The sequence below is a fragment of the Chlorocebus sabaeus genome, chromosome 14 (genome assembly GCF_047675955.1).
Source record: "Chlorocebus sabaeus isolate Y175 chromosome 14, mChlSab1.0.hap1, whole genome shotgun sequence".
Lineage (NCBI taxonomy): Eukaryota > Metazoa > Chordata > Mammalia > Primates > Cercopithecidae > Chlorocebus > Chlorocebus sabaeus.
Window position 1 is genome coordinate 92,564,940 of NC_132917.1, and position 144,179 is coordinate 92,709,118.

Below are 144,179 nucleotides of genomic sequence, written 5' to 3' on the forward strand. Positions count from 1 at the left end.
GCACTTTGGGAGGCCAAGGCAGACAGAGCACTTGAGGTCAGGAGTTCGAGACCAGCTTGACCAACATGGTGAAACCCTGTCTCTACTAAAAATACAAAAATACTAGTTGGGTGTGGTGGCACGCACCTGTAATCCCGGCTACTCAGGAGGCTGAGGCAGAATTGCTTGAGCCCGGGAGGCAGAGGTTGCAGTGAGCCCAGATTGTGCCACTGCATTCCAGCTTGAGCGACAGAGTGAGACTCTGTCTCAAAAAAAAAAAAAAAAAAAAAAGCCTCCAAAAAACCCAACCCAAGACTCTCACCCCCAAAAATTAAAACCCTTTAAGGTTTTAAAGACATTATGTGGGGACTTCTCAATAGATTTTGAAAGATATTTCATAATATGGTTATCTATAAATCAAATTGTAATTGACTAGCCAGAAGTAGCAGCCTGTGTATTTATTATCCTGTATTATAGCCCAATTAAGTATTCCCCGAGGTAAACAAATCTGAGGTACTCTCTATGCAAAGTTGTTGGGGATGGGGTAGGGTATGAATTACACTACTATACCAATAGTTTATTACGAAATACAGGTTCACGGTTTAAAAAAAATAACAAAAGTTCTGGAGAGTCTAGGAAGAAGGTAAAACAAGGAAAGTCTCTCATCATTGTACAGATCCACCTAACACACAAGTAAAACTTCACCTGGAAATAATGTGAATGCCTCCTCGTCTAGTCATGTGGGATGGGAAAGAAGGTCTTCACAAAACCCCCCATCTTCACCAGAATAGTTTACTTTTACGTATTGGATATTCTGGTTTTGTCTAAAGAAAAGGGAAGATATCCTAGATATATTTCTAACAAATGAGAATGCCAAAAGCCCTGTTTCTGTTTTCTTTGACTAGAATTTAAAAATACTCAACAGGAGCACTGAACAATATTCCTTCTGTGCAATGCCAGTCCTAAACAGAACTAACTCACCTCCATTCTGTCTGTTCCCACCAGATTCTCAACATGCTTGGAACAAACATTCAGAGAATAGAAAATGTTTAAAAGCAATTTTTTGAAATTTAAAAAAAAAAATGTTATTTTAATCTTAATTTTCAAGATAGACATTTAAGAGTTGGACTGTATCTTAATGGTCAAATATTCAGATTTTAGCAGTTAGGATACCCAAAGCTTACCAGTCTAAGGATATTTTCTTGAAATTTAACTCCTAAAAGGAAGCAAAAATATTCATACTCATCTGAAAAACTCCTGTTACTGAGGGATTGGCCTGCAAGAGTGTGTGTGTGCGCGTGCACAGAGTGGGGGAAGATCCTCAAAGTCAATACTGTTTTAAACACTATGCCAATCATTCTTCATCATTTGATCATGCCCATTCCCATACCCATATAAGACATATACAATTAAGAAATCAGTTACCATATCTAACTTCAGCTCTCACTAACACCGCAGGGGTATGCATTCCTCAAATGAGAGGTTCTGGGCACCTGAGAATCCTTCTTTGCACCTCAGAGGACCACCATTCCCCCTCCGGGGAATAAGTGTTTTGTGGAGGCGAAACACACAAACCCTCTCCAAAAACAAAATGATCTACTACTCAGTAATCAACACAGGGCCAGAATAAATCTGTACCAAGCAGGAATTCACAACAGGAGATCCTACTAATGCTTCTGACTCTCTGTTAAGTAGCAAGATATAGGGTTCTAATAAAAACACTAAAAAAAAAAATCTGGTCCATCACTACTGGTGAGCCTCTAATTTAAGCATCCTAGTATCATACACTACAGTTGTAGGGAGTGGGAACACAGATGCTTATCGCATCTGTCTGCTGAATAAAACAGTACCAAACTTAAGAGTTCAAACATATCAATGAACTGTTTACTCTCAAATTATACCAAGCTAAAGATATTTCAAGTTTTCAAAGTGTTAAACTGCTCTATTCTGCCAGATTCCAGCTGTGGAAAAGTGATCAGTGAATCACTTCACTAGTCATAGAATTTCTACAGAGAAGAGACAAATCTTTCCCTAGAGAAGCTTAGAACTAGACCAGACAAGTGGGTCTGCACATTTTTACCTGCTGGGATTTATGCTATCTCACTCAGATTTCTAGAGTTTAGGAACATTTTTAAGAACTTACAATGGATTGTTAAGAGCCATTCACCTTAGAAAAAGGACAACTTTGTTTCCTGAGAAAAATGCATTTATCCTCACTGTAACTCAGTCCTATGCCAACATAATCCCCTGTCAACATTTATTCTGGAGCCAGCATGACTTCTTGATAAAAGAAATGCTACTGGGTCACTTAAAAGGGATTTTCAAATGGACAGGAAATTAAATGGCTGCCTGAATTTTTTTTTTCTTTAGCCAAAAACTACCTTTAACTCGTTCTTTTCACCTATTCTGAGAAATTGGAGTCAAGTCACTATGGGAGGCAGAGTCCTCATCTAGAAGCTTATAAACTGGTTATGATAATCAGCACTGCAGAGACCCATTTAACTGGCAGCTTACTAAAAAAGCCACAGGGAACACTGTCTTGAACTCCAAGCTTACGCATTATATTAGCCTGAATATAATGGTGGTTTAAACAAATAATCTGTATACAGCTACACAAAGCCACCCAAAATAAATTTCCGTATTTTTTTGCTCCCAGCTTCTCCTATTTCTTGGCACATCATAGTATTCAATTCTTCCTTCCTGACTGCCCTCTTGAGTATTAAAAACTTGCTTTCAGAGAACTCCACAACACACAAGACATGAACAGAACAAATAACTTTTTTTAACTTTCTAAGGCCACATATCTATACACCAATCACATCTGCAAAAATACCACTGGGTTTGAAATCGATTGGGTGTGCTCCATGAAAGGTCTTCATACAAGGGAGAAGGGTTACCTTATGGAGGATGAATGCACGAACTAGGAAGAATAAAATTCCAGACATAATTCCAGAAAGCAGTGGGGACACGAACCAAGACATCACTGGAATAGAACACATTAAGAAAAAATATCAAATAATGAAAATCAGAAACCAGAAACCACTTTTAAATGTTTGAGTTCAAAATTCTTTGGTCTGTCCCTCCACGTTAGAACACATACTCCCATATCTAATGCCATGGTAACAAACGACAAACACGAAAATGAGAAGCCATTTGGAATTAAACGTACCAATTTTTATCAGTTCAGACCACTTGACACCCTCCTGCCCCTTTGCCACGAGGGAGAAACCAATGGTTGCACCAACAATACAATGAGTTCCAGAAATGGGGAGCTTCAAAAACGAAGCAACGAGTTGCCACACAGCAGAACCTGAAACAGTCAAGTTTTATTAAGTAAATGGCAAAATTCCATTATGAAAGTGGCGCATTCAGAAAGGTTAATCTGAAAGGTTAAGCACAAAAATGGAACCACCCATGATACAAATTTGCTCACCCACCACGAAGAGGACAAAACCTAAAAAGAACTTACCAAACATAGCACTGACTGAGCCGGCCATCAGCAGCCCTTGAGTCGAGTTGTACATCTTCACGTCAATCAAGCCCTTCCGGATGGTTTCGCTCACTTTGGCCCCCAGTAAGACAGAGCCCACTGTTTCAAAGATGCTAGCTAGGATGCAGGCTTGCTTCAGGGTCACTACACCTGAGCCCACAGCTGTACCAAAAGAATTTGCTACATCATTGGCTCCCACGGAGAATGCCAAGACAAATGCAATAACGAAGCCCAGGATGAGCATCCATAGGTAGTCCACCAAAGGACCAGAAGCGGCGGTAGCAGCTGTAGTACTGGTAATCAGCGTTGCCATTCTCTAGAGTAGTGGTTGTTTAGTAAGAGAACTACTGAGCGGCTTTCAAGATGTGTAAACAGAATATGAGGTATCAAAAATGCTATAATAAATAATATATATTATATAAAATTAAATACTGTAAACTACGGCACAGAAACCGAGCTGGGGAGTTACTGCTATACGCTGCGTATGGGCATCTGTTGTCTGGGGTTTCTTTGGCTCAAGAGGGCTAAAAGCACGGAGCAGAATTCCATGGCGGAGAAGAGAAAGGACGCAAGTTCATCCTGCGGGGGAGGGGGAAAGTAACAATAGCTGCGTGCCCCTGAGGGGCCAGTGGGGCACCCCGCTCTGCCCACGCGCCCGGGGCCCCGCAGTGGCCCCTGCGGGCTACTCCAGACCCCCATCCCCAGTAGCACGCGCGAGACGGCCGGGCACGTGGCTCAGGGTCCTCCGCGGCCCGCGCGCGCCCAGCCCAGCCCCTGCGCTGCCAGCCCGCGCGCGCCCTCCGCGCGAAAACCGGAAAAGGGCCGTTCCCGCGCGCGCCGCCCAGGGACCGCCAAAAAGGCCCGCGGGCGGGCGGACGGGCGGAGTGGAGGCGGCCAGCTGCAACGAGAGAAGCCAGTCGCGCCGCCCACGCCGGCTGCCTCCAGCGCCACGGCGTCCGCGCCCGGCCCCCGGGAGAAGAAAGAGCCTTTACGAGGCGGCGCCACTACTCACCAGGGAAAAGGGAGGGCGGAGCGGGAGACGAGGAGATCGAGGCGGCAGCGGGAGCCACGGGTCGCGCCTGCGGTCGGCGAGCACACGGCCCGGGTCGGCGGCACCGGGGACAGCTCCGCGGGACTCACGACTTATTCAGGAAGCAGCCGCGGGGGGGCCTCAGCAGCCGAGAAGAAGCACGCAGCGAACGCCGGCAGCCATCACTCTAGCTGAGCACGCCGCCGGCCCCTACTTATAGCCGGCGCCGCGACCCGCGTGACCTGCCGCGCCTCGCGCCGGCCCCGGAGCCCCGCCCCCGGCATGACGCAGCCCTCCTCGGCCCGGCGTGCCCAGCCGGGTGAGCCTGACGGTGGCGCTCATTGGCCCGGCCCGCGCCGGCGGCCACGCCCCCAGCAGGGAGCTGGTCCACGTGGGGCGGGACAGCCCCCTCCCTGCGGCCTCGCCCTGGAGTCTCCGCACCGTCTGGCCCCGCCGGCTGATTACCGCCAGAGAGCGAGGGGGACCTCGCCGTCACCCTAGAGGCCGTCATGCGGGGTTACAGAGGCTGCGACCAAAGTCATTCCTAGCTCCTCTCTCGGGGCTCTGGAAAGCCGTCCGCGCCTCCAGCCGCACTTTCAGCGCACGCATGGCCTGCCGCGCCCGGTGGCCACACCCGTCCAGTCTGCCGGGTGACGCTGCGGGAGATCTTGCGCCCTGGGGCTCCGGATCCAGTTCTGGCACGTTGTTGCACCAGTGACTTGTCCTTGGCCTGGCACTGTCCCTCGCCTGGGGAAAGAGGGGGGGGATGCTCACGTGGTCGCTTTGCTCCCGCAGTCATGCACTTGGATGAAAACAGAAAGACTGAAGAGTCACGGGAACCAGCTTGTCTCCCCAGTTATGGCGCAGAGCTGCAAGGATGGCTGTGGGTCATTAATTTCTCCGTGACTGACCTGTGTTTGTAACGCCGCAGCTGTGGCGAGGGGGAGGGACACTGCTTCGGATTCAAATTCTGCCTCCTTGCTGCAGTGTGTCACCTTGAGCAAGTCCCAGATCTCTGACTGCGTTCTCACAATTGTAAAATGTTAACAGTGGCTGCCTACCCTGTGGCTGGAATTAAATGAATTAACGTGTGTGAATGTGACTAGAATTCAGTATATGTTCAGGAAAAGCTGATTTCCGCTTTGCTGTTACCGTGAATATTCCTGTTTTAGGATGTCGAAAAGGGTGGAAGGGAATGTTATTGCATCCTGAAAGCTTATCCTTTTGAGGGAAAGATTGATTTCTGGCCCCCTGCGTGGTATATAGAGTAGTTTTGACATTATTTAGATGTGTTAATGCACATTTGGGGGTTGATTATATGGCTTAAGATCAAGACTAACCAGTCGTGCCATGGAAGATTAAGGTCGTGGTCTCTTGTCAGGATTGTAGTGAGATTTCAGAATTCCAGCCAGAAATATCCGTCTTAGAATGCTGTGAAGCCCTCCCCACATTTTTGCCATCTCTAGCAGGAGGGCACTGTATAGCAGAAACAGAGACATTGTAAATTGTTGCTGCCTGAGTCATTTATAGAGGATTAAACAACCTGAATGTCCTCTGACCTACCTATAACATTTGATGGAGTTGTATGAGCAACTTACAAAGTTGTAGGTCCCAAGGTCGGTCTGAAAAAGAAAGTTCATATCCGGGAGCACTGACCCCTTAGTGTAATCCTGGCACCTTAAAACATACTGTTCCCTCCACCTTCACTTCAAGGTTATGAAAACATTGAGTAAAAAGGATGATCTGTTCAAAGTCCTTCGTGTTCTGCCCATTTAAAACAGTAATTTTCAAAGCAGTTATTTGCGAGGAAATTGCCTAGAACTTCTCCCAGTGTGCGGTTGTGTGTGTGTGTGTGTGTGTGTGTGTGTTTTCAGTCTGTCCACGGGCATACTTTTATAGGTCTGTGATAGTAGGTAGCTCTTCAAGATGGCAAACACTTGCTGGACAAGCCCTGAGAGATTCATCTGAGTGAGAGAGCACTCTCCAGCCCCATCGGAGTGGGTTTGCAGAGAAATCATACGGTAGAGATTCTAAGGAATTCCCTTGCATTGCAAATGAAAACTATCTTCAGACTCTGATATAGTATAATCCTTCCTTTTTAGGAAGAAATCCTTATCTTTCCAACACTGAGATGCCTCTGCCTCAGTGGGCAGAAAGGGTAGAAAGGGAGGTGAGGAACTGGGGTGGGCCCTCACTGCTTTGCCTCAGGACCAGTAGGATACAGCCCTTGGAGACCAGGACCTTCCTTGGCTGGGACACCTTCATCCTCCCCTAAAGGAGGAGAGGTAGGGGTCTGCCTGTGGAAAGAAGTAACAGTGCCTTTTAAATAGAAGTAGGAAGTAGGAGGACCGTCAGTTGTCAGTTCATGCACAAATGGCATTGTTTCTGAACTTATCTCTGAATGCTGGGGAAACAGGTCAGAGATCCTAAAGAGAGTCTAACCACTTAGAATCCAGGCATTGGCACAAACACCCTCTAGTATCTTAGGGAGGTGGTTTGGTCTAGCGTTTAAACACGTAGACTGTAAGACCAAACCACCTGCTCTATTACTATTCCTGTGACCATAGGCAAATAAATTCTCTGCCTCAGTTTCCTGATCTGTAAAGGGGAGAGATTGAGAGATCTAACTCACAGTGCTGTTGTGAGGACCAAATGAATGAATATATGTAAAGCCCTTCTAAAAGGGCTCTTATTCCCTTTGTTCAATAACTAGCTGAAGGACTGTCATACATAGCCCGTGTTTAAAATGAAGTATGTGTCAGATGTCAGGACCACCTTCTTCTCCCTGCCCTCCGATCCAAGCTCTTTCAGATTTCTCCCACGGCTCATAGTGAGGGGACACGCAAAGCGGGCTGCTGCCGGAGGAGGAGGAAAAAAGGGTTGCGGCTCTTGCCATGTGAATGAGCTCACCGGTCTGGCCCAGACCCTGACTGCCCACAGGATCTTTGGTGAGTCACTGTCACTGAGCCTGTGAGCTGAGGGTCCCTCCCCAACCTCACCCTCAGAGAGGACAGAACAAGATGACCTGTGGCATGCTGCAGAACACCATGCCGGGCACTGTGGGTTTGCAGTCTTCTTGGGGACATGTCCATCATTCACTAATTAGGTGAAGTTGAGCTGCTGAGAGCTAGGAAAGGTACTCTCCCCCGATCTCAACCTAGCCCTGCGGAAGATCAGATGAAAGAAGGAAACAATGCCATTTCTGCACTTTTTAGTTCAGAGAGGCACAGTCAAGGAAATACATTTGAGGTCACTGTTCAATGTACATGAAGTACGCATCCTGGAAATAGTCTACTTGAAGCAGAGGGAGCTCAAGTGGGCATGGGAACGTTCTGGAGCCAGACCAGGAACAAAGGTGGCTTCAGAGGCCGTCTATGAGGACTTGAATGGGAGCAGGGGCAAGAACATCCAGGGAAGAGAAGGTAGGAGCCTTCCAGTAAAGGAGAACCAGCTCCTTTCCACCCACCAATGCCCTCCCCATCCCCAGATGAATGAGATAATAATAATACCACCGTGGCTGGGCACGGTGGCTCAAGCTTGTAATCCCAGCACTTTGGGAGGCCAAGGCAGGTGGATCACTTGAGGACGGGAGTTCAAGACCAGCCTGATGGACATGGAGAAATCCCATCTCTACTAAAAATATAAAAATTAGCTGGGTATTCTGGCACATGCCTATAATCCCAGCTACTTGGGAGGCTGAGGCAGAAGAATCCCTTGAACCCGGGAGGCGGAGGTTGTGGTGAGCCAAGATCATGCCATTGCACTCCAGCCTGGGCAACATGAGCGAAACTCCATCTCAAAATAATAATAATAATAATATCTGTGATGCAGTTGAATGCTTACTGTGTGCCAGGCACTGTTTCAGGTGCTCTGCGTGCATTGTCTCAGGTGATGCTCTCAAATTTCGGATGAAGTATTTTCCCCTTACTTTATAGACAGAGAAATGGAGGTACAGAGAAGGAAGCGATAGTTAAGGCTGCGAAGAACCTGACAAATTTCAAGATTGTAAGTGCCTTTTCCCAGGATGCCAGCAAGTGCTGAGGCAAGTATGATTGCCCCAGGTGCCAACTCTTATTTGCACTTAAGTTAACACATTTACTTCCTCCTTCTTTCCCCCTCATTTTTATTAACTCTGTTGCTTTTACAGCCTGTATTTTGAGCTGCGTCAAACCCTGTCGGAATAAAAAAAGGACATTTCTAGGAGATCAGTCTTCAAGATTGGCCCCAGTTTTCCCAGAGTAGGAAGAGGCAGGAAGCCAGAGCACATGTTCTCTCCAGAAATAAAGTTGTTGCAGTGGTCTAACCATGTCTTAGAGTTACTGAAAACTGTTCTCTTGAGACTTCTCAAGAAAGGAAACCTACCTTGCAAGACAAAACCCACCTGTTGTCAATTCCTACAGGAAATAAGTTCAAAATAATGTTTCAAGCAAGGGCCACATGTCACCACCACCACCACTTTCCTACCGGCTTTGGATGTGGCTGTCCTCTCTGTCTCCAGACATTTCCCATTTCCCCGGCGTCTGTGGCTCTGTCCTGGCAGGGTCCAAGGGACGCTTGGGATCCGGGTGGGGGAAGGGTACTTTCAAGCACCCAGACAGCCAAGCCCTGATATGGAGACTGGTTGAGACTGGTCTCAGGCCAGCATCCCACAGCAAAAAAGCTGAGTTTTGGTTGTGCCAGGCAAACTGGTGGGTCCATTTCTCTGCCAACACAGGAGTATGGAAGGTTGGTCCACCCTCTCCAGATTTTACATGCCTCCGTCCTGGCTACACATGGCCTAGTCTCTTCCCTTTGGCTTTGAGTTCACACATGTGGGCGTGATATGGCATAGGAGCCAGACAGAGGGAACAGAAACACGGTTCTTAGAGCTTGAAATGGTCCAGGTGTCTCTGGAGCCAGCTTCTGGATAGCACAGCATCCTGAATATTTCTTTAGAAAGACATCTCTGGTGACTTAAACTGGGACTTCTTGTTTTCCCCAAGGCCCAGTTTTCTCAACTCTTAAACAGGGAAGAAAGGCAACTTGCTGGAAACTTGGGAACTGTGTGTAATGAAGGTCCTGCAGCGGAAAAGGAAGGGTCAGCTTGCTGCCTGCACAGTCCAGGATGTGTGGTTTTAGGCTGAGAAAGTGAGGGGGCAGCAGGACGTGAGTCATCCCCACAGTCATCCCAGGAGGAGGTGGAGGGTAATAGCATCTGGCTTTGTATGGCTTCCCTAGCCTTTCATTCATTTGTCTGTTCAGTCAACAAATAGCCTGCTATGGATCTAGTGGATCAACAAGATTGACCAGCGCATGCCTTTATGGGGCACAAACTCCTTCTTGCATTGAGTTTCACACTGAGGACTGGCCATAAATACAACAGCGAAGGAGGCAAAGTCAATCTCTCCTTTCCCCCAACAGACCTGCCACTTCTGTACATGAACCGCACACCTCATCTTCCAGTTCATCCTTATTTATCGTTGGCTCTCTCTGCCAGGTCAGTGCCCCTCACTCGTCTGATCCCTTCAGCAAGAGAAAGCTCCTCAACAACACCCCCACAGAGCTTGCTGGGCACAAAAAGCTGAGTTTTCAGGGAGGGAGGAGGGCCTGGGGCTGCACCTCAGCTTTCCTGGTCCAGAAATTCAGGTGTTTGGGGCACTCAAAGAGAGGCTTCCACTGTTAGGAACTGCCTCATGGGAGACTGAGGTTCTGAGCAGAAGCCAGTTTCTTCATTTTCAGTGGGGAAGTCCATCTCCAAGGATGGGGACCCTCTTGCCTTCTGCCTAGAGCCTTCCCACCCCAGACCTGCTGAGTGAGAATCTGCATTCTAACAAGATCCCCACGTGATTCATAAGCATGCTGCAGTTTGGGAAGCAATCACAAGAAGAATGACTCTTGTTACCTGGTAAGTTTAGAAACAACATGTTAACACATTCCTTTTCAGTCAGATGTTCAAAAAACACCTCTTTTTTCTATTTTAAGTCCTGTTTCTCTGAGCAAGCATTCGTACTGTTCTAGGTAAGGGATAGCTTAGCACATGGGCCCTGGGGCCAGACTATTAGAAATTAGAATCTCGTCTACCATTTACATGCTATGAGGTTGGGCAAATTGCCTAACTTCTGTGTGCCTCCCATTCTTCTGTAAAGTGGCGATAATAGGGTTGTTGTGAGACTTAAATAAGTAAAATGCATAGCACTATCCCTGGCATTTAGCAAACACTTATTTGAATATTGATTGGATTTGGGTATCCCCCAGTTTTGTCATTTTGTTTTTATTTATTTAGTTAGTTAGTTTTTGCGATGGAGTCTTGCTCCATCATCCAGGCTGCAGTGCAGTGGCGCAATCTCGGCTCAATGCAACCTCTGCCTCCTGGGTTCAAGCAATTCTCCCACCTCAGCCTCCTGAGTAGCTGAGACTATAGGCTCCCACCACCATACCCGGCTAATTTGTGTAATTTTAGTAGAGACAGGGTTTAACCATGTTGTCCAGGCTGGTCTAAAACTCCTGACCTCAAGTGATCCACCCACCTCGGCCTCCCAAGGTGTTCAGATTACAGGTGTGAGCCACCCTGCCCAGCCCAATCCAAATTGTTGTTTTTTGGTTTTTGGTTTTTGGTTTTTTTTTTTTGTCACAAGGCCTCACTCTGTTGCCCAGGCTGGAGTACAGTGGTACAATCTGAGCTCGCTGCAGCCTTGACCTCCCAGGTTCAGGTGATCCTCCTTTCTCAGTCTCCCCATACCTGGTACTACAGTTGCATGCCACCACGAATGGCTAATTTTTGTATTTTTTGTAGAGACTGGGTTTTACCATGTTGCCCAGGTTGGTCTCAAATGCCAGGGCTCGAGCAATCCACCCACCTAGGCCTCCCAAAGTTCTGGGATTACAGCTATAACCCACTGCACCCGGCCTAATTTTATATATACCACCTTTACCATAGTTTAGGATGAAGTGCTTCTGTGGCTGGTCTCATCCATTTTGCACAGATTCTTCCCAGTTTTATTTTCCAAAAGTGATTTTCTACCTGGGGGCAACTTACTATTGCCCCAAAATATATCCATTTGAGGACTGTTCATTTATTCAACCATTCAGCACCCACCACCTGCAGGGAATATGAAATTTTTAACTGTGACCTTGAATACTGCCTCTACATTTCGTTTTGTTTTTTTACTCCTCCCTCTCCACCCATTTACTTTTCCCTTTTTAATGATGGTTATAAAATCAAATGTTAATGCTGATTTGTAAAAACCTTAAATATATGTATAGGACTCTCTTCTGTTTCCAGATACCTTCAAAGGCATTGTTTCATTTTATCTTCACATCTGTGTGATGTAGGCAGAGCAAGTTTTTTTTTTTTTTTTTAATGCTATCACAGGGAAATGAGGGTCTGAGAGCCTACAGCTGGGCAAATAGCAAGTGTTAGAGTAGGGCCTGGAGTCCTGCACAGGGGGCCCTGGCAGGCAATGCATGAGAGACTCCAAGTCTGCTGTTCTTCCTACCACCCTGTGTTAACTCCCCATTTAAGCCAGAGGAGTGACTTACAGGGATGGGGGTAGGGATGGGACATTCAGGCCAGAGAAGGGAAAGAAAGGGACAAGGGAGAGAGTACTTCATGCAGTGATTTCAATTGCAAATACCCTATTCCATTGTCCCCACTAGAATTCATATTTATCAGACTTGTATTCTGATTATTTCACAATGTATGTGCATTAAAACAACCAGACTAATAGGGGAAATAGTTTAGGGCAAGAGGAGCTCAAGATTTTTTAAAATTATTATAAAAATAATACATGCTCGCCGGGTGCAGTGGCTCATGCTTGTTATCCTAGCACTTTGGGAGGCCAAGGCAGCTGGATCACCTGAGGTCAGGAGTTTAAGACCAGTCTGGCCAACATGGAGAAACCCCGTCTCTACTAAAAATACAAAAAATTAGCCAGACATGGTGAAGCATGCCTGTAATCTCAGCTGCTCAAGGAGTCTGAGGCAGGAGAATTGCTTGAACTCGGGAGGCGGACGTTGCAGTGAGCCGAGACCACACCATTGCACTCCAGCCTGGGTAACAAGAGCGAAACTCGGTATCAAAAAAAAAAAAAAAAAATTAGCCGGGCATGCCTATAATCCCAACTACTCAGGAAGCTGAGGCATGAAAATCGCTTAACCCAGGAGGTGGAAGTTGCAGTGAGCTGAGATCACACCATTGCACTCCATCATGGGAGACAAAGTGAGACTCCGTCAAAAAAAAAAAAAACAAAAAAAAAACACTCATGTAAAAACTATACCATAGAGAAGAATATCAAATGAAAAGTGCTCCTCCTTAGAATCTCAACTTTCTAACGTTCTAGTCTAACCCCCCCACACACACTTATAATCTAACCCCCCCACACACACTTATAATCATTACTTGTAATATACACACACATATAAGGTATTTTTACTATAATATGTAGTAAATACCTTTTTTCTTTTTTTTTTTAATCAAATGAAATCATACCATGGGATTCCACAACTTGTTGTTGATACCTTTGCACGTCACTGCATATAGATCTTCCTGCATGCCTCCTTTTATTATCTGCCGTGGAATAGACCATTATAAAGCATGTCCTCATGCAAGTGGACTCTCTGGGTCATGGGCTATGCAAATGTTTTCTTTTTATATGATATTGCCAAATGTCCACCCAGCACATAAGAGAAAATGTCAGTTTCAAGGCTGGGGATGTTTTTTGATCCCCTTCTGATTACACATGGCTGGTGGCGTCATGGCCCATCCATATCTCCGTTACCAACATTAACCCCAGCTTTGGCGTCTCTAACTCTCAATAGAATGAAACCTCTGGACGCCGATCCTCAGCAGTGTGGCATTTTCTTTGCCTTCTCTTTCCAACTCTGTAGTGGTCATTGATGAACAAGCCTGTCTCTCCCTTTCAATGGCCCTTTCCATTTAGACCCTGGCCTCTTTCCTTACTGCATCCTCCTCCCAGCCTGCGCTTTCTGGAACAGCCCTACAAGACCCAGCTGGTGGGTGCCTCCTTCCTCAGGGGTGTGGGATGTGTGGTTGTTTTTACGGCGAGGTCATCCTCATGGTCACCTCCTTGCTTGTTGATGTTCCCTGCCATTGGCGTGGTGGTTGTTATGGGGTCAGCGTGGGTAACCAAACCCTGAAGAGACACAGCTTTGCTGCTAGGAATTTTAAATCTGTAGTTACTCACCATCTTGGCAAAGGCCGGCTCATAGCTGTCGCTGCCAACAGCGCTGGAGATGACACCAGCCCTCGCCCTCACCTTCCAGTGGTTACCCACTTTCACTTCCCGTTTGTCTGCTGCTGCCTGGGCCAAAACAGGGACCACTCAGTGCCTCGCTAATGTTTACAGCCCTCTGAATGATTTCTAGCCACCAGCGTTGATGGGCCCTATGATAGAGGAAGAAGAGAAGAATCAGTAGCAAACGGGAAAAAGAATAATTGCTGGCGCTCTGGGTCCCAGCCCTGAGCTATGAACATCCCGGCCATTCCCAGAGAGTGCCTGGTCCATCCAGTTGCCTGACTTCCATGCTGCCTAACCACAAGAATAAAGACCAAGGCTGGGGGGTAGTGGGGCCAGGCACAAGCTGGCAGGCCTGGCACACAATGGAGGGATAGGGGATGCAGCCTGTTGTGAAATCCAAGATTAGCTTCTCCATCTACCCCGTCCACCTCATCTGCCTCTTTCTGTCTCATTTTCTCCTTTGTCCTCAGCAAATTCAGTACTTCCTGCTCACTGTCTCCTTCCCTTTTGCCTCCAAACTCTGTGCTTCCCTCTTGATCGTACCCATCACTTCCACTGCCTGCTCCCTGAGACAGCAGTCTCTACCATTCCACCTTCCTTCCCCTCTGCCTGCTCTCTTCTACCCTGAAAGGTGGTGCCCCCTTCCGCACCCCTGCTGAAACTCCTATTGCCTCTTAGCTTCAGACGCCCCAGCCTCTTCTCAGCACTCTTTCTGAAACCTCTGCAATTGATCATGCTAATAGAGCACTTCCCTAGGACTGTCTTCTCCCCTGACATCTGTGTACACCCCACCTCTCCAGTTCTGCAGCGGTTTCCTTCTTCCTCATCCCCAGTATCTGTCCCTCCACATTCTTTTCACCAAATCAGGGCTTCACCGAATCCATCCCTGCCCTAAATCACCACCTCCACATGCACGTTTCCACCAAGCCTCCATCTCCTGGCCCATAGCTCTCAATGTGAGCATCTCTTCTGTTAAATATAACATTTAAACCAAAATGTCTCAGCTTCTCACCTCCCACCCTGAGCAGCCGCCCTCTCATGATTCCCCTGCTTCAATAACCAGAGATGCACCTCTCTTACATACTCTGAAGCTTCAAGCCTGGTGTCCTTTGCATCCAACTTCCACACGGTATCAGTCTTTACATCCTCTGAGATTTCTCCCAAATCAGTGCCTCTCCCAAATCAGAGCTCCCCACTCTGCCACCTTTTCCAGATTACTGAGTCTTGGGTGGCCCAGTCCTGTATACTTTCCCCATGTGCCTTCATCATCACTCCCTTATCTAGCAGACACCTCTCAGGGCCCTCTGTGGAATGGGGCCCAGCCATGCAGATTTTCTCCAGTCCACGCCCTCATGTCCTTCCCCACTGGGGAACTTCCTCTCCCATGCTCATTCCAGGGTTTACTTCCCCCAGGCCCAGTGTGCACCTCACCTCTAGAGAAGAGAAGATCTCTTCTCTAAATTCAACTAAGAAGTGTGGATGCCTGCCCCATGCATGGGGTCTGCCATTGTCTGCCCTCTTTGCCTGTATACTTGTTTTGTTTACCCAGCAAAATCAGCAGCTCCTGGAGTGCCTTGCATTTCTTCATGCCCTGCTAAGATGGGGTTGGTAAATTCATAAGCTCAGGGGCAAGGCCAGAATGCATATACAAGAGGTAGACAAGAAGGATGGTGTTGGCTGCACAAAACCCATCTATAGATTGAATGGGCCCGTGGGCCGCACCAGTTTGAGATCCTCAGCCAGGTGCCTGGCCCTGTCACTGAGTCCATGAATCCTTTGTGGTGGATGTCCCAGAGGCAGCAGTCAGTCCCCAGCGTCTGGCAGACTGTTGGGGCGGGTGACCTGATTTCCCTGACCTGGTATAGAAGGAGCAGCCTGCCTCAGCAGGCCCAGAGGTGTCAGCTTCTCACCCCGCGGGCTGTGCTGCACTTGAAGTCAGGTGCTACCACGTGGCTCTGGCTTCCTGTGAGATCTAACCAGCAGTCACGTTTCTCACTCATATACTAAGGAAAGAGTGGGCCTGCCCTTCCTCCACTCATGACCCACTCAAAGCTGCCCAGACCAAGTTCACCTGGAGTTTGTGGGGGTGATTTTGACTGGGCAGCACCTTTATGCTCTGAAGCATTTGGGAGGTGGGGATAGGGGTGGAGACAGAAGGACAAGAGGAGAAAGGCAGAGAGCAAGATGCAGGGGTAACAACGCCCTGGAACTGGGGCCCTATTTTCACTCCTGTGGCCTGTCTTCCACCCCTGCCCCTCCCACTGCCCCAGGCTAAGTCCACGGGCAGCCCTTGACACCTCTCAGGTGCTTCCCTGCCTCCAGTCTCACCCCACGGCACCCAACCTACATGGACGGCGAGACTCAGCTGCTGAACCATGAGTTTCACAAAGGCTTCCCCGACTGCCACTGCCTGCAAGATGAACTCCAGACCGTTCTGTCTGGCTGCAGCTTTCCATGACAGCACCCTCCACTGTCTGTCCAGCTTTATTTTCCACTGTTTCACCAGGGGAAAAATGTTCTCTGCCCCGTCCAGCTTGTCACCACTACCTCCTGAGCACTGAGGCAAGTGGCCTCATGTGGCTACCTTAGAAAGTTAACTTCCTCAGGAATGTGAGCTGCTTCCAAGTCTATCCCCTGGTTCTCCTCCTGGCAGCAAGCCTGGGGAATGGCATAGTTACCCGAATTCCACAGATGAGGAGAAAGGGGCTCAGAAGAGTCCAGGTGCTTCTCAAGACCACAGCATGACAAGCAGGAGAGCTAGTCTCAACTCAGGCCCTTTTTGCTCCACAGTGCAGGGTCTTCCAATGTAACTTTACTTAAAGGAAGACTGTAAGCTCCTGAGAATGTGGGCTAGGCTGTAATTTTTTTGGCAATGTGTGCATGGGTGTCTTGGTTCATTCAGGCTGCTATGACAGAGGACTATAGACCGGGTGGCCTGTAAGCAACATAAATTCATTTCTCACAGGGAGGCTGAAAAGTCCAAGATCAAAACGCCAGCAGAATCGATGTGTGCTGAGGGCCTGCTTTCTGGTTCATAGACAGCTGGCTTCTCACTGTGTCCTGGAAGGAAGGGGAGAGGAAGCTCTCTGGTGGTCTCTTGTATAAGGGCACTAATCCCATTCATGAGGTCTCCACCCTCATGACTGCCTCACCTCCCAAAGGCCACACCTCCAAAAGTTATCACATTGGGAATTAGGTATCAGCATGAATTTGAGGGAGACTTTTGTTTGTTTTTTCGTTTTTGTTTTTGTTTTTGTTTTGTTTTGAGATGGAGTCTTGCTCTGTCGCCCAGGCTGGAATGCAGTGGTGCGATCTTGGCTCACTGCAAGCTCCGCCTCCCGGGTTCACACCATTCTCCTGCCTCAGCCTCCCGAATAGCTGGAACTACAGGCACCTGCCACCACGCCTGGCTAATTTTTTTTGGTGTTTTAGTAGAGACAGGGTTTCACCGTGTTAGCCAGGATGGTCTCAATCTCCTGACCTCATGATCTGCCTGCCTTGGCCTCTCAAAGTGCTGGGATTACAGGCATGAGCCACCGCGCCCAGCCTCGAGACAACATTTTACTCTTGTTGCCCAATGCAATGAGCTCACTGCAGCCTCCCAGGTTCAAGTGATTCTCCTGCCTCAGCCCCCCAAGTAGCTGGGATTATAGGTGCATGCCACCAGGCTTGGCTAATTTTTTGTATTTTTAATAGAGACTGGGTTTCTCAATGTTGGCCAGGCTGGTCCAGCCCCGACCTCAGATGATCTGCCTGCCTCGGTCTCCCAAAGTGCTGGGATTGCAGGAGTGAGCTACTGTGCCCGGCCACAAACATTATATCTAGTGACATTTTATCTATTGCTTGTGGGTTACAACTATAATATGTAACAAAACAGAGCTAGGTAAATAATTAAGAGGAGCAGTCATGCATTTTCTTTGGTTTGGTTTTGTCTCTTCTTCTTCTTCGTCGTCTTCTTCGTCTTTGTCTTCTTTGTCTTCTTTCTTCTTCTTTGTCTGCTTCTTCGTCTTCGTCTTCTTCATCTTCTTTCTTCTTCTTCTTCCTCTTCTTTCTTCTTCCTTCTTCTTCCTTCCTCCTCCTTCTCCTCCTCCTCCTTCTTCTTCTTCTTCTTTTAACTTTTAATTTTGAGACATTCTCACTCTGTCGCCCAGGCTGGAGTGTAATGGTGCTATCTCTGCTCACTACAACCTCCTCCTCTCAGGTTCAAGTCATTCTCTTGCCTCAGCCTCCCAAGTAGCTGGGATTGCAGGCATGTGCAACCATGCCTGGCTTATTTTTGTATTTTTTAGTAGAGACGGGGTTTCGCCATGTTGGCCAGGCTAATCTCGAAGTCCTGACTTCAAGTGATCCGCCCGCCTCAGCCTCCCAAAATGCTGGGATTACAGGCATGAGCCACCATGCCCAGCCTGGGGTTTTTGTTTTGTTTTGTTTTTGAGATGGAGTCTTGCTCTGTTGCCCAGGCTGGAGTGGAGTGGTGGATCTCAGCTCACTGCAACCTCTACCTCCCAGGTTCAAGTGATTCTCCCGGCTCAGCCTCTCGAGTAGTTGGGATTGCAGGCGTCCACCACCAAGCCTGGTTAATTTTTGCATTTTTAGTAGAGTCAGGTTTTTACCATGTAGGTCAGGCTGGTCTTGAATTGCTGCCCTCAAGTAATCCACCCTCCTTGGCCTCCCAAAGTGCTGGGACTCCAGGTGTGACCCACCGTGCCAGGCCTGGTCTTTAAATCTTTATGAATGATAAAGGAATTATTCATTCCCTTATGTATAACCTCAGGATGTTAAATGTTTGTCACTGAGATGTTAAATGTTGAACCTGGGAGGCAGAGGCTGCAGCAAGCTGAGATCATACCACTGCACTCCATCCTGGGTGACAGAGTGAGACACTGTCTCGAACAAACAAACAAAAAATTTATTAAGTGGTGAAGTATCTATACAAAGTTAAGGGATAACCGAGTTCTGTAATTGAATTACGTCACTGCTCCCTGCCCTTCTACTCCACCATGGTGTGCCCGGGCCTGCCTCTCCCTGCTATGGCTCCAGAGCCAGTGGTGAGCCCCTGCCCAGGCAACAACAGGGAAGAGATGGGCACTTCTAGACCCCAAGATGCAACAGTTCCTCTCCTCCCATTCACACACTCTTTTTGGCCAGCACTTCCCTGACCAGGCTTCCTCCAGCAGCTCAGTTGAAGAGCTAGCCATCTAAAAAAGATGAGCATTACAGTACAGTGTGACAAGAGCCATCAGAGAGCTGTGCGCAAAATATCACTGGGGCACCAGGCAGAGTTTGGGGCATCTTCGTGGGGTAGGGACGGGTGTGTTACAGGAGTGAAGGAAAGATAGAAGGCACTGGGCCAGGCACGGTGGCTCAAGCCTATAATCCCAGCACTTTGGGAGGCCGAGACGGGCGGATCACGAGGTCAGGAGATCGAGACCATCCTGGCTAACACAGTGAAACCCCGTCTCTACTAAAAAATACAAAAAAAATAGCCGGGCGAGGTGGCGGGCACCTGTAGTCCCAGCTACTCCGGAGGCTGAGGCAGGAGAATGGCAAAAACCCGGGAGGCGGAGCTTGCAGTGAGCTGAGATCCGGCCACTGCACTCCAGCCTGGGCGACAGAGCGAGACTCCGTCTCAAAAAAAAAAAAAAAAAAAAAAAAAAAAAAGATAGAAGGCACTGAACAGGAAAGCTGCAAAGAGCAGGCCCCAGGAGCTTGAAGTCCATCACCGTTGTCAGTAAGTCCCGCCGTGGCTTTTACTTCTTAATGAGGCCAGACTCTCTCAGTCTGCAGATCAGAGCAAGCGGAAGCCCTCATTTGTTTATAGTTTAATCCTAACCTGATCCTAGCTTGGAAGCAAAGCTTCTCTCACTTTAGCAATGACAGCTTCTCTGTACACTTTATGACCATGGCTTTCCACCTACAAGTCCCAACAAGCACTTTTTAAAAAATGGAATGAAGCTCTTTCCCTAAGCGGCCTGAGGTAATCTATGAAAATGGTTCGCTATTCACTTGACCTGGAGAACCCCACGAAATCATGCAGATCAAGAGGTTCCAAGCTTCATGTTCACTTTAAGAACACTCATGAAACTGCCCAGGCCATCAAGGGTACGCATATTCGAAAAGCCACGAAGTATCTGAAAGATGTCACTTTACAGAAACAGTGCGTACCATTCCGACGTTACAATGGTGGAGTTGGCAGGTGTGCCCAGGCCAAGCAGTGGGGCTGGACACAAGGTCGGGGGCCCAAAAAGAGTGCTGAATTTTTGCTGCGAGTGCTTAAAAACGCAGAGCGTAATGCTGAACTTAAGGGTTTAGATGTAGATTCTCTGGTCATCGAGCATATCCAAGGGAACAAAGCACCTAAGATGCGCCGATGGACCTACAGAGCTCATGGTCGGATTAACCCATACATGCGCTCTCCCTGCCACATTGAGATGATCCTTACTGAAAAGCAACAGATTGTTCCTAAACCAGAAGAGGTGGTTGCCCAGAAGAAAAAGATATCCCAGAAGAAACTGAAGAAACAAAAACTTATGGCACGGGAGTAAATTCAGCATTAAAATAAATGTAATTAAAAGGAGAAAAAATGGAATTAAAGAAAATATCAGAGTGCTTCCAACAGAGTAAGTATTATTTCATGAAACTTTTGATTCAGTGGCATGTGTGTATGAGTCTGGGTGGTAATGTCAGATGTATTTCTTACTGTGGTCTGAGGTTTTAAAAGTTTAAGTGAAACTTTAAAGGAAAACATCTGTTCATCAAATATTAAGTATGATCAGAAACTGTATCTTGTTCTAGGGTAAAGAAAAGAGCAAGACTTAGCTCCTTCATTTAGGAAGCTGTGAATCTGGGGGCGAAAAGACAAACATACCACTAGGACAGGATGTGAAAACCACACACTGACAAAGTGGTGTCAGAGTGCCTGGAGTTGGAAGGAGGAGCCACCACCTTCCGGGGACCCAGTGCCCCTGGAGGAGGTGGTGTGTGGGCTGGTTCTGAAGCGGGCTGCAGGAGGAAGCATGTTCCCGGTGGGGATGGGGGGCGTGGACGGAGAGCTGTAGCCTGGTGTGGGAATCCAGGGCAAGGGGCTGCTGGACAAGGCTTGGGCAGAGGTGCCAGGAGGACACAGGGGCAATGATGACAGGGAGGAAACGATCAAAGCAGACCAGATACGGACTTTATCCTGTGGGAGATGTGGGATGTATGTGTGTGTGTATACACACACACAAACACACACACACACACACACAGAGTGGCACAATCTCAGCTCACTGCAACCTCTGCCTCCCGGATTCAAGCGATTCTCATCCCTCAGCCTTGCCCACAGGCACCTGCCACCACACCTGGCTAATTTTTGTACTTTTAGTAGAGACAGGGTTTCACCATGTTGGCCAGTCTGGTCAGACATGTGGGATACTTTTTGTTGTTTCCAAAGGGGATGACAATGGCTTTCCAAAGGGGATGACAATGGCAGCAACTTGAGGCTCAAATGTTGCATTTGTCCTCGTTTCAAGGATTTTTCTGGTTTATCTGAACATTCGTCCTGATTAAAACTTGGGATACAGTGAAGCAGTGGTCTGATAGGAATTCTCCACGTTTTCATTTTGTTCGTGTTTCCTCCTTGCCCTCCAGCTAGACCCAGCGCTGGTACGTGGCCACTCTCCTTTCCCACAAAGCCTTTTTGCTTTCCCATTTTTTTCTCATTGTCCCCACTGAGCACCAACTCCAGCTCCGGCAAGGACCCAGAAGGGGAGAAGTGTTTTCTTCTAGCACCTCTCCTCGCCCCTGGGGGCTACAGGCAAGCTGGCTTTCGAAAGAGATGGCAGGGCTGAGAACTTGCTTTTCAGCTCAGCAAACAGGGAGTGGCTTAGGAAGTAGAGATGAAAGAGAAAAGCGAAAACAACCAAAGGAGAAAACGTTTTTTGCAAAAACATTTTTTAGTCGTAGATCCAGAAGGTAACCTCTGCCTTCTCCTAGGTAATTGGAGAAGTAATTACTTGCAGCCCAGTAATTGAAAGGGGCAGCAAATATCCAATATCTAAATGTAGCTGTCTAAGGGCTAAAGTTAGGAACTGGAATTTACCAACCTCACCCCAGCCTCATTGTGGACATCTTCCTTCCATGACGTTCGCCTTGACTTGGAACTCTTATGTTGAGAGTCATCCAGCAGCATGATGGACGACGTCCTACTGTGTTGTTCATTCCTATGCAGAAGCCTTTGCTCTTAACACACCAAGCCCCTTTCAGCCCTTCGCTCCAAGTGTCTTCTGCTCTCTGGAATTCTCCAGCTCCTTTTCTATACCTACCTAAAATCCCATATCGTCCAGGAAAGCAGACCACACAGAGTGCCCAGAATTTCTAAAATCTTTTTGGTCTTTAAATCTTTTTGTTTTGTTTTGTTTTTGAATCAGAGTCTCGCACTGTCACCCTGGCTGAAGTGCAGTGGCGCGATCTCGGCTTGCTGCAACTTCCGCCACCTGGGTTCAAGAGATTCTCCTGCCTCAGCCTCCCGAGTACCTGGGATTACAGGCTCCTGCCATCATGCCCAACTCATTTTTTGTATTTTTAGTAGAAACAGGGTTTCACCATGTTGGCCAGGCTGGTCTCGAACTCCTGACCTCGTGATCCACCCACCTCAGCCTCCCAAAGTGCTGGAATTACAGGTGTGAGCCACTATGCTGGCCTGGCCTTTAAATCTTTATGAATGATAAAGGAATTATTCATTCCCTTATGTATAACCTCAGACTGTTAAAAGTTTGTCACTGAGATGTTAAGTGTTGTAGATTCTTGGAACTCAGAGACACTAAATCATCCTTCTATGCCTGGCTCAGAGCTGAAGATGGAATTGAGATCAAGCTCAATTTCGGAATGGAGATCTAATAAAAAATCTGGTGCAAAACATGAGTTCACCCTGGGAGCTTGGGAGCTTGGGAGCTTCCTTTGCCTCCTTCCTGAAGGGCAATTCCCGTTTTGTAAAACTAGAATAGTCATCGTACCTACCATTTAGGGATGTTGCAAGGGTTAAATGAAACTAGAAAATGTTTAGCATGTTACTGGGATTAACTATTTTTACTACAGAGTGGTAAGATAGAAGTCAAAGGGTACATTTTATTTGCTTGTTTCTGTTTGTATTCAACTTTAGGGTTTTCCCTGTCCTTGTGAGTTTTATTTGTATTTGAGTTGTGAAATATTAAAATGATTTTAAGTCAGGTCAGAACAAAAAGAGGACTGGGTGTGGTAACTCACACCTGTAATCCCAGCACTCTGGGAGGTGGAGGCAGGAGGATAGCTTGAGCCCAGGAGTTCAAGACCAGCTGGGCAACATAAGGAATCCCCATCTCTGCTAAAAATAAAAGAAAATAAACAAAAAGAGATATTCCTAGAAGTCTCATTCCCCCTCATTCCCTTTATTTCCATCCTGTTCCTACCATGCCTTGCAGGTAGCTAATCTCATTCGTCTCTGTTTTTTTCTTTTTCTGTTTCTTTTTCCTTGAACAAGTAGGTAAATGTTCTGTTTCCTCCTCTCAAAGGTATACTTGAGACAATGTCCTTTCGAGACCAGTTTTTCAGGACTCTGGCCATCTTTTGCACATGTTGGTTGGGAGGTTGGGAGGTGCTAGGCAGGCAGGAGCTCTGTGACAGTGGCCTTAGTTGTGTCCTCATCCTCCCCTCTTTCTTCATGTGACTAGCTGTATCATAAATACTTACCCCAGGTCCCAAAGGTGTCTCTATGATTGGTAATGGGGCCACAACCCAGTTCCTGCTACCCAGGAGACTGAGGTTCAGGTTTCCTGCCCTAATGAAGCATCTCCACCAAGCTCAGTACAACCTGCTGATTCTCCTGGAGACGGAGGCAATGCAGGCACAAGCTTGGATTTCTGAAGAACCACTCTTGGTACCTGCAGAGCCACGACAAGTACCGGCCACACTCCTGCGGCCTTCACACCTTATGAGAAAACAGCACTTTATGCTTCTAATCTGTATCTTTTTTTTTTTTTTTTAAATGAGATCTGAAGAGTCAAGGCCAGAAGACCCCTGAGTGTTTCTCTGTAGGAATTCATTTTAAGGAGAGAAAAACCTGAGTAAATTAAAGTTTACAGCCCTAGGGCGGTGGCCCAAGGCAGTGGAGCCCCACCACTGGAGGTATTCATTGGAAAAAGCAGTAGGAGTGGAGAATTCTGTCTCCGAGTAAGCTGTCCACAAGTCTGCCTGGAGGCTGTGACTCATTCTGAGGAAAAGGAGTGCCCTGTATTCTGGAGGAGGCTGCTTTCTCCAAACAGGAGATCTGTGGCCAAGGAAGGAAATGAAGCAATCCAAGACTGATCAGCAACCGTGGGGCAGGCGAAGCTAGACGTCCCCGCCACCCCCATCTCTTTCTGTGATAATATTTGCCCTGTGCCCCCAAGGAAAAAACAGCACTGAAGAACTGGATTGTAGTGAGAAGGGAATCAGGCCCTATCTTGGGCCCTCTCTGGACCTTCGTTTGCCCATCTCGAAGGTGTAGGGGTGGACTGGACAGGGAGGAAACTGGCAGCCAACTCATGTCCCAACTCAGCCTATAGCTGCATTTTATCTTACTCACAGTTAGCAAAACAATTAAATTTAGATGCCTTTGCACAAGGCTCTTTTCCCCAGTTCGGCCTAGCCACTACCATTTCCTGCCATCTTATCCTAAGTCAGCTTCACAAATTCAGGCTCCCTGCCTGCCCTTTGAAGATATTTGAAATGGCAACTCCAGCACTAGCAGGAACCAAGTCCCTTCCAGCTCTGGGGTCCAGGATTCTATGCCTCAGAGAAACAGTGAGTAGAAGCAGGGTCAGCAGGCTGCAATGGGATGAGAAGGAGATGATCCTTAGTCTCGGGATGCTACAGAGGGTGAGTGTGGCAGCATGCCAGGGCTGAACATCTGCCAGGCAGCACCATCACGGCTTAGGGATAACTCAGAACAGCCTTTTTTTTTTTTACAGCCTCCTGGTGCATCCTGTTTCTCTGGTGCTGCTGCCACCAGCAAGTGGGCACCATGCCTACCCTGCAGTGGGCAGTGAGGGGGCTAGGTACCGATCGGTCCCGTCTCCTAAGCAGGTGCTGGGAAGATGGCGCCTGAGCTCAGGCTGCCCCCTGCTGGGTGAGCACAGAAGCTGCTGTGGGGTCTGAGACCACAGAAAATCCCGCGGGGGAGGGAGGCACCGTCTCTCAGGTTCTCCACATTGGTGAGATGGGAATGGCTTGGTTGTGTGGGCTGCTACATCCCTGCCACCTTCCAAAGAAGACTCAGTCTCTAGGAAGGTAGCCTCAGGTCATGTAAGTCTGCGTTTTATCAAAATCTCTTTTTTTTTTTTTGAGGCAGAATTTCGCTCTGTCACCCAGGCTGCAGTGCAGTGGTGCAATCTCAGCTCACTGCAACTTCCGCCTCCTGGGTTCAAGTGATTCTCCTGCCTCAGCCTCCCAAGTATCTGGGACTACAGGCACCAGCCACCATGCCCAGCTAATTTTTGTATTTTTCGTAGAGACAGGGTTTTACCATGTTGGCCAAGCTGGTCTTGAATTCCTGACCTCTGGTGATCTGCCAACATCAGCCTCCCAAAGTGCTGGGATTATAGGCATGAGCCACCGCGCCTGGCCCCAAAATCCCTTTTCTGACATAGGACCCGGCACAATGATGTGCTCAGTACATATATATTGAATAAATAACTAGGCCAGCGGTTATCTATGGTAGAAACTGCTCCTGTCTTGTTTGGAAGGGCAACTTTATTGTTTTTCTTCCTCAACTTCCTCTAACAGGCGCTAATCCCTGGTGTCTACTCGGGGTCCTGCCTGGCTCCCCCAATTCCAAGGTGGTGCTCTGGCCTGGGCATCTTCCTCCAGGCTCCCCAGGGTATGGCTCCTCCTAGTTTCTCAGCCCCAACCCAAGTTCCTGCTGAGATGAGCACAAATCCCCCTTTTCTGTCATCATTTCCTTCTGCCTCCCCTTTGAACACCTGGATTCTCGTTCCGCCTTAAGCTCTCTGGACTTAGAGATACTCTCTCCTTCCTGAGGCAGCCTCAGGGCTGTTTCTAACCGACTCCAGTATTAGCTGGTGTTACTTGACACGTGGACAAGTGTCCATGGGGTGGGGTGGGCAGCAGGAAGGGCTGGGAACTTCTGGTTTCTAGAAGGGAACTCTGGGGCCCCCTAGGGTTGTCCTGGGACAGGGCCAGGCCCAGTTTGGGGCTGGGGTAGGGCCGCGTGGGACTGAGCTGAATGTCCTGTTAAAGATGAACTTTTCTTCAAGCATATTTCGGGTGTTCTCACTTAGCTGTACACAATGATCTCACCAGATTTAGGGGGAAATGGGGCTCCTTCAGGTTTTTCCTATTATACGTATTTCTCTTCCAATTTATATTTCCTAATCAACAATAGAGATCTGTTTTTGATTAGCTAGATAGAGATACATAGGAAAAATTCAGCCGGGCACTGTGGCTCACACCTGTAATCCCAGCACTTTGGGAGGTTGAGGCGGGTGGATCACAATGTCAAGAGTTCAAGACCAGCCTGGCCAACATGGTGTAACCCCCATCCCTACTAAAAATACAAAAAGGAGCCGGGCATGGTGACGCACGCCTGTAATCCCAGCTATTTGGGAGGCTGAGACAGGAGAATTGCTTGAACCCAGGAGGCAGAGGTTGCAGTGAGATGAGATTGCGCCACTGCACTGTCCAGCATGGGCAACAGAGCAAGACTCCATCTCAAAAAAAAAAAAAAAAGAAAAGGAAAAATTCAAAAGGCTATAGAGTCAGTAAAAAGTTATAGTTCCCTCCACCCACTCCCCCATTTCCCTTGCTCAGAGACAGCCTGCCACCATTTTCTCGTGGATCCTTCTAGAAACAATATTATGAACATGGTTATATGTATCTAGGCATGAACACCTGCTATGATTCAGGCACTGTTCTTCTATAAAACATATATAAATCTTTGTTCTAGAGAACTTACATTCTAATAGGAGGCAGGGAGTCAGAGAATAAATGAGGTAAATCAAATGTATGACATGTTAGATGTTGATATGTGCAATAGAAAAAACTTACACAGGGTAGGTGAGTTGGGGTGTGGTCCCGAGTGCCTTTCCCCTGCGCCGCCTGAGAAACCTGGGGCCGCACAGCTGGTGCAGCTCTCAATTCTGGTTTCTCACACACAGGAACCCCACCCTGCCCTGATGAGTCACCCCTTTACTTGGCTTCCTGATGTTGAAGGGCAGGCCTCCCTTGCTGCCTCAAGGCTGTTCTTCATCTTCAGCTTATATCCTGGGTCAACGTTGATGAGTACTTTGCTGGCTTTAATTAAGTGGTCTATGGGCCAGGAGAATAAGGATCAGCATCATCTGGGGACTTGTCAGAAATGCAAATTCTCAGGCCCCACCCCAATACTACTGGATCAGAAACTCTAGGTTGGGGTTCAGCAATCTGCGTGGTTTTTGTTTTAGTTGTTGTTATTGTTTTAGAGACAGGGTCTTGCTCTGCCACCCAGGCTGGAGTGTAGGGCTATTCACAGGCATAATCACAGTGTGCTGTAGCCTCAAACTCCGGGGCTCAAAAGATCCTTCTGCCTCAGCCTTCCAAGTAGCTAGGACTACAGGCGCACCCTATTGCTCCCAGCCAAGCAATCTGTGTTTAAAAAAGCCTTCCGGCTAGCTCTAATGCATGATAAAGCTTTTATGAACCTCTGCTCTGCGGAAATGCCTCACCATCTCACATGCCTACCAGCTGTGGTCATAAGCACACATTTTATATAATCGTACCAAGTTCTGAGAAATCTTTTCCAAGTTAAATCCTAGACAGGTGGACAAATTATATGTTAAGAAGTAACAGATAAATCTTACAGCCCAATTATTTGAAAATAAGAATCAAGTATTTGAGTCTGGGCCTTTGAAATTTGACATGTAAGAATATTCATAGAAAATTGACTTAGTCCTAAATTCCTATCCCTAAAACCTGTTTGGTTTTTTTTTTTTTTAATTGTTTTTAAATTTTTGGATTTTTTTTTTTTGAGTCAGAGTCTTGCTCTGTCGCCCAGGCTGGAGTACAATGGCACGATCTCAGCTTACTGCAACCTCTGCCTCCCGGGTTCAAGCAATTCTCCTGCCTCAGCCTTTTGAGTAGCTGGGATTACAGGCACCTACCACCATGCCCGGCTGATTTTTGTATTTTTAGTAGAGACGGGGTTTCACCATATTGGCCAGGCTGGTCTCGAACTCCTGACCTCATGATCTGCCCGCCTAGGCCTCCCAAAGTGCTGGGATTACAGGTATGAACCACTACACCCAGCCCCAAATCCTGTTATTTAAAAGATGACAACATTTGAGCCTAGGCAACATATCAAGACCCCATCTCTACAAAATTTTTTAAAGAAATAGCCGGGCGGCTGGGTGCGGTGGCTCACCCTGTAATCCCAGTACTTTGGGAGGCCGAGGTGGGTGGATTACGAGGTCAGGAGTTCAAGACCAGTCTGACCAATACGGTGAAACCCTGTCTCTCCTAAAAATACAAAAATTAACTGGGCGTGGTGACACACGCCTGTAGTCCCAGCTGCTTGGGAGGTTGAGGCAGGAGAATCACTTGAACCTGGGAAGCGGAGGTTGCAGTGAGCCGAGATCATGCCACTGCACTCCAGCCTGGGCAACAGAATGAGACTCCGACTCAAAAAAAAAAAAGAAAAAGAAAAAGAAAAAAGAAATAGCAAGGCATGGTGGTGCATTGCCTATAGTCCCAGCTAGTCAGAAAGCTGAGGCAGGAAAATCACTTGAGTCCAGAGTTTCAAGCCTTCGGTGAGCTATGATTGCCACCGCACTCCATTCTGGGCAACAAAGAGAGTTTCTGTCTCTACTGGAAAAGAAAGAAAAGAAAAGAAAAGAAAAGAAAAGAAAAGAGAAAAGAGAAGAAAAGAAAATAAAAGATTTGGAAGTAAATGAAATTAAAAGTGCATAAAATATGAGTTATTAAAATACTGCTAAATAGTAATAGATAATTTCTCTTCTTTACACTTTGCAGCAGAAATGGTGAATGGTACTTATGATCATTAGGCAATGTGTAAAGCCCTTGATGTGTGTAATCTTATCACATCAGCACAAATGACACACGATCCAAAGAACATTTTTGGCTCCAACTTACAGATGAGTAAGCAGGCTCAGGGAGGATCTTTCCTGATAGACACTTAGCAACAGAGAGGGCCAGGAATTGGGTTCTATAATCTCAGTCTGTGCTCATTTTACTGGAAGTCACATGTGTAGTGACCGGTATTATCTGAGCCTAATCCCTGGAATCTCTATGGTCAATTGGAGAGAGGCTTAGGCAGGTCAGGGGATAGATAGGTCTTGGCTAGAGTCCACCTTCCAGTGGGTCAGGTAGGATCCGAGGCACACCGTGTGGCTATTTTGCCAGCCTTGCTCTCCTTATCCGAGGAATGTGGTCTGTCACGGTGGGAATGACTAATTAGAATCCTTGAAAGGGCCACCTACAACCAAGATAATAACCTAAAAACAATTCTGTGCCTGAAGTCATTGCAGAAATTAGTTCCATAAAGATTTGAAAGAGGCAGGGCTAGTGATTTCCATAACACCACTATTACCTCGCCTATTTGGTCCGTGCAAGAGGTAAATGGTGGTGGGGAATGAAGGTGGATTCACACAAACATATTCACGGGTTTGCTTATCCCACCCACAGCACTTCCACCAGCACCACTCTTCATAGATTTACAAATGCTTATTCCATTGCAGTGATGTCTTCCGTACAAATTATTTGGCCATGGGACATGTTTTCATGATAAAAGGTGTTAGGCTATGGGCTGTGGCTATGGAGTTCCTGTTTACTACATGCCACATCTCCTAGCAGCAGGCAGCTTCACAGAATGGTAGAAAGACCTGCTGCAGCCTTAATTATGGTGGCAGTGTGGGCTCCACACCTGCGACTTTACAACATGTAGTGAACCTTTGGATACCTCTTAGAATTTCCTATCAGGACCTAGGCAGTCATTCCATGAGCTGCCAAAGTATGAACTGCTAATGATTCACAGGTGAAACCTCTTCCAAGAATATCCTTGACCCGCAGGAACTGTCTTACCCAAGGTCGTGTACCCTTCCCAGTGTGGGGATACACAGCCTGTTCTAAGGATATATAATACTCCTGTCCACAATGGCAAGCGATGTTGCCATTGGAAAAATGCTACAATGAGAACAGCATTAGTGGGATGAGAGCACATCCAGGACCCACTGGACTCCCTGAGCCAAGCCATGTAATGTGGGTGAAGCAGTACAGGCGGGGAAGAGACCACTGCACTGAGGAAAAGAGCTGGCAGAGGCCAGCGTGCTTAAGAACAGTGTCCAGGCCGGGCGCGGTAGCTCATGCCTGTAATCACAGCACTTTGGGAGGCCGAGGCGGGCGGATCATGAGGTCAAGAGATCAAGATCATCCTGGTCAACGTGGTGAAACCCCATCTCTACTAAAAATACAAAAATTAGCTGGGCATTGTGGCTAGTGCCTGTAGTCCCAGCTACTCGGGAGGCTGAGGCAGGAGAATCGCTTGAACTCGGGAGGCGGAGGTTGCAGTGAGCCAAGATCGAGCCATTGCACTCCAGCCTGGCATCAGAGTGAGACTCCATCTCAAAACAACAACAACAACAACAACGACAACAACAACAACAACAACAGTGTCCGGCAGGCTGTACAGACTGCACTCTGCTCAGGCCAGTTAACTCTAATGATCCTTTTCAGCTACAAGTGCCAGTGACTGGCTACTATGTAGAACGGGGTCATCAGGCATCAGAGGAGTTACATATGGCATTACAAGATGGCCAGACATCCCTTGATCCTGTGGCAGGACGAGCGGCAGACAGAACTCCTCAGACACCGAGTTACAGAAGGAAGGGTTTATTCGACCGGGGACATCAGCAAGACTTCAGTCTCAAGAGCCGAGCTCTCCGAGGGAGCAATTTCTGTCCCTTTTAAGGGCTCACAACTCTGAGGGGGTGCACATGACAGGGTCATGATTGATTGAGTAAGCAGGGGGTACGTGACTGGGGGCTGCATGCACTGTCAATAAGATCGGAACAAAACAAGATAGGGATTTTCACAGTGCATTCCTATACAATGTCTGTAATCTATAAGATAATGGAACCAATTAGGTCAGGGGTCGATCTTTAACTACCAGGCCCAGGGTGCGGCGCCGGGCTGTCTGCCTGTGGATTTCATTTCTGCCTTTTAGGTTTGACTTCTTCTTTCTTTGGAGGCAGAAATTGGGCATCAGACAATACGAGGGGTGGTCTCCTCCCTTAATCCCAGAGGAACATTTTGTGCCAGCACCTCCAGCTTCATGGAGGCATTGATACACCAAGTCCCTGAGGACGCCTGAAGCTGGTTCACAGATGGAGCCCCCTAAGTTACAGGCTGGTGGATTGTTCTTGGCCCCTGCAGCTGTGCAGCCACAGGGGAAAACAAAAGCTGTTTAAAATTTTGCACACACAAAAAGGTACTACCCAATGGACAGAGCTGGGGACAGTGGTGATTTTCCTGAAAAACCCCTCCAGAATGCTCCTTGCTGCTTTTTCATTGATTTAGAGATGGTAGCCAATGGGCTGGCAGTGTGGGCCTGTGCCCGGAAGCAAGACTAAATGATCAAGTCTCAACCCGTATGGCAGTGAACATTATGATATCAGATTTTTTTTTTTTTTTTTTTTTTTCTGAGATGGAGTCTCCCTCTGTTGCCCAGGCTGTAGTGCAGTGGCATGATCTCAGCTCACTGCAGCCTTTATTTCCCAGGTTCAAGTGATTCTCCTGCCTCAGCCTCCCAAGTAACTGGGATTACAGGCATGCGCCACCACGTCCAGCCTCAGATTTTATTAATGCTACACCACTGCCCTCTGTTTTATGGACGTGGATGTCCATAAAAATAGCATGAGTGGAATTCAAAACCCGATCAGACTTGTGCCTTCCAGGTAAGAACAGCTGAATACACCGTCACAGAGGCCACGGCATTCCGTCTACAATGCAGGACAGGAAGCCACCAAAGTCTGGTAAATGAGCCTGTCAGTCAAGGGGCAAAGAAAACTCCAGGGCACATATAAACCCAGGACACCAGATTCTGGCCAGTCCTGGCAAATAGGCTACATAACCTTCTAAATGTTCCGCTTGGGGATACAATTAGGCATTGCCTACAGTAGGCACCTTTCTGGGTATGGCATGGCAATGTAGGTGCTCACCACAGATAGGAGATATATGTAACATACATTTAGGGACTCACAGATGACCTGTGTTACATACTGAGATTCTCTGAATGTATCTCATCAAATGATGCTGCATTTATAGTCAAGAGTACCCAACACTAGCCAGCCACCTTGGACATTCCCAGGACATCTCAGGACCCTCATCACCCACAGGCAATAGATGTCATAAAAGGATGGAATGAGGCTGGGCACAGTGGCTCATACCTGTATCCCCAATACTTTGGGAGGCTGAGGCAGGTGGATCGCTGAAGACCAGCCTGGGCAACATGGTGAAACTCTGTCTCTACATATAATACAAAAAATTATCCGGGCATGGTAGTATACCCCCTTGGTCTCAGCTGCTTGGGAGGCTGAGGTGGGAGGATCACCTGGGCCCAGGAGGTTGAGGCTGCAGTAAGCAGTGATTGAACTACTGCACTCCAGCCTGGGCAACAGAACGGGACTTGGTGTCAAAAAAAAAAAAAGAGAGAGAGAGAGAGAGAGATGCGATGCTTAATGGAGAAACTAAAAAGGGTACATAGACAATCAAAGCTCAATTCTCAATAGAGTACACACTTAAAACAGACAATATGGATTCTAAATGTGCCATTTCCCCAAAAGGGAACTTCCTTTTTAAATAGAATCTGTGTGAGTTTGAGGAGTTGGGGAGGAGGCTGTAAGAGACCCAAACCACACAATGTACTCTCCTCATTCCTCCTTCACCTCCCATGCTCACCCCTGGGGAAACCAAACTACTGGAATTAGCAAGTAGTCAAAAAGTCAGGGGGTGGGAAACTCTAACCTAATGCTTCTTTTTTTTTTTTTTTATTTTTGAGACAGAGTCTTGCTCTGTCGCGAGGCTGGAGTGCAGTGGCGTGATCTCGGCTCACTGCAACCTCCGCCTCCCGTGTTCAAGTGATTCTCCTGCCTCAGCCTCCCGAGTAGCTGGGACTACAGGCGCCCACCATGCCCGGCTAATTTTTGTATTTTTACTAGAGACAGGGTTTCACCATATTGGCCAGGCTAGTCATGAACTCCTGACCTCAGGTGATCCACCCACCTCAGCCTCCCAAAGTGCTGGTATTACAGGCGTGAACCACAGCGCCCACCCTTTTTTTTTTTTTTTTTTTCTGAGACAGAGTCTCACTGTGTTGCCCAGGCTGGAGTGCAATGGCACAATCTTGGCTCACTGCAACCTCCACCTTCTGGGTTCAAGAGATTCTTCTGCCTCAGCCTCCCAAGTAGCTGGGACTGTAACTGGGACTATAGGCGTGTGCCACCACGCCCGGCTAATTTTTTGGTATTTTTAGTAGAGACAGGGTTTCACCGTGTTAGCCAGGATGGTCTTGATCTCCTGACCTTGTGATCCACCTGCCTCGGCCTCCCAAAATGCTGGCAATGCAGGTATAAGCCACCATGCCTGGCTTAACCTGATGCTTCTTTTACTGTCTAGCTGTGCTTCCTGGATCTGGGCAATTATAGATACTGATGATATTGATCATGAGTATGAAGTAACGACTCCCAAAGTGGTCCTGGCATGGCCCACTATGTGAGGGAGTGGAAGATGTTCTAGGTGGCACATGTTGCACACACACACACACACACACACACACAAAGCTGCACTGCTTAGGAATAAACTCAGCCATATGGTGTGTATTAGACTGAGTGAGGACTGCAGGGACTAGCTATACCTATCTCATGGCCATGAAAAAACATCAAAAGTCCAGGATGGTGGTAAAGGGACACCCTAGATCTCTCTTGGCTCTTGTCTGCAGAATACCTGGCTTGGCCTGTCATCTCAGAATCTTTTGGTCACATTGTCCGGGTTATCACCACTGTCCTCAGTCTAACTACTACTCCCATTCTATTGACAGACCTTAAATCGAGGACCTCTGACTTTAGAAGTGGAGAATCTCTGCCCAAGACATCAGAAAAAAATTCATTTTCTGGACACTTAGGTTTCTTTTCTACTTACCCCTATCCTATTATTGCTGGTATCTCTGGTCGCCTTCCACTACCTAAAAACAACAAAACTGCCTTGTGTTGCTCAATCTGTCTTACTCCTCCTGACCCTGCTGACAAACCTTTAATAGCTCCTCCTGCTCGGGCTCGATGGCTCACGCCTGTAATTCTAGCACTTTGGGAGGCTGAGGCAGGTTGATCACTTGAGGTCAGGGGTTCGAGACCCGCCTGGCCAACATGGTGAAACCCCGCCTCTACCAAAAATATGAAAAACTAATCAGATGTGGTGACAAGTGCCTGTAATCCTAGCTACTTGGGAGGCTGAGGCAGGATATTTGCTTGAACCCAGGAGGCGGAGGTTGCAGTGAGCCTAGATCGCGCCACCGCACTCCAGCCTGAGGGATAGAGCGAGACTCCATCTCAAAAAAAGAAAAAAAAAAGAAAGAAAAGTTCCTCCTTTGAGTACTTTGGAAGTATTCTTCCAGGAACTATTCCTTCTTGTAGTCTCTTTCTGATACTTAAATTTCCTTTATATTGTTAATCCCAGCCTCCAGTCTTGTGAGAATTGGACCTTGACCTCATGTGAGCACTGTGCTGCTGCTGTGGTCACCCAAACCTATTAGCAGAATCTAATTCACCCTGAGCAGGACACAGCATTGAGACTAGGTTGGGCTATGATAGCCGGAGACTTAACACTCTTACAGTTTTGCCTCAAATGAATAGCATTTCTTACGGTGGATATCAGGCGTATAATTGCCTACCACACACCCAGCTTGGGCTATCAAGTGTGAGTGGTAATGGATGATCACATTGCCCTGGATTTTCCACCAGCCAGCCAAGTAGGACACCTGAATGAATGACATACTTAACTGGCTTGGCTCTGGATGGGAAGTCTGATGGCAGCCTATCTTTTTCCAAGCAGGCCTAATTGTCCTCCTGGGAGTCATCATCATGGTTGCTCTCATTTCATGTCGCCTAAGAAAAAGCATTTGGTCCAACCCTCTACCAGTACATCTAAGGTAAGTGATGGAGAATTTCCAATCCAGACATGGTGGCTCACACATGTAATACCAGCACTTTGGGAGGCCCAAGTGGGCAAATCGCTTGAGCTCAGGAGTTTGAAACCAGCATGAGCAACAAGGTGAAACTCCACCTCTACCAAAAATTCAAAAATTATTGGGCGTGGTGGTGCACACCTGTGGTCCCAGCTACTTGGGAGGCTGAGGAGGGAGGATCGCTTAAACCCAAGAGGCAGAGGTTGCAGTGAGCCAAGATTGTGCCACTACACTCCAGCCTGGGCAACACAGTGAGACCTCATCTCGAAAAAAAAAAAAAAAAAGACTCCCAGGCTTGGAGCGGTGGCTCACGCCTGTAATTGCAGCACTTTCGGAGGCCGAGGCAGGTGGATCACTTGAGGTCAGGAATTCAAGGCCAGCCTGGCCAACATGGTGAAACCCTGTCTCTACTAAAAATACAAAAAATAGCCAGGTGTGGTACCACATGCCTGTGGTCACAGCTACTCAGGAGGCTGAGGCAGGAGAACTGCTGGAACTCGGAGGCAGAGGTTGCAGTGGGCCGAGATTGCGCCACTGCACTCCAGCCTTGGGCAACAGAGTGAGACACCATCTCAAAAATAATAATAATAATAATAATATCCAGAATTATCAGCAGGGTATGTGGAAGGTCCAGGACGGTGGTGTGGAGTGCCAACTCCACAGTACCCTGGAGACCCTGCATATCTCCACTTAGGCCATGTAGACAACGCTCAACCACAGTCTGACTCCCCTTGTGCAAGAGCACCCGAGGCTCCTGAGACATAGTGAGATTGTAACCGCCCAGTGGGTTCACTTTGCCTGCTGCCTAGACAGAGCCCATTTTTCAAGATGGGGGAATTACATGGAGAAAGAGTAATTCATGCAGAGCCGGCTGAGCAGGAGACCAGAGTTTTATTATTACTCAAATCAGTCTCCCTGAAAACTCAGGGATCAGGAGAGAGATTCAAGATGACCAAATAGGAACAGCACCGGTCTGCAGCTCCCAGCGAGATCAGTGCAGAAGGTGGGTGATTTCTGCATTTCCAACTGAAGTACCCGGTTCATCTCACTGGGACTGCTTGCACAGTGGGTGCAGCCCACAGAGGGCGAGCTGGAGCAGGGTGGGGCGTCACCTCACCTGGGAAGCGCAAGGGGTCGGGGAATTTTCCGCAGACCCAAGGGAAGCCATGAGGGTCTGAGCCTGACGAACTTCAGCACCGATACCGCGCTTGTCCCACGGTCTTCGCAACCTGCAAACCAGGAGATTCCCTCTGGTGCCTACCCCATCAGGGCTCTGGGTTTCAAGCAAAAAACTGGGTGGCCAATTGGGCAGACACTGAACTAGCTGCAGGAGGTTTTGTTTGTTTGTTTTTCCATACCCCAGTGATGCCTGGAACGCCAGCAAGACAGAACTGTTCACTCCCCTGGAAAGACGGGCTGAAGCCAGGGAACCAAGTGGTCTGTCTCAGCGGGTCCCACCCCACGGAGCCCAGGAAACTAACATCTACTGGCTTGAAATTCTCGCTGCCAGCACAGCAGCAATCTGAGATCCACCTGGGACGGTGGAGCTTGGTGGGGGAGCTCGGCGAGGGGAGGGGCGCCCGCCATTGCTGAGGCTTGAGCAGGCGGTTTTAAGGCCACAGTGTAAACAAAGCTGCTGAGAAGTTCAAACTGGGTGGAGCCCATTGCAGCTCAGCAAGGCTGCTGTGTTCAGACTGCCAGATTGCTGCTCTCTGGACAGGGCATCTCTAACAAAGGCAGCGGCCCACCCAGTCAGGGGCTTATAGCAGACTTAAACCTCCCTGCCTGACGGCTCTGAAGAGAGCAGCAGACCTCCCAACACAGCGCTCGAGCTCTGCTAAGGGTCAGACTGCCTCCTCAAGTGGACCCCTGACCCCTGTGTATACTGACTGGGAGACACTTCCCAGTTGGGGCTGGCAGACACCTCATACAGGAGAGCTCTGACTGGCATCTGGCAGGTGCCCTGCTGGGTCGAAGCTTCCAGAGGAAAGAACAAGCAGCAATCTTTGCTGCTCTGCAGCCTCTGCTGGTGATACCCAGGCAAACAGGGTCAGGAGGGGACCTCCAGCAAACTCCAGCCAACTGGCAGCAGAGGGGCCTGTTAGGAGAAAAAGAAACAAACAGAAAGGATTAGCATGTCACTCAAAGACCCCATCAGAAGGTTACTAACATCAAAGACCAAAGGTAGATAAATCCACAAAGATGTGGAAAAACCAGCGGAAAAAGGCTGAAAATTCCAAAAACCAAAACACCTCTCCTCCTTCAAAAGCTCACAACTCCTCACCAGCAAGGGAACAAAACTGGACAAAGAATGAGTGTGACAAACTGACAGAAGTAGGCTTCAGAATGTCAGTAATAACAAACACCTCTGAGCTAAAGGAGCATGTTCTAACCCAATGCAAGGAAGCTAAGAACCTTGAAAAAATGTTAGTTGAATTGCTAACTAGAATAACCAACGTAGAGAAGAACATAAATGACCTGATGGAGCTGAAAAACACGGCACGAGAACTTCGTGAAGAATACTCAAGTATCAGTAGCCAAATCAATCAAGCAGAAGAAAGGACATCAGTGACTGAAGATCAACTTAATGAAATAAAGAGAGAAGACCAGATTAGAGAAAAAAGAATAAAAAAGAATGAACAAAGCCTCCAAGAAATATGGGACTATGTGAAAAGACCAAATCTACGTTTGATTGATGTACCTGAAAGTGACGGGGAGAATGGAACCAAGTTAGAAAACATTCTTGAGGATATTATCCAGGAGAATTTCCCCAACCTAGCAAGACAGGCCAACATTCAAATTCAGGAAATACAAAGACCACCACAAAGATACTCCTCGAGAAGAGCAACCCCAAGACATGTGATCCTCAGATTCACCAAGGTTGAAATGAAGGAAAAAATGTTAAGGGCAGCCAGAGAGAAAGGTCAGGTTACCCACAAAGGGAGCCCATCAGACTAACAGCAGATCTCTCAGCAGAAACCCTACAAACCAGAAGAGAGTGGCGGCCAACATTCAACGTTCTTAAAGAAAAGAACTTTTAACCCAGAATTTCATATCTAGCCAAACTAAGCTTCATAAGTGAAGGAAAAATAAAATCCTTTACAGACAAGCAAATGCTGAGGAATTTTGTCACCACCAGACCTGCCTTACAAGAGCTCCTGAAGGAAGCACTAAACATGGAAAGGAACAATTGGTACCAGCCACTGCAAAAACATACCAAATTGTAAAAAACATCGACACTATGAAGAAACTGCATTAACTAATGGGCAAAACAACCAGCTAGCATCATTATGACAGGATCAAATTCACATATAACAATATTAACCTTGGATCGGGCACGGTGGCTCACGCCTGTAATCCCAGCACTTTGGGAGGCCAAGGTGGGTGGATCACGAGGTCAGGAGTTCGAGACCAGCCTGACCAACATGGTGAAACCTGGTCTCTACTAAAAATAAAAAAATTAGCCAGGCCTGGTGGTGTGCACCTGTAATACTCAGGAGGCTGAGGCAGGAGAATAGTTTGAACCTGGGAGGTGGAGGTTGCAGTGAGCTGAGATCATGCCATTGCACTCCAGTCTGGGCAACAGAGTGAGACTCTGTCTCAAAAAAAAAAAAAAAAAAAAAAAAATTAACTTTAAATGTAAATAGGCTAAATGCCCCAATTAAAAGACACAGACTGGCAAATTGGGTAAAGAGTCAAGAACCATCAGTGTGCTGTATTCAGGAGACCCATCTCACGTGCAAAGACACACATAGGCTCAAAATAAAAGGATGGAGGAATATTTACTGAGCAAATGGAAAGCAAAAAAAAAAAAAAAAAAAAAAAAGCAGGAGTTGCAGTCCTAATCTCTGATAAAATGGACTTTAGACCAACAAAGATCAAAGAGACAAAGAAGGGCATTATATAATGGTAAAGGGAACAATGCAGCAAGAAGAGCTAACTATCCTAAATATATATGCACCCAATACAGGAGCACTCAGATTCATAAAGCAAGTTCTTAGAGACCTATAAAGAGACTTAGACTCCCACACAATAATAGTGGGAGACTTTAACACCCCACTGTTAATATTAGACAGATCAATGAGACAGAAAGTTAACAAGGATATCCAGGAATTGAACTCAGCTCTGGACCAAGCAGACGTAATAGACCTCTAGAGAACTCTCCACCACAAATCAACAGAATATATATTCTTCTCAGCACCTCATCACACTTATTCTAAAATTGACCACATAATTGGAAGTAAAATACTCCTCAGCAAATGCAAAAGACCAAAAATCATAACAAACAGTCTCTCAGACCACAGTGCAATCAAATTAGAACTCAGGATTAAGAAACTCACTCAAAACCGCACAACTACATGGAAACTGAACAACCTGCTCCTGAATGACTACTGGGTAAATAACAAAATGAAGGCAGAAATAAAGATGTTCTTTGAAACCAATGAGAATGAAGACACGATATACCAGAATCTCTGGGACACATTTAAAGCAGTGTTTTGGTTTTTGTTTGTTTGTTTGTTTGTTTGTTTGTTTTGAGACAGAGTCTCGCTCTGTGGCCCAGGCTGGAGTGCAGTGGCCGGATCTCAGCTCACTACAAGCTCCGCCTCCCGGGTTCACGCCGTTCTCCTGCCTCAGCCTCCCGAGTAGCTGGGACTACAGGCGCCCACCACCTCGCCCGGCTAGTTTTTTGTATTTTTTAGTAGAGACGGAGTTTCACCGTGTCAGCCAGGATGGTCTCGATCTCCTGACCTCGTGATCCACCCGTTTCGGCCTCCCAAAGTGCTGGGATTACAGGCTTGAGCCACCGCGCCCGGCCCCTAAAGCAGTGTTTAGAGGGAAATTTTAGCACTAAATGCCCACAAGAGAAAGCAGGAAAGATCTGAAATTGACACCCTAACATCAAAATTAAAATAACTGGAGAAGCAACAGCAAACAAATTCAAAAGCTAGCAGAAGACATGAAATAACTAAGATCAGAGCAGAACTGAAGGAGATAGAGACACGAAAAACCCTTCAAAAAATCAATGAATCCAGGAGCTGGTTTTTTGAAAAAATCAACAAAATTAATAGACTGCTAGCCAGACTAATAAAGAAGAAAAGAGAGAAGAATCAAGTAGATGCAATAAAAAATGATATAGGGGATATCACCACTGATCCCACAGAAGTACAAACTACCATTAGAGAATACTGTAAACACCTCTATGCAAATAAACTAGAAAATCTAGAAGAAATGGATAAATTCCTGGACTATACACCCTCCCAAGTCTAAGCCAGGAAGAAGTCAAATCCCTGAATTGACCAGTAACAAGTTCTAAAATTGAGGCAGTAATTAACAGCCTACCAAACGAAAAAAGTCCAGGACCGGATGGATTCAAAGCCAAATTGTACCAGAGGTACAAAGAGGATCTGGTACCATGCCTTCTGAAACTATTCCAACAATAGAAAAAGAGGGAATCCTCCCTAACTCATTTTATGAGGCCAACATCATCCTGATACCAAAACCTGGCAGAGACACAACAAAAAAAATTTCAGGCCAATATCCCTAATGAACATCGATGCAAAAATCCTCAGTAAAATACTGGCAAACCGAATCCAGCAGCACATCAAAAAGTTTATCCATCAAGATCAAGTTGGCTTCATCTCTTGGATGCAACCCTGGTTCAACGTACGCAAATCAATAAACGTAATCCATCACATAAACAGAACCAATGACAAAAACCACATGATTATCTCAATAGATGCAGAAAAGGCCTTCGATAAAATTCAACACCCCTTCATACTAAAAACTCTAATAAACTAGGTATCGATGAAACATATCTCAAAATAATAAGAGCTATTTATGACATACCCACAGCCAGTATCATACTGAATGGGCAAAAACTAGCAGCATTCTTTTCAAAACCGGCACAAGACAGGGATGCCCTCTCTCACCATTCCTATTGAACATAGTATTGGAAGTTCTGGCAATCAGGCAAGAGAAAGTAATAAAGGGTATTCAAAATTAGAAGAGAGGAAGTCAAATTGTCTCTGTTTGCAGATGCCATGATTGTATATTTAGAAAGCCCCATTGTCTCAGCCCAAAACCTCCGTAAGCTGATAAGCAACTTCAGCAAAGTCTCAGGATACAAAATCAATGTGCAAAAATCACAAGCATTCCTATAAACCAATAGCAGACAAACAGAGAGCCAAATCATGAGTGAACTCCCATTCACAATTGCTACTAAGAGAATAAAATACCTAGGAATACAACTTACAAGGGATGAGATGGACCTCTTCAAGGAGAACTACAAACCACTGCTCAAGGAAATAAGAGAGGACAAAAACAAATGGAAAACATTCCATGCTCATGGATAGGAAGAATCAATATCGTGAAAATGGCCACACTGCCCAAAGTAATTTATAGACTCAATGCTATCCTCATCAAGCTACCACTGACTTTCTTCACAGAATTGGAAAGAACTACTTTAAACTTCATATGGAACCAAAAAAGAGCTCACATAGACCAGACTATCCTGGCCAAGAAGAACAAAGCTGGAAGCATCATGCTACCTGACTTTAAACTATACTACAAGGCTACAGTAACCAAAATAGCATGGTACTGGTACCAAAGCAGATATGTAGACCAATGGAACAGAACGGAGGCCTCAGAAATAACACCACACAGCTACAACCATCTGATCTTTGACAAACCTGACATACACAAGCAATAGGAAAAAGATTCCTTATTTAATAAATGGTGTTGGGAGAACTGGCTAGCCACATGCAGAAAACTGAAACTGGACCCTTTCATTACACCTTTTACAAAAATCAACTCAAGATGGATCAAAGACTTAAACATAAGACCTAGGACCATAAAAATCCCAGAAGAAAACCTGGGCAATACCTTTCAGGACATAGGCATGGGCAAAGACTTCATGTCTAAAACACCAAAAGCAATGGCAACAAAAGGCAAAATTGACAAATGTGATCTAATTAAACCAAAGAGCTTCTGCACAGCAAAAGAAACTATCATCAGAGTGAGCACGCAACCTAGAGAATGGGAGAAAATTTTTGCAATCTATCCATCTGACAAAGGGCTAATATCCAGAATCTACAAAAAACTTAAACAAATTTACAAGAAAAAAGTAACCAACCCCATCAAAAAATGGGCAAAGGATATGAATAGATACTTCTCAGAAGACGACATTTATGCAGCCAAAGGACATATGAAAAAATGTTCATCATCACTGGTCATTGGAGAAATGTAAATCAAAACCACAATGAGATACCATCTCATGCCAGTTAGAATGGTGATCACTAAAAAGTCAGGAAACAACAGATGCTGGAAAGGTTGTGGAAAAATAGGAACGCTTTTACACTGTTGGTGGGAGTGTAAATTAGTTCAACTATTGTGGAAGACAGTGTGGTGATTCCTCAAGGATCTAAAACTGGAAATACCATTTGACCCAGCCATCCCATTACTGGCATATACCCAAAGGATTATAAATCATTCTACGATAAAGACACATGCACACGTATGTTTATTGCAGCACTATTCACAATAGCAAAGACTTGGAACCAACCCAAATGTCCATCAATGATAGACTGGATTAAGAAAATGTGGCACATATACACCATGGAATACTATGCAGCCATAAAAAAGGATGGGTTCATGTCCTTTGCAGGGAAATGGATGAAGCTGGAAACCATCATTCTCAGCAAACTATCACAAGGTCAGAAAACCAAATACTGCATGTTCTCACCCATAAGTGGAAGTTGAACAACGAGAACACATGGACATAGGGAGGGGAATATCACACACCAGAGCCTGTCAGGGGGTGAGGGGCTAGAGGAGGGATAACAGGAGAAATACCTAAAGTAGGTGACGGGTTGATGGGTGCAGCAAACCACCAGGGTACGTGTATACCTATGTAACAAACCTGCAGGATCTGCACATGTCACCCAGAACTTGAAGTATAATTTAAAAAGAAAGAAAGAAAGAAAGAAAGAAAAGAAAAAAGAAAAGAAAACTCAGGGATCAGAGTTTTTAAGAATAATTTGGTGGTTAGGGGTCCAGTGAGTCGGGAGCACGGATTGGTTGGCTTGGGGATGAACTCATAGGGAGTCCAAGCTATCCTGTTACACTGAGTCAGTTCCTGGGTGAGGGCCACGGAACTGGTTGGCAGGTCCAGGTAGGGCCAACCACTTGTCAGAAATGGAAAAACCTGAGGAGACATCTCAAAAGACCAAACTCAGGTTCACAATAGTGATGTTACCTTCGAGAGTCATCGGGGAAGTTGCAAATCTCACGACCTGCCATATAATGGCTGGTAATATTTACAGTTCCAGCCCCTCTCAACCTAACGTGGTGGCTGGTGGCCTTTCATTTCGTTTCACAAGAACAGATTCACTCTTGGGAAGGGCTGTTATTTAAACTATGAGCTAAATTCCTTCCCAAGGCTAGTTCGGCCTATGCCCAGGAATGGATGAGGACAGTTTAGAGATTAGAAGCAAGATGGAGTCCATCAGATCTGATATATTTTACTGTCATAATTTCCTCAGTTATAATTTTGGCAAAGGTGGTTTCAAGATGGGGCGATCTTCTTCAGAACTCTCCCAAGCCAGTTTATCACCTGCCTCCCTGGTTCTGGTAAGCATGGGACTCCATGCCTTGCCCTCCTCTGAGTACAGCTGCAGATTGGAAAACACTTGGCTGGGTCAGGTACAGTGGCTCATGCCTATAATCCCAGCCCTTTGGGAGGCTGAGGTGGGCAGATCACTAGAGGTCAGGAGTTTGAGACCAGCCTGGCCAACATGGGGAACCCCTGTCTCTACTAAAAATACAAAAAAAAAAAAAAAGAAAAACAACTTTGGGAGGCCGAGGCGGGTGGATCACGAGGTCAGGAGATCGAGACCATCCTGGTTAATGTGGTGAAACCCCGCCTCTACTAAAAATACAAAAAAAAAAAAAAAAAGAAAGAAAGAAAAAAAGAAAAGAAAAGGAAAAAGAAAAAGAAAAACCACTTTGGGAGGCTGAGGCGGGTAGATCACAAGGTCAGGAGATTGAGACCATCCTGGCTAATATGGTGAAACCCCGCTTCTACTAAAAATACAAAAAAAAAAATAGCCAGGCATGGTGGCGGGCTCCTGTGGTCCCAGCTACTTGGGCGGCTGAGGCAGAAGAATGGCATGAACCCAGGAGGCGGAGCTTGCCGTGAGCTGAGATTGCGCCACTGCACTCCATCCTGGGCGACAGAGTGAGACTCTATCTCCAAAAAAAATAAAATAAATAATCTGGGTGTGGTGGCGCATGCCTGTAATCACAGCTACTCAGGAGGCTGAGGCAGTGAGATGAGATCACACCACTGCACTCCAGCCTGGGCAACAGAGCAAGATTCTGTCAAAAGAAAGAGGAAGGGAAGGGAAGGCAAGAGAAGGCAAGGGGAGGGGAGGCGAGGGGAGGGGAAGTGAGGGAGAAGGAGGAAAGTGAAGGGAAGGGAAAGGAAGGGAAGGAAGGGGAGGGGAGAGGAGGCGAGGGGAGGGAAAAGAAGGAGGGAGGGAGGGGAGGAAGGAAGGCAGGCTTGACTGTAGCGAAGGAAGGAAAGAAGGAAGGAAGGAAGGAAGGAAGGAAGGAAGGAAGGAAGGAAGGAAGGAAGGAAGGAAAGAAAGGGAAGGAAGGCAGGCTTGGCTGTAGCTTAGGAAGGAAGGGGGAAACACTTGGCCTTAGCTTAGAATTAGCACCCACACTCGAGGGGAGGCGATTATAGAAGCCATGTATACAAGGCAGTGGGAATTGGGGACCACCTAAAATTATACCTTCCCATCCCTGACAGCATGCACATAGCTACCAGTTCTAAAGCTGCTTGGCTGCAGTGTGGTATGGGCTTCACGTGGCACTCATGTTGCTGCCATTTGGCCTCTTTTGTTTTGGTGTTGCCCTGTGCAAGGGCCACGGGGACCTGGCACCTCTGTCTACTTGCGCTTTCACCATCTGTATAAGTAATATAAACTGCCTGATCTAAAAAACGGCTCCTTGTTGCTTTCTTGACCATGCATGTCAGCCAGGCCTTGCCTTGTGCTTGATGCATAGCAGCTGTGGCTCCCCCAGGCTGCTGCTTAGGGGCTGCTGCTTGGCCACCTGACAAGAAGATACTCGGTCTGCTTAGGGAGGAAAGAATGATACAAACCGAAGGAACCGCAGGATGTGGCCAAATGTCCGGCAGGTGCTGGGGAGACACATACGGGGCTAGCTCTCCTCATGCTGCATTAAGTGGGACAAAGTTGGATAAAGGGAAGTTTGTTGATGCAAGAATGCTGCTGTGGGGTATGGGATTCTCACCCTAGCAAGGAGGTGAAGATAGTACTAACACTCCACTCAACAGTCTCATGGAAGTTAGGAAAAAGCAGTATCCGCCATGACAGTAGAACTGCCAGAAATACGGTGCAATAGTGGATACAGGGATGAGATGACTCAGAGAAGCGGGCATGCTGGAGTGGATACACTACTGAGGACAGAAAACTCACGAGGTCACCGCAGTCCACAGGAGAGCCGTGGGCACCTTCTGTTTATCCAAGTGAGGAGGAATGTGCTGATGAATGGGGCCACCAACATCAGCAAGAAGCTTGGTGGTGACTGTGGGCTGAGAGTGGGAGATGCTGTTACAGAGCTGTGTTCCCAATACTAATGAGGATGAGTCCTGAAATAATAGAGGCCAGGTGACAACACTTCACTGCCAGAAGGAAGCTGGATGAGATGCTGTCATACATGGCAAGAACAGATGTAGTGTATGACAGGCAGGGGACTCTGTTCCCACAGAGAATTATAGAGATGGGCCAGGCACCATGGCTCACGCCTGTAATGCCAGCACTTTGGGAGGCCTAGGCGGGTGGATCACCTGAGGTCAGGAGTTCAAGACCAGCCTGGCCAACATGGTGAAACACCCCCATCTCTACTAAAAAATACAAAAAAGTAGCCAGGCATGGTGGTGGGCACCTATAATTCCTACTACTTAGGAGGCTGAGGCAGGAGAATCACTTGAACCCAGGAGGCAGAGGTCACAGTGAGCCAAGATAGTGCCATTGCACTCCAGCCTAGGTAACAGAATGAGATTCTGTCTCAAAAAATAAATAAATAAATAAAAAAGAGAGAGAGAATTATAGAGATGATAATAGGACATACTTTTCCTAAGGGCAAGATACAGCTTAATTTATGCAATCAGAGGGAATCAGGAAAGATGATAAAGGCTCAAGACACATCTCAATAAAAAATTATGATCCTTTGATCAGTTTCTAGACCTGAGTCAGTACCCCTTGACTGAATGGGATGCCAGGCCACATAAGAGAGGATCCTACAACATCATGGCAAATGTATGTGGTAATGATTCCTCCATTCCTTCTCCAGAAAGACCTGAGGGCAGGTACTCAGGTAAATGTACACTGGGGAAAAGGGAATAGTCGGACATTTCAGGAACTATTGGACACAGGATCCAAGTTAACAATGAAAATCAGAGACTCAAACATCATCATTAAAGGGGCCATCCATCATTACACGGGGTACCAGGCCAGGTCAAGCTCCTACTGGGTGCAACACAAGCTTCCAAGAGTCCTTTCCCAATGGAATCCACAGGATGCATGTAATTCCTCCAGCAACTGGTTATGACAACACACGTGAAACATTGTCTACCAGGGAGGTTCATTAGAGACTCAGTGTGTAAGGTTTTAATGCGGGGAAGGTACTTACACTGGCGTCCACTGTCTGGCATGCACCGAAATTCTAGACTCCCAGCAGGAAAAGAGGTGTTCAGCATAAGCCACACTGTACAGATAGTTTAGATACAGTGAGACACTCTGATGAGAGAATGATGGAAATCCAACTGACTAGATGCCAGCCAAGGGCCAACCTTGCAAGCCGACTTTTCTGAGAATAGCAGGCTCAGGCCTGCTGTGTTAACTTTTTTCTACATAGACTGTTCACTTGGAATTATATATTCAACAAAAATATATTTTAAGAATGACAGTAAAATACATTTTCAGGCTAACAATCTAGAGGGTTTGCTCCAAAAAGAACTGCCATAAATTCTGAAGGATGTGCTTATGCAGAAGAGCAATCCAGGAAGATCAGAGATGCAGGAAAGAACAAAGAACACTGACGGCACAGTACACTGTAAGAATGTCTTCTGGTCCCCAAAGAACAAGAGAAACACAGCATGTAAGGAGGCGAGAATGTGAGGTTAATGTAATCAAATATCCTTGTCTAGTTGAAGGACAGTAGAGCTATTAATTAATTTTATACATGGTGATTATGAATGTCAGAATATCTAGAGTTAATAATTATTAGGCCAGGCTTGGTGGCTCACGCCTGAAATCCCAGCACTTTGGGCGGCCAAGATGGGCGGATCACCTGAGGTTAGGAGTTCAAAACCAGCCTGGCCAACATGGTGAAACTGCATCTCTACTAAAAATACAAAATCTCCTTGTCTCCCTTTTTCCTAATTTGGTCCTTCCAGGTCGCTGACCAACTAGCCAAGCCATTTGCCACAGCTCAGGAGTCCATACTCATACCTACTTCAGGCCTCTTCTCCCTCTGTACAAAGTGGATGGCCAAATACACTACTCAGCTCTGATGGCTGGGAAGATAACCCCTCATGACTATTTTGAGGGCCACCTTGAGTAGGGCTGTAGTATGATAGCAGTCTATTTCAGTGGATAGCAGTCTACTTCAGCTCACACCAACAAGGCCAAAGATGGTTCTTCCATCAGTTGATCATATACACCTACCTGAGGCTATAGACATCAGCTGAGTGAATGGCTTCAATGCAACTGAGATGGATGACCTGGGGATCTGGGCCACATGTCCATTTAACTTACTTATGTTCTCGACCTGCTCCTGAATGACCATCTCTATCATACTTGAAAGGCAGCTCCAGGTGCAAAGTCACTGGATGCCCCGTGGTCAATTTCAAAATCTCTTTTAGGGCCCAGTGGTATGACAAGAATTGCTTTTCCAATGAATGGCAAATAACTGTCTGTTAGAGAAGGCATAGTTTTGCTCCAGATCTCTAGGGGTCTGTGCTGCAGTCCTCCCAGGGGACTTTCCAGAAACTCCACATGGCATCTTGATCTACTATGCATACACTAGCACCGCTGGGCCCACTGGCATAGAAGCCAAAGAGCAGGGCAGTTTGCCCCACACCCTGGATCTGCTGCAGGGTCTCATTGTTTGGGTATTACTTGAACTAGGAAATAAGTGAGTAATGCTATATCGCCAGTGTGGTATATGATGCCTCAAAATGCCTCTTTGTTGGCAATAGGGGGTGCTTGAGGCACATCAACTTGTTTCAGACCAGTGGACCCCTACAAATGTCACCAATATGGCAATGCCTCTGAATTTTAGGGGAGGGGAGTCTTGTCTCCCACCAACTGGCAGCTGGTCACTCAGAGTACTTGCTGTATTTTGTTCAACCAAGTCCAGCTAGCATTATGTTCTGTTGAATGTCAAGATGATCGGGTCCCTGTGGCTCATACTGTGATAGAGAGGAGAAGAGTTACCATAGCACTGGGCCAAGATGGTAAATCTATTCTGCTGCCTTTCCTACATATGAACAAAATAACTTTGAGTCTCTTTACTGATGAGGATTGAAAGGAATGCGTTTATCAGATCAATAGCGGCAGACCAAGTGCCATAGGCTGTATCTATCTGTTCAGGTAAAGATCCAGCCTAGCAGCTACAATTTCAGCCATCACTTGGTTAAGTCCATGGAAGTCCACAGTCATCCACCACAATCCATATGGTTTTTTGAACATATGAGCCAAATGGGGATATGATAGGAACCATCATCCTGCATCTTTAGTCTTTGATGGAGGTGCTGATCTCTGCAATTCTCCAGAATTGCATTCTCCAGAATGTGGTATTATTTTTTATTTCTCATCTTGACACTTGATGCTTGGACCTTCCTAACATAATTGGTGAGAGAACTAATATTCAAGTTCTGCTACCCACTAAGTATATCCACCCCAATTAAGAGACCTGGAAATAACATCAAGAGGGAAGTGTGGGTCCACTGGACAAGCATGAGACAAACATGAGGCAGGACTCCGCTTATTACCTTGCCTCCGGTGCCCACTCTAGGCAGTGATCTATAGTGGCATTTCAGATCCTCTGGTACCGATTTCATGAACCTGGTACTCCATGGCCCTTGAGAAATCTAGGTACTTCCCTTTCTATAGTGGACAGTTACTCTAGAACATGGCTCGGTCCCTTTAACAAAGAACTAGAGGAATACTTGCTGCATATATTTGCAGTAGCATTGTCGGGTCCCTCCTCAGGGGGAACTGGGCTGCCCTTCTGTCAACGGGGACTGAGCTTGAGAACTGACGTGTGATTTTCTTTTTTTTCTTTTCCTTTCTTTTTTTTTTTTTTTTTTTTTTTGAGATGGAGTCTTGCTCTATTGCCCAGGCTGGAGTGCAATGGCATGATCTGGGGTCACTGCAACCTCTGCCTCCTAGGTTCAAGCGAGTCTCCTGCCTCAGCCTCCTGAGTAGCTGAGGTTACAGGTGCCCACCACCATGCCTGGCTAATTTTTGTATTTTAATAGAGATGGGGTTTCACCATATTGGCCAGGCTAGAACTCCTGACCTCAAGTGATCCACCCGCCTTGGCCTCCCAAAGTGCTGGGATTACAGGTGTGACCATGGTGCCTGGCCAGACTTGTGATTTTCATTGTGGAGGATGACATAGGGCTCTACTCCCCAGATCTTCATTTTTCCTGGTTATACAGTCAAATAATACTCTAGGCAATATCCCTCATGGGATGCTGTTCTCCCCAAGGGACCGTGTGGACCATTGGCCATTGCCACAGGTATCTGCATATCACAGCGCCCTGACTGCCAGTCCAGGCTTGCTGCTCATTCCAATAATTATACTCACTTTGCCTCTGATGGTTAAGTGCCTCCACCTGCCTCTGCTATTTCAGAATCCTGTCACTCCCATTAACCCTAGGGAGCCCAGCTTAATGGCATCGTATCTCACTGTCACTCCTAGCCTATGGAGACTCCACCAGTGAGTTTCCCATTGATACCAGAAGCTCCCTCACTAGTGTACTCTACACTACATCCGGGGTAAAGGACCATGATGTCTGCAACACAGTCTCAAATTGTTGAAGGAAAAAAAAAAATGTTAAGAACAGAGAGAGGCCGGGCACAGTGACTTACATGGGTAATCCCAGCACTTTGGGAGGCTGAGGTGGGAGGATTCCTTGAGCCCAGGAATTTGAGAACAGCCTAGGAAACATAGCAAGACCCCTACCAAAAAAAAATTAGCTGGGTATAGTGGTGTATACCTGTGGTCCCAGCTACTTGGGAGGCTGAGGCAGGAAGATCACTTGAGCCCAGGAGGTCAAGGCTGCATGATCACACCACTGCTCTTGCCACCCTGAAAAATAGCAAGATGCTGTCTCCAAAAATAAAAGAACAGAGAGAAAGAACAGCAATACAGCAAATAAGGCAAAATGTCCACAAGAGGAAAATCTGAATAAAGGAGATTTTATATATATATATATCTGATTTTTTTTTGGCTGGGCACAGTAGCTCATGCCTGTAATCCCAGCACTTTGGGAGGCAGAGGTGGGCAGATCACGACGTCAGGAGTTTGAGACCAGCATGGCCAACATGGTGAGACCCTGTCTCTAATAAATATACAAAAATTAGCAGGGCATAGTGGTGCACGCCTGTAATCTCAGCTACTTGGGAGGCTGAGGCAGGAGAATCGCTTGAACCTGAGAGGCAGAGATTGCAGTAAGCCGAGATCGCACCATTGCACTCCAGCCTGGGCAACACAGTGAGACTCCATCTCAAAAACAAAAACAATGTTTTTTGGTCACCTTTCCAAACTTTCCCACAGTAACTAGGACACTGGTGTTTTCTACATGTTGTGTCAAATATGATCCTTAGAAGTTCAGCAGGAAATATTTTTACTAGAGTGGCATGCAGTAGCCTCCAGACAACTTCTGATTACATTCCTTTCTGATTTCTAAATGCATCTCTTTTTAACCTTTTACTTTCTTTATGTTTATTCAGTCTCCTGAAGGGTGCATATAGTTTATCCTGAAAGAAGCAATTTGGGATTAATCTTTTCAATCATTTTTGCCTTGTTTTTATTTCCTGTTTTATTCATATCAGGTTTTAATTTTACTAATTCCTTCTTTCTAGTTTTCGTACCTCAAGAGAGCTCAGAATTAGACGGATCAAAATCTTTTTTCATAATACACTCTCATCACCATTCTCTGCATACCCTGCTTTCATTTATTTTGTGTTTTTAAAAATAATATAATAAACACTTGTGTAGTCAATGTCCAACCTAAGAAGTAGAAAGAATAAATTATGTACCTTTAAAATACAGGGCTATGGACTTATCTTCACATAACACCATTCAGTTAATAACTAAAGTTATACCACTTTTTGTAATGACTCCCTTTTTACAGTATAATGACTGCCCAAAACACACTAAATAAGTGCACTGTAAGAAGTAATACTTGACCTTAGGGTTTCTAGCAGACACACCCCAAAATCTCCATGTGCAGTTCCCAGCCGGAGGCCTCACGTGGAAGCAGCTGCCTCTGGTCTGTGTGGGACAGCACCACCTGCTGGTCGGCAGCGGAGTCAGCATCTTAATTCCATGCACGCTTCCATGCTAGGAAACGCCCTTGCTTAGCCTTAATTTTGTTTCAAACGTATTTTGGGTGCTATAAGTTTATTTTCTGTAAAGTTTGAGGGCAGTGTAAGATTTAAAAACTGAGGCCGGGCGCGGTGGCTCAAGCCTGTAATCCCAGCACTTTGGGAGGCCGAGACGGGCGGATCACGAGGTCAGCAGATCGAGACCATCCTGGCTAACACGGTGAAACCCCGTCTCTACTAAAAAATACAAAAAACTAGCCGGGCGAGGTGGCGGGCGCCTGTAGTCCCAGCTACTCGGGAGGCTGAGGCAGGAGAATGGCGTAAACCCGGGAGGAGGAGCTTGCAGTGAGCCGAGATCCGGCCACTGCACTCCAGCCTGAGCCACAGAGCGAGACTCCGTCTCAAAAAAAAAAAGATTAAAAAATTGGTGAGGACAATGGTGCAAGATGAAAAATGCACCTTCCCCCATGGTCAAGTCCTGAGTTCCTCTTCTGGGGAGGGCAACATATCTACATTGCACGAAGTTCTATGCACAGAATATTTATTTACGTTAAAATTGTTGGGCCGGGCGCTGTGGCTCACGCCTGTAATCCCATCACTTTGGGAGGCTGAAACAGGTGGATCACGAGGTCAGGAGTTTGAGACCAGTCTGACCAACATGGTGAAACCCTGTCTCTACTAAAAATACAAAAATTAGCCGGGCGTGGTGGTGTGCGCCTATAGCCCCAGCTACTCAGGAGACTGAGGCAGGAGAGTTGCTTGAACCCGGGAGGCGGAAGTTGCAGTGGGCCGAGATAGCGCCACTACACTCCAGTCTGGGAGACAGAGGGAGACTGCGTCAAAAAAAGAAAAAAAAAATTGTTGTTACTACTCACATAACATGTTTTATTTGGTTGTTTTTTTTCTATTAAAATTATTCACGTGTCTTGGATTGAGATAAATGATGTATTTTCACATTAAAATTAATAGAAATATTTTTTTCATATGCAGGTTTGTCACTTAGCAGCGAGGTTTTTAGAAATGAATTAGTCATTAAGGATAGGTATAACTTCAAAAGAAAGGTACAAATATCTAAATGATGGCAACAAAAGAATTAACATTAAAATGTCAATCAACCCAAGACTAAAACATAAAAATTAATCACAAAGAGTAGAAAATTTTAAAGACCACATGAACTAGCATGATTCAAAGTAATTAGGAATAAATAATAAAGCAAAAAAAACAACAACAACTTGGCCAGGCGTGGTAGCACACGCCTGCAATTCCAGCACACTGGGAGACCGAGGCAGGCAGATCACCTGAGATCAGGATTTCAAGACCAGCCTGGCCAACATGGTGAAACTCCATCTCTACTAAAAATACAAAAATCAGCTGGACGTGGTGGCAGGCACCTGTAATCCCAGCTACTCAGGAGGCTGAGGCAGGAGAATCGCCTGAACCCAGGAGGCAGAGGTTGCAGTGAGCCAAGATTGTATCTTTGCACTCTAGCCTGCACAACAAGAGCAAAACTCCATCAAAAAAAAAAAAAAAAAAAATGAAGCTTACTACTAATTGTTGAAGCAATACATAAATTAATTATCACAAGATTTCAAATAACACAAAGAGAGTGCAAGAACCCCTTGAATATTTCTCTTGTGATTTCATTTCCTCTCCCAATCCCAGATGGACTTGGGCACAAACATGCACGCACAGTTTGGAATGTATCACCAATTTTCCTCCAAAATGTGTGTACCAGGAACAATAGTTTATGAGGTACCTATTTCTACACTTTCTACTTAATTTAATTTTTATTTTTTTAGAGATGGGGTCTCACTATGTTGCCCAGGCTGGTTCCAAACTTCTGGCCTCAAGCTATCCTCCCACTTTGGCTCCCTAAAGTGCTGGGATTATAGGTGTGAGCCACCACGCTTGGCCCTATTTCTACATTTTCTTTTCTTTTTAATTTTTCTTTATTTCTTTTCTTTTCTTTTTTTTTTTTTTTTTTTTTTTTTCTTTTGAGACAGGGTTTCACTCTTGTTGCCCAGGCTGGAGTGCAATAGCACGATCTTGGCTCACTGCAACCTCTGTCTCCCGGGTTCACGCGATTCTCCTGCTTCAGCCTCCCGAGTAACTGGGACTACAGGCACGTGCCATCACCCCTGGCTAATTTTTGTATTTTTAGTAGAGATGGGGTTTCTCCATGTTGGTCAGGCTGGTCCCGAACTCCTGACTTCAGGTGATCCACCCGCCTCGGCCTCCCAAAGTTCTGGGATTATAGGTGTGAGCCACTGTGCCTGGCCTGCATTTTGTTTTTCTTTTCTCTTCTTTTTTTTTTTTTTTTTTTTCTTGAGAGAGAGTCTTGCTGCGTCACCCAGGCTGGAGTGCAAGTGGTATGATCTCAACTCCACCTCCTGAGTTCCAGCAGTTCTTGCTCCTCAGCCTCTGGAGTAGCTGGGATTACAGGCATGCACCGCCATGTCCAGGTAATTTTTGTATTGTTAGTAGAGACAGGATTTCTCCATGTTGGTCAGGCTGGTCTCAAAGTCCTGGCGTCAAGCGATCCACCCACCTCAGCCTCCCAACATGATTGGATTACAGGCATGAGCCACTGCACCTGGCCTAGTTCTACATTTTCTTGCCAATATTAGATATCATCCGACTTTTTAGTTTTTGCCAATCTGAAGGACCATCAATCTCACTGGAATCTACACTTCTCAAATGGTTAGAGAGATTGCATATTTTTCCTTTCCTCTTTTGTTAAGTTGCCTGTTCCTATTGTATGAGTGAGGTGTTGCTGCCGTAACAAATAACCACAGTATCTCAGTGGCTTACAACAACAAGCATGTAGTTCTTGATCATTTAAGTGAGTACTGAGGTTGACCTGTATCTCTGCTCAGTTTCTAGTCTCATTCCTGATCCCAGGCTGAACGAGCATCGTCCTCTAAGGCTACTCCCACAACATAGAGAGGAAACACAAAACGCAAAACTACAAGACACACGCTATTTAAAACTTCTGCCCAGATGTAGCATATGTCACATCTTTTCACCTTCCATTGGCTAACACAAGTCTCACCAGCCAGCCCTTGGCTGTGGGTCAGGGAAGCACCCTCCTCCAACAGGGTATGTGATGAAGGTGGAGGTGGGAATGTTTAATGCTGACACAGGGAAAGAGTTGATAACTGGGAATGTGATTATAATCTACTAAACGGTTCCACTTTTCTTTCTTTTTTTTTTTTTTTAAATTATTTCTGAGATAGAATTTCACTCTTGTCGCCCAGGCTGGAGTACAATGGCATGATCTCAGCTCACTGCAACCTCTGCCTCCCGGGTTCAAGTGATTCTCCTGCTTCAGTCTCCCAAGTAGCTGGGATCACAGGCATGCGCCACCACGCCCGGCTAAGTTTGTATTTTTAGTAGAGATGCTCATCATATTGGTCAGCCTGGTCTCGAACTGCCATTTATTTATTTATTTATTTATTATTTATTTATTTATTTATTTTTGAGATGGAGTCTTGTTCTGTAGCTCAGACTGAAGTGTAGTGGCATGATCTTGGCTCAACGCAACCTCCGCCTCCTGGGTTCAAGTGATTCTCCTGCCTCAGCCTCCCGAGCAGCTGGGATTACAGGCATGTACCACCATGCCTAGCTAACTTTTGTATATTTTAGTAGAGACAGGGTTTCATTCACCATGTTGGCCAGGCTGGTCTCGAACTCCTGACCTCAAGTGATCCATCTGCTTCAGTCTCCCAAAGTGCTGGGATTACAGGCATGAGCCACCACCCCCGGCACACAAGCCTTGCTTCAAGGTGATTCCACTTGGCATGTGATTCTCCTCCAGAAACACAGGTTATAAAGTGTTCCCTCTATGAACTGAGAGTCTCTCTCTGACTTTGATGTAATATAGACAAGTAGAATGAAAACATGGTCTGCCTGACATTTCCACTTCTGGCATCCCTCCAAACTGAGGTGACCTTGATACCTAAGAAAGCCCCATGCAGATGGCAGCCCAAGGGGAGCAAGGCCAGGGAAGGCCTCTCCCTGTTAGGAAGGACATTCACATAATTTTCTTCCTGTGCACAATGTGAATTCATACTTTTTTTTTTTTTTTTGAGACAGAGTCTCATTCTGTCGCCCACGCTGGAGTGCACTGGCGTCATGATCCCGGCTCACTGCAACTTCCGCCTCCTGGGCTCAAGCGATCCTGCTACCTCAGCCCCCCTCATAGCTGGGATTACAGGCACCTGCCACCACGCCCAGCTAATCTTTGGTTTTTTAGTACAGATGGGGTCTCACCATGTTGGCAAAGCTGGTCTTGAACTCCTAACCTCAAATGATCAGCCCACCTTGCCTCCCAAAGTGCTGGGATTGCAGGCGTGAGCCACCGTGCCCAGCCTGAATTCATAAATTCTTGAGAGATGGGAGACGGCATTCTTTAACGAGAATTTTGGATATAGAGGACACTAATAGAAACTAACAAAGTGCTTTCATAAAATTCCCAAATTCTCAAAGAAAATTTAAAAGTCAAGTTAAGATCCATAAAATGTGTATGCCCACGCCGGGCGTGGTGACTCACGCCTGTAATCCCAGCACTTTGGGAGGCCGAGGCAGGGGGATCACGAGGTCAGAAGATTGAGACCATCCTGGCCAACATGGTGAAACCCTGTCTCTACTAAAAACACAAAAATTATCTGGGCGTGGTGGTGCGTGCCTGTAGTCCCAGCTACTCCGGAGGCTGAGGCAGGAGAATTGCTTGAACCTGGGAGGTGGAGGTTGCAGTGAGCCAAGATTGCGCCATCGCACTTCAGCCTGGCGACAGAGCGAGACTCCATCTCAAGAAAATAAAATAAAATAAATGAAAAAGAAAAAGTGCATGCCCACAACTGAGTAAAAGACAGGACTGTGGTCAGGAAATGCAGAAAATGTTAAATTTTAATTTAATGGGTTAATTTAGAAAACATTGGCAAGTATTTTCTCCTTTCATGATACCTTCCACCTTTCTCATTTTTGCTGCAGATAAGGTCAAGTTCAGGGACTCCAGGACTTAAGGGGTAGGAGGCAATTCCTTCAAAACAAAAATGAAGGCCGGGTGCGGTGACTCATGCCTGGAATCCCAGCACTTTGGGAGGCCGAGGAGAGCAGATCATTCGAGGTCAGGAGTTGGAGACCAGCCTGGCCAACATGGTGAAACCCCGTCTATACTAAAAATACAAAATAATTAGCTGGCTGTGGTGGTGCACATCTGTAATCCCAGCTACTCAGGAGGTTGAGGCAGGAGTACTGCTTGAACCCAGGAAACGGTCCTTGCAGTGAGCCGAGACCACACCACTGCACTCCATCCTGGGCCATAGAGTGAGATTCTGTTTCAGAAAAAAAAAAAAGAGAGAGAAAGAAAAGAAATACTTCTTTTCTTCTTTTCTCCTGCTTCACATCTGCAATGGTGCAGGAATCCACAGTTTTAACTAGACGCAACTGGTGAATTGCAAGAAGTTAAAAGCCTGAAGAATGCAGCCGACATGAAAGGCTTTTATTCATATAGGTGATGTGATCTAAATGACTGACTGCTTATTTAAAAAATAGGAAGAGTGTGAGGGACGGCAGCAAGGGTGAAGAATCACCCCTCACCAGACAAGACGACAACAAAATTAATTGAGTCCTCATTTCAGCTTTAAAATTAACAAAAGGGGCTGGTCCTGGTGGTTCATTCCTGTAATCTCAGCACTTTGGGAGGCTGAAGCAGGCAGATTTCTTGAGCTCAGGAGTTAGAGAACGGCCTGGACAACATGGTGAAACCCCATCTCTACTAAAAAGACAAAAATTACCTGGGCATGGTGGCTCGTGCCTGTAGTCTCATCTACTCAGGAGGCTGAGGTGGGAGGATCATCTGAGCCCAGGAGGTGGAGGCTGCAGTGAGCTGAGATCACACCACTGCACTACAGCCTGGTCAACAGAGTGAGACCCCATCTCATAAATAAACAAATAAATAAATAAAATGAACAAAAGGGGGACTGTATACCCAGGCTATTAAATAAATAAATAAATAAATAAATAAATAAATAAATAAATAATAAAATGAACAAAAGGGGAATTGTATATCCAGGCTTAAGACGGAATGAGGCCTTCTAGGAAAAAGAACAGCAACACAGTAACAATACCAAACCTTCTGCATGGGCAGGGTGCAAAGAAATGGTGGTGAGAATGACAAGCTGGGGAAAATAATGCCTGCAATTCCGGACACCTTGGGACTGAGTGCTCCCTTTGAGAAATCTACATGAAGGTCTATGGCAGCAGGTTTAAGCCCAAGGCAGAAGCCATGACTGGAGATAACCATCTGTGAACCAATGACTTATCTGATATTCTCTAGGAAGGAGATCACTGCACAGAGTAGAGAATAAGAAGAGGCCTGGTGTAAGCCTTGAAGAAAATCATTATGTCACAGTTGGGTGGGAGAAGGTGGAGGCATAGCCAGAGAGCTAGGAGGAAACCTGCAGAGTCCATGTAAAGAAGAAAGAAGAGTGGAAATGTGGAGGGCCACTAAAAATTTATTCTGACACCTGTTAAGACAGTAAGGAAAATTTTACTCAAGACAACTGCCCTGTCTCACTTCCCACTGCCCTAGTTAATGCTTACTGGGATTAACTTCTAATTCTCTGTCCCAGGGTCTGTTTCTGGGGGAACCCGAGCTAAGACAGTGCATCATGAACCAAGGATTATGATTCAAGCACATATGGCACATAAACAAAAGCTGAGCATATGCCAAACCATAAAGGCTCGACACATTTCAAAAGATTAAAATCATATAAAATGTTCCCAACTCAATTGCAATTAGGCAAGATAACTAAAAACAAAAAACCCTCCTTATGTTTAGAAATTAAGAAATATGACTCTAAACTTCTAAATAATCTGAGGTCAATGGAGAAATCAAAAGAGAGTAGAGAAGAGAAAATAAGGAGCAAAAGGAGGAGTGAAAGAAAAAGACATTCAAGGAGCAGGGCTCCTGTTGGCAGAGATGGCAAGAAGGAAACGGGACTGTTGGCTAAGTTGCAGCAATGCACTCATGGGTTTTTGTTGTTACTGTAGCTATTTTATCTTCTATTTTGAAGAACGATTTGTTATTTCTTCACAGTTATGGGACAAGTAAAATTACATATCTTGCCAAAAAAAAGACAGAAAGTCACGCTTTGTGGCAAATTTAAGTATATTAGAAAAGAAAGCTGGATGCGGTGGCTCAGGCTTGCAATCCCAGCATTTTGGGAGGCCGAGGCGGGCAGATCATGAGGTCAGGAGATCGAGACCATCCTGGCTAACACGGTGAAACCCCATCTCTACTAAAAATACAAAAAATTAGCCAGGCGTGGTGGCGGGTGCCTATGGTCCCAGCTACTCGGGAGGCTGAGGCAGGAGAATGGCATGAACCTGGGAGGTAGAACTTGCAGTGAGCCAAGATCGTGCCACTGCACTCCAGCCTGGGCAACAGAACAAGATTCCGTCTCAAAAAAGAAAGAAAGAAAAGAAAGAAAAGAAAGAAAGAAAGAAAGAAAGAAAGAAAGAAAGAAAGAAAGAAAGAAAGAAAGAGAAAAAAGGCTGAAAACCAGTGAGCTAAACATTCATTTCAAAAAGGTAGAAACAGACAATTAAATCTAAAGAAAGAAGAAAATAAGAGAACTAGCTGGACATGGTGGCTCACGCCTGTAATTCCAGCACTGTGGGAGGCCAAGGTGGGTGGATCACGAGGTCAGGAGTTTGAGACCAGCCTGGCCAACACGGTGAAACGCCGTCTCTACTAAAAATACAAAAATCAGCCAGGTGTGGTGGCAGTTGCCTGTAATCCCAGCTACTCAGGAGGCTGAGGCAGGAGAATCACTTAACCTGGGAGGTGGAGGTTGCAGTGAGCCGAGATCGTGCCACAGCACTCTAGCCTGGGTAACAGAGTGAGACTCCGTCTCACAAAAAATAAAAAGAAAAGAAAAGAAGATAACTAGTTAAAAACAAATGTACAAAATAAAGTGTCAACAAAGTCAAAAGTAATTTCTGTGAAGATTAACAAAATTGATAACCATCTCTCAAAATCAATCAAAAAAAGGAAAAGCATACAAATAACCAATGTCAGAAATAAAAAGGGAGTTATCACTACAGATTCTACAAACCTTAAAAGATACTATAAAGATATTATTAACAAGTTGATGGCAATTTGAAAATGTAGATGTTTGTTTTAGTCTATTTTCTGTTGCTGAAACAGAATACAATAGACAGGGTAATTTACTAAAAAGAAATTCATTTCTTATAGTTCTAGAGACTGGGAAGTCCAAGAGCATGGTGCCTGTATCTGGTGAGGGCCTTCATGCTGCATCATAACATGGCAGAGAGCATCATGTGTTCAAAGGGCAAGAGCAGGCCAGCTCAGGTCTTTTTCCCTTTTCTTATAAAATCACCAGTCCCATCATGGTGGCCCCACCCTGATGACCTCGTCTAATCTTAATTACCTCCCAAAGACCCCCACTTTCAAATATCAAAACAGACACAAGAAGAGACACTATGAAGTTCTTGCAGTAATTTAAATATAGGCACAATTTTTTTTGCAGCCAAATGCTATCAAGAAGTAAACTCTCCCCACCTCTTTAATCTGAGTTGGGCTTATGACTTCTTTGACCAACAGAATGTGGTAAAAGTGATGTCTGAAGTTTCCATTTTCACTCTCTTGGACCCCTGAGACCATCATATAAAGAAGCCAGTCTAGCCTATTGTAAGAGAGGACACGTACAGATGTTCTAAAGTGTAGTCTGGATCTCCATTTTGTCTGTTTTAATCACACTTCTTTTAGTTGCATGGCATGGAACCCCACTCAAGCTTACTGAAGCAAGCGGAGTGGGCTGAAAACATCCACCACAGCCCAAAGAAACTAGAGCTGGAAACAAAAAGCCACCAGGACCCAGACCCTTTCAGGGACCACAGGAACTTGCAGGGAACCAAAGACCTGTGGGATGTGACCAACTCAGCATTCCACTGAGGCTAACATGATCAAACAGCAAACCGTTTATCATGAATACGGAATGTGGGGAAACTCACTTCTGTGCCTGCCCCAGAAGGTTTGCTAAGGGCAATAGCTTTCTGGTGCCACCGAGCTCCTTGAGGTTATCTACTGGGACATCTAGAGAATGCAGTCTTGCAAGCCTACTCTGGACCGAGCAGCTGACCTCTTCTTCTACCCTCTTCTCACTATCTCTTTTGCCTAATAAATACGGGGGCTGTGTAAAGCTCAGGGCCCTTGTCCACTAGAGGCAAGGTGCCCCCTGACCCCTTCTTCCAAATACTCTTTTGTCTCTTGTCTTTTATTCTGGCATTTCCCCCCCTTTGTTCAGTCCACCAGGGATTGTGGCAGGTTACAGGAACTGATCACAATTATCTCTCCACTACCTGGGTTTCCTCCTAGATCAGACAAATGGTATAAAATCCTGCAACTCTGAACTTACTGGATTTCTACCTGGCTCCTAAACCAAGGAATAACTTCCTTTGTCTTGGAGATTAATCCCTAGGGGAGACTCCCATAGGCCAGGCTCCTTCTTCCAAGCAGAGCATAACCCTTGGGTATCAAATGGCCAGTTATTCCAATTTCCAGAGGTTTGGGATCACCTCCAGGGAGGAAGGCCTCGTCTGAATGGTGAATGTGGGTGCAGGCCACGGGCATGCACAGCTCAGCACTCTGGGGTCTCTCTATTGCATACATGCCTGTCTGCTTTCTGTTCTTTAGGACCAGTCCCTACTGGGGAGCCTGTATCAAACAGCTGTGCCCATGGAGCCTGTATTCCTGGGGAGAAGCATGAAGAAGCCACAGCAGCCACTGTTGGTACCTGCCCAGATCCACTCCGCATCTCTGCTGCATGTTTAAGGCTGCTCACTTGAGCTCATTATACTCTGCTTAGGGCCTTCTTCTGATGGCAGAAGTGAACTTGGCCTATAAAGGGCAAGCCAGAAGTACCAGACCATCAATGCCCATGAAAATATCCCTTAACGACAGATGGGAAGTTGGTAGATAAACACAATTCCCTTGCTCCTTGATAGGGTAACTGGGTTATGTTCTGTAAAGTCCCCCACAGGTCCCCAGTGGGACTGAGTCCCAGTTGCCCAGAGTGGTAACTCACTTGATAATGCACCTTTTATTGGCTGCCTTCCTCTCTATGTCTCCCTTCTCCATCCGTCTACCAGTATTTCTGGAATCACATTCAAATTACCATCTGCATTCAAATTCTGAGTTGGCTTCTGGAAAATGGAAACTAAGAACAGAAATCCAGTGCATAGGCCAGGTGCAGTGGCTCACGCCTGTAATCCCAGCACTTTGGGAGGCTGATATGGGCAGATCACCTAAGGTCAGGAGTTTGAGACCAGCCTGACCAACATGGTGAAACCCTGTCTCTACTAGAAATACAAAAATTAGCCAGGCATGGTGGTGGGCACCCATAATCCCAGCACTTTGGGAGGCTGAGGCAGAGAGATCACCTGAGGTCAGGAGTTTGAGACCAGCCTGACCAACATGGTGAAACCCTATCTCTACTAGAAATACAAAAATTAGCTGGGCACGGTGGCGGGCACCTGTAATCCCAGCTACTCGGGAGACTGAGGCAGGAGAATTGCTTAAACTCGGGAGGCAGAGGTTGTGGTGAGCCGAGATCATGCCATTGCACTCCAGCCTGGGCAACAAGAGTGAAACTCTGTCAAAAAAAAAGAAAGGCCAGACGCGGTGGCTCACGCCTGTAATCCCAGCACTTTGGGAGGCCGAGACGGGCAAATCACAAGGTCAGGAGATCGAGACCATCCTGGCTAACACGGTGAAACCCCGTCTCTACTAAAAATACAAAAAATCAGCCAGGCGAGGTGGCAGGCGTCTGTGGTCCCAGTTACTCGGGAGGCTGAGGCAGGAGAATGGCGTGAACCTGGGAGGTGGAGCTTGCAGTGAGCCGAGATCCCGCCACTGCACTCCAGCCTGGGAGACAGAGTGAGACTCCGTCTCAAAAAAAAAAAAAAAAAAAAAAAAAAAAAAAAAAAAAAAAAAAGAAGGAAGGAGGGAGTGAGGGAGGGAGGGAACGAAGGAAGGGAGAAATCCAGTGCATAGCCTTCTAAGCCACACATCCTTCCATGCAGTTGTTGTCAATAATAAAGCCAGTATTTTCATCTCCATTGCCTAATGCCTCTAACTGTTGCCCAGCTGATTCTGAATTCAGCAGGGAAGAGGCACGTTATCTATCACCACCCCCCCGCCCGCGAGCCTCCAGAAAACTGAATACAGATTTGGAGAATGCAGCCAGGCATTGTGTCAAGCGCTTATAGTGCTAGCTACTCTAGAAGCTGAGGCAGAGGATCACTGGAACCCAGAAGTTCGAGGCTGCAGTGAGCTATCATCGCACCACTGTGCTCCAGCCTGGACAACACAGCAAGACCCTGTCTTTAAAATATATATATGTAACAAGTTGGGGAATGCTAGAGTAGAAGGCAGCGAGGGTCTTTCCCCCATGCACGGAGCATGAGTCAGGAAACGGCTGTGTGGCAGAGTTCACAAGGGAGGCAGGGTAGTCTCAACCCTGGGGCACAGCTGCAGTGTCCTGCTCTTCCCAGGCGCTTCCTTGGCACACCCGGTGAAGCTGGGGAACAGATGACTCTGCCCAGCCAGCTCTCCTAGGGCCCTCTCAGGTATGGATGGCAGGAGTCAAAGCCCAGTGTACACAGTCTTTATTTATTGGAAGTCCTGATATTCAGGAAAGCCAGGCCCGTGGCCAGGGCTCGGGACTCCATCTGGTCACTCCGCAGGGGAGGGGGGTTGGGGGCAGTCATTCATGTCCAGTTTTCCTGCAGTCAGAGGAGTCCTCAGGAGGCAGGAAGTGGCTTTGCCTGTGGAGAAAGCACATCAACAACTAGTAGCACCTCGTCTGTGCCCAGCCTGGGGAACCTATGTAGACACCACAGAGGAGACCCTGCAGAGCCCACAGTCTGGAGGGAGAAGGGTGTCAGGCAATGACCTTGGCCCCGAGCCATGTGAAAATGTCAGCTGTGGTGAAGTGTCATGGCGGGCAGGGAAGGCACCATTCTGCTGTATTTACAGAGCACCTGCCGAGTACCCAGCAGGCAACACTCTCTGACTTAAGCAGGGAGAGACAGAAAACAAATATGTTAACACTGGAGAAATTCTATGAAGAAAATTTAATCAGGGTAAAGAGCAGAGGTGTGTGTGGTATGGGAGGGACACGTACCACTTAAATTGTCAGCCACAAAAACACAGGACATTCTGTAAAGTCTGTATACCATGCTGTAGGAGATGAGAATGTTTGTGTTCGCTACTGTGTAGACCAGACAACGTGGGAAGCCCACATCTCACTGCCCCTAGCTAGGAAGGAAAAATTGTTAACTGGGATGCCATCCCCAGGAAAGACAGGATGATGAGGAGGAGCTGATTGTAGTTACTCTGAGTGCACTGGAAAGCCACAAGAAAGTTTTAAAGGGGAAAGATCTGACCTAATTCCCTGTTTTTTTTTTTCTTGTTTGTTTTTTGTGTTTTTTTGGAAGACAGAGTCTCGTTCTATCGCCCAGGCTAGAGTGCAATGGTGCAATCTTGGCTCACTGCAATCTCTGCCTCCTGGGTTCAAGTAATTCTCCTGCCTCAGCCTCCCTAGTAGCTGGGATTACAGGTACCTACCACCACGCCTGGCTAATATTTTGTATTTTCAGTAGAGATGGGGTTTCATCATGTTGGCCTGGCTGGTCTCGAACTCCTGACCTCAGGTGATCCACCCACCTCGGCCTCCCCAAGTGCTGGGATTACAGGCATGTGCCACCGCACCCAGCCCCAATTCCCATTTTTAAAAGCTCCTTTGGCTGCCAGGGAAGAGAAGACTGTCAGGGCAGGGGTGGCCACAGGGAGAACAGGGAGAGGCTGGTTGCTGGTCCAGGGAGGGAAGCTGCAAATGGCTCTAAGATAGGAGGATGGAGTCTTCACTGTTCATATGCCCAAAAAAGCTTGAGAGAAAGAAATGTCCCCAACAGCTGACTGAGAACAGTATGTGATCATTAGGTAATGTTTTCTGAGAAGTAAGTTTCTTCCGGCTCTCAGGAGTCGTAGTTTCTGCCCTTGGGGTCTGAACTCATCACTTATCCCTGCCTTACAAAAATAATTAATGCCTATAGGGCCTGGTAAGAAGGGCATCACCCCAATCTTCAGCCAACAGCTCCCCTGACACAGGCACAGGATATGAGCCTTGATGGAGGGGCACAGGGACCTTGGGAACTTGAAGACAGGGGAGGGGAGTGGGTGGGACATCAGGGAGGTTTTCTGAGAGAGGTGCCATCTAAGCTGGAATAGGAATTAGCCAGGAGATGGATTGGGAAGGACAGTCCCGGCAGAAGGAAACAGCTGAACAAAAGCAGCAGAGATGTGCACTTGAGTAACTGCATGTTCACTGGGGCTGGAGCATAGAGCTTAAGGGGGAAAGTGGGAAGAGGTGGGACCATGGGTTGCAGGGACTGCATCCCACAGGGCCCTGTGGGCTGTGCTGGCATTAAGACTTGGGTTGGTGGAAGTGAGAACCATGGAAAGGTTTGTAAGTAGAAGCAGAACATGGTCAGATTTCCTCTGAGATCAGTCTAGGATGATCACCAAGAACGACTGGAAGGTCAAGATGAAGCACGGGGCCCAGGAGAAGGATGGCCTGGTGGCCCAAGAGAGAAGACAGGGCTGCAGGGGCACAGAGAAGGCCCCAGGAGAGGGTGCTCAGAGGGGCTGGGGAAAGATGTGACTTTCACCTTTGGAGCTCACAGTCCAGTGAGAAGGGCAGTAAACATCTAAAAGAGCATTTTTCAACGTTTTCCCATTACTGTCTCTCCTCAAGGAGTCATTTTAGACTTTTGTTCTAATTGCCTAACCATGAAACTTACATATCACAGATATACTGTATATCTGGCTTACATATTAGATACATTTAAAAGAGTGAGCTTTTTTTTGGCCACCTCAGCCCAGCCCCTCTCCAGTTGCAGATGAAGAGTAGTGGGAGAGAGAGGGTGAGGGGGGAGGTGGATGAAGTCAGCCTAGGGAAGATCACAGAGAACCCAGCAAGGACCTGGAATTTTATTCTCAATGTGATGCAAAGCCACTGGAGAGATTTAAGCATAGGTGTAATGAGACCAGATTTCAGTCCTAACATGCTCACCCAGGCCGCTTTATGGAGGCAAGAAAAGAGGGAGGAAGGGAGACCAGGGAGAAGGCTGGGGCAGGTATCCTGGAGGGGGAGGGTGTGGGTGGGGGTGGATTAAAGCAGGGGCTATATGGGGCAAGAAGTGATGATGTTCTGGATTCTGGATGCATGGCAAAGGCCTGTGTGGTGGTGGGGTGGGGCTGAGGATGACTCCTAAGTCTTTACCCTGAACAATCAGAAGGATGAAGGGGATGTTGTGGAGAAAAGAGATGAACTGAGATGAGCCCCTCTTACCTCCACAGTTGTAGGTGAGCGTGGTGGCTGCACCTGCTCAGCGCACTGCAGGAAGCGGCGCATATGCTCCGCACAGTTGCCCACAGCTGCCTCGTTCTGTCGAAGACACTCCTCGAAGGCCTCAAAAGGCTGAGCACAGGCCTGGCGGATCTGGCGGATGATTGGGCTGTGGGGGTAGGGCAGTTCAGCCTCTGGGAGATTCCCACCCCACTGCCCACCCCCCACACTGTCTCATACTTGCCCACACTCACTGGGAGGATGTGCATTGGGCAATGCTCATCTTAAGGTAGTGACAGTCCCGCTGCCAGGATTCCGGCTTGGCCGCCACACACTGACCATACTGCTCCAGCTCCCGGCCACAGTAGCGAGCGGTGACCTCCAGAGCTGCCTGCCTGTGGGATAGGATGGGCTGAGGATCATTCCAGGCAGCAGGCAAGCAAGGGAATCCTTTTTTTCTTTTTTTTTTAAATTTTTTAGAGACAGGGTCTCACTCTGGCCCAGGCTGGAGTGCAGTGGCATGATCATAGCTCACCATAGCCACCAACTCCTGGATTCAAGTGATCTTCCTGCCTCAACCTCCTAAGTAGCCGGGACCACAGGCATGAGCCACCATGCCCAGCTAATTTTTTATGTTTTGTGGAGACAGGGTCTTGCTATGTTGCCCAGGCTGGTATTGAACCCCTCAGCTCAAGTGATCCTCCCGCTTAGACCTCCCAAAGTGCTAGGATTACAGGCATGAGCTATGGTGCTTGGCAAAGAAAGGGAGTTCTGGTCTGGATCTGAAGTAGGACTAGGCGTTCAGGGCAGATGTGGGAGTCTGAAGGATCCTGAGATGGGGCCAAAGAAGTGTAGAGGTGAGGCCTAGCCCTGGGGCTTGTAAAGCAGAAGGGGAGCTTCTGGGGAGAGAGTGGAGGTTCTAAAACAAGGTCTGATTAATCTAAGGTAGGCTTTCCGGGTCCTAGAAGACAGGCCTTGAAATCCAGGCATCCCCCAGTAGGCCTGAGGATCATGCAGAGAAGACTTATGGACCTAGAAGTAAGATCTAGAATTCCAGGGAGAGAGCTTGAGAGCCCTAAATGGGTTTGGGGATTCTGAAAGTGAGGTTTAGAGGTCCAGGAGGTGGGCTCTAAGGTCCTGGGGAAGAGTGTCTTAGCCAAAGAGTCTTCAAGATGAAACCTGAGGCCGTGGTGCAGGACTCAAGTCCCAGGGGCATGAGGTCTGGAAGCCCTGGATGAGGTTGGTGCTCTGGGAATCCCGGGCAAGGTCAGAGTGGTCTAGGAACAAGTCTATGGACCCTATAGGTGAGGACTGGGGTCCTGGGCAGATCTGGAAGGTTCAATAGGTAAAGTTTGGTGATCAAGGGGGAGGAATCTGGAGCTCTGAGGACGGGTGTAGGAATCCTAGAGGTCCCTAAATAGGTCTGCAGTCTTAGGATTTCGGTGTGAAGGGCCGGACCAGGGGTACTGGGGGCAGAGCTTGGGTGAAGAGTGACTGGACCGAAGTCCTAAGCTGCTGCGAGAGGGGGCGGGGCCTAAACGCTTAGAGGGCGGGGCTTGGGCATGCAGAGGGTTGTAACGCGGGCGGGAAGGCGCTGAATCCTGAGGGTCAGATCTCCAAGAAGGAGGGAGGCTGGTCCTGATTCCGGAGGTCCTAGACTAGGTCTAGATCACTGGGTAAGAGAAGGGGAGCGGCCGCACGTATACGGTAGGCGCTCTCACTACTCACATCTCGAGACTTTTGCCGGCGTAGGTCTGTCCGGGGGGAACGACCCGCCTTTTCCGGTATCGGTTGTCATGGCGGCGCCCAGCCCAGCCTGTTTTTTTCCGGTAGCCAATTGAACTAACAACCGGTTCCCTTTAGGACTAATCTGTCATGGCGGCGCCCCACCTCTTCTTCCGGTCCCGACTCGTCATGGCGACGCCCTGAGTAGCCACTTCCGCCCTCTTCTGGCTAGATTTATCCCTATTTCCGGCTTGCCATGGCAGCGCCCGGGGTTGAACGGAAGTAAGCGATGGAAAGTACGGTGGTGCCTCCGCTCCAAAGAGAATGCGCCGCTGAGCTGCGTCGCACCTCACGGGATTGAGCCGCAGATACAAGCGCTCCAAATCTCCGACTGGAGCTGGTGGGAAGCGGCTGCTGTTGCTGCGGCGTCTCAACATGTTGTTCCCATTTTGGTTGGGTGCTGTGGCGGTAGGCTGTTGGACTCAGGGATAGGGGGCCTGATTCCTAACGCCACGCTGCCACCATCGGCCTTGCGCTGACGCTGATAGTCCTCCTGGCACCCTGGTTCATGCGAGCGCTTGGAACAGAAGGGAAGAGGGAGTCAAACCAAGAGCCGAACTAATTCGGCTTGGGCCTCGTATTTACTCAGCCTGGGTGACCCAGACGTTCCTCCATCCCTTAGTGTAGGCCAGGACAGACATGGTGTTTAATCCCGACTCCATGAGACTATCAAGCCAGTTACTTCCTCTCTTTGTAATTAATTCCTCCTAGTGTAGTAACATTTCCCCCTTCCTTCTCATCTGTCTTAAAAGTGTGAGGTTAGACATGGGCGTGAGTTTCCCCACTTAAAAGACTGGATATCCCCTGGTCAGAGAACTGAGCATCAGTCCTGCCATTTAGTTTGCAGATCTTTCAAGACTCTAGTCAAAATGAGCAGAACACTTTGCAGTTAATCATAGAGTTGAAGATGAACGAGAAGATGAACGAGAGCTACTTGACTGTGAACTAGTAACGACCACTTGGAGTCTCAGTGTGTCTGTAAAATGATGATTATGACAGTGACCTCATAGAGGACATAGTGCAAGTGAACAGTTTGATACTGAGCTTGGAGCCTCAGGAGTTCTGGATAAGTGAGAGCTCTACGGGAGGCTGTAACCATGAGCTACCCTGGTTGGCAGCTGACATCCGAGGACCAGCACTGGTCATCTGAATCTGCCATAGGCACAGAAAGCTTTACACCTTGAGATCCCTCCATTCTTCTTAAACTTCCAAGTGTATGTTTGGTGGGAGAAGAGGGGAGGGGATCAACATTTAAAGGCTCTGGAAGGAGTCAGATAACTGTTTTTGGCTTCAAATGTAGACTGAATCCCTAGATTTTCCTCTACTGGGAGAACGAAATCTTAACCCACCCCGTTCCTTTGTTGCTACTCAGAAACGGATACCCCAAAGATGCATTTTGACATGCTGAAAGGCCTTAGAAGCTACCTCAGAAGATCCGTCTAACCTTTCTTGTTGGTGTGTGGGGGTGGGGATGCCCACAGGTACACAGGGAGGGAGTTTCTGAAATTTTCTTATCTGACCATGAAAGCAAAAAAGAAGTTCAATTGTCTTAAACCCGGTTTCTAGGGATCTCATTAAAAAACTAGGAAAAATCAACCACCTGTTAACAGAAAAACCAAACTGAAATGTCTTAAAGAGGTTTGTTTTGAGCCAATATGAGTGACCATGGCCTGGGAAACACAGGTCCTGAGAAAGTGTGCCTGAGACAGTAGAATTACAGTTTGGTTTTGTACATTTTAGGTGGATGGCAGTTACAGACATAAATCAGTACATGGAAGGTAAAGATTGTGTTCAGCTGGGTGCAGTGGCTCACGCCTGTAATTCCAGCACTTTGGGAGGTCGAGGTGGGCGGATCACTGGAAGTCAGCAGTTGGAGACCAGCCAGGAGTAGAGACATGGCGAAACCCTGTCTCTACAAAAAATACAAAAAATTAGCCAGGCATGGTGGCAGGTGCCTGTAGTCCCAGCTACTCAGGAGGCTGAGGCACGAGAATTGCTGCGGAGGTTGTAGTGAGCCGAGATCACACCACTGCACTCCAGCCTGGATGACAGAGCACGACTCTGTCTCAAATTTAAAAAACTACAATATTTTTATAATACATTTTGTAGTACCACTTATAACCACTTGGGTGCGTGGGTTGCCCATTAAATAAAACAGTTTACAGTTGACCCTTGAACAAGATGGATTTAGAGTGTACTGATCCACTTATACTCGGATTTTCTTCTGCCTCTGTCACTCTGAGACAGCAAGACCAACCCCCCTTCCTCCTCCTCAGCCTACTCAATGTGAAGAGGACAAGGGTGGACTCCTTTATGATGATCCACTTCCACTTAATAAATAGTATATTTTCTCTTCCTTACAATTTCCTTAATAACACTTTCTCTCTAGTTTACTATTGCAAGAATACAGTATGTAATGCATATATCATACAAAATATGTGTTAATCTACTGTTTATGTCATCAGTAAGACTTCAGATCAACAGCAGGCTATTAGTAGTTAAGTTTTGGGGGAGTCAAAAGTTATATGTGGATTTTCTACTGCATTATTTAAGGGTCAACTGTAGATTCAAGAACTACCTAGGAGTGTAGAGTTGACTGATAGCACTGGGACTGATGATAACATCATAACCTGAAGAAGTGTCAACAATGGTAATGGACCCCCAGCAACCCTGGAGTGGGGATGTCTAAAGATGGATGTCATCCACCAGGTAGGAGTTGGTGCTGCCAATGTGTCATGTATTGCAGCCTCTTTTATTGTTACTTGTTTATTTTTTGAGACGGCATCTCGCTCTGTCACCCAGGCTGGAGTACAGTGGCACGATCTCAGCTCACTGCAACCTCCACCTCCCGGGTTCAAGTGATTCTTCTGTCTCAGCCTCCCGAATAGCTGAGACTACAGGCGTGTGCACCACGCCTGGCTAGTTTTTGTATTTTTAGTAGAGATGGGGTTCCACCATATTGGCCAGGCTGGTCTGGAAGTCCTGACCTCGTGATCTGCCCATGTCAGCCTCCCAAAGTGCTGAGATTACAGGCCTGCAGCCTCTTTTACTACAACAGATATGGGAAGGAGTCACAAGTGTGGCATATGGTGGTGGCTTCTGCATTAGAAACATAGGCCAAGTGCGGTGGCTCATCCCTGTAAATCCCAGCACTTTGGGAAACCGAGGTGGGCAGACTGCTTGAGCCCAGGAGTTTGAGACCAGCCTGGGCAACATGGTGAAATTCTGTCTCTACAAAAAGTACAGAAGTTACCTGGGTGTGGTGATGTCATAGATAGTAGATTTATCCTTCCAACACCAACAACTAAAAAATCTGGACAAAATAGGAGACAACAGAGTTCAGACACTGGAAACAAGCATTGTAGCACAGTGGTCCCCAAGAGAAAGGAGACAAATGAAGTGACACTAGTGGCCCGGCTTATGTCTGGAGAGTCAGTTTCCAGGCTACACAGCCCAGGGGTATCCCTGAGTTGGGACAAAGTTGAGAATTTAGAGAGGCCAAGGCAGCTAGAGTTTGTAAGGCAGGGTACCAGAGAGTAGCATGACACAGGCCTACAAAGGGTTTCCTGCACATGTAGCGCACAGCATGTCTGTGAATACGCTCCTGGAGGCCAAGGGAACCACCAGGAAGGTGCAGGCAGAGCAATCCCTAGAGCTTGCAGTTGTCCATGTTCCACCCCCAGCCACAGAGGAGACCATCACTGTGCACGGGATAAACTACTCAAAGATACTGCCTCTCTAGTGAGGCAAAATTAGCCCTAATGGCTGCTCTGGTCTCACCTAAGAAAGCTTAGAAACACTGAAGCAAGCCCTCAGTTCGAAGGAAAATGGAAATATAGTATATGAAATCAAGATCTCCAGATATAGTCAGTATAACCCTTATGACAAAAATAGCACAAAGGCCAAGAGACAGGGAAGTGTGTGCTGTTGCTAAGTTGTTCTACTACCTATGAAATGATAGAATATTACATAAAAGTGCGACAGGTCTAAAGATTTACAGTAGAAATTTTAAAAGAAACAACAAGAAATGAAAATGGGGGTAGGGTTAATAAGCCAACAATGGAGATAAAAATGAAATAATAAATAAATTAGCCCCGCACAAGTATGTATGGCCATCTGATTTAAACCCTGTCACTCCGGCTGGAGAGCAGTGGTGCGATCACGGCTCACTGCAGCCTTGACTCCCAGGCTCAGAGGATCCTCCCACCTCAGCCTCCTAGGGAGCTGGGACTACAGGCGCACACCACCATGCCTGGCTAATTTTTTTAGTAGAGATGGGGTCTGGCTGTGTTGCCCAGGCTGGTCTCAAATTCCTAGGCTCAAGCAATCATCCCACTTCAGCCTCTCAAAGTGCAGGGATTACAGGTGTGAGCCACTGCACCTGGCCTATGGCCATCTGATTTTTGACGGAAGTGCAAAAGTAATTCAATAAAGGATCGCTTTCAAGTAGCAGTGCTGGAGCAGCTGGATATCTACTGGCAAAAAAAAAAAAAGAATCTTGATCTAAACCTTACACCTTGTACAAAAATGAACTCTTAAGTGGAAAATGGATCATAGATTTAAATATAAAGCATAAGACTATAAAACCTTTAGAAAATAACATACAAGAAAATCTTTGGGCTAGGTGAAGAGTTCTTAGACGTAACAGCAAAAATGCAAAAACCCGTAAATTGGGCTTCATCAAAATTTAAATTTGTTTCTCTGCAAAATACCTGTGAAGAGGATGAAAAGACAAACTATGGACTGGGAGAAATTATTTGCAAAGCACTTGTGTGACAAAGGCTTTATATCTGGAATATATAATGAAGTCTTGAAAGTCAAAAGTAAGACAAACTGATTTAAAAATGAGCAGCAGACATTTCACTGAAGATATACAGATGGCAGACACACACATGAAGAGATGTTCAACATCTTCAGCCATTAGAGAAATGCAAATTAAAGCCACAATGAGGTATCACTACCCATCTATCAGAATGGCTAAAATAAGAAATAGTGCGCTGGTCCAAATGCAATGGTGTTTGCAACAAATTGACCACAACCACTTACAGATTTATTTGTTCTTTTTCCACTCCCACTGCTTCACTTGACTAGCCTTAAAAAAAAAAAAAAAAAAAAAAGTGACATCACCAAATGCTGGTTGGTCAGAATGCCAAGAAATGAATCACTCATGCATTGCTGGTAGGAATGTAAAATGGCACGGCCACTCTGAAAAGTTTGGCAGTTTCTTAAACGAAATATGCAACTACCATATGACCTAGCAATCCCGACCTTGAACATTTGTCCCACGAAAATGAAACATGTATTTACACAATAACCTGTATAGTAGTCCTCCTTATCTGCAGTTTTGCTTTCCTTTTTTTTTTTTTTTTTTTTTTTTTTTTTTTTTTTTTTTAGACTCTAGTCTTGCTCTGTTGCCCAGGTTAGTGTGCAGTGGCGTGATCTTGGCTCACTGCAACCTCTGCCTCCTGGGTTCCGGTGATTCTCCTGTCTCAGCCTCCTGAGTAGCTGGGATTACAGGTGTGTGCCACCACACCCAGCTAATTTTTGTATTTTTAATACAGACGGGGTTTCCCCATGATGGCCAGGCTGGTCTCAAACTCCTGACCTCAAGTGCTCAGTACACCTTGGCCTGCCAAAGTCCTGGATTACAGGCATGCACCACCACGCCCAGCCAGTTTTGCTTTATGTAGTTTCAGTTACCCACAGCCTAAAAATATGTGAGTACAGTATATTTTGAGGCCACATCCATTTAATTACAGTATAATTGTTCTATTTATTGTCAGTCTCTTACAGTGCCTAATTAAACTTCATCAAAAGTATGTATGTATAGGAAAAAATATATATAGGATATATAGTACATATAGCACATATGGATAGTGTATATACCACGGTTTCACACACTCACTGGGAGTCTTGGGATATATTCTTCAAGGATAAAGGGGGACTATTATACATGATTGTTCAGATCAGCTTTATTGTTAATGTCCCAAACTGGAAACAACCAAAATGTTTAAGGTGAATGGTTAAACTATGCACATATGTACTATGTATATATGCTATGTACATAGTATATCCATACTCTGGAGTACTATATAGCAATAAAAAGGAATTAACTATTGATACATGCAACTACCTGAATGTATCTCAAGGGAATTGAATGAAAAGGCCATTCTCAAAAGGTTATATTTCATGATCCCATTTACATAAGATTCTTGAAATAAGAAAACTATAAAGAACAGATGAGTGGTTTCCAGGGGTTAGAAATGGGGGACAGAGATAAAAGGATAGTATGGCAGAGCTCTGTGATGACAGAACAGCTCTGTATCTTGCTTATGTTGGTGTGTTCGTCAGTCTACACAGGTGATAAAATGAAATAGAACTGTTTACCACACCCAACAAAAATGAGTGCAAGTAAAATGGTTGAAATTTGAATAAGCTCTGTGGACTGTCCCAACGTCAATTTCTTAGTGGTGAATCTACAATCAAAAAGCTAAAAAATGTGTTTTTTTGAGAAATGTTTTCAGTGCTGCTATAAATGGAAATGGAGAGATGGACAGTAGACCTCAGCTGTGGGATCGTTCAGCAGACGGAACCTGGAATAGTGTGCGAAAGTGTATGGCTGCGATTCTATTAACAGCAGGGAGAAATGTCAGTCAATAGAATCCAGTTTTTCCTTATTCTTCTCAATCAGTTTCCTGAAGCAAAGCCTATCTTTTCTATTAAATAGTGTTTTTCTTTTGCCTTTTTTTTTTTTTTTTTTTTTTTGAGACGGGGTCTTATTCTGTTGCCCAGGCTGGAGTGTGGTGGCACAATTTTGGCTCACTGAAGCCTGGACCTTCCGGGCTCAGGAGATTCTCCCACCTCAGCCTCCTGTGTAGCTGGAACTATAGGCATGTACCACCATACCAGGCTAATTTTTTTTGTAGAGATGGGGTTTCCCCATGTTACCCAGGCTGAGCCAGTGCTGGGATTATGAGTGTGAGCCACTGCACCCAGTCTTTATTTATAGAGACTGGGTCCTGCTCTGTCACCCAGGCTGGAATGCAGTGGCACAATCTTGGCTCACTGCAGCCTCAACCTTTTGGATTCAAGCAATTCTCCCACCTCAGCCTCCCGAGTAGCTGGGACTACAGGGGTGTGCCACCATGCTTGGCTAATTTTTTTGTCATTAGTCTCAGCCCAGGCTGGTCTAGAACTCCTAAGCACAAGTGATTGCTCTCGCCTAGGCCTCCTAAAATGTTGGGATTACTGGTGTGAGCCACCATGCCCATCCTGCTAAGCCTATCTTGCCTATCTTGAAATGATAGATTTTTCTGAGTCTTTTCCTATCTGCCTTATTTTCTAATTAGTGACAGACCATCGAAACCAGAGTCAGGAAAGAATTACCTTAGGAAAGCTTTCTTCATCAAAAAACACCTATAATTGCACAAGTATATACAAGATGATCTATTATCAACAGTTTATAATGGCCAAAGATAAGTAGCCAGAGTATTTGCAGAAAAAAGTTATAATGGCCAAAGAATGGAACAACTCAAATACACAGGGGATGGTATATCCGTACAATAAAATACTGTACACAGGAAAGAAAACATAAGCAGCACTCTACACACTGCTATGAAAGCAGGTCAATATAAATGCAGAAAAAAGCCAAGTATAGAAGTGTAGACTAAATATAAAATACTCACTGGAGGCCAGGTGCAGTGGCTCACACCTGTAATCCCAGCATTTTGGGAGGCCGAGGTGGGTGGATCACTTGAGGTCAGAGTCTTTAAGACAGGGTCTTCCTACATTACCCAGGCTGGCCTTGAACTCCCGCACTTAAATGATCCTCCCACCTCAGCCTCTCAAATAGCAGGGACTACAGATGCACAGCACCATGCCTGGCTTCCAAAATGGATGAATCTTATTTCACTGTCCTAAGTGAAATAAGCCAATCACAGGACAAATATTGCATGATACCACTGTATGAGATATCTATAATAGTCAAACTCGTAGAAACAGGGTAGAAGGGTGGTTGCTAGGGTCCAGGGAAATGGAGAGTTGTTCCACAGGTATAAAGCTTCAGTTATGCAAGACAAGTAAGGTCTAAAGATCTGTTGTACAACATGGTGCCTATAATTAACAATACTATATTGTACACTTAAAGATTTGTTAAGAGGGTAGGTCTTGAGTTACGTGTTCTTACTACAGAAGACAAAACAAAAACTCAACAGCAACCAAAAAGCAAAAAACAAAGGGGCAGGAGGAAACTTGTGGAGATGACAGATATGTTTATTACCCTGATTGTGGTGATGGTATCAAAGGTGTGTACATATAGTCTAACCCATCAAATTGTATTCATTACATGTGTAACAACTGTACTTCTATAAAGCTGGCAAAAAAGACTGTAACTGTTTGTTTTTACTTCAATGTGGCTATAAGAAAATATAAAATTACATTATATTACAGCTTGCATTCTATTTGTATAGTACTGTCCTGCTCAAGATGGATTAACAGGTGTGTGACAGTCACTGCCTGCTGAAAGCAGGGTGTAGGGAACCTGGGGTTGGAAAGGAGACTTGTCACTGTATGTTCTTCCGTTTATCAATATTTCATATTTTGAGAAGACATGAGATTTTTGAACAAATATACAGAAAATCATTGTCAACAGTTAATCTACCAGTGAGAGTCAAACCTTGCATTCTTGGTTTTCAGATCTTGGTTGAGAGTTCTAACACCCTTGAAAAATCTCAAGAGTAACCTGGTAATAATATCTTCATTGAACTAAAACTACATTTTGCTTTAATCTGATAGGCCTCCTAATCCAAAAGGTCAACATCAAGTTAAACAACATCCAGTTTCACTTTGATGTTCATAGCTGCCAGTTCAGCTACAAAATACCGAAAAACATAAGGCACAGAAACAGTATCGATAGTGTCACTGCGATTACACAGAGTACAGTTGTATTTTCTGTTGCGCATGGCAGACCAAGAAGGGGGTGGCTTCTCCAACAGTGGAGAGAGTAAACTGCCACACTTCACACACACGTGGGCTACTGACCGATCCGAGCAGTTGAAGAGGCGGTCATGAAGGAGAAAAGATGTACCGTGAGCTAAAAGCGCATCCCGTTCCATCTCCCCAAAACGGATTCCACCCTGGACATTTCTTCCCCCAATAGGCTGGTTGGTGACTCTGTCTCGGGCCCCAGTTGTCCTTACTTGAAATTTGTCTGAGACCATATGGCGTAAGCGCTGATAATAAACCACTCCTATGAAGATGTCTGCTTCCAGTTCCAGCCCACTGATGCCACTATATAACCTCTCGGTGCCATAGAAATTGTAGCCAGCAGCCTTTAACATCTCACCAAAGTATTCTAAGGCCGAGTTCTCCTCTGAGAAGATGAAGGGTGTAGCATCATGGCAGAGACCATGCAAAGCTGCAGACTTCCCGGCCATACTCTCAATTAACATCCCGATGGTCATGCGGGATGGAAAACCATGGGGATTGAAGAGAATGTCTGGGACCATCCCACTCTCAGTAAAAGGCATGTCCTCAGCCGGCCACAATCTGCTCAAAATGCCCTTCTGCCCATGACGACTGGCAAATTTGTCTCCGATAGTTGGGTTCCGAGGCACTCTCATAGTGATGCAAACACACTTGAATTTTCCACTCCCAGTGTCATTACTGCACACTTTGATGTTATCCACAACACAATTTTCTTTACTCCTAGGAAAAAGTAAACCGTGTAAGGTCAACCTATTTGTTTAAACTTATAGAGGTACGTTTCATTGACATAATTAGTGCTTCATAAAAGATATTTGTAAAACACATTTTTTTTTTTGATGAGACAGGGTCTCACTCTGTTGCCCAGGCTGGAGAGGGGTGGTGCGATTACAGCTCACTGCAGCTTTGACTTTCCAGGTTCAAGCAATCCTCCCACCTTAGCCGCCTCAGTAGCTGGGACTATAGGTACATGCAACTAGGCTTGGCTGATTTTTAAATTTTTTGTAGAGCTAGGGTCCCACTACATTGCCCAGACTGATCTTGAACTTCTGGGCTTAAGGGAGCCTCCCATTTTGGTCTCCCAAATTGTTGGGTTGCAGGTGTGAACTACTGTGCCTGGCCTGCAAAACTCATTCTTACCTTTATTCTCCAATACAAACAGAGATGGTATGAATAGAGCTATTGGTGATATTCACTACAGAATTATGTTCATCTGAAAGAAAACTAGCAACAAAGGCAACTGAAAAATTATTATGAAGGCCTACTGAAATAAATTATATTGTAAAATGAGCTAAAATAAGACATTTCTAATAAGAGGTATGAGCTCAACATTTTGGCTAGGAAACATTGCTAACATTGTATATGATAAAGACGACAAAGTTTGGATAATACAGTTTTTAAAAAAAGCACAAATAGACCAGGCACAGTGGCTCACACCTGTAATCCTAGCACTTTGGGAGGCTGAAGCAGGTGGATCACTTGAGCCCAGGAGTTCAAGACCCTCCTGGGCAACATGGTGAAACCATCTCTACTAAAAATACAAAAAATTAGCTGGGCATGGTGGTACGTGCCTATAGTCCCAGCTACTTGAAGGCTGAGGTGAGAGAATTGCTTGAGCCGGGAGGTGGAGGTTGTAGGGAGTGAGATCACTCCACTGCACTCTAGCCTGGCTAACACACTGAGACCCTATCTCAAAAAACAAAAACAAAAACCAGCTTGGATACCCAAACTTACTTATAGTACATCACAAAACTTTCCCCAGTGTTGAGGTTTAGGTAGCTGTAATATGGATCTCCATACTGCAGTTTTGCTCCTATAAACGGCAATCCATCGTCATCTAACTTCTGCAAAATCCGTGGGTCACCAGGTTTGATTCCAAACACCAGGCTACTATCTCCTTGTTTAATTTTTTCAGAGAGGTCTATGAACTCAGACTTGTAGACACTTCCATGGGCAAAGCCTCGTTCCCAAGAGGCCTTATTCACAATCTGTGAAGTAAAAGAATCGTTAATTTAAAAGACTGAGGCCAAGTGAGGATTTTCAAAATAAAACTAGGTGGGACTATAATACTTGGTTTAGGATAACTGGCATCACATTTCAATTCTCCTCACATTTTCCAAATCACTGATACTAACTACAAAAACCCAGACATGGCCGGGCACAGTGGCTCATGCCTGTAATTCCAGCACTTTGGGAGACCAAGGCAGGCAGATCACTTGAGGTCAGGAGTTAGAGACCAGCCTAGCCAACATGGTGAAACTCCATCTCTACTAAAAATAAAAAATCAGCCAGGCATGGTGGCGGGTGCCTATAGTCCCAGCTACTCGAGAGACTGAGGCAGAAGAATTGCTTGAACCCAGAAGGCAGAGGTTGTAGTGAGCCCAGATCGTGCCACTGCACTCCAGCCTGGACAATAGAGCAAGACTCTGGCTCAAAAAAAACCACAAAAAACAAAAAACACCAAGAAAAACAAAAACCCAGGCACACAGAAATAGCTTAAAATCTAATCATACTTAAATATAAACGGTAGATATATCCAAAACCAAACTCTTCAAAATTTACTCATAATATGCACTCAAATATGCAAGATATATGTGTATCTGAATATTTAGTGGATATTCCTCAAGGCTTGCCCACTTTCAACTTAGACCAAGAACTAATCATTTAATAGAACATCATGTGCCAAATACTAGGTACTTGGGTACACAAAAATATTCCTTCAGTGATTTCACAGTAAACAAAAGAGTTAAAAGATAAAAAGATTGGAACAACATTTCCCGGTAAAACTTACCATGGCATCTTCCATATCATAGCCAGTGTAAGAAATCACGGCAACGATGGCATTGGTCCCAATTGGATAGTTATCCATATCATAATAATCATACATGGAGGGTCTCACCAAGGGACTCTGAGGAGTCTGAAGACGATACAGTTTGTTATCTGATCGGTCTTGATAAGTGAGAAGTGGAAAGCCCATAGTTTGCTTACCTACACGGAGAAAAACATCTTAGCATTTTCTGCTGCTTTCATCTTGATTATAGGTGTGATACACAACACTGGAAACAACTAAATATTCATCAGAGGAGAAAGAATAAATAATCATAGTAGTTATGCTTGCTTTAGACTAATACATAAGCTGTGAAAATGAAGTAAACCTAAATGTATCAATGTGACTAGACCAGGAAAACCGTGCTGAGTGGGAGAAAGTGCTGACTGACATTTAATATAAGATTTATGTGCATTTGCAACACGCCCCAAACAATTCTATACCTAGTTTATGGATACATGTATGATATAATAAAAGCTTTAAAAGGGGACAGAAAGGAAGCACACAAATTATAGGATATCACTACTGGGGGGAGAAAAGGGGACAGTAATTATTATGCAATTAGATTACATTCTTACAGCGGAAGATGTATTTAATTCTAGGTAGTGGAGTATGCGGTGAGATTCCTCTGTGTACTACCTCACAGTATAATCATTTCAGAACAAAATGATTTTAAAATATAAATACATACAAGTGAAATTTTTTAAAAAAAATTATAAACTTAGAGCTTCCAGTAATAAAGGGCTATTCTTACAAGACCACCCTCAACACATACGTATAAGATGCAGAAAAAAGGCCCCAATTACACATATAGCACTGGAGAGTAACCAAAAGCTGTCAGAAGCTGAGGAAGAATTTTTACTTGGATGAAAGGAACCACACTGGGTGAATTTCCAGGTTTTTAAGTATTTATGTATTTATTTTTGCCTTATGGCCCAGTGTGGCAGCCACAACTTAGATAGAAACCCACAGTCTTACTGGCCTGAAGAACCAAGAAATAGAGTTCTGAGCATGACAACAATTGGGAAAGGGGAACGTTTCAGAAATGAGAGAACAAAGGGAGACCCTTAAATTCAGCATGTAAAATTGGGTCCCAATCTTTGGTGGACTCCTGAACTATGCATGCATGGGACAGATCAAAGCAGCCCACCTAAGGCTGAAGAATGTACTTCAACTGCCATGTTCACCAAGTTAAGTACCAGTGAACACTAAAAACCAATCCTCTTCCCCTGGAGAATTTTTGGTGACATGCACTGAGCCAGGTGATGGACTGTGTATTAAGAAGGAAAGACATAAAATGAAAAACATTAAAATGTAATTGAAGGCCAAACACCACACTAAAAACAAACAAAACCAATCCTCTTCAGAGGACCCTAACAGGATCCAGAGTTTAAAACATATTCCTCACAGCATTCATAATACAATCCAGTATTATTGAGCATACAAATAAATGGTGAAATTTGACTTATACTCAAGGAGACTGATCCTGAGATGACCCAGACATTGGAATCTGCAGATAATAACTTTACAACACCCATCATATAAAACTATGCTAAAAATATAAAGGAAAACATGCCCACAATGAATGAAGATAACAAAGAGAAGAGAGAAACTATAAAAAAGAAACAAGTCAGGCCAGGCGCAGTGGCTCACACCTGTAATCCCAGCACTTTGGGAGGCTGAGGCGGGCAGATCACTTGAGGTCAGGAGTTTGAGACCAGCCTGAACAACATGATAAAACCCTGTCTCTACTAAAAATACAAAAAATTAGCTGGGCATGGTGGCACATGCCTGTAATCTCAGCTACTCAGAAGGTGGAGGCAAGAGAATCGCTTGAACCGGGTAGGCAGAGGTTGCAGTGAGCCAAGATTGTGCCACTGCACTCCAGGTGGGTGACACAGCAATACCCTGTCTCAAAAAAGACAAAAAAAAAAAAAAAAAAAAAAACAAGTGGAAGTGCTGGACTTGAAAATACAGTCATACACTGCATAACAATGTTTTAGTCAATGTAGGATGGCATATATACTATGATGATCCCACATTTTTACTGTATCTTTTCTATCTTTAGCTACACAAATCCTTGCCATTGTCTTACAACTGTTGACAGCACACAGTACAGTTATATGCCACCCAGGTTTGTAGCCTAGGAACAACAGGCTATACCATATATTAGGTGTGTAGTAGTCTCTGCCATCTAGGTTTATGTAAGTTCACTGGATGATGTTCACACTACGACAAAATCACATACGACTTCCTTCTCCGAATGTATCCCTGTCGTTAAGGGCATATGACTGTAGGCGAAAATTCAGGAGAAGACAGAATGAAAAGTGACTGTGATAATAGGTCAATAAAAATAATTCAATCTGGGCCAGGCACAGTGGCTCACACCTGTAACCCCAGCATTTTTGGGAGGCTGAGGCAGGCAGATCACTTGAGGTCAGGAGTTCAAAACCAGCCAGGCCAACATGGTGAAACCCCATCTCTACAAAAACACAAAAATTAGCTGGGCATGGTGATGTGTCCCTGTAATCCCAGCTACTTGGGAGGCTGAGGCAGGAGAATTTATTGAACACGGGAGGCGGAGGTTGCAATGAGCCGAGATCGCACCGCTGCACTCCAGCCTAGGTAACAAAGTGACACTCCATCTCGGGGAGGAGAAAAAAAAGAAATGAAAAGATCCAATCTGAAGAAAATAAGGAAAAAAAGAGAACAGAAACTCAATGTCTTATGGAACAATATCAAAAGGTTTAAATATATGAATAACTGATATCTCAGAAGGGGAGGAAAGAGAGAAAAGGGTAGGAGCAATGTTTTTAAAAATAATGACAGAGGAGTTTAGCAATTTAATTAAAAAAAAAAAAAATTGGGGGCCGGGCGCGGTGGCTTAACGCCTGTAATCCAGCACTTTGGGAAGCCAAAGTGGGCAGATCACCTGAGGTCAGCAGTTCAAGACCAGCCTGGCCAACATGGTGAAATCCCGTCTCTACTAAAAATACAAAAATTAGCTGGGTATGGTGGTGAGTGCCTGTAGTCCCAGCTACTTGGGAGGCTGAGGCAGGAGAATCACTTCAACCCAGAAGGCAGAGGTTGCAGGGAGCCGAGATCATATCACTGAATTCCAGCCTAGGCGATGGAGCAACACTCTGTCTCAAAAAAAAAAAAATAGAAACACTATATTCAGAAGACTATATTCAGAAGACTGCTGCTTTTTTTCTGAAGAAATGACAGAGAATAAGAAAAGTTGTAACAACAACTTTTAAGTGCTGGAAGAAAAATAACTGTCAACTCAGAATTGTATACCCAGTGAAAGTTTCCTTCAAGTGAAGCAAAATAAAGACATTTTCAGATAAATGAAAACCAAGAGAATTTGTGGCCAGCAACCTGCAATATAAAAAAATGCTCAAGGAAGATTATCAGGCTGAAGGAAAACTGTAAGCAATGAAAACCTGAATCTTGCAGCAGGAATGAAGAGAACTGGAAGTGATAAATATGTGGGTGACTATGATTGCTTGTATTCTTCAAAAAATCAAGTAATAAGACCCCAGGCACACCCAAATCTATGGACATTCTATACCTTTTTCTTCAAAAATGTCAATGTCAAAGACAAAGAATGGTTAAAGATCTGTCATAAATTACAGGAGACTAAATAGACATGCCAACTAAATACATTCAGTGATCTTGGACTGGTTGCTTGTGGCACAGAAAAAAAAAAAACTTGCCATAAGCCGTATTTTTGGAACAAATGGTCAGCATATGTAAATAAGGACTACAAAAGACTATGCTAGTATCAAGTTTACTTTCCTGATTGTGACTATAACATCGTCCCTCTTCCTTACCCATCTGGCACTGGTACATGTTCCGTGGACTCTGGTTGTGATCAGAGAAAGGGATGAAGTTGGCAATCACACTCAGCAGGCTGTGTGGAAAGAGTTCCTGGTGTGTGGTAACTCCAGCAAAAACCTCATCCTCAAAGATAGCGACATTCATGAAGATCTGGAAAAGCAGATGTCCAAGGCACAAAGTAACTGCAACTGCTTACACATTAACTCTTACCATTTCTCAGAGTTCAGCACTCAAAGACTCAAGAGAAAACCTTCCCCGCCCAGCATCATGAGTGCTGAAGGGATCAACTGGGAGGCACAGGGAAGCGACCAGTTAGAAATACCACTTACTTTACATATTCCACTCTAAATCTACCCCAGACCAATTGTGAAGGGGAATAGGAAGAAAAAATTTTAAGTAGCACAAAGCGTGTAACTTTGCAACTGCAAATATGTAGGCAAAGACTGAGTGTGAATCTAATGGAATGTTTTCACTTCGCCAGCTGAGGCAGAGTCAGGTACAAAGGAGCTCTGGGAACCAGACAGGATGGAAGGCAGGTAATGTGACCACCAACCCTCTCAGGTTCTTGTGGAGTGAGATCAGACATGGGAACTGCTTTGTGCTGGTCACGGAGGAGGTGGAAAGTCTGACTTTCTTTCAAATGTCCAACTGTTATTGTAACACTAACAACCCTTTTAAAAAGGAAGAGTTAAGTCTCTGAAAGTTGTATACTATACAAACAAGCACATACACTAATCCATCACACATATGTATTTACCTGTTCCATAGTTCCAATTAGCTCTTCTTTGCCCAATTCCAAGTTCTGCACAGGCCGTACCAGTCTACAAGGAGTAGTAAAAAGGAACAATCCTGGGTACAGACTTGGTTTTCCTGTCATGGGTATAAGGACCACTTCCGTCCAGGGAGGAATTCTTTTCTCTCTCAACACCTGTTTTCAACAAAAACAGAGTTTAACAAACCTGTCCCACGGCCATGGCTGTCGCTGCCAGTCTTATGCCCCATGGAATACTACTCATCCACACTCAGCCATGGTAAAAGCCCTACTTCCTTGGGTGCTCACCCCAGCTAGCAGGCAAATCTCTAACCACTGAGACTAAGGATAAAGTACACCATGAATGCATGTGTAGATACACTAAAGGAAATTCTGTCCTCTGTGATCTCAAATACAGTAGATTACTGGTTTTATCTGTAAACTTAATAAACCAAAAACTCTTGGGTGGGCCGGGCATGGTGGCTTATACCTGTAACCCCAGCACTTTAGGAGGCCGAAGTGAGTGGATCACTTGAGCCCAGAAGTTTAAGACCAGCCTGGGCAACATGGTGAAATCCCGTCTCTACAAAAAAAAAAAAAAAAATTAGCTGAGTGTGGTGGTGCATGCCTGTAGTCCCAGCTACTTGGGAGGCTGAGGTGGGAGAATCACTTGAGCCCAGGAGGTTGAGGCTGCAGTGAGTCATGATCATGCCACTGCACTCCAGCCTGGGTGACAGAGTGAGACCCTGTCTCAAAAACAAAACAAAAAAAAGCCAACAAACTCTTGCATGAAAGGAGATATAAAAATCTAAATTACAGAAACCTGGAAAAGGAAAAAAAAAAAAAAAAAAACCCAGGTGTCAGTACCCGGGGATTCACAGCTAAATGAGAGGATGTTTGGTGGAAGGGGACACTGGGAGATGTTGGTCAAAGAGTATAAAGCTTCAGTTATGCAAGAGAATTAAGTTTCTGCAGATCTCAAGTACAGCATGTGACTATAGTTAAGAATACTATATTGCATGCCTGAAATTTACTAAGAGAGCACATCTTAAGTGTCCTCATCCTCTGACCCTCCACAATGCTAACCAAAAAAAAAAAAAAAAAAAAGAAGAAAATAAATTATTTAATCAAAAGCTAAAAAAGAATAAAGTCAACCAAAAGAAAACACAATAAAAAAGATAAAATAAAATCTGAGACTAATGAGGTAGAATGAGGTAGGCAGATCATTTGAGGTCAGGAGTTCGAGCCCAGCTGGGGCAACGTGGAGAAACCCTGTCTCTACTAAAAATACAAAAATTACCCGGGTGTGGTGTGTGCACCTGTAATCCCAGCTAAGGCTGAGGCAGGAGAATTGCTTGAACCCGGGAGGTGGAGGCTGCAGTGAGCCAAGATCACGCCACTGCAGCCCAGCCTGGGCAACAGAGTGAGACTCTGCCTCAAAAAAAAAAAAAAAAAAAAAAAAAAAAAAAAAAAAAAAAAAAGAATGATTGTTTAATGGGTACAGAGTTTTGATGATGAGAAAGTTCTGAAGATGGTGATGACTGCACAACATGAATGTACTTAATACCACTGAATTGTACACTAGATCAAATCTCATATACTCTCTGAGCATCAAAATGAGTAGTAACAGAATATTCACAAAATTAAACAAGCATCTATAAATCTATGCTAACATAAATAAATGAACAACTAATAGAAAAGAAAGCCCTCCTTACAGAATAGCAACTAATAAACATAGAAAAAATGGTGGTGGGGGAAAACACCGTGTGGTAACCATCACAGTAATATTAACTCAGCAAAGAACCACCAATGGAATAGTAATTCAGCAAATAATTCATCAACTAGTGGGTGAAAATATGAAGAAAGGGGGCTCCACGTAGCTTTCAACTATCTCTCCACAAGTTACTTATTACAGAGAAAAACAGAAACTGTACAGTGAATTAACCTAAAGAACACAACTTTGAAGGGATCAGTTAACATGAGTCGTAACAGGACAAACCAACATCATGTGTTTCCTGAAATATCTTGAATCTCATCATGAGGAAGCAAAACATAAACCTAAATTACAGGAGAGCTGTGATTCCCAGCACTTCGGGAGGCCAAGGCGGGCGAATCACTTAAGGTTAGGAGACCAGCCTGATCCAGATGGTGAAACCCCACCACTACTAAAAATAAAAAAAATTAGCCGGGTGTGGTGGTACACACCTGTAGTCTCAGCTACTTGGGAGGCTGAGACACGAGACACTGACTTAAAAAAATAAAAATAGAAGACTGGTGGTAGGCAGCATCTAGGTGGCTTCAGGATGGGGCTGGTCACCAGAAAGACCAAGCCAGGATTAGAGGACTGGGACTTTCAGCCCCACCCTCAACTTCCAGGAAGGGGATAGGGGCTGGAGGTTAAGCTAATCACCAATGGCCAATGATTCCATCAGTCATCCTACATAATAAAGCCATAACAACCCAAAGGACTGGGTCAGGGAGCTGCCAAGGAAGCCGGGCACGGTGGTACAGTCCTGTGGTCAGGCTGCTTGGCAAGCGGAGGTGGGAGGATCACTTAAGCCTGGGACATTAAGGCTGCAGTGAGCTGTGACTGTGCCACTGCACTCCAGCCTAGGCAACAGAGTGAGACCCGTCTCTTTAAAAAAAAGAAAAGAAAAAAAGAGAACATCACTGAGACAACTGGTGGAATATGAGCATCAACTATGGATCCCACCACATGAGCTTCTCTGATTTTCATAAGTGTACTGTGGTTATTGGAGAGAAAGTCCTTGTTCTTAGAGAAAGTACGCTAAAATCTTTATGGAAAATGGGACACTGTCTCAATACTGCTCTCAAATGGTTCAAAAGAAAAACATTACAAAGAGCATACAGAAGATAAAGCATGTGGGGCAAAGCATAGCAACTAGTGGATTTCAGTAATGTATATACAGGGGGGTCCTATGTACTGATTAAACATCTTCACTCTAAGCGTAAAATTGTATCAAATGAGCCACAAGTCCACTTATAGGAATATAAGAATTAAAGAATGAAAAGCACAAGGACTTGAATAGATATTTGTACACTCATGTTCACAGCAGCATTATTTGCAATGACCAGAAGGTAGAGACAACCAAGTGTCCAACAGAGCACTTAAACGAAAACTAAAATTTAGTTTAAACATTTTAAAAAAATAAACACACAGAACAGAATATAAACCACAAACTCAGCCTGTTGCCAAAGGATAATTCTTTCAATGGCCATTATCAAAGCAACAAATACTCTTCGCTAGGAGGAAATCCCAAAGATAAATTATTCAAAGAATGTCATTCTACTTTTTAAAAATATATTTTCAAGACCTAGGAGGCAATGGGGTAGTTAACTTCTACCTTGCATATTTTGAATATTACTGAAATACCTGCATTTTGAGATCCCTTATATGCCACTAGTATTAAGAAGGGGAAAAAAAGTTAAAATTAGTTAGATAAGCAGACTGAGGTGCCTCAGTGAAACTCCCAAAGAATGTATATGGGTCAAATATCTGTCACTGACCCCAACCAGTGAGGCCTGTATAAGGCAAGCCTCTGTCACCACAGGGAATGCACAGGCATTCTGGACATTCTGACCCCCTGACCACTTGATCACTCTAGATCGCCCAGGGGTTAACCCCAAAACTAGAAAGGAACTGAAAACCTAAGATCAAGGGATAGGACAATTCACAAAGCCTCAAGCCCACCTTAAAATGACGAAGAGAATCTGCGATGCCTGGAGCAAGCTCCTTATCCACCCAGCCAACCATGACGCCGTCGAGCAGGACGGGGTAGCACTCACTGTATGGCCGGTGGGGAGCTCCATCAACGGGAGTGACCCCTGGTAAACAGAACAAACAGCACAATCACATCGGAATGCTTCATCCAACATTCTAGATTCCCTCCAGATGGGGTCAACAGCTGCTGTATCAGTTCAGATATCAAATTATCCTTGTCTCTATAACAGGTACAGGCATTTCTTTTAATTGCACTTCACAGATATTTTAAGCAGGCTTATCAATGCCATTTTTCCAACAACACGTGTTCCCTTTGTGTCCCTGTGACAACATTTTGGTAATTCTTGCAATATTTCCAATATTATTATATCTGTTATGGTGATCTGTGATTAGTGATCTCTGATGTTACTACTGTGCTTGCAGATGTGGTAGAAATAGCAAGACAACTAGAATTAGAAGTAGAGTCTGAAGCTGTGACTGAATTTCTGCAATCCCATAATCAAACTGAAGAGATGAGGAATTGCTTCTTAGAGGATGAGCAAAGAAAATGTCATTTTGTTTTGTTTTTGAGACAAAACAAAATGTCTTGCTCTGTCGCTCAGGCTGCAGTGCAGTGGCATGATCATGGCTCACTGCAACCTCAACCTCCTGGGCTCAAGCAGTCCTCCCACCTCAGCCTCCCGAGTAGCTGACAGGTGTGTGCCATCATGTTTGGCTAATTAAAAAAATTTTTTTTTGCCGGGCACAGTGGCTCACACCTGTAATCCAGCATTTTGGGAGGCTGAGGTGGGTGGATCACAAGGTCAGGAGATCGAGACCATCCTGGCTAACACAGTGAAACCTCGTCTCTACCAAAACTACAAAAAATTAGCCGGGCACGGTGGTGGGCACCTGTAGTCCTAGCTACTCGGGAGGCTGAGACAGGAGAATGGCATGAACCAGGGAGGCGGAGCTTGCAGTGAGCCAAGATTGTGCCATTGCACTCCAGCCTGGGCGACAGAGCAAGACTCCATCTCAAAAAAAAAAAAAAAAAAAAAAAAAAAAAAATTTTTTTTTTGTAGAGACAGGGTCTCCCTGTGTCACCTAGGCTGGTCTCAAACTCCTGGGCTCAAGCAATCCTCTCGCCTTGGCCTCCCAAAGTGCTGGAATTACAGGCCTGAGCCACTGTGCCCAGCAGAAAATGGTTTCTTGAGATGGGATCTCAAGAAATGAGAAGATGCAGTAAACACTGTTGAAATGACAATAAAGGATTGAGATTATTCCATAAACTTAACTGATAAAACAGCGGCAGGGTTTGAGGGGACTGACTGCAACTTGGAAATAATCTCTTCTGTGGGTAACATGCTATCAAACAGCATCACATGCTACTGAGAAATCTTTCATGAAAGGAAGATTCAATTGGCGTGGTAAACTTCTTTGTTTAATTTTAAGAAATTGTCACAAGCCATCCTAACCTTCAGCAACCACTGCCCTGATCAGTCAGCAGCCAGCAACACTGAGGCAAGACTTTCCACCAGCAAAAAGATAACGAATTGCTGAAGGCTCACATGATTTAATATTTTTTTTAGCAATAAAGTATTCTTAAATTTGAAATATTTACAGCATAGTGTAAACATAAGTTTTATATGCACTGTGGGAAACTGAGAAATTCACGTGGCTCATTTTATTGCAGCGCTCTGGAACCAAACCTGCAATATCTCCAGGGTAAGCCTGAAGGCTTTTGTATTGCTTGTGGAAGTTTAAATCGCTTCCGCAAGGACACAGGAAAGAAGTAGCAAGGGAACAGGGGCCTATGGGGGGGGAGCACTTCACTGCATGTCTTTGTAATATTTTGATTTTTTTTTTTTTTGAGACGGAGTCTCTCTCTGTCACCCAGGCTGGAGTGCAGTGGCGCGATCTCAGCTCACTGCAAGCTCCGCCTCCTGGGTTCACGCCATTCTCCTGCCTCAGCCTCTCGAGCAGCTGGGACTACGGGCGCCCACCACCGCGCCTGGTTAATTTTTTGTATTTTTAGTAGAGATGGGGTTTCACCATGGTCTCGATCTCCTGACCTTGTGATCCGCCTGCCTCGGCCTCCCACAGTGCTGGGATTAAAGGCGTGAGCCACCGCTCCCGGCCTTAATATTTTGATTTCTAAGCCACGTAAATGCATTAAATGCATTAACCCCCAAAATGTAATTACAGTTGATCCTCATTATGTGAAGATTTGCCTACTTGCTACATTTTATCTATAACCACAAAATTAATACTGGGGATGCTTTTAAAGTCATTTCAGAACATGCAGCAGAAAAATTTGAGTCCCCTGATGCATACGCTCCCCGCAGCTGAAGTCAAACAAGACGATGCCATGCTTTCTGGTCAGCTGATGCTGTAAACAAGTGTCCCTTGTCCAGTCTGTTGAGTGGCATGTTTTCAGCTGGTGTGATTTCACTGTTTACATAATAGCTTCCAGGCCTGGCATAGTGGCTCACAACTGTAATCCCAGCACTTTGGGAGGCCAAAGCAGAAGGAATGCTTGACGCCAGGAGTTCGAGACCAGCTTGGATAACATAGCAAGACCCCATCTCTACAAAAAAATAATAATAATAATTGCCTCCAAGTGCAGCACTGAAGTGCTGCCTAGTGTTCATGAATGCAAAAAGGCTGTGATGTGCCTAACAGAAAAAAAATGTGTGTTAGATAAGCTTTATGGTTACAGTGCTATTGGTTGAGAATTCAATGTTACCACATGAACGACATATATTTTTAAAGGGTATCTTTTTTTTTTTTTGAGACGGAGTCTTGCCTTGTCGCCCAGGCTGCAGTGCAGTGGCATGATCTTGGCTCACTGCAAGCTCCACCTCCCAAGTTCGCGCCATTCTCCCGCCTCAGCCTCCCGAGTAGCTGGGACTACAGGCACCTGCCACCACGCCAGGCTAGTTTTTTGTATTTTTAGTAGAGACAGGGTTTCACCGTGTTAGCCAGGATGGTCTCAATCTCCTGACCTCATAATCCACCTGTCTCGGCCTCCCAAAGTGCTGGGATTACAGGTGTGAGCCACTGCGCTCGGCCTAAAGGGTGTCTTTCAACAGAAATACACAAAAAACAAGGCTACATATTGATCAGCTAACAAAAATGTTGTAACCTGAGGCTCGAAGGAACCTTACCCTGTATTTCCCCTTGGCACAATGGTTCAATATTCACTGGTGACTTTAAAGACGAGTACTACAAATAATGAGAATCATATGAAATTAAGTAAAAAAAGAACACTGTCCCATGAACCATAAATACATTCTGAAGACATCAAGTGTTTGTTAGAGTGTCACAGGTTACCCACTTTGTGTTTCATCTGTCACCCCAATATGAACATCTCTATTGAAAGTTAGGTAGCGATTCTGTCTTCTCCAGTGCCAGAGCGAAAAACCCTTCCCCATCTCTTTTTCTGCAGTTGGATCTATTTTCTACCTCTCCACTTTATTCTTTCCTCCTTTCTACCCTCTCCTGGACTTTGACATTTTGAATCACCAGTAACAAAATTATTTTCCTCGTAGAGGATAAACCTTCAAATTACACTCATTACATCTTCTGAATCTTGAGTATTTCTTGATTACTTTCTGTGGGACCCTCTTCTTACAGGCCACTCTCTCTCTCTTTTTTTTTTTTTTTTAAGATGGAGTCTCACTCTGTCACCCAGGCTGGAGTGCAGTGGTGCAATCTTGGCTCACTGCAACCTCCACCTCCTGGATTCAAGCGATTCTACTGCCTCAGCTTTCGGAGTAGCTGGGACCACATGCACATGCCACCACATCCAGCTAATTTTTTTTTTATTTTTTGTATTTTTAGTAGAGATGGGGTTTTGCCATGTTGGCCAGGCTGGTCTTAAACTCCTGACCTCAAGTGATCTGCACACCTCGGCTTCCCAAAGTGCTGGGATTACAGGCATGAGCCACTACGCCTGGCCAGGCCACTCTACTTGGGAGAAGTACTTTTGAGCAGAACTTTGAGTCAATGCCCTTCTAGTTGCTTGAGAATACCTGTCGTCTGATCCCCATGAACTGGAAGTTTTACTGTATGAATATTAATCCCACTGGAGAACCTGTCCACAGACCACCAAAGACAGAACATTTCTAGTCTCCAAATCATAACTGGAGACTAGAAACGCTGGGACTAGAAGACTGCAGAGAAAGCTGACATCTTTAGGTATGAAGGTAAATTCAAACCAAGTATCAAGCCAAGAATTAGATAGCTTTCTAGTCAAAGCAGAGACAGAGACAGCAGCTGTAAGGTTATCAGGAAAAATGGTTGTGCTGATGACATTAGGGTAGACTGGAAAATCTTTTAAACTGTCCTCCTGCAAAGCAACACTGTTTTCTACTTAGAAATGCAAAGATCCACCAAGAGATGCAAGGAGAAGTGACCCAAAAAACTACTCAATAGCTTCTATACTTCCAATATTAATGACTAGTCTATTTCAGATGCTTTGGCATCCTTCTTATTCATTTATTTTTTTTATTTTGGAGACAGGATCTCACTTTCTCACCCAGTCTAAAGTGCAGCAGTGGCACAATCACAGCTCACTGCAGCCTCAAATCCCTGGGCTTAAGCGATCCTCACTTCCATTATCTTCTTCTTCTTTTTTTTTTTTTTTTTGAAAGAAAACAAAACACCTATAACAGTTTCTCCTGTTTTCACTTTCAAAGGATGCATTCAGCCTTCTATAGAGGAGCCAAGAAAGCAGCACAACTCCTGCACAGAAGGGTAAAAACGAATTCTTACAGAAAGTCTCTGCTGAATCTCCAAAAGCAGCACAACTTAACAGGTTAAAAACCACGTAATCTTGGCCGGGCGCGGCGGCTCACAACTGTAATCCCAGCACTTTGGGAGGCCGAGGCGGGCACATCACCAGGTCAGGAGATCGAGACCATCGTGGCTAACATGGTGAAACCCCGTCTCTACTAAAAATACAAAAAAACTAGCCGGGCGTGGTGGCGGGCGCCTGTAGTCCCAGCTACTTGGGAGGCTGAGGCAGGAGAATGGCGTGAACCCGGGGGGGGAGCTTGCAGTGAGCAGAGATCGCGCCACTGCACTCCAGCATGGGCGACAGAGCGAGATTCCGTCTCAAAAAAGAAAAAAAAAAAAAAAAAAAACCTCACATAATCAAGCAAGATGTTTATCACTATACACTACATACCCAAGTTGCAGAGTAAAGCCGGAATAGATGCTGTATACGCAAACTGTGTGACCACCTCACATACAGCAGTTAGGTGGTTCATCAGGCCACAGGGCTCCCCGTCTGGGGTATGCACTGGACAAAGGAAGCCCCAGGACTCTGGCAGCAGCCGGCGTACTGTGGTGGTCCTCATCTTGGCAAAATCAGCCCCTCTGTGCACGCAGCGGAAATGGGAGAGGTAGCGTATGAAGTTCAGCTTGTCAGCCACAACACAAAGTCCAGAATTTTGTAGGAGGCCAAGACCTTAATAAAACAAAAGTCACTCGAAAATGGGCCGATCTTTTAAAAAACGGAAATTTTTGAGGCTTTGTGACGACAAAACCTCAGAGCACTCTACAGATTACAGAATGAATTATTACAACATTTATTCTCCGAGCTCTGATGAGTGGAAAGAGTTCGCAAAAAATATGTAAAATAATCCCCAGATTTCACAAACTGTATGAGCCCCAACTAGTTCCCTATCTCCTCTATGACCTCCTTTGTAGGAGAACATTAAATGAGTTAATAAAATAGCAAGTAGTTAAATTCATCTGAGAGGGTCAGATAATAGACAAGCAAGTAAGAAGGCTAATGAAAGAATCGGCATCAGTAACACGGGTTTAAAAAAAAAAAAAAAAAAGGCTGGGCACAGTGGCTAATGCTATAATCCCAGCACTTCAGGAGGGCGAGGTGGGTAGTTCGCCAGAGCTCAAGAGTTCCAGACCAGCCTCAGCAGCATAGCGAAACCCCATCTCTACAAAAAACACAAAAATTAGCCAGGTGTGGTGGCTTGTGCCTGTAGTCACAGCTACTCGTGGGGCTGAGGTGGGAGGACCACCTGAGCCTGGGAGGTCAAGGCTGCAGTGAGCCATGATCCTGCCACTGCACTCTAGACTGGGTGACAGAGTGAGGCCCTGACTCAAAAAAAAAAAAAAAAAAATTTTCTGGGTTCCCAATTACCACTTTTTTTTTTTTTTTTTTTACCAGTTTCTAGGGTCATTCTCTTTTTTGTTGAGATAGGGTCTCACTCTGTCACCAGGCTGGAGTGCAGTGGTGCAATCACAGCTCACTGCAGCCTTAACCTCCTAGGCCCAAGCCACCCTCCTACCTTGGCCTCCCAAAGTGCTGGGATTACAGGCATGAGCCACCACACCTGGCCTCTCAGGTCACTCTGAGGCAAGGCAACTGGTTTAGAGATGGGCATGTACAGCAACCCATGCAGAATTCCTGTTAGGTAAGCCTTCCTCAGAGGTCTAAGTGGTCTTTTCATTTTCTAGAAGGAGGCAGAGAAAATGTATTTGGTTATTTGAATTAAATTTTAGCTATACAGATACCTTGTCTAAAGTCCTTCAGACCAGGCCGGGCGCGGTGGCTCAAGCCTGTAATCCCAGCACTTTGGGAGGCCGAGACGGGCGGATCACGAGGTCAGGAGATCGAGACCATTCTGGCTAACACGGTGAAACCCCGTCTCTATTAAAAAAATACAAAAAACTAGCCGGGCGAGGTGGCGGGCGCCTGTAGTCCCAGCTACTAGGGAGGCTGAGGCGGGAGAATGGCGTAAACCCGGGAGGCGGAGCTTGTAGTGAGCTGAGATCCGGCCACTGCACTCCAGCCTGGGCGAGAGAGCGAGACTCCGTCTCAAAAAAAAAAAAATAAATAAAGTCCTTCAGACCAATAGTCATCAAAGTCATAGCTACGAGAAATTTACTTTTTGGGGGGGGGGTTTGCTTTTAAAAAGAACCTCTCAAGGACAGGCAAATCTACATTAAGCAAATAGTTTGAAAAACATAACTAAAATGCTCTATTTAATTTTACCTGTTTTAGAACGCAGATTCCCAGTAGCAAAAAGGTATTCAAATGGTTTTGTAAGGTCTATTCCCATAGTAAAAATCCTCATCAAATTGTCAGTGTTCATGGAAACACTGGTCTTCTGAGCCTTCTTATCAAAAGCTATTTTAATAGACACTAACCAACCTTCCAGTTTTTCCTGAAATAAGAAAAAAAAAAAATTAATATAAAATAGTATGTAAGCCAGGTGTGGTGGCTCACATCTATAATCCCAGGATTGAGTGGATCGCTTGAGACCAAGAGTTCAACATGAGACTGGGCAAAATGGTGAAACAAAACCCTGTCTCTACAAAAAATTTAAAAATTCGCCAGAAGGGGGTGGGGTAAGGGGGTGGGGCATGCCTGTAGTTCCAGCTACTTGGGAGGATGAGGCAGAAGGATCGCTTGAGTCCAGGAGCCTAAGGCTTCAGGGAGCCACGATTGTGCCACTGCACTCCAGCCTGGGAAACAGGGCAAGACCCTATTCTCAATAAAATAAAATTATTACAAACTTCATATTTATTCCCATGTAATCTGTACAACCTTTAACAAAGGTCCACTAACATACACTGGATATGGAAAACAGCAAAACCAAAAACCTGAAGGAGAGCTTTTCAGCTGCAGAAAGGATAGCTCTTCAATGTCATGCCCTCCTTCACCCGTTATATTTGTTACACACCTAAAAGCAATCACACGAACTACACAGCCCATCTTAGTCTATGCTGCCAACACTCACTGAAATGGTTAAAGCAGCCTGCAATTCCAAACTTACAGCTAGACTGGAGGAATGAGTTCTGGTATTCTGCAGCACTGCAGGTTGAATAAGTTAACTATATTTGTTGTATATTTTCTCACTGCAGCCTCAACCTCCTAGGTTCAAGGGATCCTCCCACCTCAACCTCCTGAGTAGGTGGGACCACAGGTATGTGCCACCATGCTCGGCTCATTTTTAAATTTTTTTTGTAGAGATGGGGGTCTCACTTTGTTGCCTAGGCTGGTCTCAAACTCCTGGGCTCAAGCAATCCTCTTGCCTCGGCTTCCAAAGTGTTGGGATTACAGGCGTGAGCCACCACGCCCAGCCTTATTGTATATTTTCAAAAAGCTAGAAGGGGGGATTTTGAACGTCCACAACACAAAAAAATGATACATGTTTGAGGTGATGAATGTGTTAACTACTCTGATTTGATCATTATACATTATTTACATATATGGAAATATCACTGCATACCCCATAAATATGTAGTTATTGCATGTCAACTAAAAATAAAAGAAAAAAAGACTATACACCATCAGCACTTCCTATGGGTGGTTCAGAAACCACTGAAAATACCTAAGAGAATGTTTGAAATAGGTTCTCTCCTATATCTGATATTTGGAAGAAAACCTGGAAGATGTACACAGGTCACTTAATCACTGTATACCTTTTCCAGCAGGTCCCCGAGTCAACACATTAGCCATTGACTATTGATAATCCACCTCTTTAAAGTACCAGTGTTTGAACACTCTCACTTGGAAGACCTAACTATTCTTCCAGAAGATAGCACTGGAAGTGCCACATTTCATTTCTGCATATTCTCTGGCACTGACACTGCATTTAATATCACTGTGGTACAGTAATATTAAATTTTCAGTACTTTGAAGGAATACATTTTGGAGAGGTGTGGGAAGAAGGAATATATTTTATAAAATGTTACAATGAATCTCACAACTGACTACACATTAATAGGATTTGTAAGTACACTGCTAAAAATCTGTAATGTACAGATAAGGGAATTACCAAAGAGTGAAGGAAGCGGTTAGCTCACCCAACAAGGGTGTCAGCACAGGTTTGATCTTTACCAGGTGAACCTGGAGGATCAAGTTTGAATGGAAGAGCCTGGCATCGCTGCTCCACTTCTGCTGGTGGCTGTTTAGATTCCTTTCTTGAGCCCTGCTTCTTCCCGTGTCATAAACATTTTTATCAGGTGTACACTGAACAGCTTCACGGTCAAGATGGAATAAGAAGCCCTGGATCTTGATAACTGATTTGTTTGTGTTCTGCCTTTTCTCATAACTATGTCTACTTCCTCATTTGGGTTTAAAATCAAAACCGGAAAAGCTAACTCAAGTGTTTTATGGTTTATCTATAAATAATACAGAAAATAGAGTTGCTATTTTTCAATTTTATATTGCTTATTTTAATGTAAATACAACGTGAAGTTTTAACAGTCTAGAATTCATCTTACGTCATGGTCATGTGTCTTCTGAAGACTGTTTTTATTCTCCAAACTCAAAGGTTTAAAAGCTTTAACACAGCTGGGAAGAAAATCAGATACTCGGCAATGAATTCTCTGAAAAAGCCCCAATTTTCCCTTTGCTTCTCCTGTTGCTGAAACAGGTCACCTTAGTAATACCTTGCTACAGAAGACTCATTTCTTTTCTTTTTTTCTTTTCTTTTTTTTTTTTTTTTGCTGAGACAGGGTCTTGCTCTTTCACTTAGGCTGGAGTGCACTGGTGTGATCACAGCACACTGCAGCCTCCGTTGCCTGGGCTCAAGCAATCCTCTTACCTCAGCCTGCTGAGGAGTTGGGACTACAGGCATGGCCCACCAGGCCTAGCTAATTTTTAAAAAAATTATTTGTAGAGATGAGGTTTTGTCTCTGGGCTGTTTGCCCAGATTGGTCTCAAACTCCTGGGCTCAAGTGATCCTCCCACCTTGGCCTCCCAAAGTGCTGGGATTACAGGTGTGAGCCACTGCACCAGGCGTTTTTATCTTTTTTCTTTTTAAGATAAGGTCTTGCTCTGTTGCCCAGGCTAGAGTGCAGTGGCATGATCACCCCTTATTGCAGCCTTGACCTCCTGGGTTCAGGGATCCTCCCACCTCAGCCTCCCAAGTGGCTCGGACCACAGTCATGTACCACCATGCCCAGTTAACAGTTTATTTTTGGAGACAGAGTCTTGCTCTGTCACCCAGGCTGGAGTTCAGTGGTATGATCTCAGCTGTAACCTCCGTCTCACAGGCTCAAGCAATTCTCCTGCCTCCGCCTCCTGAGTAGCTGGGACTGCAGGAGCATGCCAGTGTGTCCAGCTAACTTTTATATTTTTTGTAGAGACAGGGTTTTGCCATGTTGCCCAGGCTAGTCTTAAACTCCTGAGCTCAGGAGATCCACCCACCTTGGCATCTCAAAGTGCTGGGATTACAGGTGTGAGCCACCACACCTGGCCACTGCTAATAGTTTTTATTATTTCTGTAGAGATCTCTCTATGTTGTCGAGGCTGGTATCAAACTCCTCGGGCTCAAGTTACCCTTCTGCCCTGGCCTCCCAAAGTGCTGGGATTACAGGCACGAGCCACTGTACCCCCAGTCTCATTTCTTTTTCTTTTCTTTTTTTTCCTAATTAGGAATTGATGTGGAATGAAGATACATTCCTAAGTATGGAATACAATAAGCCCACCATGCTTCACTTTAAGGAGATGGGAAATTAACCTTTACTTGAAAGGTTAATTTAATAACAGATTAAATTAATAAAAGAAAACTTATGCTGCCTGCTTTCAATTTTTGTCAGGAAAATTCTAGGCTGCTGAAATTTTTAAATCTAATTTTATGGACAGAGCAAACAGAAACAAAGATTATTACCTTTCGGGAAGAATGTAAATAAGAATTACTACTTTAGATAAAAAATCAGAAGGCCGGGCATGATAGCTCATGCCTGTAAAGCCAAGGCGGGTGGCTCACTTGAGGTCAGGAGTTTGAGACCAGCCTGGCCAACATGATGAAATCCCATCTCTACTAAAAACACAAAAATTAACCAGGCATGGTGGCACGCGCCTGTAATCCTAGATACCGGGGAGGCTGACGCAGGAGAATCGCTTGAACCTGGGAGGTGGAAGATGCAGTGAGCTGAGGTTGTGGCACTGCACTCCAGCCTGGGAAACAGAGCAAGACTCTTGTCTCAAAATAAATAAAATAAAATAAAATAAAATAAAATAAAATAAAATAAAATAAAATAAAATAATAAAATAAAATAAATAAAATAAAATAAAATAGAAGCTGGGCACGGTGGCTCACCCTGTAATCCCAGCACTTTGGGAGGCCAAGGCAGGTGGATCACCTGAGGTCGGAGTTCGAGACCAGCCTGGCTGACATGGTGGAACTCCATCTCTACTAAAAATACAACACATTACCTCTTAGATTACATCTTTTTGGGGATAAGATGCAAAATATAAAATGCCACTGAATCAATATTCTTATGAAATCATTTTTGTGCCATGCCAACTTTCTCTCTATATACATCTACAGTCCAATTTCACTACTCACAGTAGTTACGTTCTAGTGAACACTGAATTCACACACATGAAACCACGGATCCTGAGGAGAAATACAGGGCTGGGTTCCTGCAAGTCTCTGGTCATAACGTTCTGGTCAATGGATCGATATACAGTCTTGTTTAATGCAAGCTTTTGTTGAAAGGCACCTTATTTAACATACCTTGTTAATTTATTAACACTGAACACTAGACAGAACTTCAGTGCTATGCTTACATTATAAATGGCAAAAACTGGCCAGGCGCAATGGCTCATGTCTCCAATCCTATTACTTTGGGAAGCTGAAACGGGAGGATCACACGAGCCTAGGAGTTTGAGACCAGCCTGTACAACATAGTGGGACCCTGTTTCTACAAAAAAAATTTAAAATTAGCTGGGTGTGGTGGTGAATGTCTATAGTCCCAGCTGCTCAGGAGGCTGAGGTGGAAGGATAGCTTGAGCCTGGGAGGTTGAGGCTGAGACCCTGTCTCAAAAAAAACAAAGAAGTCACCAAGAAGAAGCACGACAATGTGAAAAACACAGCACTGAATATATCTCAAAAAGGACCATCTTTATAGTATGAGCTGAAACAGGAAAGCAGAGCATCACCCTGCCCCCACTCAGCTGTAACATCTGCCTCAGGAGACTCAAATTCTTCACTGCTGTGCTCACGTGTGTGAATAATCATGAAAGCACCGAGTAGTGGCATTAGGGTTACAAATAAATTTTAGCCAGTGAGTGAATTCACACATACAGAATCTACAAATAATGAAGATCAACCATGTGTATGAATATAGGCCATTTGCTTTTTCTCATTAACACTATGACCAAGGTTTGATGTGGTCTTTATATAAAAATATTAAGCAAATTTCCAAACCTGGTGTAAGCTAGGATTTTTGATTCCCTTACTGCTAAATGAACAAACAAAAAAAGAGACCACACAAAATGCCAAAACTAGAAACTATAAGTATGCAGAAAACAGTACTGCTGGACAAAGTCACGCCATTCCACAAGTGGTACCACTGGCCAAGGATGGACATAGCACGCATTTACCTTCAGAAACATAAGGAAGAGCTGACCCGGAGTAAGGACTTCTTGGTTCACTAAACTATCAGGATTGTCCTCCATGCACTCTCCTTTGGCTAAAGCAAAGAGCTTTCGCGTCATGAGACAAAGCATATAAAACTTTTCAGTATTGGATTTCAAGTGGATACAGATGCACTGGCTGTCAAAATAGAAAAAAAAAAAAAAACGCTTAAAACAATCCAGTTGGTAATACTACTTAATGTTCTATTAAACAAGATCCCCAATTCAAGCTTACTTAACTTTAACTAAATAAAATTAAGCATTCAGTTTTTGAGCTGCACTGGCCACATTTGAAGTGCTTATCATGTCGCTTGTGGCTATGTACTGGACAGCACCAGTATGCAGCTGGCTTCTTTAGTAATTATACAGTGGTTATATAAGACAAAGTCCCTGCTTTGGAGAAATAAAGTAACACAATCCCTGCAACTTTCAAACTGTACAGAAATAAAAATGTACATTTGTGTACACAGAAAGTAAAAAAGTAAATGTAAATGAATGAAATGTTCACAATTAGTGAATATAAGGATCCAATGTACTATTTGGACATTATTCTGGAAGTCTGAAATGATTTCAAAATAAAAGTTAAAAAGTACCATAAAATAAAACATGGCTACTAAAAAATACAAGTGAGGAGGGCCACAAAAACAAAGGTAGCCCCCGGCTAGCAAGGACCAGAATTCTACCCCAAAATTCATTCTCATTCCCAAATGACTCGCTTGCCCAAACTGCAACCAATACAAAGAACCACTGACAACCCTCCACCCCTCCAAAAACATTTAGGCAAAGCACACATACTTAAACAGGAACTCCGCAGCTTGCTCATTTGGGTACCAGTCAGGAACATTGAGTTTTACTCTGAAGCATTCACCTAGGTAGTTAAGGACCTGTTTTTGTGTCGAACAACCCTCCTCCATTACAATCCTTAACATCTGAGAAACAGAGTTCCTAAGGAAAGAATCATCCTCTTTTCCTTTGATGAGCTCCTGAAATATCTGATAATCAGAAAAGCTGACAAGTGCCTAGAATAGAAAATAGAAGGTTTCATTGCTCACTAATAACTAAAATATTGTATCTATTCAGTAACAATTATCTTCTCTCATTGTTTTTCATACCCAAGTAAAATTAGCACTCCGCTATTGCTGAATCAAAATAAACTCTCTAAAATAAAGCATTCTTTGTATGATAGCCAGACAGCAATATGTCCTCCAGGGTCCTGACCTCGTGGTGTTCACACACACGTGTGGTTTCCTCCCATGCTGAATCAAGCTGGTCTGCTTGACCAAGAGAATGTGGTGAAAAAGATGATGGGAGACTCCCAGGACTAGGTCACAAAGGGCACTGCAGCTTTTGTCTTCTGCATCTTCCGCCCTCTATTCTCTCAGCTAACTACGTGGAGGAAGACAGCTGCCTCAAGCAGCCTACAGAAAGGGCCATGTAGAGAGCAACCCCACGAGGAGACCTCCTGCCAAGAGCCAGCACTGATTTGCCAGCCATGTGAGTGAGCCACCTTGGAAGTCCTCAAAATGACTGCCGTCCTGTCTGACATCTCCATGCAACCTCCCGAGACCCTGGGCCACAACTGCCCAGCCAAAGCACTCCCAAACTCCCGACCCACAGAAACTGTGAGAGTGAAAGGTTTATTGATGTTTTAAGCTACTGAATTTTGAAGTAGTTTGTTTTGGAGCAGTAGATAACTAGTACAGTATTATTTTAACAAGGAGAATCCATCCAATCTGTACAGGATACTACCCCCAGTGAATTTCTTCATAACAAAAGAACGCATTCATTAAGTCATACCTTAAGTGCAAACCCCAAAGGAAGAAAAAACAGTTCTTTCCGGTAAATAAAGTTCAACATAACAGTGCCATTTTCCAAGTAGTGGAGGTTCATATTGACAGCGGAATGTTCTTCCCTCACACAGTGCATTGAAATTCCTATTGAAACAAACAACAAAAACATCAGAAACTCATTGATACTATAATTGCTTTGATCTTTTTTTTTTCCTGAACAATCTTACTCTCTTAGACACAATTAAAGCCAAATCACTAAGTTTAGCCAAGACTGGCAATCAAAAATGTTTCTAAACCTCAGCAAACGTCCTCTTGCATGCAAAATCTACCCAGATTGAGAAACACTAATGTAAAATAACTGAAGCTATAAATTTAAGCAAACTTTAAAGTTTCCTCCAGGACAGAATCCACGTCTTTTAGCACCTTTTTTCCGACTTAAACTGTGGAGTCTGGTCAAGACTCTGGTGCTTGATCTAATAGTTCCAATGGAGAAAAGTGGAATTTTAGATTTTAAGTTCATTTCAGTTTCAGGCAAAGACTGCTAAGACATACTACCATCAACTGATGCAAAAGAAAATGACTAGACATTTGGGCATGCTGTTTTTCTAGGTATAGTATGTATGTCTATAATTAAGGTCTGATTTTTAGCTCAACTATCAGGACAAATTGTTTAACTGTCAGGGTTACTCAAGAATACAACACGCGGCCGGGCGCGGTGGCTCAAGCCTGTAATCCCAGCACTTTGGGAGGCCGAGACGGGCGGATCACGAGGTCAGGAGATCGAGACCATCCTGGCTAACCCGGTGAAACCCCGTCTCTACTAAAAAAATACAAAAAACTAGCCGGGCGAGGTGGCGGGCGCCTGTAGTCCCAGCTACTCGGGAGGCTGAGGCAGGAGAATGGCGTGAACCCGGGAGGCGGAGCTTGCAGTGAGCAGAGATCCGGCCACTGCACTCCAGCCTGGGCGACAGAGCGAGACTCCGTCTCAAAAAAAAAAAAAGAATACAACACGCTGTCTTAGGCATTGTCAAAGAGAGTGCTCAAACAGAGGCCAGGTGGCTGGCAGACAGAGAACCTGAGGGGTGTACCACAGGAGCCTGAACCAGAAGACATCCAAGACCCACACTCACCTATAGCCAAGCCAGACTAGCTTTCATCTTCATAAGTAGTAACAAAAATACACATGCTCTTTCAGTTAGCAAAAGTGAAACATAATAGAAAGTTGGTTTTCCACTATGAAATTTTTGTAAATTTTAAAATGCTTATAATTGATAAAAATCATATTCAAGGTGGACAATACCTTGAATATACATATACATATACATATATTATGATTTCCACAATCAAACTGATGAAAACATCAATCACCACCCATAGTTATCATTTGTGTGTATGTGTGCACGTGTGTGTGGTTGAGACACTTAAAATTTACTCATCAAATTTTAAGTAAGCAGTACAGTATTACTATCATTACCAGGCTGTACATCAGATCCCCAGAACTTACTCATCTTGTAATTGCAAGTCTGTATCCTCTGACTGATATCTCTCCATTTCTTCCTCCATCCCAATTATGAAAACTTAACACAGGAATGAGCAATAGAAAAACAACAAAAAGCAAAAGAAAAGGCAGGCACGGTGGCTCGTGCATGTAATCTCAGCACTTTGGGAGACTAAGGCAGAAGGACTGCTTGAGCCCAAGAGTTCGAGATCAGACTGGGCAACATGGTGAAACCCCATCTCAACAACAACAAAAAAATACAAAAATTAGCCAGGCATGGTGGCACACGCCTGTGGTCCCAGCTACTTGGAAGGGTGGGGTGGGAGAATCATCTGGGCCTGGGAAAGTCGAGGCTATGGCGAGCTGTGATCACACCACTCTGCCCTCCAGCCTGGGTGACAAAGTGAGACCCTGTCTCAGGAAAAAAAAAAAAAAAAAAGAAAGAAAGAAAAATATCAAAGACTATTTAGATGCATCTACTTAAAAAAAAAAAAAAAAAAAAAGGTTTCAAATTTTCCTTAAAAAACATTCTAATAATCTCCAGAACTTACCATACTGAGTATAACCAGGCCCTCTGGTTTTCCATTTTGGTCTTATCATTGCAATGGGAAAATTTCTCCGAGGCATAATCAACATTCGGATGACTTTTTCAATGCCGTTGATTATAAAATAGCCCCCCATTTCCTGCCAAAGAGATGAATTGCAACTTGTTAAACAAAGATACATGACTAACTGTAGACATGAACCTCATTCCTAGGCAAAGGTAGTACAACACACAGAACAGGAGCGCAGAGGCAAAACGCACTACTCACCCCTTAAAAACAGTACACAGACACTGTCTTTGTGTGAATTAACAGTTTTCTCAAGTATATTACAAAGGTCCTAGGGACATAGGGAAAAAGTATGGAAGAAAAACAGGATACTTCTCTCTGTCAGACAGGCTCAACCTAACTTGCCTTCTGTCCCCTAAAATGACTTCAGTCTTCAAACAACACTAAAAAAAACTTATTCCAAAGAGGGGTTGAAAGATAAAAACTGTAACCATTCTGCTTCCATACTCAAGTATGGTTTCCCAAATAAGTTCAAAAACTTGACTGTATGAAAGTTTTGGAAACCAGAAATTTGGATTAGCTAAAGAGAAAAATATTTTTAACAGCTCTGCTCAATATCACATTTCTGTAATAAAGAGCTACTGTTTACGAATTGCCTACTATGAAACAGGCATATTATACTAGGTACTCTATGCTATCATAACATTTAATTCCCATAACAAGGAGTGAGAGAGCTCTTATGCCCATTTGCAGCAGAGGAAACTGAGGCTCAGGGAGATTAACTTCCCCAAACCACAAGACTGATAAGCGAAAGAGCTATCTGACACCAAAACCCTCTTCCCACCACATAACACCATCTACCTATTTAGTAGGCACAGTCTGTACGTCTTGATTACCTCAACTCAACACTGCAAAGCCACCTAATACAGCTGAAAGAAATGATGAAGGGAAGGCATGTAAGGCATTTAATATGAGCACAGAATCTTACTGTTAGCAAAGCAGACATTTTTTTTTTTTTAGTGATGGGGTCTCACTCTGTCTCCGAGGCTGGAGTGCAGTGGCACAATCATGGCTCACTGTAGTCAGGCCTCCTGGGCTCCAGTGATGCTCCCGCCTCAGCCTCCCAATTAGCTGGGACTACAGATCCATGCCACCACACGCCCAGCTAAATAGACATTTTTGACAATAGCTTTGTAGATTAAGACAGCTTGAAAAAAAAAAAAAATTCATGGAAGTATGTCTCTATCACTCAGCAAATTAGGGAAAAACCTACCAGTTCTTCCCCCCAACAATAATATTCTCTAATTTTATAGCCACTTTTTCATACTGTCTAGTTTGATGGTCATTCAGAGTCATATACTGTATGCAGGCAAGATACTGATATCTCTTTCACCTATCCAGAAATTGGAACAGAGAAAGAAAACACTGACACACTTCTTGTCTTCTTACTCCCAACCCAGGCCTTCTCTACTGTCTCACGCCTGGACACTTGTGATTACCTCTGCCTCCTCATGGTGCTCAATGAGGGCTTGTGGGGGAAGGCTGTGTAAGTTGCAAAGCTTGGATTTCACCATGATGGGAACATAGCCAAGAAACTGCTTAATGATTCCTTTTGAGATTCCATTCACTGCCCAGTTGATATCGGCCTAAATGAAAATGAGAGAAAAAGTTACTTAACAGAAATATCTGCATTTGACAGAACAATGAGTATTTTCAAAGACTGAGGAAGAAGACCAATTAAATGATTTTATGCCTTAGATTTAGAAGGTGGGATCTCTTAGACAACAGCACCAAGAAAGCAATTTCTGGCATAAACTTTATTAGGCACCCGCCCTACTCCCAAATATGTGCAGTGCTGAGAGTCACACAGCGTTACCAGTACTCACTGTCAACTTCCCACGGTAGGTACTCCTTCGGCCCCGGCATTCTGCTGGATAAACGCTGACCTCTTTGCAGATGGTCCCTTTTGGAACTGTAGGTGGACTGATAACAGCATCCAGAATAGTAAAAGAGATACGCTCATCTTTGAAAGCAAATTCAAAGGGAGGTATAGCCTGAAATGCAATTCACGCTATTAAATTGCTTGCATTTCCAAGGCATTTTTTCTCTAAGACTCTTCCAAATCTTGTATGTTCTACAAACCTTGATGCCTGTGATGCGATCATGACACACCTAAAAAGGACAGTTAAGGCTACCTCCCGTCTACTCATAACTTCACTAAATACTTAAAACCATAATGCATTATTAGCACAAGATTGTTTTCAGTGACTACATGTGTCAGAGACTGTAGCAGGCTCTAGGGATACAGCTGTGAACAGAACAAAATTCCTGTTCTCTGAACCAAGAGCCTTGTGTATTCTCACCTCGTCTACGTGCATAGCAAGACAAATGGGACTGCTGCTAATAGAGCAAGGATATGGAAACATCCTTTAGGATTCAAGACTAGATGCTTAATGTACAATGGCAACGTCATACTGAAGCCAGAGTCATGCAAAGGAAAAGATGGTGGCCAGGCCGGGTTTCCCCTTCCACAGAAGTTACTTCTTCGTACCATTCTGTGGGGAAAGCTTTGCTCTTCTGAGGAAGGAGCATCACCAAGTTCTCCTATATATTTATTATGAGCAACCTCCTAGCCTTTTCTTAGAATAATGATAATGAAAAAATGGTTCCAAGAAGGAATACCAAGGAGGTATTCCTCCTTCACCCTCACGTGAGTTAACTGACCTTTTCTAAACTTTAAAATTTTATCTAAAGCTGGTATTATTTTAGAAATTCATATTTTATTTAAAAATAAAAGCCAGATGCAGTGGCTCACACCTGTAATCCCAACATTTGGGAGACCGAGGGAGGAGGACTACTTGAGCCCAGGAGTTTGAGACCAGCTGGGCCACATAGGGAGACCCCGTTTCTACAAAAAATAAAAATAAAAAAATTAGCCAGGCATAGTGGTGCGCGCCTGTGGTCCCAGCTACTCAAGAGGTTGAGGTGGGAGGATCACTTGAGCCTGGAAGGTCGAGGCTGCAGTGAGCTATAACCATGCCACTGCATTCCAGCCTAGGTGACAAAGTGAGATCCTGTCTCAAAAAAAAAAAAAAAGAATGGCGCTTAAAAAGAGAGAGATTAGAAGATTTGCTTTCTCAAGACACAGCTGCACTATCTAGATCGAAATACAGTGAACTCTTGTTATTCACAATAGTTATGTTCTACACGTTTCCATAAACACTGAATTAGCCAATACTGAACCACTGCCCCTAGGGTAAATATGTGGTTAGCTTCCTGAGAGCCTCTGGTCACATTTCATCAACTAATCAATACAGTCTGGCATTATGTGTGTTTCTGTTTAAGGACAGCTTATTTAATATATATTATTGAGTCCGTAACTCATGCCTGAACAAAGCCTATGATTTCGTCCACTGATCGATACACAACCTTGCATTATGTGTGTTTCTGCTTAAGGACAGCTTATTTAATATATATTATTGAGTCCCTAACTCATGCCTGAACAAAGCCTATGTTAAATGCATGTGTTAACATTTTCCCCAAAAGGTACAGCACAGCCTTCTTGTGCTTAGGAACTTTACACAGAACTTTAATACTTTGCTTGGGGGACATTTTAAACAGCAAAATCGCCAACAAAAAGCACAAAACATGGCACTAAATAGATAGTGAAGACAACCTCTGTATATAGTTTAAGAGCTTAAAACAAGAAGGCCGAGCATCACCTTGTTAGATCTCAGCTGGGAAAATGGACACTGATCAACTCAACTTTTTCGCTGCTTCTGGGCATGGTGCTTTTGGAGTAGAAGTAAATTTCAGTGAGTAGGTGAATTTGCAAATATAGAATCCCCAAGTAATAAAAATCAATTGTATTTTGAAAAGATTTTGAAAAGACAGACACATAAATTCTGACTCACAGAAAGGAGAAATTCACTCCAAAGAAACTAGGCAAAATTATGTTTTGTAAATAAAAAATATGATAACTATTTTTTCCCTTGGCTTTATAAATATTAGCCATTTATGTTACTGTGTTTTACAAAACATTTTCAAATACTATATTATTACAGTACTGGCTAAGTTGTGGCATCTATGCAGGGCCAAATTTTCTTCATCTACTTCAACCAAAACAATATATCACAAGGGACTGAATGCAGAAGCAGACATGAGAATCCAGTTGTCTTTTCATTGGGCCAGACATTAAAAATATTTTTAATAATGCAATTCATCTAATTTCTTTTTTGCTTTGGAAAATATTTTTCATAAAAATGATAACATAGAATTGGTTGTTTGTTTTTTTTTTAATTTATTTATTTTTGATACAGAGTCTCACTCTGTCGCCCAGGCTGGAGTGCAGTGGCACAATCTTGGCTCACTACAACCTCTACCTCCCAGCTTCAAGCAATTCTGATGCCTCAGCCTCCCGAGTAGCTGGGATTACAGACATGTGCCAGCACGTCCGGCTAATTTTTGTATTTTTTAGTAGAGATGGGGTTTCACCAGGTTGGCCAGACTGGTCTGGGTCTGGCCTCAAGTGATCCACCCGCCTTGACCTCCCAAAGTGCTGGGATTACAGGCAAGAGCCACCACACCCAGCCGATTGGCTTATTTTTAAATGAATTAGTGCTTTTCTAAAATTTCTCAATTTGATTTTTTTTTTTTTTTTTTAAAGACAGGTCTCACTCTGTTACCGAGGCTGGAGTGCAGTGGCACAATCATAGCTCATTCAAGCCTCAAATTCCTGGGCTCAAGTCATCCTCCCACCTCAGCCTCCCAAGTAGCTAGGACCACAGGTGCACACCATGCCCCGCTAATTTTTTTAATTTTTGTAGAGATGGGGTTTCACTATGTTACCCAAGCTGGTCTTGACATCCTGGGCTCAAGTCATCCTTCTGCCTTGGCCTCTCAAAGTCCTGGGATTACAGATGTGAGCCACTGCACCCAGCCCAATTAACTTTTAATTAGGTATTTTTTCTCACAGACATGATACTGTAAGAATCCAGGCACAATTACAAATAACCCCCACCAAGTCTTTCTAAACAATAAATCTTAATGGCTCCTATATTATTTGCCGAAGAGAGTTCAAGAATCAGACTGGCAATCAAAGCTCTCCACATTATCTCTATTCCTATCTCTCGCAACACAAATCTTACCCAACAAAACCACAGGTAGCGTCCCCTAAGCATGTGACTCTGCTCTACCCTTCGGGCTTCCCCTGGACGAAATGTACGTTTCTCACCTCTTGAACTCATCTAATCCCGCCCTTTCTCAAACTCCTGGATTAGTTGCGCCGCCCATCTGCTCCCACCGTAGCCCACACAATCCCTTGGCAGAGCAGTTCTCAAGAATATTGGCATGGACTGCTTTCATATCTTCACCCCTCCAACCCCCAAACACGACAGGGAGCACTGAAACGCATGAACTGTCTCTTACACGGGACTGCCTCCTCCACATCCTCTGAGCCTAGTGCCTGGAGACACTGGGGATGCTTACTAAAAGAAACTTTTCCCCACCATCCTCACCTGAATTCTGCTACCACTACTCTACGCTATAATGCAATTACACTTTTCGATTCAATCTTGCTTTTATGACTCATTTATACCTTCCTCAGCACCTGCTTAATTCATAACAAACGACGAGTAATTTCTCTCTTTAAAGCTCTAAGAGAAGGATACTGAAGGATAACTTTGTACATTACACTGTACCTACAGATAAGTTCGGAATCTTTTGAGGTACGTTTTGGAGAGGTAAGTCTTCTAGTGATATAAAGCCGTGTGCATTGTGAATGGTTGGGAAGCACACCCCAGATAAGCCACTTCCTCACTCTCACAGCACCCAGAAACTGTCCAACAAGAAACTACGGTTCGCAATCACTTTTCAATCCAGAAATCACGAATACATCTCTTAAGACGCTTTGACTACAAGTTCCACAAGGCCCAATTCCGCGTCCTGTTTAACATGTTGTGCTCTCCCGCTTACCCACTGAGCCTGTCAGGATCAAGGAGCACATGCATTTAGAGTCATACTGTGACCTCCCAGCCATCTCCCTGGGATTGGCCTCGCCGCGGCAAGGGCGCCAGCGGACGCCGCGCTCACCTGCACCGCGAGGCCGAGACCCTCGTGCACGGCGTAGTTGAAGGACTCCACATGCGCCCGCGTCAGCTCCTGCAACGCTGCCTTTTGCTGTTCCCGCGGGATTCCATAAGAGGGGTCGGTCAAGTGCTTTAGGGTAGGCCCGCTGGGCAGGTTCCGCCACCGGCTGCCGGGATCCATGCGGCCACCTGCACACCGAACGCCAGTGGCTCTGTACACGCCGGAAGTAGTGGCCGGAGTCCCGCTTCCGCAGCCTGCTGGGAAATGTAGTTCCCTCTCGTTCCGCCCGCCCTAGGCCTTACGGTTTCGGTTTCATGGAGTCGACGTAGAACCAAAAACTTCGACTGAACGGGCCGATTAAGGCCGTGACCAGCTAGAGCGTGGCGGGCCCTCCCTTTCTCCCATCTTCCGCCCCACCCATCTCCCTCCTCTGCGACAGATGCCGCAGGTGGAAACCCGCTCCTCTCCCAGTGGAGCGTGTGACCTCTTTGGCTCTCATTGGCTCAGTCAATTAGGATTGGAGGAGAGCGGTCTTCTCAGGTTCTCTTCTATTTCCCTTAACCTGTTCCCAGTCCCACGCCGGTGCCGACACTGGGGAGTCATCCGGCCAAAGTCGTTGCTTCAACGAAAAAGCCTATGCCGGGCCCCTGGCTGACTCTATCCAACTCCTAACTCGCCAGGCTCATCCCTGGGAAGCCAAGGAGTGGTCGGGCCCCGCTAACCTCCTCGCATCTTCTGGACTGGAGTCCTGGGGGAGGCCTGGGGAGGGAGATGGGATAGGGATCGGGCGGTCTCGGATGGAGGGGATAGGGCAGCGGGGCGTCCCACTGGATTTACAGCGTGAAGATCCTTTGCGTCCCTGTGAGCCCCTTACCTCCCCAGTACACTGATTAATCAGGGAATGCCTGCTGGCCTTTCAACTTCATTGTGTGTTTAACAGCTATATTGCGTTATAACTGGCATACAATAAACCAAACATTTAAAGTGTACGTGTTAAGTTTTGACCTATGTATACAACCATGCAGCCATCACCACAAAACAGTTAAACCACCACTACCCAGTATCCTCCTGTCCCTGAGAGTCCCTCCTTACTGTCAACTTCCCCTTTTCCTAGTTCACCTGGTACTTTTCCTTCCTATAGCACTTTTTATAAAAAATTTGAGCCGGGAGTCTGTGTTGCACAGGCTGGTCTTGAACTTCCGACCTCAAGCTATCTTCTCGCCTTGCCTCTCTCAATGCTGGGATTACAGGCATGAGCCACCGCGCACGCCCGGCCAGCTGAGTAGTTGTAGTTCTTTAGATAGCCTATACTAGTCCTTGTCAGATACATGATTTGCAAATATTTTCTCCCATTCTGTGGGTTTTTACTTTCTTGCTGGTGTCCTCTGAAGCAAACCGTTTCAGTTTTGAAGTGTGTTTTTTTTCTTTTGTTGCCTGTCTTTTTATATCATATCTAAGACATCATCGTGTAATCCAAGGTCATGAGGATTTAAAAAAAAATTTATGGGTACATAATTAGCATATTTAGGGGGTATATGAGATGTTTTGATACAGGCATACAATGTAATAATCACAGGAGGGTAGATGGGGTTTCCATCACTTCAAGCATTCATCATTTCTATGTTATGAACATTCCAATTGTACTTCCTCAGTTATTTTTAAAGGTACAACAAATTATTGCTGACTGCAGTCACCCTGTTGTGCTATCAAATACTGGATCTTTTTCAATCATGGGAATTTTTACCTACATTTTCTACTTAGAGTTTTGTAGTTTCAACTCTTACATTTAAGTCTTTGACCCATTCTGAGCTAATTTTTGTATATGGGGTGAGAAAGGCATATCACTTTATTCCTTTCCATGTGGATAGCCAGTTGTCCTAACACCATTTGTTAAAAAGACTATTCTTTCCCTCATCAAACTTTCTTGGCCTCCTTGTCGAAAATCAATTCACCATAGATGCAAGGGTTTATTTTTGACTCTCAGTTATATTCTCTTGATCTATATGTCTATCTACATTTGTCTGTATGTCTGTCTACAATACTACACAGATTTGATTAATATAGCTTTGCAATAAATATTGAAATCAGGAAGTGCACATCCTCCAACTTTGTTCTTCTTTCTCCAGATTTCTTTGATCCTTTGTATTTCAATATAGATTTTAGCGCCAGCTTAGCTTGTCAATTTCTTTCTCTCTTTTTTTGTTTTGTTTTGTTTTTTGTTTTTTTTTTTGAGACAGAGTTTCACTCTTGTTGCTGAGGTTGCAGTGCAGTGGCATGATCTCGGCTCACTGCAACCTCCACCTCCTGCCTCAGCCTCCCAAATAGCTGAGATTACAGGCATGCACCACCATGCCTAGCTAATTTTGTACTTTTAGTAGAGACGGGGTTTTACCATGTTGGCCAGGCTGATCTTGAACTCCTGACCTCAAGTGATCCACCTGCCTCGGCCACCCAAAGTGCTGGGATTACAGGCGTGAGCCACCATGCCCTGTCCAACTTGTCAATTTCTGCAAAGAAGGCTGAGATTCTTGATCAGGATTGTGTTCAATCTGTAGATCAATTTGGGGCCTATTTTCATCCTAACGATAATTGTCTCCCAATCCATAAACATGGGATGTCTTTCCATTTATTTAGGTGTTCTTTAATTTCTTTCAGAGATGTTTTGTAGTATTTGGTGTAGAAATGAACTTTTGTTAAATTTATTCCTAAGTATTTCATTCTTTTTGATGTTGATATAAATGGAATTGTTTTCTTAACTTCAAGTTGTTCGTAATATGTAGAAATACCATTGAGTTTTGTATATTGATCTCGTGTCTGGCAATCTTGCTGAACATTCTAACGGTGTTAGTGGATTTCTTAGGACTTTTTCTATATGATATCTTGTCGTCTGCAAAGAGAGATCGTCATACTTCTGCCTTTCCAATCTGAATGCGCACTCTTCCTTCCTTCCTTTTGTCTAATTGCTCTGTCTATAACATTTAGTACAATGTTGAAGTGACAAGAATAAATATAACTGTTTTGTGCCTGATATTGGGAAGAAAGTTCCCAACTGGAGCTTTCACATCACCATTAATATGATGTAGGCTGTGGGTTTTTCCAAAGATGCTCTTTATCAAGTTGAGGAAGTAATTTATTTCGTTTGTTGAGAGGTTTTTTCCAAGAAAGAGTGTTGTGTATTGCCAAATGCTTTTTCAGTGTATATTGAAATGATCATGTGCTTTTTGTCCTTTTTTTCTATTAAAGTGGTATATTAAGTAAATTTTGTAAGTTAAACAAACTTTGCATTCTTTCTTTTCCCCTTCTCAACGTTTGTTTTAGAATCGCGAGGTACATGTGCAAGTTTGTTACAAAGGTGTACTGCGTGATGCTGAGGTCTGGGGTATGGTTGAACCTGTCACCCAGGTAGTGAGCATAGTATCCAATAGGTAGTTTTCAACCTTTGCTCCCCTCCTTCTCTCTTGGCGCTAGTAGTCCCCAGTCTCTGCTGTTCCCATCTTTTATTTTATTTTTTGAGACAGAGTCTGTCACCCAGGCTGGAGTGCAGTGGCACAGTGGTGCAATCTCGGCTCACTGCAACCTCCACCTCCCGGGTTCAAGCGATTCCCCTGCCTCAGCCTGCCGAGTAGCTGGGATTATAGGCGCCTGCCACCACGCCTGGCTAATTTTCTGTATTTTTAGTAGAGATGGGGTTTCACCGTATTAGCCAGGATGGTCTCGATCTTCTGACCTCGTGATCCGCCCGCCTCGGCCTCCCAAAGTGCTGGGATTACAGGCTTGAGCCACTGCACCTGGCCTGTTCCCATCTTTATGTCCATGTGTACCCACTGTTTAGGTCCCATTTTTTAATTTAACTTTTTTTGAGACAGGATTTTGCTCTGTCACCTAGGATAGAGAGTTGTGTGATCTCGGCTCACTGCAACCTCCTCTTCTCAGGTTCAAGTGATTCTTGTGCCTCAGCCATCAGGGTAGCTGGGATTACAGGCATGCACCACCATGCCTGGCTAATTCTTGTATTTTTAATAGAGATGAGATTTAACCATGTTGCCCAGGCTGGACTCAAACTCCTGGCCTCATTTGATCTGCCCACCTTGGCCTCCTAAAAGTGCTGAGATTATAGGAGTGAGCCACCACGCCCAGCCTAGCTCCCACTTATAAGAGAACATACGTGATTCCAAACTTTGTAATCTTAGGGTAAGTCCTACTTAGTCATAATGTATAATCCTTTTTATATGTTGTTGGATTTGGTTTACTAGTATTTTGTTGAAGATTTTTTCCATTTGTATTCCCAAGAGATTATTGGTCTTCTATTTGCTTTTCTTGTGATATTTTTGTCTGGTTTTAGTATCAGAGTATTAAGAGTGACCTCATAAAATTGAGGACACTATTCTCAATTGAGGAGTATTTTCTTCTCTTCTATTTTTTAGGAGACTCTATGAAATAGTCGTGTTAATTCCTTACCATCTGGCTTACCATCTGGTCCTGGGCTTTTCCCTGTGGGAAGTTTTAAAAGTTCCAACCTCTTTACTTGTGTATTTCATTAATAAAGAAATTGACAAAATTTGTTATTGATTTCTGATTTTATTCCAACATGGTCAGAGAACATATGTAGTATGATTTCAATTCTTTTAAATTTACTGAGACCTGTTTTATGGCCTAGCATGTGATCTACCCCAGAGAATGTTCCAGGTGCACTTGAGAAGGATGTATATCTTGCTGCTGTTGGGTGGAGTGCCTTGTAGATATTTGTCAAGTTTAGTTGGTTTATAGTGTTTTCTATTTTCTTGTTGATCTTCTGCCTAGTTTCTCTAGCTATTACTGAAATGGAGTTTTGAGGGTTCTGACTAATTGTAGTTAAATTGCCTGTTTCTTCCTTCAGTTCTCTCAGTTTTTATGTCATGTATCTTTAGGCTGTATTGCTAGGTACATATGTTTGTAATTGTCATATTTTCCTAATGGACTGATCCTTTTATCAATATAAAATGTCCTTGACATACAGGTGGCCAGACACATATGAAAACATGTTAATCATCACTAATCATCAGAGAAATGCAAATCAGAATCACAACAAGATATCATCTCATGCCACTCAGAATAGCTATTATTAAAAAGTCAAAAAATAACACATGCTGAAGAGGCTGTGGAAAAAAAGAGAATGCTTATACACTGCTGGCAGGAATGTAAATTGGTTGAGCCACTGTGGAAAGAAGTTTGAGATTTCTCAAAGAATTTAAAACAGAGCAGCCAGGCACGGTGGCTCACGCCTGTAATCCCAGCACTTTGGGAGGCTGAGGCAGGTGGATCACCTGAGGTCAGGAGTTCAAGACCAGCCTAGCCAATATGGTGAAACCGTCTCTGCTAAAAATACAAAAATTAGCTGGGCGTGGTGGCACACGCTTGTAGTCCCAGCTACTTGGGAGGCTGAGGCAGGAGAATCACTTAAACCCAAGAGGCAGAGGTTGCAGTGAGCACAGATCACACCCATCGTACTCCAGCCTGGGTGACAGAGCGAGACTCCATCAAACAAACAAACAGAGCTACTATTCAACGTAGCCTCCCATTACTGGGTATATATCCAAAAGAAAACAATTCATTCTACCAGAAAGACACATGCACCTATATATTTATTACAGTGCTCTTCACAATAGCAAAGACATGGAATCAACCTAGGTGCCCATCCATCAGCAGTGGATTGGATAAAGAAAATGTAGTACATATAGACCACGGAATACTATGCAGCCAGAAAAAAGAATGAAATCATCTCCTTTGCACTAACATGGATGTAGGTGGAGGCCATTATCCTAAGTGAAATAACATAGGAACAGAAAACGGGAGACCAAACATTAGATACACATGGACACAAAAACAGCAACAAGGGACACTAAAGACTACAAGAGGGAGACGGGAGGGAGGGGAGCAAGGCTTGGAAAGCTAACTATTGGGTACTATGCTCACCACTTGGGTAATGGGATCTGTTCCCCAACCTCAGGACCCATGTAACAAACATGCACATGTACCTCCAGAATCTAAAATAAAAGCTGGAACTATTAAAAAAAGTCCTTCTTTGTCTGTAGAAACAATTTTTTTCTTAAAGCCTATGTTGTTTAATATTAGTATAGCCATTCCAGTTCTCTTTGAGTTACTGTTTGCAAAGCATATCTTTTTCCATCATTTTACTTTCAACCTATTTGTGTTTTTTAATCTAAAGTGTGTTTTTCCAGGTGTACTGGCTGATGCCTGTAATCCCAGCTAGTCAGGGCAGACTGAGGCAGGAGATTGCCTGAGGCCAGGAGTTCAAGACCAGCTTGGAAAATACAGTACGACCCTATCTCTAAAAAAAAAAAAATTTTTGTTTTGGAGAGATATTTGCACTCCCATGTTTACTGCAGCCTTGTTTACAATAGCCAAGATTTGGAAGCAACGTAAGTGTCCATCAGCAGATGAATGGATAAAGAAAATATGTTGCTTACACACAATGGAGTACTGTTCAGCCATAAAGAGTGAGATCCTGTCACTTCCAATAACACAGATGGAACTGGAGATCATTATGTGAAGTGAAATTAGCCAGGCAAGTTTTGAAGAAAGCCAGGCCCTATCTCTAAAAAAACAAAAATGCTTTAAATTAGCCAAGTATGGTGGCAGGAGCCTATAGTTCCAGCTACTTGGGTGGCTGAGGTGGGAAGATTACTTGAAACCAGAAGTTTGAGGCTGCAGTGAGCTATCATTACACCACTAGACTCCAACCTAAGCAACAGAGCAAGATTCTGTCTCTAAATAATAAAAATAAAATGAAGTGTTTTTTGTAGACAGCATATAGTTGGATCATTTTTTAAAAAAATCAATTTGCCAGTCTCTACCTTCCGATGGAGTAGTTAATTCATTCGCATTTAATGAAATTACTGATAAGGCAGGATTTAGCTACCACTTTACTGTTGGTTTCCTATGCCTCTTGCCTTTTTTTCTCCTCTATTTTTCATTACTTCCTTCTCTTTTCTGAAATATATATTTTCTAGTGTAACATTTCCGTTTCCTTGTCATTTTTTACTATATATTTAAAATTATTTTCTTAGTGGCTGGTGTGTCTCGAGGTGGACTCTTTCAGTCTTTCCTACTTAGAATTTGTTGAGCTTCTTGGATTCACTTTAATGTTTTTCCTCAAAGTGGGAAAGGTTTTGGCCACTATTTCTTCCAATATATTTTTTATCCCCTTCCCTCTCTCTCACTTCTCTATTCTAGGACTTCTATTTTGTGTATGTTGCTATGTTTGATGGTGTCTGAAAGGTCTCCGAAGCACTGATCATTTTTCTTTGCCGTTTTTTTTTTTTTTCTGTTCCTCAGACTGGATAATCTCAAATGGCTTCTAATTCACTGATTCCTTCTTTTACCAGTTCAAACCTATTTTTAAACTTCTCAAGTAAATTTTTCATTTGTATTTTTGTACTTTGCAACTCCAAAATTTCTACTTGGTTCTATTTTATAAACTTCCTTCCCTTCCTTCCTTCCTTCCTTCCTTTCCTTCCTTCCTCTCTTTTTCTTTTTTTCTTTTTCTGGGTTGTTGGTAAAAGCATGAGTTAGACTCCCTTCCTCTCTTGCCATGTGATGCCTTCTGCCATGCTACGAGGCAGCAAGAAGGCCCTCACCAGATACGGCCCCTTGATATTGGACTTTTCATCCTCCAGAACCATGAGCCGAATACACTTCTCTGTAGCATTCTGTTACGGCAATACAAAATAGACTAAGATATGGAGGGATGCCTTGGGGAAAACACCTTCAAAATATTACTACACCTCTGTGCTATGGGAGAACTTAAGGTTAAGGAGAAGGACAGCAAGTGGGACCAGTCGTTAAGAGAAGTTCTCCAAAGGCTTTGGACCTGTCCACTCTCAGGCGCCTAAGTAGCTGCTTGCCTGGGTCCATGTCTGCTTGCCCCCTGCACCGTGCCCATGCGCTCTCTGCTGAGTCCACTGGGAATGTGTCATGCTGCATGTGAAACCTGTTCAGAGCGGGGTGCCAGGGCTTCTGGGCTTCTGGGCATGGAAACCTTTCCTGTGCCAGAGGTGTATTAAGGAAGTGGAAGCAGCCACAGAAGGCAGGCCACCCATACAAAGTAAAGATGTTCAAAGCATTCAGCCTTATGGCACAAGAAGTTACAAGCTAACAACAATTTGCATTAATGAAACTCTTTCTATCCACAAGACTAAGCACCTGAGGTGTGTGAGGTTTATAGGTATTTAAAAACCTGGCCTTGGTGAAATGCTTTGCAAGAACTCGATACACAAGACATGTAAGAAAAGATGGGCTGGGACTTTGGCAGCTGAAATAGTCTCAGTGCTTCACTGAGCAGCTCATCAGTTTTGAAGGACAGTCTGTTGGCTTATGTATCGGGTAACATCCTGGGGTCAGCAAATTACTGCCACATCTGGCCTGCTTTTATGTGACCTATGAGCTAAGAACAGTTTTTGTATTTTTTAAGAGCTGGAGAAAAAAACAAAAAGTATGGAAAAAAAAAAAAAAAAACCAAAGGCCCTATACGGTTTGCAAAGGCTAGCAGATTTATTAGCCGACCTTTTACAGAAAGTCTGTCTACCCGAGTAACGGCATCATGGATTTATATTTACTTTATTATTTATTTTTGAGACAGGGTCTCGCTCTTTGCTCAGGCTGGAGTACAGTGGTGTGAACATGGTTCACGGCAGCCTCACACCTCAGCCTCAAGCGATCCTCCCACCTCAGCCTCCGCCATGCACCACCACGCCCAGCTAATTATATGATGAATTTAAATGACCAATGATATCCTAGGATAGTCAATACTTACAACAAGAACGAAAGGGCACAAAAACATTTGAAATATCATTACTTTACTTTAGTATTCCAGGCATTTTAAATATTCATACAATTGCCTTATTTCAGCAGTCATTTCCTCTCCAGTACAGATTTTATGTCCAGGATCAGAGCCATGTATATCACCGAATTTTCTCTATAGCACCCGCATGCTACATGGGACCCACTCCGGCGCCTGTGTCTTTGCTAGTAGAGCCTCTCACCACACCTGCAAGAGGGCTGGACCTCCCCTTGCTTGATGTAGCCTCCACTGTGAATGAAAACACACTTTGAAGCTTCAATCCCAGCACATTTCCAGCACTCCCAGGTGTTCCATGTATGTGGCAATCATCCCGCAGAGCTAGTGACACATCATGTCAACTGGTACCTATGCCAGCATCTGCTCCAATACATCACACAGATGCTGAGGCACTTAAATGTTCTTGGTAAAATGGAGTTCATAATTGCCATAGGAGTTGAGTGTGGGGGAAGGGGACTTTCTCTCAATAATTAACACCCTTGGCCGGGCGCGGTGGCTCACACCTGTAATCCCAGCACTTTGGGAGGCCGAGGCGGGTGGATCACAGGGTCAGGAGATCGAGACCATCCTGGCTAACACAGTGAAACCCCGTCTCTACTAAAAATACAAAAAATTAGCCAGGCGTGGTGACGGGCGCCTGTAGTCCCAGCTACTCGGGAGACTGAGGCAGGAGAATGGCGTGAACCCGGGAGGCGGAGCTTGCAGTGAGCCGAGATTGTGCCACTGCACTCCAGCCTGGGCGACAGAGTGAGACTCCACCTCAAAAAAAAAAAAAAAAAAAAAAAAAAAATTAACACCCTTAATACATATTTAGCAGATTTGTAATTTCATGTCTGTTTACATTTGTTGTCAAAGCTTCATAAACTATTTACGTAAAGGAAAGCATGTTCAAGTTTCCAAATGCCGCTATGACAAGCAAACAGAGAAACTGCTTAGATAACACCTGCTTGCGTCATAAATACATGTGGCAACATCTGGTCATTCTTAAAGAAATGTTTGTGTTTCTAAAAAGAATTTTTTTTTTAAGTCATAAGCCTTATGCAATTCTTCCAAGGTAATAATGTGTTTGTCCTTCCTTCTCAAGTGTGGTTCAAGGCATCTCAAGGCATATTGCTGTCTGAGGTTCTGATTTCACTGGCCGGGCAGAGAGGGGAAGAGTGGGCACTAACATGTTTTAAAAGCTTCACAAGTCATTCGAGCATATGGTCAGTGTTGAGAACCTTGGTACTAAAGGCTCTTGCATCTTCCTACTGTCACTTGTCCTCACCAAAAGCCCTTGAGGTAGTCCCTGGGTCAGGCAATGATCTCTTTCATGGGCTAAGAAACTAAGGCACAGAGAGGTTAACAGGCTCCTCTGATACTGTGCAGTCAAATGACAGAACCATGATTGCAACTGACATTTCCAAATAAACAATGACTCCTCCCCCAGCAATGGGCAGCACTTACATGGACCAAAAGTATGAAGCCTGACTGCGAGCCAGGCATGACCTTCTGTGTCAAGGACATCATGGATGGGAAAGGAACAGTTCTGAACCAATCATTCCACATGAACAGAAATAAATACATAAAGCCAGGCTTGGTGTTGTGCACCTGTAGTCTCAGCCACCCAGGAGGCTGAGACAGGAGGATCACTCAAGCCCAGAAATTCGAGGCTGCAGTGTGCTGATTGCAACTGCGAATAGCCACTGCGATCCAGCCTGGGCAACATAATGAGACCACGTCCTTGTAAAAAATAATAAAATTTTAAAAATTTTAAAAATATTTATAAACAAAATAAGTGCCTAAGATACTTATTGGAAGCCACATGAGGAATGAGGCATAACTTTTTATTTTCTTAAAAGTCTTACTTCCCTCATATATATGCCATTGAATCAGGTTTCTCAGAAAATCCATCAAGATTCACAGACTTCCTGACATCTGAATTCTTAGCTCTGTTACCGTGAGGGCTAGAAAACCCGTGAATGTCTCTATAATTTGGGTCCAAAAGATAATTACAAACCTGTGTTAGCATGTGACAGCATTACAAAAACGCCCATGCTTTTCCTGTCACCCGCCCACCTGGACTTGCCAGGGACCCAGAACCCTACAGGTTCTAACTGGGTATACATCTTCCCAGGATCCGATCAGATCTCATTCCCTTCTCTGAATTTCCCAAATACCAACCCATCGGCTGCGTTGGGTCTCACAGATTAACAATTACAACTGACTGTTTTGTTTTGCTCTACAGGCAAACTTTTAAATCTGTATTCTGGGTAATCCCCAGGACGTTTACTTTGCAATTTCAAATTTCCATGAGAGCCAATTCACCTGGGACCTTCTCCACTTCACCCCAAGGTAACACCCTCACATCCTATCAACTATTGCTGCACCTAAGAAATAATTTCTATCATTATTGCCTTTTTCATCGTAAGTTCTCACATGTCATCATGTTCAAGGAGGCATTGATTTTCTCCTCTTTTGTAAAAGTCTCACCTGACTGCAGAAATGTTTTCTTGAGCCAAGCAGAAACGAGGAATGGAGCACACATAGCCATGAAGAAAGAACACAGCACGTTCTGGTGGGGAGGGCAGTTTTCAATGGGTTGCTGTGATTTCCAGGACACTCTAGGAAGGGCCTGTCTACTCAGCTTACACTGAACACAAATGACATCTTGTTCTCCCTACTGCTAGTGATGTGGCCTCCTGAAAAGCCTATAAAGTATTAGTTAATCCAGTAAGTGGAAGCCACTTCTAACAGTACACATTTGTTGAGACTTACAAGACACTGTGTGGAGCTGAAACCACTTCTTTCCCATTTTAGAAGACTTTCCCATTCAGGCAGGACATATATTCTCACATATACTCTCCTGATGCCTACAGGCACAGGAACTCAAAACCTTCCTGGAAGGAAACCTGTCCCTCTAGCTACTGCAGAAAGTGCTTGGGGCATAAAAAGAACAAAAAGGGGGAAAGCAACCTTTGTCTGGGGCAGGGCCACTGGGGAGTGGAATTTTACTGACTCCTGATCCTCAGAGAGGTTTTTACAAAGGTTTTTTTTTTAAAAAAAAAAAAAAAAAAAAAAAAAAAAAAAAAGGGGGCGGGGGAGAACTAGGCAAAACTGCATTTAGAATTTTGGTTAAAGCAAAGAAAATTGAGAAAATTGAATCATCATATTTTCAAAGACCTACCATATTCAACCTATTAAGTAAAGCAATATATCATGTTTTGTTCTCTCTCATGCTTATTTGATGCTTACAGGTTCAGGGCAGACTTGCCACTTTGTTTCTAAAACATGCAGAGAGCAGACTTAGGGCAGCATATGCTGTTTTGGGGCCCAACCCACACAAACCCTGACAGGTGACTGACCAAACGCCATCAGGAAGGTGATGCGGGAAACCACCTTCACCGAGAGGCCAGTGCACAAAACAAAACTAAGGACTGTTGGTGCATGCTTGTCCAGAGCTGAGTGGCAGAGTGTTACGGAAGGGATGGGCGGGGAACACACAGGCAACCTCCAATATGCTCTGACGTCCAATCCACAGTCCAGAGCAGTGGGGCTGCAGCCGGGCATGGAGCTAAGGCACTAGGGCTGCAGTGGGTGGGAGGCACCGACCAGAGGTCCCAGTGCCCTGCCATTCCCGGGGAGAGGGGAAGGAGCTCTGCTCACAAGGCTGCCTTTGTGTACCAAAGTTGTTTTCAAACGTCTCAACAGCATTGCTGAGTGCTCCACCTGGGAAGCCCCCTGAGCAACCCTGTCTTCGGGAGCTGCATCCTCTGCTCACGTGCCTTCCTCCATCTCATCTTTGCGAGTGGCCTTTCTTTCCCCTGCTGTGGGCTGGATAAAAAGCAATCCAGTCATTTCACCATTCCCTGGAGCAGGACCCCGTGCTTTTTCCAAGGCAGCAGGGAGCGCCCCTCCATCACAGCTTGGTGAAGGCAGCTGGCTGGGTCTGAGGTTGCTCCACATCTGGGGGTGGGAAGACACTGGAAATGGCTATGTCCACGATGCCCTGGCACAGTTCTGCATAGAGCTTCCTGAAATGTGTTTTAAAAAATATCATTGAGGATGTTCATCAAAGTGCAAGCAAAAACAAAAATAAATGTTTTTTTGTTTTTGAGACAGGGTTTTACTCTGTCTCCCAAGCTGGCATGCAGTGGTGCAATCATGGTACATACACTGCAGCCTCAAATTCCCAGGCTCAAGGGAGCCTCCCACCTTAGCCTCGCAAGTAGCTGGCACTATAGGTGTGCACCACTGTGCCCAGCTAATTTTAAAATGCTTTGTAGAGACAGGGTCTTGCTGTGTTGCCCAGGCTGCTCTTGAACTCCTGAGCTCAAGCAACCCTCTCACCTCGGCCTCCCAAAGTGCTGGGATTACAGGCGTGAGCCACCGTGCCTGGCAGTTTTTCTTGTTTTTGTTTTTTACCAAAATCTGCCCTAGAAATTCTATTTTGTGACCACATTTCTTAAACTGGTTGCCACTCAGCCAGAAAGAAAGGTCGGGTTACCCACAAAGGAAGCCCATCAGACTAACAGTGGATCTCTCGGCAGAAACTCTGTAAGCCAGAAGAGAGCGGGGGCCAATATTCCACATTCTTAAAGAAAAGAATTTTCAACCCAGATTTTCATATTCAGCCAAACTAAGCTTCATAAGTGAAGGAGAAATAAAATCCTTTACAGACAAGCAAATGCTGAGAGATTTTGTCACCACCAGGCCTGCCTTACAAGAGCTCCTGAAGGAAGCACTAAACATGGAAAGGGACAACCAGTACCAGCCATTGCAAAAACATGCCAAACTGTAAAGACCATCGATGCTAGGAAGAAACTGCATCAACTAATGAGCAAAATAACCAGCTAACATCATAATGATAGGATCAAATTCACACATAACAATATTAACCTTAAATGTAAATGGGCTAAATGCTCCAATTAAAAGACACAGACTGGCAAATTGGATAACGAGTCAAGACCCATCAGTTTGCTGTATTCAGGAGACCCATCTCACATGCAGAGACACACATAGGCTCAAAATAAAGGGATGGAGGAAGATCTACCAAGCAAATGGAAAACAAAAAAAAGCAGGGGTTGCAGTCCTAGTCTCTGATAAAACAGAGTTTAAACCATCAAAGATCAAAAGAGACAAAGAAGCCCATTACATAACGGTAAAGTGATCAATTCAACAATAAGAGCTAACTATCCTAAATATATATGCACCCAATACAGGAGCACCCAGATTCATAAAGTAAGTCCTTACAGACCCACAAAGAGACTTAGACTCCCACACAATAATAACAGGAGATTTTGACACTCCACTGTTAACATTAGATAGATCAATAAGACAGTTAACAAGGATATTCAGGAATTGAACTCAGCTCTGCACCAAGCAGACCTAACAGACATCTACAAAACTCTCCACCCCAAATTAACAGAATATACATTCTTCTCAGCACCACATTGCACTTATTCCAAAATTGACCACATAATTGGAAGTAAACTGACCACATAATTGGAAGTAAAGCACTCCTCAGCAAATGTAAAAGAACAGAAATTGGCCAGGCGTGGTGGCTCACGCCTGTAATCCCAGCACTTTGGGAGGCCGAGGCAGGTGGATCACGGGGTCAGGAGATCGAGACCATCCTGGCTAACACAGTGAAACCCCGTCTCTACTAAAAAATACAAAAATTAGCCGGGTGTGGTGGTGGGTACCTGTAGTCCCAGCTACTTGGGAGGCTGAGGCAGGAGAACGGCGTGAACCTGGGAGGCGGAGCTTGCAGTGAGCCGAGATTGTGCCACTGCACTCCAGCCTGGGTGACAGAGTGAGACTCCATCTCAAAACAAAATAAAAAATAAAAAAATAACAGAAACTGTAACAAACTGTCTCTCAGACCACAGTGCAATCAAACTAGAACTTAGGATTAAGAAACTCACTCAAAACCACTCAACTACATGTAAACTGAACAACCTGCTCTTGAAGTGACTATTGGGTACATAACAAAATGAAGGCAGAAATAAAGATGTCCTTTGAAACCAATGAGAACAAAGACACAACATACCAGAATCTCTGGGACACATTTAAAGCAGTGTGTAACGGGAAATTTATAGTACTAAATGCCCACAAGAGAAAGCAGGAAAGATCTAAAATTGACACCCTAACATCACAATTAAAAGAACTAGAGAAGCAAGAGCAAACACATTCAAAACCTAGCAGAAGGCAAGAAATAACTAAGATCAGAGCAGAACTGAAGGAGATAGAGACACAAAAAACCCTTCAAAAAATCAATGAATCCAGGAGCTGCTTTTTTGAAAAGATCAACAAAATTGATAGACCGCTAGCAAGACTAATAAGAGAGATGAATCAAATAGACGCAATAAAAAATGATAAAGGGGATATCACCACCGATCCCATAGAAATACAAACTACCATCACAGAATACTATAAACATCTCTATGGAAATAAACTAGAAAACTTAGAAGAAATGGATAAATTCCTGGACACATACACCCTCCCAAAACTAAACCAGGAAGAAGTTGAATCCCTGAATAGACCAAAAACAGGCTCTGAAATTGAGGCAATAATTACTAGCCTGCCAACCAAAAAAAGTCCAGGACCAGACAGATTCACAGTCGAATTCTCCTGGAGGTACAAAGAGGAGTTGGTACCATTCCTTCTGAAACTATTCCAATCAATAGAAAAAGAGGGAATCCTCCCTAACTCATTTTATGAGGCCAGCATCATCCTGATACCAAAGCGTGGCAGAGACACAACAGAAAAAGAGAATTTTAGACCAATATCCCTGATGAACACTGATGCAAAAATCCTCAATAAAATACTGGCAAACTGAATCCCGCAGCACATCAAAAAGCTTATCCACCATGACCAAGTTGGCTTCATTCCTGGGATGCAACGCTGGTTCAACATACGCAAATCAATAAACGTAATCCAGCATATAAACAGAACCAAAGACAAAAACCACATGATTATCTCAAAAGATGCAGAAAAGGCCTTTGACAAAATTCAACAGCCCTTCATGCTAAAAACTCTCAATAAGCTAGGTATTGATGGGATGTATCTCAAAATAATAAGAGCTATTTATGACAAACCAATATCATACTGAATGGGCAAAAACTGGAATCATTCCCTTTGAAAACTGGCACAAGACAGGGATGCCCTCTCTCACCACTCCTATTCAACATAGTGTTGGAAGTTCTGTCCAGGGCAATCAGGCAGGAGAAAGAAATAAAGGGTATTCAATTAGGAAAAGAGGACGTCAAATTGTCCCTGTTTGCCAATGACATGATTGTATATTTAGAAAACCTCATCGTCTCAGCCCAAAATCTCCTTAAGCTGATAAGCAACTTCAGCAAAGTCTCAGGACACAAAATCAATGTGCAAAAATCACAAGCATTCCTATACATCAATAACAGACAGACAGCCAAATCATGAGTGAACTCCCATTCACAATTGCTTCAAAGAGAATAAAATACCTAGGAATCCAACTTACAAGGGATGTAAAGGACCTCTTCAAGAAGAAATACAAACCACTGCTCAATGAAATAAAAGAGGACACAAACAAATGGAAGAACATTTCATGCTCATGGATAGGAAGAATCAATATCGTGAAAATGGCCATACTGCCCAAGGTAATTTATAGATTCAATGCCATCCCCATCAAGCTACCAATAACTTTCTTTACAGAATTGGAAAAAACTACTTTAAAGTTCATATGGAACCAAAAAAGATCCCGCATTGCCAAGACAATCCTAAGCCAAAAGAACAAAGCTGGAGACATCACGCTACCTGACTTCAAACCGTACTATAAGGCTACAGTAACCAAAACAGCATGGTACTGGTACCAAAACAGAGATATAGACCAATGGAACAGAACAGAGCCCTCAGAAATAATACCACACATCTATAGCCATCTGATCTTTGACAAACCTGACAAAAACAAGAAATGGGGAAAAGATTCCCTATTTAATAAACGGTGCTGGGAAAACTGGTTAGCCATATGTAGAAAGCTGAAACTGGATCCCTTCCTTACACGTTATACAAAAATTAATTCAAGATGGATTAAAGACTTAAATGTTAGACCTAAAACCATAAAAACCCTAGAAGAAAACTGAGGCAATACCATTCATGACATAGGCACAAGCAAGGACTTCATGACTAAAACACCAAAAGCAATGGCAACAAAAGCCAAAATTGACGAATGGGATCTGATTGAACTAAAAAGCTTCTGCACAGCAAAAGAAACTACCATCAGAGTGAACAGGCAACCTACAGAATGGGAGAAAAATTTTACAATCTACCCATCTGACAAAGGGCTAATATCTAGAATCTAGAAAGAACTTAAACAAATTTACAAGAAAAAATCAAACAACCTCATTGAAAAGTGGGCAAAGGATATGAATAGACACTTCTCAAAAGAAGACATTTATGCAGCCAACAGACACATGAAAAAATGTTCATCATCACTGGCCATCAGAGAAATGCAAATCAAAACCACAATGAGATACCATCTCACACCAGTTAGAATGGCGATCATTAAAAAGTCAGGAAACAACAGGTGCTGGAGAGGATGTGGAGAAATGGAAACACTTTTACACTGTTGGTGGGACTGTAAACTAGTTCAACAATTGTGGAAGACAGTGTGGCGATTCCTCAAGGATCTACAACTAGAAATACCATTTGACCCAGCCATCCTATTACTGGATATATACCCAAAGGATTATAAATCATGCTGCTATAAAGACACATGCACACGTATGTTTACTGCGGCACTATTCACAATAGCAAAGACTTGCAACCAACCCAAATGTCCATCAGTGACAGACTGATTAAGAAAATCTGGCACATACACACCATGGAATATTATGCACCCATAAAAAAGGATGAGTTCATGGATGAAGCTGGAAACCATCATTCTGAGCAAACTATCACAAGGACGGAAAACCAAACACGGCATGTTCTCACTCATAGGTGGGAATTGAATAATGAGAATACTTGGACACAGGATGGGGGACATCACATAATGGGGCCCATTGTGGGGTGGGGGGAAGGGGGACGGATAGCATTAGGAGATATACCTAATGTAAATGATGAGTTAATGGATGCAGCACACCAACATGGCACATGTATACATATGTAACAAACCTGCACGTTGTGTACATGTACCCTAGAACTTAAAGTATAATAATAATAATAATAATAATCAGAAGTCAAAAATAAAGTAAAATAAAACTGGTTACCACTCTATATACAAATGCTTCAGAAGGTTTTGCATGAAGATAAAGCATTCCCTTGGCAAATATTTATGGAAGGCCTTGCAGGTGAACAAGACAGACAACTGGTGGGGAAGGCAGGCGACTTCAAGAGCACGTAAGAGCCATCTTGCATTACACGGAGGGGCACCCAGGAAAAGGACCAACTCAGTATAATTGAAGGGACACTGGAAAAGACTCCCCAGTGACAGGGGAAGACTCCCTGGTGACAGGGGAAGACTCTCCAGTGGCAGCTAAGTGAAGACCCAGGGATGAATAGAAGGCGGACAGAATGGATGACAGGGTAGAAATAAAGAAGAAGGGGTTGACACACACACACACACACACACACACACAGTTTCTTCTGATGAGTTAGTCTGATGACAGAGTAATGAGGGAAACTGCAAAGGCTCTGGCTAGAGAAAATCAGAGCTAGGACTGTTCAGGGAAAGCTTCCTCAAGATGTTGTTTTGGTAAAGAAGCAGCCAGCCACGGTGAGGCTGGTGGTGGTGGTAATGGTGGTGAGGATTCCACACACAGGTAACAGAAAGCACAAAGGCCCACTGCAGATAAGAGCAATCAAGGGAAATGTGACTTGGGATGAAGCTGGAGAGGTGGGTAAGGCAGTGGCCTTGCAGATGGAGGGAGGAATCTGGTTTGTGTCCCAGGTGCGGTGGGAAGTCTGGAGAATGGCATGGTCTGGTGTCCGCTTTACACACTGGCTGCTCTGGGAGGATGAATTTCACTGGGGCAAGAGCAGAAATGCATCCCAGTTAGGAGGCTCCATGCCAAAGCCTTCGCTATGGTGGAAGATGACCTATGCAGGGGTGACAGTGCAAATGGAGGGCAAAGGACTCCGGAGGCTAGAGGCAGAACTCACAGGGCCCTGATGGGCAGGACTTGAGGGGAAGGGAAGGCAGAAGCAGGATCATTGTCAGGTTCGAGCTTAGTCTCTGTGGGGAGCAGGGGGTGGCGACCAACTGAGATGGGCAAGTCTGGGAGGTAGACAGGGGGACATTCTGGCAGGGAAGGCAGGTGCAGATACTAGTCTGTATCTCTGGGCTGTGATGTCATTTGCTCATTTCAAAATCATGAAGCTGGCTGAGGTCACATACAGAGAGAGGAGACAAACACCCAGGCCTAAGGTCAGAGGCACTGGATGAGGAAGACGGAGCCCAGCTTGCCCACACCTCCCCAGGCAAGCCTGCCTAGTACCACGTGCCCAGCCACGACAGGAAAGCAGCTCAGCGAGTGCTGTCAGCTGCCTCGAATGCTGCTGACAGGTCCAGGGGGTGGGAACAGAAAGAGGCTGCTGGAGGCGGCAACAAGGACTTGGCTGGGGACTTGCAAAGAACAGCTTCTGTGGGGCAATCAGGATGGGAGCCAGCCTGGAATGGACGGGAGCATGGATGGGAACAGAGGAAGAGAAGACAGCTTGTGCAGAGGCTGCTCTGCAGAAGCTGGGCTGTGAAGGGAACCGGAGAAGGTGTGATTGTTGGAACAGGATGTGGCATCAGGGGAGGACATCTTTTTGAACAGTTGGGAAAATCTCCTGGGACTGCATATGCTGATGAGAACTAGGCACCAGAGAGGGAAAAAGGAGACAATGTAAATGAGCCAGATAAGAGGACAGGATCAGGAGGAGGGTAAGGTCTAGAGCACCATGGAGGGACAAACCCCTGATAGAAAGGACAGTGGGTAAGACTGGGCACACCACTGTCGATTTGGCGAGGGAAGGTGCGGAGCCCTGCCTTCTTCCGCCCTTAGCCCATCTAACTCGCATTTGGCCTTCAGATCTCAGTTCCAACACTACTTCCCATTGTGGGCCCTTGGCTCAGTTATGTTACCTTTCAGCATCCTTTGTTCTCCATTAAATCACCTGTTCCCATTTGTAATTGACATCTGCCTGGTCTCTGTCTGCCCACAGTCTCTTCCCAAGAAGGGTACAGCCTGTGTCTCTCTTTGCCCCCACTGTGAACCCATGCCTCGTACAGAGCCTGGCCAGGTAGGCAGCACCTAATAAGCACTTATCAGCTGCAGAGACTGATGAACAAGATGGAATCACGCCTGTCGCAACCATCAGGCAACGGTAAAGGCCTAGCTTCTACGTAAAGAACAACTTGTGTGTTGATGCTGTCCCTAGCAAGTACAGCACTTTCTCTTAAACATTTTGAAAAATCACTCAATTTCTTCAAGATGTAGATGGGAACCATGAAAGGTCCTGACATGATGAAAGTGGGTCATGAAAGAAGAACCCTCAGCACAAGAGAATTGAAGTGACTTTCCCTGAAACATAAGGCCCTCCACAGAAGGTCCTCTCTTACCTTCCTTCCTCCTTAATGACTCCATGACACTCATACTACAGCCAGGCTTCTCCCGAGAGGAGCAGAAGTTCCAGAGGGCAGGTTCTCAGGAGCTTCTGTTCCTCTGGGCATCTCCCAGACCTGCAGAGCCCGAGACACGGCGAGACCCGCAGGACGCTGCACCTCTTTCGGAAGACTCTCCCCACCACCCTTTGGTGCAGCTGAATCCTCTTTTCTTGTACCCCAGCTCCAGACCCACCATGTCTAAGATACCTTCCCAGACTCCTTCCTGCCTCAGGAGCCCCTGAACTTCTGGGTTGCCACATCATAGGATCCTGCTCACTCAGCTTGTCACACGGGTCTCTCTGGCGGTAATGAGCTTTAACCCTCCCATGGCATCTACCACCCACCTGGGCACAGGCTATCTGCTTACATTTTTTTCTTTTGAGACAGTGTCTCTCTCTGTCACCCAGGTTGCAATGCAGTGGCACAATCATGGTTCACTGCAGCCTCAACCTTCCAGGCTCAAGTGATCCTCCCACCTTAGCCTCCCGAGCAGCTGGGACTATAGGCACACAGCACCATGCCTGACTAATTTCTGTATTTTTTGTAGAGATGGGGTTTTGCCATGTTGCCCAGGCTGGTCTTGAACTCCTGGGCTCAGACAATCTACTTGCCTTGGCCTCCCAAAGTGCTGGGATTACAGGCATGGGACACCGCACTGGGCCTATCTGCTTATAATACACGGGGAAATGGGAAAGGAAATGACTCAGCAAAGCCCCCTGCCAGACAGAGTCCTCCCAAGGGTCTCCTATCAATGTGGCATCCTCCCTCACAGCAGTCAAAGTGTCTACACTTGTACCCAGACTATCCCAATGGCAGAACCAACTTCCCATTGTGAAAACACAATGACGTGCAGGCTTACTGAGCACACGCAGGGGCACCGTTGACTTCAATGAGCCACACCTTCAGCTCCTCGTCCACCATGAAGTCAAAGCCGAAGAGCTGGAAGCTCTGGTAAGGGAGGTGCTTGGTGCTAATGGCAGGCTCCACGCTCAGGAGGCAGTTCCTATGAGGCGGGAGGGGAAATGCTCATTAAACAGGGTGATCAAAGGAGAAGGAAGACATGAGGTGTGCTTGAAAGATTTTATATGAGATGAATACAAATATCAGTTTTGACTTCATTCTCTCTTTCCTTTTTTTTTTTTTTTTTTTTTGAGACGGAGTTTTGCTCTTCTTGCCCAGGCTGGAGTGCAATGGCGTGATCTTGGCTCACTGTAACCTCCGCCTCCCGAGTTCAAGCGATTCTCCTGCCTCAGCCTCCCAAGCAGCTGGGATTACAGGCATGCGCCACCACACCCAGCTAATTTTGTATTTTTAGTAGAAACGGGGTTTCTCCATGTTGGTCAGGCTGGTCTCGAACTCCCAACCTCAGGTGATCCACCCACCTCGGCCTCCCAAAGTGCTGGGATTACAGGCACGAGCCACCATGCCCGGCCTAATTTCTCTCTTTTCAACTCATTACCATTAGGTTATTCAAAAGAATGTTACTTATCAAGCATTTGTTAGAAAACTCTGCAACCACTCATGGTCTTCCAGGCAAAAGCCACTTTCCCATGTCTCAAGAAGCAGTAGAGTGTCGAGTCGCTGTGGCCTCTATAAATGAAGATTCCTCCAACAGCTGGGCTGCTGCCATGTTTGTTTGTAACACATAGAACATTTCCATGTATCTTTGCCATGTAAAGAATGGACTGCCCTTTGGCGAACGCCAGGATTTGCAAAAAAAAACATGTTGACCTCATGATTTCGCTAGTTCTAGTTCTAATGGCAAATTATTGCTAATTAAAAGATTTAAGAGCTATGCAAGTTGAAACTAAAAGTTGAAATATGGAAGTATTGTTAGCAACAATGAATGGAAAAATGGCGCGATTTTAGTGACACAGAAAAAAGTTGAAAGTGAATCTCGGAAATACAATGAATGAACAAGTACATGAAGTCTCAGGTCAGGCCAAAATCTTGGACAAGTGATTGTTCAATGAGATAATTATATAAGGAACTTGTCATAACTCCTGGCACCTAGGAAGCATTTAATAAATGTTACTGTTATGAACAATTTTTCATCATATTTCATTATGATAACCATATATCTATTATTTAGGAATAATAAATACCTCTTACCTACAACTATCCCAGAAAACCTATGCCATTTCTGTTTTATAAAGATCTTCCCTGATTTTTCACCGAACTGAATGCTGGGGCAAAATACTTCTCTCAGTAAATTAAATGTGCTACAATGACTCTAGGGGTACCAAAGATAACTGTCCTTCTACACAGCTGTGTATCTGGAAGGAAAAAGATACAGGGGTCGGCCGGGCGCGGTGGCTCACGCCTGTAATCCTACCACTTTGGGAGGCCGAGGGGGGGTGGATCGCCTGAGGTCAGGAGTTCGAGAGCAGCCTGACAACACGGCGAAGTCCCATCTCTACTAAAATTACAAAAATTAGCCAGGCATGGTGGCGGGTGCCTATAATCTCAGCTACTCGGGATGCTGAGGCAGGAGAATCACTTGAACATAGCGGGCAGAGGTTGCAGTGAGCCAAGATAGCGCCACTTCACTCTAGCCTGGGTGAAAGAGCAAAACTCTGTCTCCAAAACAAAACAAAACAAAAAAAGATACAGGGAACTGTTGCTCATGTGACTAAGACGTAGCTCTAGATGCAGGTTTTGACTCATGCCTTTAATAAAGAGCTGAATCCTTTGTGAACTTGAAGCCAGGGTCAATCCTCCTCCCTTGGCCCTCCACAAACTTCAATCTCCGTTTCTTTTTTCCTAAAAAGAAAAGTATTCTAATAGATACATTTAAACCTTTAAAAACTATTTTGGTTGAAATGGTTCTTTTAAGATGACTCATTTAAAAACCAATTATAATAAAAATTTCTTCTCCCATTCATATTCAACCTACATTGACAAGCACATATCACATTAAAAAAAAAAATACCTGTTCTACACAAGAATATCCTTAACTTTTGCTTTAATTAAAATATTCTCGGCCGGGCGAGGTGGCTCACCCCTGTAATCCTAGCGTATTAGGAGGCTGAGGCAGGTGGATCACTCTAGGTCAGGAGTTTGAGACCAGCCTGGCCAACATGGTGAAACCTTGGCTCTCCACTTAAAAAAAAAAAAAAAAAATTAGTTGGCTGTAGTGGTTGCATGCCTACAATCCCAGCAACCCAGCAACGCGGGAGGCTGAGGCAGGAGAATCGCCTGAACATGGGAGACAGAGGTTGCAGTGAGCTGAGATCACACCTTTGCACTCCAGCCTGGGAAAGAGAGCGAAACCCTCTCTCCAAAAAAAGCAGGAGACAGAGTCTCACTCTATCACCCAGGTTGGAGTGCGGTGGCCCAATCATGGCTCACTGCAGTCAGCCCTGACCTCCCTGAGCTCAAGCGATCCTCCCAATTCAGCCTTCCAAGTAGCTGGGACTACAGGCACACCCCCCCACACCCTACTACTTTTCTTGTATCTTGTAGAGGCAGAGATTTGCCGTGTTGCCCAGGCTGGTCTTGAACTCCTGGGCTCAAGTGATCTGCCTGCCTCAGCCTCCCAAAGTGCTGGGATTACAGGCATGAGCCACCGTACTTAGCCTGTTTTTATTAGAATATTCTTTAAAACATTATAATTAAGGAGGATTTCAAAGTTGAATAGATGCTCATGGTAAAAAAAGAGAGAGAGAAAATACTGAAATATAAAATGGAGGCCGGGTGCAGTGGCTCATGCCTGTAATCCCAGCACTTTGGGAGGCTGAGGCAGGCAGATTACTTGAGGTCAGGAGTTCAAAACCAGCCTGTCCAACACGGCGAAACAACGTCTCTACTAAAAATACAAAAAATTAGCATTGAGTGATGGCACATGCCTGTAATCCCAGCTAGTCGGGAGGCTGAGGCAGGAGAATCGCTCAAACCCGGGAGGAGGAGGTTGCAGTAAGATGAGATCATGCCACTACACTTCAGCCTGGGTGACAGACCAGGACTCTGTCTCAAAAAAATAAGACAAAATAAAATAAAATAAAATGGAAAGAAGTATTACATTCCAACATAAAGGAAAAACTGAGAATCAGAAGCCAAACTAATTTTGTTTGTCTTTTTTTGGCTGAAAGCTCAAGATTAATAATTCACTTTAAAGGATTTTTATCCATCATCAGAGACTTATACAGTGCATCTTTTTTTGGCTGGAGTGGGAAGTTAGGGGGAGGCTAGATGGAAAGAAAGCAAACCTGAGAGCTGCTGGGAGCATTTATAGCACCACAGCAGCCACACTCTGAACGGCACTGAACAACACGGAGAGGGGGCCGCAAACTTCCAATGAAGCTTTTGCCTAAAATAGGAATCCTTTCTCCACATACTTGATTTATCTGGTGTCAGAATTCCAACCACCTATACTCCCTGAAGAAATGGGACTCCAAGCCCTGTAATTATTCTACTGGGCTCTACGTGAGAATACGGTAAGGAAAAAGTCTCAGTCATTGTGACAGGGTAGCATTGATGTGGTGGATAGTAGAACAATGGGACAGAATGGAGATCCTAGGAACAGACCCTCACATAAACGGCCATCTGATTGACTGACTGATTGATTGATTGATTTCTGAGATGGAATCTTGCTCTGTTGCCCAGGCTGGAGTGCAGTGATACGATCTTGGCTCCCTGCAACCTCCACCTCCCGGGTTCAAGCAATTCTCCTACCTCAGCCTCCCAAGTAGCTGGGATTACAGGCGCACGCCACCATGCCTGGCTAATTTTTGTATTTTTAGTAGAGACAGGGTTTCACCATGTTGGCCAGGCTGGTCTTAAACTCCTGACCTTGTGATCCACCTGCCTTGGTCTCCCAAAGTGCCGGGATTACAGGTGTGAGCCACTGTGCCCAGCCAGCCACCTGATTTGTAACAAAGACACACCACAATGCAGTGGGGAAAGGATAGTCTTACACACAAATGGCCCTGGGTCAATGAGATATCCTTGTGGAAAGACATGAAACTTGATATTCAACTTCAGATAGATTATAAGTCTAAAATATAAGAGATAAAACCCAGATGTCTACCAACTACAGAAGGAATAAACTGAAATATTTACACAATGGAATATTACACAGTAATAAAAAGGATAAACTACTGTTATGTGCAATAATATGGATGAATGCCACAGATATAACACTGGAAAAAGTTGAACATAAAACAATAAATATGGTATTCCATTTACACAAAGTTTAAGAACAAGCAAAATGAATCTAAGGTGATAAAAGTCAGAAAAGTGGCTGACTTTGGCAGGGAATATATATATTTTATTATTTATTATTTATTTTTTTGAGAGGGAGTCTCACTCTGTCACCCAGGCTGGAGTGCAGCGGCCCAATCTCGGCTCACTGCAAGCTCTGCCTCCCGGGTTCAAGCCATTCTCCTGCCTCAGCCTCCCAAGTAGCTGGGACTACAGGCACCCACCACTACACCTGGTTAATTTTTGTATTTCTTAGTAGAGACGAGTTTTCACTGTGTTAGCAAGGATGGTCTCGATCTCCTGATCTTGTGATCCACCGTCTCGGCCTCCCAAAGTGCTGAGATTACAGGCACCAGCCCCCGGGGCTGCTCTGGCAAGGAATATATATTTTGAGGGAGTTCAAAGGAGTGTTCTGGGATGCTGTAAATGTTTTATATTTTTATTTACATCACAGTTAGGTTGAGTATATGCATAACTGAAAACTCACCAAACTCTGTACACTTTGTGCATGTTACACTTCATTTAAAAAATCTTTTTTTTTTTTTGAGACGGAGTCTGGCTCTGTCGCCCAGGCTGGAGTGCAGTGGCGTGATCTGGACTCACTGCAAGCTCCGCCTCCCGGGTTTACGCCATTCTCCTGCCTCAGCCTCCCGAGTAGCTGAGACTACAGGCGCCCGCCACCTCGCCCGGCTAGTTTTTTGTATTCTTTTTAGTAGAGACGGGGTTTCACTGTGTTAGCCAGGAAGGTCTCGATCTCCTGACCTCGTGATCCGCCCATCTCAGCCTCCCAAAGTGCTGGGATTACAGGCTTGAGCCACCGCGCCCGGCCAAAAAATCTTCACTAGATTTAGTAGACTGTAGTAAATGAACACTAATGCTAAAAAACTACTCCCGGGCATATTTAGAAATAAGACCAAGAGAAAAAAGAGACAATAGAAACAGACGTGAAAGTCAGGAGTTGGCAAACTTTTTCTATAAAGGGCCAGACGGCCGGGCGCGGTGGCTCAAGCCTGTAATCCCAGCACTTTGGGAGGCCGAGACGGGCGGATCACGAGGTCAGGAGATCGAGACCATCCTGGCTAACACGGTGAAACCCCGTCTCTACTAAAAAATACAAAAAAATAGCCGGGCGAAGTGGCGGGCGCCTGTAGTCCCAGCTACTCGGGAGGCTGAGGCAGGAGAATGGCGTGAACCCGGGAGGCGGAGCTTGCGGTGAGCCGAGATCCGGCCACTGCACTCCCGCCCGGGCGACAGAGCGAGACTCCGTCTCAAAAAAAAAAAAAAAAAAAAAAAAAAAAAAAAAAAAAAAAGGCCAGACAGTAAATATTTTAGGTTTTACAGGATATGTACCGCCTCTGTTGCATATTCTCATTTTTACAATCTTTAATATATAAAAAACATTCTTTGCCCACAGACCTTACAAAAACAAGCTATAGGCCAAATGCAACCCATACACAGGGCATACTCTGGATTACTCTGCCATGGGTAATGTGGATTTTAGAGTTATCAGATAAAGATGTTAAAGAATTGCCATTATCTTCAAGAAAATACGAGGCAAGTGGGAGAATTTCATAAGACAATTATCATATGAAAAAAAGAAACAAATGGAAATTTCAGAACTAAAAAGCACGCTAAAATCAAGAACTCAATAGGCAAGTTTAACAGCAGCTTTTAAAAGCCTTTACCTTTTAAAAATTGTTAATAGGTTTTAATAGATAAAGGATTAGCAAACAAAGATGTCAGAAGAATGAGTACAACCATAGAGAGATAAAATGATACACAAATGCCATAAAAGTGTGAGAAACAGTGAAAAGCACTAACAATCATGTAATCAGAGACCCAGAAGAAGAACAGAATGGAACAAAAGACACAATTGAAAGTATAACGTCCATGAATATTCCAAAACTGGTAAAAGATACCAAGCCACAGTGCAAGAAGCACTATGAACCCAAACGCAGGAATATGTACAAAGAAAACTACACACATCTCATAGTAAAATTTATAAAAACCAATGTAAAGGAATCTCAAAAATAGAGAAAAGATACATTAGCAGCAATACTAAGATTTCACCTGACTTCTCAGCAGAAAAGATGGAGGCCAGAATACAACCGTATACACCCTTCAGAGTGGGAAATTAACTGCTTATCTAGAAATCTATTTCCAGAGCAAACATCCTTAACAAAATAAAAACAAAGTATATTTTTAGACAAATAACTAATTTATCACAGCAGATTTTACTTAAAAACTACTAAAAATTAGTTTTTGTTTTTGTTTTTGTTTTGAGACAGAGTCTCGCTCTGTAACCCAGGCTGGAGCGCAGTGGCACAGTCTCGGCTCACTGCAACCTCCGCATCCCCAGGTTCAGTGATTCCCCCACCTCAGCCTCCTGAGTAGCTGGGAACACAGGCGTGCACCACCATGCCCACCTAATTTTGCATTTTTTGGTAGAGACAGGGTTTCAGTATGTTGACCAGGCTGGTCTCGAACTCCTGACCTCAAGTGATCCGCCCACCTTGGCCTCCCAAAGTGCTGGGATTACAGGCGTGAGGTACCGCGCCCAGCCTAAAACTGAGTTTCTTAACAATAAGGAAAATGATCCTAGATAAAAGCAAAGGAATGTAGGAAAGGAAGAGAAACAACATAAAAGGCGAAAATGTGTGGGGAACTCTAAATGAATATTAACTATAATCATAGGAATGCTGTCTTGTGAGTTTTAAATATATGTAATATTAATTACATATATGTACCTACCATCCACTATCTTTTTTTTTTTTTTTTTTTTTTTTTTGAGACAGAGTCTTGCTCTGTCACCCAGGCTGGAATGCAGTGGCGCAATCTTGGCTCATTGCAAGCTCCGCCTCCCAGGCTCACGCCATTCTCCTGCCTCAGCCTCCAGGGTAGCTGGGACCACCGGTGCCCACCACCACGCCCAGCTAATTTTTTGCATTTTTAGTAGACACGGGGTTTCACCGTGTTAGCCAGGGTAGTCTCAATCTCCTGACCTCGTGATCCACCCACCTCGGCCTCCCAAAGTGCTGGGATTACAGGCGTGAGCCACCGCGCCCAGCCTACCATCCACTATCTTTAAGCCTCTTCCCTGTGTGCCTTTTGTCTTCCTTCTGGGATAGAAATAACCACTGTTTTGAATTTTATGTTTATTCTTTGTTTTGCTTTACATGTTTACCATACATGTGTATTTAGCTAAATAAAACATTATTTAATTTTACTTGTTTTTTAAATTTATGTAAGTGAAATAAATTTGTATACATCTTCTATATAGCTTGTATTTATTGCATTTTTTTTTTTTTTGCTTAATATTATATTTGTATAAATCCAGTGAAAATACCCTTCAGGAAGACAGTGAAATAAACACATTCTCAGGTGACAGAAAACTAAGAGGATTTACCAGCAGCAAAACTATTCTAAAGGAAATGCTTAAGAGAGAAACTGAGAACTTTAAAACTTAAGGAAGTATATGGGTAAATATAAAAACTCTAAAAGAAATGCTTAAGTCTGAAGGGAAACGATACCAGAGAGAATCTCAGAACTTCGCAACTGAAGGAAATACAAAAGTAGTATCTGGGTAAATATAAAAGAATACTTTTCCCCTTTTATAAAGTGGGTTTCTTATAGACAGTATAGAGTTTGGTTTTATAGTTTAAAAATAATCCAACCTGGCCGGGCGCGGTGGCTCAAGCCTGTAATCCCAGCACTTTGGGAGGCCGAGACGGGTGGATCACGAGGTCAGGAGATCGAGACCATCCTGGCTAATATGGTGAAACCCCGTCTCTACTAAAAATACAAAAAACTAGCCAGGTGAGTTGGCGGGCGCCTGTAATCCCAGCTACTCGGGAGGCTGAGGCAGGAGAATGGCGTAAACCCGGGAGGCAGAGCTTGCAGTGAGCTGAGATCCGGCCACTGCACTCCAGCCTGGGCGACAGAGCCAGACTCCGTCTCCAAAAAAAAAAAAAAAAAAAAAAAAAAAATCCAACCTGATAATCGGTATCATACCTGTACAAATATATATATATATATATATATATATATATATATATATATATATAAAACTGTTGATAGCAAAAATAACAACATTATGTGGTAGAGATTTCAATGTGTAGATATATACATACGATAACTATAACACAGAGGGCAAGAGTTAGTGAACTATGTTATAAGGTTTTTGCATTTTATTTGAAGTGGTAAATTATTAACTCTAAGAAGGCTGTGAAACAATTGATAACTATATTGTAATTCCTAGAGCAAGCACACACACACACACACACACACAAAGACAGAGAGGCAAATACTCAACAGAAAAATTAAAATAAAACTCTAAAAATATTTCACATAATTAAAAAGAAGATGGGAAAAGGATACACAAAAAACAAAAACAGAAACTACAATAAAGGAGGGGACAGACAACAAATAATAAGATGGCAGATGTGAGTCCAATACAATAATTACATTACATTTAAGTAGTATAAACACACTAATTAAATGACAGTGATTATCATATTTGATTAAAATTAAAATACAGGGCCAGGTGCCATAGCTCATGCCTGTAATCCCAGAACTTTGGAAGGCTGAGGCGGGTGGATCACCTGAGGTCAGGAGTTCAAGACCAGCCTGACCAACAGGGAGAAACCTCATCTCCACTAAAAATACAAAATTAGGCTGGGCGCGGTGGCTCATGCCTGTAATCCCAGCACTTTGGGAGGCCAAGGTGGGAGGATCACGAGGTCAGGAAATAGAGACCATCCTGGCTAACACAGTGAAACCCTGTCTCTACTAAAAATGCAAAAAATTAGCTGGGTGTGGTGGCGGGCGCCTGTAGTCCCAGCTATTTAGAAGGCTGAGGCAGGAAAATGGTGAGAACCTGGGAGGTGGAGCTTGCAGTGAGCCGAGATCACGCCACTGCACTGCAGCCTGGGCGACAGAGCAAGACTCCGTCTCAAAAAAAAAAAAAAAAAAAAAAAAAAAAACACAACACAAAACAAAATTAGCCGGGAATGGTGGCACATGTCCATAATCCCAGCTACTCAGGAGGCTGAGGCAGGAGAATAGCTTGAACCTAGGAGGTAGAGGTTGCAGTGAGCCGTGACCGCACCATTGCACTCTAGTCTGGGCAACAAGAGTAAAACTCCGTCTCAAATAATTAAAATAAAATAAAATAAAAATACAAAACCCAACTATACGCTGTCTACCAGAAAACTACTTTAAATATAGAATGTAACACCTAGGGACAGTATAGAATAGAATAGAATGAAAATAAAAGGATGGAAACATACTCAAAACATGGAGATATACCGTGGAAACATTAATCAAAAGAAAGCTAGATTTGTTATATAAAAATTAGATAAATAAATAAGAAATACTGGCTGGGCATGTTGGCTCACGCCTGTAATCCTAGCACTTTGGGAGGCTGAGGTGTGTAGACTGCTTGAGTCCAGGAGTTCGAGACCAGTCTGGGCAACATAGTGAAATCCTGTCTGTACCAAAAAAATACAAAAATTAGCCAGGTATGATAGCATGTGCCTGTAGTCCCAGCTGCTCCAGAGGCTGAGGTGGGAGGATGGCTTGAACCTGGGAGGTGGAGGTTGCAGTTTTCTGAGATCATGCCACTGAACTCCAGCCTGGGCAACAGAGTCAGACCACCTCAAAAAAAAAAAAAAGAAAAAGAAAAAGAAAACAAGAGAGAAAGGAAAGAAAATCACATAATGATAAATAGAAGAGTCAATTCCCAAAGAAGATATAATAATCCTAAATATATATGCATCTAATAACAGATCATCAAAAGACATGAAGCAAAAACCGACAAAACTGAAAGACATATACAAATCCATAATTATATGTGGAGACTTCAGTGCCTCTCTTTTCAATAATAAATAGAACAAGCATCGCTTCTCAGCCTTTTGGCTAAGATCAAGAGTAATAAATAGAACAAGCAGAATAAGGCCAGGTGCAGTGGCTCATGTCTGTAATCCCAGCACTTTGAGAGGCCAAGATGGGAGAATTGCTTGGGCCCAGGAGTTCGAGACCAGCTTGGGCAACAGGGCAAAACCCTGTCTCTACAAAAAAATATACAGAAATTAGGTGGGTATGGCGGAATGCACCTGTAGTCCCAGCTACTTAGGCTTGAGCCCAGGAGGTTAAGGCTGCAGCGAACCATGTTTGTGCCCCTGCATTCCAGCCCAGGAAGCAAAGTAAGACTTTGTCTCAAAAAATATAAAAATAAAAACGAACCCTCTGCCCAACTATAGCCAAGTACACATTCTTTTAGTGCACATGGAACATTACTAAAAGACCTCCTGGGCTATGGAACAAATCTTAGCAACTTTTAAAGATGAAACCAGACAATGTCTCTTCCTGACCTAATATTTGGATATTAAACAAAAATTGCTAAATCACATGAATCAAAGATAAAATCATAAGGGAAATTAGAAAATATTTTAATAAAATGGAAATGAAAACATAGCAAAATCTGTGGGATTCAGCTGATGCAAAATTTAGAGGGAATCTTGAGACATGCTTTTATTTTTTTAAAAAGGAAATATCTCAACCAGCCTGACCAACATGGAGAAACCCCGTCTCTACCAAAAATACAAAATTAGCTGGGCATGGTGGCACATGCCTGTAATCCCAGCTACTCGGGAGACTGAGGCAGAAGAATCGCTTGAACCCAGGAGGCAGAGGTTGCGGTGAGCTGACGTTGTACCATTGCACTCCAGCCTGGGCAACAAGAGCAAAACTCCGTCTCAAAAAAAAAAAAAAAAAAAAAAACAGAAAAAAAAAAAGAAAAAGAAATATCTCAAATCAATTATTTAACCTTTCACCTTAAAAACTGGAGGCCGGGCGCCGTGGTTCACGCCTGTAATCCCAGCACTTTGGGAGGCCGAGACGGGCAGAGCACGAGGTCAGGAAATCGAGACCATCCTGGCTAACACGGTGAAACCCCGTCTCTACTAAAAAAATACAAAAAAACTAGCTGGGCGTAGTAGCGGGCGCCTGTAGTCCCAGCTACTCTGGAGGCTGAGGCAGGAGAATGGCGTGAACCCGGGAGGCGGAGCTTTCAGTGAGCCAAGATCCGGCCACCGCACTCCAGCCTGGGCGACTGAGCAAGACTCCGTCTCAAAAAAAAAAAAAAAGAAAAAAACTGGAATAGGCTGGGCATGGTGGCTCACATCTATAATCCCAGCACTCTGGGAGACCAAGATGGGAGGGCTGCGTAAGCCCAGGAGCTTGAAACTAGCCCGGGCAAGACAGTGAGACCCAATTCTACAAAAAATAAAAAAATGAGCCAGGCACAGTGGTGTACACCTGTAGTCCCAGCTATTTGAGAGGCTGAGACAGGAAGATCCCTTGAGCCAAGAAGTTTGAGGCAGCAGTGAGCCATGATCACACCACTGTACTCCAGCCTGGGCAATAAAATGAGACACCATCCCTTAAAAAACAAACAAAAAGCACATCTAGAAAAAGAGTAAATTATATCCTCCAAAAAGCAAAAAGAAGAGAATAATAAAGTGCATAAATAAAATAAGCTGAAAAGAAAAATAGAGAAAACCAACAAAACCAAAAGCGAATTTTTTGAAAAGGTTGATAAAATTGATAAATGTATAGTCAATCTGTCCAAGCAAAATAGAGAGAAAATAAAAATTAGCCAGGCATGGTGGCTCATGCCTGTAATCCTAGCACTTTGGGAGGCCAAGGGGGGGTGGATCACCTGAGGTCAAGAGTTCGAGACCAGCCTGACCAATGTGGAAAAACCCCATCTCTACTAAAAATACAAAATTAGCCCAGCATGGTGGCACATGCCTGTAATCCCAGCTACTTGGGAGGCTGAGGCAAGAGAATTGCTTGAACCCAGGAGGCGGAGGTTGCAGTGAGCCGAGATCGCACCATTGCACTCCAGCCTGGGCAACAAGAGCAAAACTCTGTCTACAAAAAAAAAAATATATATATATATACACACACACACACATATATATATAAGTTTATATATATATAAAAATTCATGATCAGAAATGAAAGAGGAGACATCATTACAGAACCTACAGACATTAAAAGGAAAATAAAGGAATATTACAAAAAATTTTTGCCCATAAATTAGACAACTTATATGAAAGTTCATTGAAAGGCATAGACACCTAAAGCTCTTTCAAGAAGAAGCACGTAATCAAAAAAGATACAATTAAGTTACCTTATTAT

At 44.6% G+C, this 144,179-nt stretch overlaps 4 protein-coding genes and 1 long non-coding RNA gene across 7 annotated transcripts in view; 1 reads left to right on the forward strand and 4 right to left on the reverse strand.

Moving 5' to 3' along the window:
- Nucleotides 1–4,590, reverse strand: part of SLC20A1 (solute carrier family 20 member 1) — a 17,829-nt gene extending 13,239 nt beyond the window's left edge. Inside the window, exons 1-4 of the mRNA XM_008008401.3 lie at nt 4,482–4,590; nt 3,449–4,048; nt 3,149–3,289; nt 2,877–2,962 (exon numbers count right to left, since the gene is read on the reverse strand). Coding sequence (XP_008006592.3) covers nt 2,877–2,962; nt 3,149–3,289; nt 3,449–3,782 — 561 coding nt within the window. The 5' untranslated portion in view covers nt 3,783–4,048; nt 4,482–4,590. The remainder of the gene's footprint in view (nt 1–2,876; nt 2,963–3,148; nt 3,290–3,448; nt 4,049–4,481) is intronic.
- A 19,669-nt stretch (nt 4,591–24,259) lies between these two features.
- Nucleotides 24,260–62,493, forward strand: LOC140713365 (uncharacterized). 2 transcript variants are annotated; one of them, XR_012095402.1, is made up of 3 exons: nt 24,260–24,532; nt 34,844–34,940; nt 61,350–62,493. It is a non-coding gene; the product is annotated as an uncharacterized lncRNA (long non-coding RNA). The 2 variants fall into 2 exon arrangements; XR_012095401.1 differs by lacking the exon at nt 61,350–62,493 and adding an exon at nt 36,340–38,375.
- An 812-nt stretch (nt 62,494–63,305) lies between these two features.
- On the reverse strand, nt 63,306–67,893 carry CHCHD5 (coiled-coil-helix-coiled-coil-helix domain containing 5). Its single transcript, XM_008008400.3, has 4 exons — nt 67,795–67,893; nt 66,321–66,461; nt 66,070–66,235; nt 63,306–63,481 (listed from the first exon to the last, which is right to left on the reverse strand). Coding segments are annotated over exons 1-4 (333 nt in total). The 5' UTR covers nt 67,797–67,893; the 3' UTR covers nt 63,306–63,457.
- An 8,208-nt stretch (nt 67,894–76,101) lies between these two features.
- On the reverse strand, nt 76,102–110,545 carry POLR1B (RNA polymerase I subunit B). Of its 2 annotated transcripts, none has more exons than XM_008008398.3 (15): nt 110,311–110,545; nt 106,107–106,274; nt 105,720–105,866; nt 104,221–104,353; nt 102,179–102,315; nt 101,177–101,400; nt 100,349–100,520; nt 95,000–95,171; nt 93,167–93,448; nt 87,967–88,100; nt 84,261–84,431; nt 83,497–83,653; nt 79,625–79,821; nt 78,568–78,821; nt 76,102–77,556 (listed from the first exon to the last, which is right to left on the reverse strand). In XM_008008398.3, exons 1-15 carry the CDS (start codon nt 110,485–110,487, stop codon nt 76,674–76,676), a joined length of 3,408 nt encoding a protein of 1,135 aa, XP_008006589.3. In that variant the 5' UTR covers nt 110,488–110,545; the 3' UTR covers nt 76,102–76,673. The 2 variants fall into 2 exon arrangements, with proteins under 2 accessions (XP_008006589.3, XP_008006590.3); XM_008008399.3 differs by having other exon boundaries at nt 106,107–106,203; nt 110,311–110,482.
- A 10,434-nt stretch (nt 110,546–120,979) lies between these two features.
- Nucleotides 120,980–144,179, reverse strand: part of TTL (tubulin tyrosine ligase) — a 44,600-nt gene continuing 21,400 nt past the window's right edge. Inside the window, exons 5-7 of the mRNA XM_008008397.3 lie at nt 144,172–144,179; nt 131,632–131,775; nt 120,980–123,177 (exon numbers count right to left, since the gene is read on the reverse strand). The exon at nt 144,172–144,179 is cut by the window's right edge and continues 262 nt beyond it. Coding sequence (XP_008006588.1) covers nt 123,063–123,177; nt 131,632–131,775; nt 144,172–144,179 — 267 coding nt within the window. The 3' untranslated portion in view covers nt 120,980–123,062. The remainder of the gene's footprint in view (nt 123,178–131,631; nt 131,776–144,171) is intronic.

Excerpts from the sequence above, each read along its gene's own strand:
- POLR1B (XM_008008398.3), bottom strand. The coding sequence starts at position 110,487 with ATGGATCCCGGCAGCCGGTGGCGGAACCTGCCCAGCGGGCCTACCCTA. Across the intron at positions 100,521-101,176 it reads GCTGCGGAGTTCCTGTTTAA|CCAGTGCATCTGTATCCACT; the intron begins GTATGTGTGCTT and ends CTATTTTGACAG. Across the intron at positions 83,654-84,260 it reads TAATTGGAACTATGGAACAG|ATCTTCATGAATGTCGCTAT; the intron begins GTAAATACATAT and ends CTGCTTTTCCAG.
- CHCHD5 (XM_008008400.3), bottom strand. Across the intron at positions 66,236-66,320 it reads GCCCAATGCACATCCTCCCA|CCCAATCATCCGCCAGATCC; the intron begins GTGAGTGTGGGC and ends CTACCCCCACAG. Across the intron at positions 63,482-66,069 it reads GCTCACCTACAACTGTGGAG|GCAAAGCCACTTCCTGCCTC; the intron begins GTAAGAGGGGCT and ends CTTTCTCCACAG.